This window comes from Oncorhynchus nerka, linkage group LG18, assembly GCF_034236695.1.
Source record: "Oncorhynchus nerka isolate Pitt River linkage group LG18, Oner_Uvic_2.0, whole genome shotgun sequence".
In the NCBI taxonomy this organism is placed as follows: domain Eukaryota; kingdom Metazoa; phylum Chordata; class Actinopteri; order Salmoniformes; family Salmonidae; genus Oncorhynchus; species Oncorhynchus nerka.
In genome coordinates, this window is record NC_088413.1 from 7173968 (window position 1) to 7318146 (window position 144179).

Genomic DNA, 144179 nt, shown 5'->3' on the forward strand with positions numbered 1-144179 from the left:
GGAGAAAGAAAGAAAGAAAAGAGAGAACTGTAACAGTTATCTTAATTCTCCACTAGATGGCGCACGGCTCAGTTATAACCTTTGTCCAGATCTCTGGCAGCCTGTTTGTGTGCCAGACACACAGTGCCCGTACAGGTTTTGTGTGCGGGAGGGGGTTTTCCATGGCGGGGCAGCCTCCAGTGTCCACATTGAGTTCTAGGGGGGGAGAGAGATTCATCATGATCCGTCTGTTACAGCGTCCAGGTATGTGAATCAGTCGCTCTGTCGGTCTTGGATGTGCTCTCTTCCACTCCTCATTACGCAACGCAGACAGTAGTCCTATTTGTTTCTATAACATTGTATTACTTTTTTATTTTTTATTTTGAAGTATAAAGATTATAATACATAGAATACATTTGTGGAGTCTTTAAGAACAGAATATCCAAGTGATAAAATTGTTTAGCGCGAAAAGAGACTTTACCACAAGCTTGTTGAAGAGACAACTGTCTAACTATCCAATGGAGTGCCTGTAATCCTCCTCAACTCCGTTTCAGCATTTACCGAGAATCTCTTTCTGTCAGGCTTTTTGTTCCCCTCTCTTTTTATTACCGCATTCTCGAGATGCGGGTGTTCTTATTCGCTGCGACGGTATTTTTCGCGCACAAGCTCACCGGGTCCGGAGCCGGCGCCGAGTCCAGCTCAAAAGTGTTCCTCCCAGTGCGACGTGAGCGCGTGTCCTAGTCCGACCTGCCCCAGCGGGTATGTCCCAGACCGGTGCAACTGTTGCCTGGTGTGTTCCCGGGGCGAGGATGAACTCTGTGGCCGGAGAAACGACCTGCCGTGTGGGGAAGGCTTAGAGTGTAGGTCCCCTAACGCTCCTAACAAAGGCCGGCCGGGAAGCGGAGCTCCAAACCGAGGCTGTGTCAGTGTAAGATGGTGTATAAGGTGTGTGGTAGCGACGGGAAGACGTACGGGAACGTGTGTCGGATGAAGGCTGCCAGCCGGAAAGCTCTTCAGAAGGAAAGGGAGGCCATCACCCAGGCACACAAGGGACCCTGTCCATCAGGTAAGGCCTAGCAGTTAGCCTATAGTCTAGCTCTCACCCAGGGCGTTACGTGCGGCCTGAGTTGCGTTTTATTTTATGAGTACCATGGCAGCTCTAAGCTGTATTTGAAGAAGGCCCTGTGCATATGTAAAGCCCTGGGCCAGAGCTAGCATATACAGTGCATTGGGAAGGTATTCAGACACCTTTACTTTTTACACATTTTGTTACGTTACAGCCTTATTCTAAAATGGATTAAACTCTACACACAATACCATATAATAACAAAGCAAAAACAGACATTTTAAAAATTAGACATTTTTGCAAACTAATAAACTCGGCAAAGAAAAGTAACTTCCTCTCATTGTCACCTGCGTTTATTTTCAGTAAACTTAACATGTGTAAATATTTGTATGGACATAACAAGATTCAACAACTGAGACATAAACTGAACAAGTTCCACAGACATGTGACTAACAGAAATAGAATAATGTGCCCCTGAACAAAGGGGGGGATTCAAAATCAAAAGTAACAGTCAATATCTGGTGGCCACCAGCTGCATTAAGTACTGCAGTGCTCCTCCTCATGGACTGACCCAGATGGTGTGGCCACCAGCTGCATTAAGTACTGCAGTGCTCCTCCTCATGGACTGCACCAGATGGTGTGGCCACCAGCTGCATTAAGTACTGCAGTGCTCCTCCTCGTGGACTGCACCAGATGGTGTGGCCACCAGCTGCATTAAGTACTGCAGTGCATCTCCTCCTCGTGGACTGCACCAGATGGTGTGGCCACCAGCTGCATTAAGTACTGCAGTGCATCTCCTCCTCATGGACTGCACCAGATTTGTTGTTCTTGCTGTTACTTCCCACTCTTCCACCAAGGCACCTGCAAGTTCCTGGACATTTCTGGGGGAGTGGCCCTAGCCTCACCTTCCGATCCAACAGGTCCCAGACGTGCTCAATGGGATTGAGATCCGGGCTCTTTGCTGGCCATGGCAGAACACTGACATTCAAGCACAGAACGAGCAGTATGGCCGGTGGCATTGTCATGATGGAGGGTCATGTCAGGATGACCCTGCAGGAAGGAGTACCACATGAGGGAGGAAATCAAATCAACACTCATTCCTTTGATGATCAACGAAGCCGACCATCACCCTTAGTGAGACAAAACCGACTCGTCAGGGAAGAGCACTTTTGCCAGTGCTGTTTGGTACGGTGGTGGTGGTGATGTGGCGACGTTGTTGCTGGTGATGTCTGGTGAGGACCTGCCTTTTACAACAGGCCTACAAGCCCTCAGTCCAGCCTCTCTCAGCCTATTGCGGACAATCTGAGCACTGCTGGAGGGATTGTGCATTTCTGGTGTAACTTGGGCAGTTGTTGCCATCCTGTACCTGTCCCGCAGGTGTGATGTTCGGATGTACCGATCCTGTGCAGGTGTTGTTACACGTGGTTTGCCACTGCGAAGACGATCAGCTGTCCATCCTGTCTCCGTGGACCGCTGTCTTAGGCGTCTCACAGTACAGACATGCAATTTATTTTTCCCTGGCCACATCTGCAGTCATCATGCCTCCTTTCAGCATACCTAAGGCACGTTCACGAAGATGAGCAGGGACCCTGGGCATCTTTCTTTTGGTGTTTTTTAGATTCAGTAGAAAGGCCTCTTTAGTGTCCTAAGTTTTCATAACTGTGACCTTAATTGCCTTCCGTCTGTAAGCTGTTAGTGTCTTAACGACCGTTCCACAGGTGCATGTTCATTAATTGTTTATGGTTTTTGAACAAGCAGTGTTTATAATGAAGATCTGTGAAGTTATTTGGATTTTTACTAACTTTCTTTGAAAGGGTCCTGAAAAAGGGACGTTTTTTTTTTGCTGAGTTTATTACATTTACGTAAGTATTCAGACCCTTTACTCAGTACTTTGTTGAAGAACCTTTGGCAGCGATTACAGCCTCGAGTCTTCTTGGGTATGACACTACAAGCTTGGCACACCTGTATTTGGGGAGTTTCTCCCATTCTTCTCTGCAGATCATTCAAGATCTGTCAGGTTGGATGGGGAGCGTCACTGCACAGCTATTTTCAGTTCTCTCCAGAGATGTTCCATCGGGCTCTGGCTGATGTCAAGGACATTAGGAAACTTGTGTCGAAGCCACTCCTGCATTGTCTTGGATGTGTGCTTAGAGTCGTTGTCCTGTTGGAAGGTGAACCTTTGCCCCAGTCTGAGGTCCTGAGTGCTCTGGAGCCGGTTTTCATCAAAGATCTCTCTGTACTTTGCTCTGTTCATCTTTCCCTCGATCCTGATTAGTCTCTCAGTCCTTTTTGCTGAAAAAAGATCCCTAAATCATGATGCTGCCACCACCATGCTTCACTGTAGTTATGGTGCCAGGTGTCCTCAGACCTGACGCTTGGTTTCATCAGACCAGAGAATCTTGTTTCTCATGGTCTGAGAGTCCCTTAGGTGCCTTTTGACAAACTCCAGGTGGGCTGTCATGTGCCTTTTACTGAGGAGTGGCTTCTGTCTGGCCACTTTACCATAAAGAACTGGTTGGTGGAGTGCTGCAGAGATGGTTGTCCTTCTGGAAGGTTCTCCCATCTCCACAGAGGAACTCTGGAGCTCTGTCAGAGTGACCATCGGGTTCTTGGTCATCTCCCTGGCCAAGGCCCTTCTCCCCCGATTGCTCAGTTTGGTGTCTTGGTGTTTGAGTCTTAGTGGGTCAAAACTTCTTCCAATAAGTTATAACAATAAATTGGCCTAAAGTTAAAGAACTAATACAATGAATTAGCATAAAGTTAAAGAACTAATACAATAAACTAGTTATCCCAGTTATAGGACTATAACAATAAACTAGTCTACAGTTATACTATAACAATAAACTAGTCTACAGTTAAAGGACTATAACAATAAACTAGTCTACAGTTATACTATAACAATAAACTAGTCTACAGTTATACTATAACAATAAACTAGTCTACAGTTATACTATAACAATAAACTAGTCTACAGTTATAGGACTATAACAATAAACTAGTCTACAGTTATACTATAACAATAAACTAGTCTACAGTTATACTATAACAATAAACTAGTCTACAGTTATAGGACTATAACAATAAACTAGTCTACAGTTATAGTTACTATAACAATAAACTAGTCTACAGTTATAGGACTATAACAATAAACTAGTCTACAGTTATACTATAACAATAAACTAGTCTACAGTTATAGGACTATAACAATAAACTAGTCTACAGTTATAGGACTATAACAATAGTCTACAGACTATAACAATAAACTAGTCTACAGTTATAGGACTATAACAATAAACTAGTCTACAGTTATAGGACTATAACAATAAACTAGTCTACAGTTATAGGACTATAACAATAAACTAGTCTACAGTTATACTATAACAATAAACTAGTCTACAGTTATAGGACTATAACAATAAACTAGTCTACAGTTATAGGACTATAACAATAAACTAGTCTACAGTTATACTATAACAATAAACTAGTCTACAGTTATAGACTATAACAATAAACTAGTCTACAGACTATAACAATAAACTAGTCTACAGTTATAGGACTATAACAATAAACTAGTCTACAGTTATAGGACTATAACAATAAACTAGTCTACAGTTATACTATAACAATAAACTAGTCTACAGTTATAGGACTATAACAATAAACTAGTCTACAGTTATACTATAACAATAAAAACTAGTCTACAGTTACTGTTAGGACTATAACAATAAACTAGTCTACAGTTATAGGACTATAACAATAAACTAGTCTACAGTTATACTATAACAATAAACTAGTCTACAGTTATAGGACTATAACAATAAACTAGTCTACAGTTATACTATAACAATTATCTACAGTTATAGGACTATAACAATAAACTAGTCTACAGTTATATAGGACTATAACAATAAACTAGTCTACAGTTATAGGACTATAACAATAAACTAGTCTACAGTTATACTATAACAATAAAGTCTAGTCTACAGTTATAGGACTATAACAATAAACTAGTCTACAGTTATAGGACTATAACAATAAACTAGTCTACAGTTATAGGACTATAACAATAAACTAGTCTACAGTTATAGGACTATAACAATAAACTAGTCTACAGTTATAGGACTATAACAATAAACTAGTTATACTATCTACAGTTAGTTAGGACTATAACAATAAACTAGTCTACAGTTATACTATAACAATAAACTAGTCTACAGTTATACTATAACAATAAACTAGTCTACAGTTATACTATAACAATAAACTAGTCTACAGTTATACTATAACAATAAACTAGTCTACAGTTATAGGACTATAACAATAAACTAGTCTACAGACTATAACAATAAACTAGTCTACAGTTAAAGGACTATAACAATAAACTAGTCTACAGTTATAGGACTATAACAATAAACTAGTCTACAGTTATACTATAACAATAAACTAGTCTACAGTTATAGGACTATAACAATAAACTAGTCTACAGTTAAAGGACTATAACAGAGTTATAGGACTATAACAATAAACTAGTCTACAGTTAAGGACTATAACAATAAACTAGTCTACAGTTAAAGGACTATAACAATAAAAGTCTAGACTATAACAATAAACTAGTCTAGTTACTATAACAATAAACTAGTCTACAGTTATAGGACTATAACAATAAACTAGTCTACAGTTATAGGACTATAACAATAAACTAGTCTACAGTTAAAGGACTATAACAATAAACTAGTCTACAGTTATACTATAACAATAAACTAGTCTACAGTTATAGGACTATAACAATAAACTAGTCTACAGTTATAGGACTATAACAATAAACTAGTCTACAGTTATACTATAACTACAGTTATAGGACTATAACAATAAACTAGTCTACAGTTATAGGACTATAACAATAAACTAGTCTACAGTTATAGGACTATAACAATAAACTAGTCTACAGTTATAGGACTATAACAATAAACTAGTCTACAGACTATTACTACTATAACAATAAACTAGTCTACAGTTAAGGACTATAACAATAAACTAGTCTACAGTTATAGGACTATAACAATAAACTAGTCTACAGACTATAACAATAAATAGTCTACAGACTATAACAATAAACTAGTCTACAGTTATAGGACTATAACAATAAACAGTTAGTCAATAAACAGTTATAGGACTATTAAACTACAGTTATAGGACTATAACAATAGTCTACAGTTATAGGACTATAACAATAAACTAGTCTACAGTTATACTATAACAATAAACAGTTAGTTAGGACTATAACAATAAACTAGTCTAAACAGTTAAAGGACTATAACAATAAACTAGTCTACAGTTATAGGACTATAACAATAAACTAGTCTACAGTTATAGGACTATAACAATAAACTAGTCTACAGTTATAGGACTATAACAATAAACTAGTCTACAGTTATACTATAACAATAAACTAGTCTACAGTTATACTATAACAATAAACTAGTCTACAGTTAAAGGACTATAAACAATAAACTAGTCTACAGTTATACTATAACAATAAACTAGTCTACAGTTATAGGACTATAACAATAAACTACTATAACAATAAACTAGTCTACAGTTAAAGGACTATAACAATAAACTAGTCTACAGTTATACTATAACAATAAACTAGTCTACAGTTATAGGACTATAACAATAAACTAGTCTACAGTTATAGGACTATAACAATAAACTACAGTTATAGGACTATAACAATAAACTAGTCACAGTTAAAGGACTATAACAATAAACTAGTCTACAGTTATAGGACTATAACAATAAACTAGTCTACAGTTATACTATAACAATAAACTAGTCTACAGTTATAGGACTATAACAATAAACTAGTCTACAGTTATAGGACTATAACAATAAACTAGTCTACAGTTATAGGACTATAACAATAAAAGTCTAGTCTAGTCTACAGTTATAGGACTATAACAATAAACTAGTCTACAGTTATAGGACTATAACAATAAACTAGTCTACAGTTATAGGACTATAACAATAAACTAGTCTACAGTTATAGGTCTACTATAACAATAAACTAGTCTACAGTTATAGGACTATAACAATAAACTAGTCTACAGTTATACTATAACAATAAACTAGTCTACAGTTATAGGACTATAACAATAAACTAGTCTACAGTTATAGGACTATAACAATAAACTAGTCTACAGTTATAGGACTATAACAATAAACTAGTCTACAGTTATAGGACTATAACAATAAACTAGTCTACAGTTATAGGACTATAACAATAAACTAGTCTACAGTTATAGGACTATAACAATAAACTAGTCTACAGTTATAGGACTATAACAATAAACTAGTCTACAGTTATACTATAACAATAAACTAGTCTACAGTTATAGGACTATAACAATAAACTAGTCTACAGTTATAGGACTATAACAATAAAACTAGTCTATAACAGTTACAGTTATAGGACTATAACAATAAACTAGTCTATAGTCTACAGTTATACTATAACAATAAACTAGTCTACAGTTATAGGACTATAACAATAAACTAGTCTACAGTTATAGGACTATAACAATAAACTAGTCTACAGTTATACTATAACAATAAACTAGTCTACAGTTATAGGACTATAACAATAAACTAGTCTACAGTTATACTATAACAATAAACTAGTCTACAGTTATAGTCTACAGATACTATAACAATAAACTAGTCTACAGTTATACTATAACAATAAACTAGGACTATAACAATAAACTAGTCTACAGTTATAGGACTATAACAATAAACTAGTCTACTGTTATAGGACTATAACAATAAACTAGTCTACTGTTAGGACTATAACAATAAACTAGTCTACAGTTATAGGACTATAACAATAAACTAGTCTACAGTTATAGGACTATAACAATAAACTAGTCTACAGTTATAGGACTATAACAATAAACTAGTCTACAGTTATAGGACTATAACAATAAACTAGTCTACAGTTATAGGACTATAACAATAAACTAGTCTACAGTTATAGGACTATAACAATAAACTAGTCTACAGTTATAGGACTATAACAATAAAAGTCTACAGTCAATAAACTAGTTAGTTAGGACTATAACAATAAACTAGTCTACAGTTATAGGACTATAACAATAAACTAGTCTACAGTTATAGGACTATAACAATAAACTAGTCTACAGTTATAGGACTATAACAATAAACTAGTCTACAGTTATACTATAACAATAAACTAGTCTACAGTTATACTATAACAATAAACTAGTCTACAGTTATAGGACTATAACAATAAACTAGTCTACAGTTATAGGACTATAACAATAAACTAGTCTACAGTTATAGGACTATAACAATAAACTAGTCTACAGTTATAGGACTATAACAATAAACTAGTCTACAGTTATACTATAACAATAAACTAGTCTACAGTTAGGACTATAACAATAAACTAGTCTACAGTTATAGGACTATAACAATAAACTAGTCTACAGTTATACTATAACAATAAACTAGTCTACAGTTATAGGACTATAACAATAAACTAGTCTACAGTTTAGGACTATAACAATAAACTAGTCTACAGTTATAGGACTATAACAATAAACTAGTCTACAGTTATAGGACTATTATACTATAACAATAAACTAGTCTACAGTTATAGGACTATAACAATAAACTAGTCTACAGTTATAGGACTATAACAATAAACTAGTCTACAGTTATAGGACTATAACAATAAACTAGTCTACAGTTATAGGACTATAACAATAAACTAGTCTACAGTTACAGGACTATAACAATAAACTAGTCTACAGTTATACTATAACAATAAACTAGTCTACAGTTATACTATAACAATAAACTAGTCTACAGTTATAGGACTATAACAATAAACTAGTCTCTACAGTTATAGGACTATAACAATAAACTAGTCTACAGTTATAGGACTATAACAATAAACTAGTCTACAGTAACAATAAACTAGTCTACAGACTATAACAATAAACTAGTCTACAGTTATAGGACTATAACAATAAACTAGTCTACAGTTATAGGACTATAACAATAAACTAGTCTACAGTTATAGGACTATAACAATAAACTAGTCTACAGTTATAGGACTATAACAATAAACTAGTCTACAGTTAGGACTATAACAATAAACTAGTCTACAGTTATAGGACTATAACAATAAATTAACCTTCAGTTAGGACTATAACAATAAATTAACCTTCAGTTAAAGGACTATAACAATAAATTAGTCTACAGTTATAGGACTATAACAATATTAACCTTCAGTTAAAGGACTATAACAATAAATTAACCTTCAGTTAAAGGACTATAACAATAAATTAACCTTCAGTTAAAGGACTATAACAATAAATTAACCTTCAGTTATAGGACTATAACAATAAATTAACCTTCAGTTAAAGGACTATAACAATAAATTAACCTTCAGTTAAAGGACTATAACAATAAATTAACCTTCAGTTAAAGGACTATAACAATAAATTAACCTTCAGTTAAAGGACTATAACAATAAATTAACCTTCAGTTATAGGACTATAACAATAAATTAACCTTCAGTTAAAGGACTATAACAATAAATTAATAGTTAAAGGACTATAACAATAAATTAACCTTCAGTTAAAGGACTATAACAATAAATTAACCTTCAGTTAAAAGACTATAACAATATAACAATAAATTAACAATAAATTAACCTTCAGTTAAAGGACTATAACAATAAATTAACCCTCAGTTAAAGGACTATAACAATAAATTCAGTTAAAGGCGTATTGTTTTGCCCTATTAAAACCCAATCTTCCCATGTCATTTATTTCTCCTATAGTTCTGGCCCAATCAGAACTGTTGTTTGTTAGCCTAATCAAGTATAGCCTATCACAGCCCTACAGTCATTACCAGAGCTGAGTTTTGAATGTTCAACATTGGTTTTTCTGAAGTTGTAGGCTATTTGCTTATGAGATTGCCTTTTATAGAGACCTATTTTGAGATGACTTATCAGAGCATGTGGTAATATTGTGTTCCGTATTCCACCATGGAATGTAGAAGTAAGGTTCTAATGAGGAGGGCTGTGAATAATGGGTTCCAACGGTTCTGCTGAGCCACTTCTTCTGTGGTTTCTGTTAGGAGAGAAATGCCATGGCAGTGAATCACCTTTCACTCATTTCCTTTGTATGCAGAGTGACTACAACAACAACAATATTCACTCTCTACTCCTCCTCTTCTCTCCTACTGTTCCTCTTCCTCCTCCTCCTCTTCTCTCCTACTGTTCCTCTTCCTCTTCCTCCTCTTCTTCCTCATCTCTTTTCCTTTGTATGCAGAGTGACTACAACAACAACAATATTCACTCTCTATTCTTCCTCTTCTCTCCTACTGTTCCTCTTCCTCCTCCTCCTCCTCCTCCTCCTCCTCCTCCTCTTCTTCCTCCTCCTCCTCCTCTTCTCTCCTACTGTTCCTCTTCCTCCTCCTCCTCTTCTCTCCTACTGTTCCTCTTCCTCCTCCTCCTCTTCTCTCCTACTGTTCCTCTTCCTCCTCTTCCTCTTCTCTCCTACTGTTCCTCTTCCTCTTCCTCCTCCTCCTCTTCTCTCCTACTGTTCCTCTTCCTCTTCCTCCTCTTCTTCCTCATCTCTTTTCCTTTGTATGCAGAGTGACTACAACAACAACAATATTCACTCTCTATTCTTCCTCTTCTCTCCTACTGTTCGTCTTCCTCCTCCTCCTCCTCCTCCTCCTCCTCTTCTTCCTCCTCCTCCTCCTCTTCTCTCCTACTCCTCTTCCTCCCTCCTCTTCTCTCCTACTGTTCCTCTTCCTCCTCCTCCTCTTCTCTCCTACTGTTCCTCTTCCTCCTCCTCCTCTTCTCTCCTACTGTTCCTCTTTCCTCCTCCTCCTCCTCTTCTCTCCTACTGTGCCTCTTAACTCCTCCTCCTCTTCTCTCCTACTGTTCCTCTTCCTCCTCCTCCTCCTCTCTCTTCTCTCCTACTGTTCCTCTTCCTCCTCCTCCTCTTCTCTCCTACTGTTCCTCTTCCTCTTCCTCCTCTTCTTCCTCATCTCTTTTCCTTTGTATGCAGAGTGACTACAACAACAACAATATTCACTCTCTACTCCTCCTCTTCTCTCCTACTGTTCCTCTTCCTCTTCCTCCTCTTCTCTCCTACTGTTCCTCTCTTCCTCCTCCTCCTCTTCTCTCCTACTGTTCCTCTTCCTCCTCTTCTTCCTCCTTTGTATGCAGAGTGACTACAACAACAACAATATTCACTCTACTCCTCCTCTTCTCTCCTACTGTTCCCCTTCCTCTTCCTCCTCCTCCTCTTCTCTCCTACTGTTCCTCTTCCTCCTCTTCTTCCTCCTCCTTTGTATGCAGAGTGACTACAACAACAACAATATTCACTCTTCCCTCCTCCTCCTCTTCTCTCCTACTGTTCCTCTTCCTCTTCCTCCTCCTCCCTCTTCTCTCCTACTGTTCCTCTTCCTCCCTCTTCTCTCCTACTGTTCCTCTTTCTCCTCCTCCTCCTCTTCTTCCTCATCTCATTTCCTTTGTATGCAGAGTGACTACAACAACAACAACAATATTCACTCTCTACTCCTCCTCTTCTCTCCTACTGTTCCTCTTCCTCCTCCTCCTCTTCTCTCCTACTGTTCCTCTTCCTCCTCCTCCTCCTCCTCTTCTCTCCTACTGTTCCTCTTTCTCCTCCTCCTCCTCTCTTCTTCCTCGTCTCTTTTCCTTTGTATGCAGTGACTACAACAACAACAATATTCACTCTCTACTCCTCCTCTTCTCTCCTACTGTTCCTCTTCCTCCTCCTCCTCTTCTCTCCTACTGTTCCTCTTCCTCCTCCTCCTCTTCTCTCCTACTGTTCCTCTTCCTCCTCCTCCTCTTCTCTCCTACTGTTCCTCTTCCTCCTCCTCCTCTTCTCTCCTACTGTTCCTCTTCCTCCTCCTCCTCTTCTCTCCTACTGTTCCTCTTCCTCCTCCTCCTCTCTTCTCTCCTACTGTTCCTCTTTCTCCTCCTCCTCCTCTTCTTCCTCGTCTATTTTCCTTTGTATGCAGAGTGACTACAACAACAACAATATTCACTCTCTATTCTTCCTCTTCTCTCCTACTGTTCGTCTTCCTCTTCCTCCTCCTCCTCCTCTTCTCTTTTCCTTTGTATGCAGAGTTACTACAACAACAACAACAATATTCACTCTCTACTCCTCCTCTTCTCTCCTACTGTTCCTCTTCCTCCTCCTCCTCTTCTCTTCTTCCTCCTCTTCTCTCCTACTGTTCCTCTTCCTCCTCCTCCTCTTCTCTTCTTCCTCCTCTTCTCTCCTACTGTTCCTCCTACTCCCCTCCTTTCTCCTCTTCTCTCCCTCCTACTCCCCTCCGCTTTTCTCCTCTTCTCTCCTCCTTCTCTCTCCTTCTCCTCTTCCCTCCTCCTCCTCCTCCTCTTCTCTCCTACTGTTCCTCCTCCTCCCCCTCCTCTTCTCTCCTACTGTTCCTCCTCCTCCCCCACCTCTTCTCTCCTCCTCCTCCTCCTCCTCCCCCACCTCTTCTCCTCCTCCTCCTCCTCCTCCCCCACCTCTTCTCTCCTCCTCCTCCTCCTCCTCCCCCACCTCTTCCCTCCTCCTCCTCCTCCTCTTCTCTCCTACTGTTCCCTCCTCCTCCCCTCCTCTTCTCTCCTACTGTTCCTCCTCCTCCCCCTCCTCTTCTCTCCTACTGTTCCTCCTCCTCCCCACCTCTTCTCTCCTACTGTTCCTCCTCCTCCCCCACCTCTTCTCTCCTACTGTTCCTCCTCCTCCCCCACCTCTTCTCTCCTCCTCCTCCTCCTCCCCCCACCTCTTCTCTCCTCCTCCTCCTCCTCCCCCACCTCTTCTCTCCTCCTCCTCCCCCACCTCTTCTCTCCCTCCTCCTCCTCCCCCACCTCTTCTCTCCTCCTCCTCCTCCCCCACCTCTTCTCTCCTCCTCCTCCTCCCCCACCTCTTCTCTCCTCCTCAGCCCTTCCCTTCCTCCTCCATTCCGATCCCACCAGTCTAAATCTAACTCTAGCATTCCATTTTGAAACATTCTAATTCAAACATTCTACACCTTACTCAAACATTCCATTTCAACATCTAACAATATTCCATTCTAAACCCTGTTACTACAAGGTTGTGCTAGTTGTGAGTGTGACCGAGTGTTGTAGAGTGTAGAGGTGTTGTTTCTGTGTTAACAGGATGGGTTCTTGTTGCCAGTATAGGTTCTGCTCCTGGCCATCCCAACAGCCCCAGATACAAGTTCAACTTCATAGCTGACGTGGTGGAAAAGATGGCTCCTGCTGTGGTTCACATAGAGCTCTTCCTCAGGTCACTGCCTGTGTGTGTGCCTGTGTGTGTGTGCCTGTGTGTGTGTGCCTGTGTGTGTGTGCCTGTGTGTGTGTGCCTGTGTGTGTGTGTGTGTGTGTGTATTGAGGTGTGTGTGTGTGTGTGTGTGCACTCTTAGAAGAAAGGGTTCCAAAAGGGTTCTTTGGCTGTCCCTTTAGGAGAACCCTTTGTTGGTTCCAGGTAGAACTATTTTGGGTTCCAGGAAGAACCCTCTGTGGAAAGGGTTTTACATGGAACCCAAAAGGGTTCTGCCTGTAACACACACACACACACACACACACACACACACACACACACACACACTGTTCTCCTCCTCCTATGGGAACACACACACACTGTTCTCCTCCTCCTATGGGAACACACACTGTTCTCCTCCTCCTATGGGAACACACACACACTGTTCCTTCACCTCCTCCTATGGGAACACACACACACTCCTCTTCTCTCCTATGGGAACACACACACACTGTTCTCCTCCTCCTATGGGAACACACACACACTGTTCTCCTCCTCCTATGGGAACACACACACTGTTCCTCCTCCTCCTATGGGAACACACACACTGTTCTCCTCCTCCTATGGGAACACACACACTGTTCTCCTCCTCCTATGGGGACACACACACTGTTCACACTGTTCACCTCCTCCTATGGGAACACACACACTGTTCTCCTCCTCCTATGGGACACACACACACACTGTCCCTCTCCTCCTATGGGAACACACACACACTGTTCACCTCCTCCTATGGGAACACACACACACTGTTCTCCTCCTCCTATGGGACACACACACTGTTCTCCTCCTCCTATGGGAACACACACACACTGTTCTCCTCCTCCTATGGGAACACACACACACTGTTCTCCTCCTCCTATGGGAACACACTGTTCTCCTCCTCCACACACACTGTTCTCCTCCTCCTATGGGAACACACACACTGTTCTCCTCCTCCTATGGGAACACACACTGTTCTCCCTCCTGTTCCTCCTGGGAACACACACTGTTCTCCTCCTCCTATGGGAACACACACACTGTTCTCCTCCTCCTATGGGAACACACACACACTGTTCACCTCCTCCTATCCTGTTCTATGGGAACACACACTGTTCTCCTCCTCCTATGGGAACAACACACACACTGTTCTCCTCCTCCTATGGGAAACACACACACTGTTCTCCTCCTCCTATGGGAACACACACACACTGTTCTCCTCCTATGGGAACACACACACTGTTCACCTCCTCCTATGGGAACACACACACACTGTTCTCCTCCTCCTATGGGAACACACACACACTGTTCTCTCCTCTGGGAACACACACACTGTTCTCCTCCTCCTGGGAACACACACACACTGTTCTCCTCCTCCTATGGGAACACACACACTGTTTCTCCTCCTCCTATGGGAACACACACACACTGTTCTCCTCCTCCTATGGGAACACACACACTCTTTCTCCTCCTCCTATCCTCCCCTCCCTAGGGACACACTGTTCTCCTCCTCCTAGCGGGAACACACACTGTTCTCCTCCTCCTATGGGAACACACACACACACTGTTCTCCTCCTCCTATGGGAACACACACACACTCTTCTCCTCCTCCTATGGGAACACACACACTGTTCTCCTCCTCCTATGGGAACACACACACACTGTTCTTCTCCTCCTATGGGAAACACACACACTGTTCTCCTCCTCCTATGGGAACACACACACTGTTTCTCCTCCTATGGGACACACACACACTGTTCTCCTCTCTATGGGAACACACACACACTGTTCTCCTCCTATGGGAACACACACACACTGTTCTCCTCCTCCTATGGGAACACACACACACTGTTCACCTCCTCCTATGGGAACACACACACACACTGTTCACCTCCTCCTATGGGAACACACACACTGTTCTCTCCTCCTATGGGAACACACACTGTTCTCCTCCTATGGGAACACACACACACTGTTCCTCCTCCTATGGGACACACACTGTTCTCCTCCTCCAGGGAACACACACACACTGTTTCCAGGAACACACACTGTCTCACCTCCTATGGGAACACAACTGTTCTCCCCTCCTCCTATGGGAACACACACACACACTGTTTCCTCCTCCTATGGGAACACACACACTGTTCTCCTCCTCCTATGGGAACACACACTGTTCAACCTCCTCCTATGGGAACACACACACACTGTTCTCCTCCTCCTATGGGAACACACACACACTGTTCTCCTCCTCCTATGGGAACAACACACACTGTTCTCCTCCTCCTATGGGAACACACACACACTGTTCTCCTCCTCCTATGGGAACACACACACTGTTCTCCTCCTCCTATGGGAACACACACACACTGTTCTCCTCCTCCTATGGGACACACACACTGTTCTCCTCCTCCTGGGAACACACACACACTGTTCTCCTCCTCCTAGGGAAACACACACACACTGTTCTCCTCCTCCTATGGGAACACACACACTGTTCTCCTCCTCCTATGGGAACACACACACACTGTTCTCCTCCTCCTATGGGAACACACACACTGTTCTCCTCCTCCTATGGGAACACACACACTGTTCCTCCTCCTATGGGAACACACACACACTGTCTCCTCCTCCTATGGGAACACACACACACTGTTCACCTCCTCCTATGGGAACACACACACACTGTTCTCCTCCTCCTATGGAACACACACACTGTTCTCCTCCTCCTATGGGAACACACACACACTGTTCTCCTCCTCCTATGGGAACACACACACTGTTCTCCTCCTCCTATGGGACACACACACACTGTTCTCCTCCTCCTATGGGAACACACTGTTCTCCTCCTCCTATGGGAACAACACACACTGTTCTCCTCCTATGGGAACACACTCCACACTGTTCACCTCCTCCTATGGGAACACACACACACTGTTCTCCTCCTCCTATGGGAACACACACACACTGTTCTCCTCCTCCTATGGGAACACACACACACTGTTCTCCTCCTCCTATGGGAACACACACACACTGTTCTCCTCCTCCTATGGGAACACACACACTGTTCTCCTCCTCCTATGGGAACACACACACTGTTCTCCTCCTCCTATGGGAACACACACACACTGTTCTCCTCCTCCTGGGAACACACACACACTGTTCTCCTCCTCCTATGGGGACACACACACTGTTCTCCTCCTCCTATGGGAACACACACACTGTTCTCCTCCTCCTATGGGAACACACACACTGTTCTCCTCCTCCTATGGGAACACACACACTGTTCTCTCCTCCTATGGGAACACACACACACTGTTCTCCTCCTCCTATGGGAACACACACACACTGTTCTCCTCCTCCTATGGGAACACACACACACTGTTCACCTCCTCCTATGGGAACACACACACACTGTTCTCCTCCTCCTATGGGAACACACACACTGTTCACCTCCTCCTATGGGAACACACACACACTGTTCTCCTCCTATGGGAACACACACACACTGTTCTCCTCCTCCTATGGGAACACACACACACACTGTTCTCCTCCTCCTGGGAACACACACACACTGTTCTCCTCCTCCTATGGGAACACACACACACTGTTCACCTCCTCCTAGGGAACACACACACTGTTCTCCTCCTCCTATGGAACAACACACACTGTTCTCCTCCTCCTATGGGAACACACACACACTGTTCTCCTCCTCCTATGGGAACACACACACACTGTTCTCCTCCTCCTATGGGAACACACACACACTGTTCTCCTCCTCCTATGGGAACACACACACTGTTCTCCTCCTCCTGGGAAACACACACACTGTTCTCCTCCTCCTATGGGAACACACACACTGTTCTCCTCCTCCTATGGGACACACACACACTGTTCTCCTCCTCCTATGGGAACACACACACACTGTTCTCCTCCTCCTATGGGACACACACACACTGTTCTCCTCCTCCTATGGGAACACACACACACTGTTCTCCTCCTCCTATGGGAACACACACACACTGTTCTCCTCCTCCTATGGGAACACACACACTGTTCCTCCTCCTATGGGAACACACACACACTGTTCACCTCCTCCTATGGGAACACACACACACTGTTCACCTCCTCCTATGGGAACACACACACACTGTTCTCCTCCTCCTATGGGAACACACACACTGTTCTCCTCCTCCTATGGAACACACACACACTGTTCTCCTCCTCCTATGGGAACACACACACACTGTTCACCTCCTAGGGAACACACACACACTGTTCTCCTCCTCCTATGGGAACACACACACTGTTCTCCTCCTCCTATGGGACACACACACACTGTTCACCTCCTCCTATGGGAAACACACACACTGTTCTCCTCCTCCTATGGGAACACACACACACTGTTCTCCTCCTCCTATGGGAACACACACACTGTTCACCTCCTCCCTATGGGAACACACACACACTGTTCTCCTCCTCCTATGGGAACACACACACACTGTTCTCCTCCTCCTATGGGACACACACACTGTTCTCCTCCTCCTATGGGAACACACACACTGTTCTCCTCCTCCTATGGGAACACACACACTGTTCTCCTCCTCCTATGGGAACACACACACACTGTTCTCCTCCTCCTATGGGAACACACACACACTGTTCTCACCTCCTCCTATGGGAACACACACACACTGTTCTCCTCCTCCTATGGGAACACACACACACTGTTCTCCTCCTCCTATGGGAACACACACACACTGTTCTCCTCCTCCTATGGGAACACACACACACTGTTCTCCTCCTCCTAGGGGAACACACACACACTGTTCTCCTCCTCCTATGGGAACACACACACACTGTTCTCCTCCTCCTATGGGAACACACACACTGTTCTCCTCCTCCTATGGGAACACACACACTGTTCTCCTCCTCCTATGGGAACACACACACACTGTTCTCCTCCTCCTATGGGAACACACACACACTGTTCTCCTCCTCCTATGGGACACACACACACTGTTCTCCTCCTCCTATGGGACACACACACACTGTTCTCCTCCTCCTATGGGAACACACACACACTGTTCTCCTCCTCCTATGGGAACACACACACACTGTTCACCTCCTCCTATGGGAACACACACACACTGTTCACCTCCTCCTATGGGAACACACACACACACTGTTCTCCTCCTCCTATGGGAACACACACACACTGTTCTCCTCCTCCTATGGGAACACACACACTGTTCTCCTCCTCCTATGGGAACACACACTGTTCACTCCTCTGGGAACACACACCTCCTCCTATGGGAACACACACACACTGTTCTCCTCCTCCTATGGGAACACACACACTGTTCTCCTCCTCCTATGGGACACACACACACTGTTCACCTCCTCCTATGGGAACACACACTCCTCCACACACTGTTCTCCTCCTCCTATGGGAACACACACACTGTTCTCCTCCTCCTATGGGAACACACACACTGTTCTCCTCCTCCTATGGGAACACACACACACTGTTCTCCTCCTCCTATGGGAACACACACACACTGTTCACCTCCTCCTGGGAACACACACACACTGTTCTCCTCCTCCTATGGGAACACACACACTGTTCTCCTCCTCCTATGGGAACACACACACACTGTTCTCCTCCTCCTATGGGAACACACACACACACTGTTCTCCTCCTCCTATGGGAACACACACACTGTTCTCCTCCTCCTATGGGAACACACACACACTGTTCTCCTCCTCCTATGGGAACACACACACTGTTCTCCTCCTCCTCCTGTTCTCCTCCTATGGGAACACACACACACTGTTCTCCTCCTCCTATGGGAACACACACACACTGTTCTCCTCCTCCTATGGGAACACACACACACTGTTCTCCTCCTCCTATGGGAACACACACTGTTCTCCTCCTCCTATGGGAACACACACACACTGTTCTCCTCCTCCTATGGGAACACACACTGTTCTCCTCCTCCTATGGGAACACACACTGTTCTCCTCCTCCTATGGGAACACACACACACTGTTCTCCTCCTCCTATGGGAACACACACACACTGTTCTCCTCCTCCTATGGGAACACACACACACTGTTCTCCTCCTCCTATGGGAACACACACACACTGTTCTCCTCTATGGGACACACACACTGTTCCTCCTCCTATGGGACACACACTGTTCTCCTCCTCCTATGGGAACACACACACACTGTTCACCTCCTCCTATGGGAACACACACACTGTTCTCCTCCTCCTATGGGAACACACACACTGTTCTCCCTCCTCCTATGGGACACACACACACTGTTCTCCTCCTCCTATGGGAACACACACACACTGTTCTCCTCCTCCTATGGGAACACACACACACTGTTCTCCTCCTCCTATGGGAACACACACACACTGTTCACCTCCTCCTATGGGAACACACACACTGTTCTCCTCCTCCTATGGGAACACACACACACTGTTCTCCTCCTCCTATGGGAACACACACACTGTTCTCCTCCTCCTATGGGAACACACACACACTGTTCTCCTCCTCCTATGGGAACACACACACACTGTTCACCTCCTCCTATGGGAACACACACACTGTTCTCCTCCTCCTATGGGAACACACACACACTGTTTCTCCTCCTATGGGAACACACACACACTGTTCTCCTCCTCCTATGGGAACACACACACTGTTCTCCTCCTCCTATGGGAACACACACACACACTGTTCTCCTCCTCCTATGGGAACACACACACACTGTTCTCCTCCTCCTATGGGAACACACACACACTGTTCTCCTCCTCCTAGGGAACACACACACTGTTCTCCTCCTGGGAACACACACACTGTTCTCCTCCTATGGGAACACACACACTGTTCACCTCCTCCTATGGGAACACACACACACTGTTCACCTCCTCCTATGGGAACACACACACACTGTTCACCTCCTCCTATGGGAACACACACACACTGTTCTCCTCCTCCTATGGGAACACACACACTGTTCTCCTCCTCCTATGGGAACACACACTGTTCTCCTCCTCCTATGGGAACACACACACACACACTGTTCTCCTCCTATGGGAACACACACACACTGTTCTCCTCCTCCTATGGGAACACACACACTGTTCTCCTCCTCCTATGGGAACACACCACACTGTTCCTCCTATGGGAACACACACACACTGTTCTCTCCTCCTATGGGACACACACACACTGTTCACCTCCTCCTATGGGAACACACACACTGTTCTCCTCCTCCTATGGGAACACACTTCTCCTCCTCCACACACACTGTTCTCCTCCTCCTAGGGGAACACACACACTGTTCTCCTCCTCCTATGGGAACACACACACTGTTCTCCTCCTCCTATGGGAACACACACACTGTTCTCCTCCTCCTATGGGAACACACACACACTGTTCTCCTCCTCCTAGGGGAACACACACTGTTCTCCTCCTCCTATGGGAACACACACACTGTTCTCCTCCTCCTATGGGAACACACACACACTGTTCTCCTCCTCCTATGGGAACACACACTGTTCTCCTCCTCCTATGGGAACACACACACTGTTCTCCTCCTCCTATGGGAACACACACACACTGTTCTCCTCCTCCTATGGGAACACACACACACTGTTCACCTCCTCCTATGGGAACACACACACACTGTTCTCCTCCTCCTATGGGAACACACACACACTGTTCCTCCTCCTATGGGAACACACACACACTGTTCTCCTCCTCCTATGGGAACACACACACTGTTCTCCTCCTCCCTGGGAACACACACACACTGTTCTCCTCCTCCTATGGGAACACACACACACTGTTCTCCTCCTCCTATGGGAACACACACACACTGTTCTCCTCCTCCTATGGGAACACACACACACTGTTCTCCTCCTCCTATGGGAACACACACACACTGTTCTCCTCCTCCTATGGGAACACACACACTGTTCACCTCCTCCTATGGGAACACACACACTGTTCTCCTCCTCCTATGGGAACACACACACACTGTTCACCTCCTCCTATGGGAACACACACACACACTGTTCTCCTCCTCCTATGGGAACACACACACACTGTTCACCTCCTCCTATGGGAACACACACACTGTTCTCCTCCTCCTATGGGAACACACACACACTGTTCTCCTCCTCCTATGGGAACACACACACACTGTTCACTCCTCCTAGGGGAACACACACACTGTTCTCCTCCTCCTCCTGGGAAACACACACACTGTTCTCCTCCCTCCTCCTCCTATGGGAACACACACTGTTCTTCTCCTCCTATGGGAACACTGAACACACTGTTCTCCTCCTCCTATGGGAACACACACACACTGTTCTCCTCCTCCTATGGGAACACACACACACTGTTCTCCTCCTCCTAGGGGACACACACACACTGTTCTCCTCCTCCTATGGGAACACACACACACTGTTCTCCTCCTCCTCTGGGGACACACACTCCTTTCCTCCTCCTGGGACACACACACACACTGTTCTCCTCCTCCTATGGGAAACACACACACACTGTTCTCCTCCTCCTATGGGAACACACACACACTGTTCTCTCCTCCTCCTGGGAACACACACACTGTTCTCCTCCTATGGGAACACACACACTGTTCTCCTCCTCCTATGGGAACACACACACACTGTTCTCCTCCTCCTATGGGAACACACACACACTGTTCTCCTCCTCCTATGGGAAACACACACACTGTTCTCCTCCTCCTATGGGAACACACACACACTGTTCTCCTCCTCCTATGGGAAACACACACACTGTTCTCCTCCTCCTATGGGAACAACACACACACTGTTCTCCTCCTCCTATGGGAACACACACACACTGTTCTCCTCCTCCTATGGGAACACACACTGTTCTCCTCCTCCTATGGGAACACACACACACTGTTCTCCTCCTCCTATGGGAACACACACACACTGTTCTCCTCCTCCTATGGGAACACACACACTGTTCTCCTCCTCCTATGGGAACACACACACTGTTCTCCTCCTCCTATGGGAACACACACACACTGTTCTCCTCCTCCTATGGGAACACACACACACTGTTCTCCTCCTCCTATGGGAAACACACACACACTGTTCACCTCCTCCTATGGGAACACACACACACTGTTCTCCTCCTCCTATGGGAACACACACACACTGTTCTCCTCCTCCTATGGGAACACACACACACTGTTCTCCTCCTCCTAGGGAACACACACACTGTTCTCCTCCTCCTATGGGAACACACACACACTGTTCTCCTCCTCCTATGGGAAACACACACACTGTTCTCCTCCTCCTATGGGAACACACACACTGTTCTCCTCCACTGACACACACACACTGTTCTCCTCCTCCTATGGGAACACACACACACACTGTTCTCCTCCTCCTATGGGAACACACACACACACTGTTCTCCTCCTCCTATGGGAACACACACACACTGTTCTCCTCCTCCTATGGGAACACACACACACTGTTCTCCTCCTCCTATGGGAACACACACACTGTTCTCCTCCTCCTATGGGAACACACACACACTGTTTCACCTCCTCCTATGGGACACACACACTGTTCTCCTCCTCCTATGGGAACACACACACACTGTTCTCCTCCTCCTAACCCTATGGGAACACACACACACTGTTCTCCTCCTCCTATGGGACACACACACTGTTCTCTCCTCCTATGGGAACACACACACTGTTCTCCTCCTCCTATGGGAACACACACACACTCCTCTATGGGAACACACACTGTTCTCCTCCTGGGTGGGAACACACACACACTGTTCTCCTCCTCCTCAGAACACACACTGTTCTCCCTCCTATGGGAAACACACACACTGTTCTCCTCTCCTCCTATGGGAACACACACACACTGTTCTCCTCCTCCTATGGGAACACACACACTGTTCTCCTCCTCCTAGGGGAAACACACACACTGTTCTCCTCCTCCTAGGGGAACACACACACACTGTTCTCCTCCTAGGGGACACACACACACACACTGTTCTCCTCCTCCTAGGGGAACACACACACACTGTTCTCCTCCTCCTATGGGAACACACACACACTGTTCTCCTCCTCCTATGGGAACACACACTGTTCTCCTCCTCCTAGGGGAACAGCTGACTGTTCTCCTCCTCCTATGGGAAACACACACACTGTTCTCCTCCTCCTATGGGAACACACACACACTGTTCTCCTCCTCCTGGGGAACACACACACACTCTTCTCCTCCTCCTCTCAACACACACACTGTTCTCCTCCTCCTATGGGAACAACACACACACACTGTTCTCCTCCTCCTATGGGAACACACACACACTGTTCTCCTCCTCCTATGGGAACACACACACTGTTCTCCTCCTCCTAGGGAACACACACTGTTCTCCTCCTCCTAGGTATTACACACACACACTGAATTCTCCTCCTCCTAGGGGGAACACACACACACTGTTCTCCTCCTCCTAGGGGAACACACACACACTGTTCTCCTCCTCCTATGGGAACACACACACACTGTTCTCCTCCTCCTAGGGGAACACACACACACTGTTCTCCTCCTCCTAGGGGAACACACACACACTGTTCTCCTCCTCCTAGGGGAACACACACACACTGTTCTCCTCCTCCTAGGGGAACACACACTGTTCTCCTCCTCCTATGGGAACACACACACACTGTTCTCCTCCTCCTATAGGGGAACAACACACTGAATCTCTCCTCCTTAGAACACACAGGTTCTAGATCCTCCTAGGGGAACACTGAACAACTGTTCTCAGGTCCTCTAGATACACACTGTTCTCCTCCTCCTAGGGAACACAACACACTGTTCTCAGGTCCTCTAGGGAACACACACACACTGTTCTCCTCCTCCTAGGGAACACACACACACTGTTCTCCTCCTCTAGATGACTCCTCCTATGGGAACACACACACTGTTTCTCCTCCTCTATGGGAACACAGGTCACACACACACTGTTCTCCTCTCTCAATGAGTGGGAACACAGGTCAACACACTGTTCTCCTCCTCCAGGGTTCTACATGACACCTCCTAGGGGAACACAACACACTGTTCTCCTCCTCCTATGGTTTATGTCTCTTCCAACACACATGTTCTCCTCCTCCTATGGGAACACACACTGTTCTCCTCCTCTAGTTCCACCTCCTATGGAACACACACCACTGTTCTCTGTGGACACCTCCTGGGGAACACTGAATACACTGTTCTCATGGTTCTGTGGGACACACACTGAACACCTGTTCTCTGTGTCAGCATGTTTCTCCTCCTAGGGAACACTGAACACTGTTCTCCTCCTCCTCTGGGAACACACACTGTTCTCCTCCTCCTAGGGGAACAGCTGAATCTCCGTTTCCTGGGTTCTAGATGACACCTCCTAGGGGAACAGCTGAATAACCGTTTCAGGTTCTAGATGACACCTCCTAGGGGAACAGCTGAATAACCGTTTCAGGTTCTAGATAACACCTCCTAGGGGAACAGCTGAATAACCGTTTCAGGTTCTAGATGACACCTCCTAGGGGAACAGCTGAATAACCGTTTCAGGTTCTAGATGACACCTCCTAGGGGAACAGCTGAATAACCGTTTCAGGTTCTAGATAACACCTCCTAGGGGAACAGCTGAATAACCGTTTCAGGTTCTAGATGACACCTCCTAGGGGAACAGCTGAATAACCGTTTCAGGTTCTAGATGACACCTCCTAGGGGAACAGCTGAATAACCGTTTCAGGTTCTAGATGACACCTCCTAGGGGAACAGCTGAATAACCGTTTCAGGTTCTAGATGACACCTCCTAGGGGAACAGCTGAATAACCGTTTCCAGGTTCTAGATAACACCTCCTAGGGGAACAGCTGAATAACCGTTTCAGGTTCTAGATAACACCTCCTAGGGGAACAGCTGAATAACCGTTTCAGGTTCTAGATGACACCTCCTAGGGGAACAGCTGAATAACCGTTTCAGGTTCTAGATAACACCTCCTAGGGGAACAGCTGAATAACCGTTTCAGGTTCTAGATGACACCTCCTAGGGGAACAGCTGAATAACCGTTTCAGGTTCTAGATGACACCTCCTAGGGGAACAGCTGAATAACCGTTTCAGGTTCTAGATGACACCTCTTCTAGGGGAACAGCTGAATAACCGTTTCAGGTTCTAGATGACACCTCCTAGGGGAACAGCTGAATAACCGTTTCAGGTTCTAGATGACACCTCCTAGGGGAACAGCTGAATAACCGTTTCAGGTTCTAGATGACACCTTTTTTTCTAAGAATGTAGGTGTGTGAATTGAGCTTCTCTCTCTCATCTCTCCTTTCCTCTCTCCTTTCCTCTCTCCTCTCTCTATCTCTCCTTTTCTCTCTCTCTCTCTCCTCCTCTCTCTCTCTCTTTCCTCTCTCCTTTCCTCTCTCCTCTCTCCTCCTCTCTCCTCTCTTTCCTCTCTCCTAGTCTTTCCTCTCTCCTCTTTCCTCTCTCCTCTTTCCTCCTCTCTCCTCTTTCCTCTCTCTCTCTCCTCCTCTCTCCTCTCTCTCCTCTTCCTTTCCTCTCTCTTCTCTCTCGCTCGTCTTTCCTCTCTCCTTTCCTTTCTCTCTCCTCTTTCCTCTCTCTCTTTCCTCTCTCCTTTCCTCTCTCCTCTCTCCTTTCCTCTCCTCTTTCCTCTCTCTCCTTTCCTCTCTCCTCTCTCCTTTCCTCTCTCCTCCTTTCCTCTCTCTTCTTCTCCTCAGTCTTTCCCTCTCTCCATACCTCTGTCTCAGACATCCTCTATTTGGTCGTCATGTCCCTCTGTCTAGTGGTTCTGGGTTCATCATCAGCCACTCCCGGACTCATCGTAACCAACGCTCACGTGGTAACCGCTGCTGCCACGGTATGGGCCGACCGCAGCTCCGCGTGCAGCTCCATGACGGGGAGCGTCACGAGGCCACGGTCCGGGACGTCGACAGGAAGTCGGATATCGCCACCATCAAAGTCAACCCTCAGGTAGGGTAGCTTTACCCTTAATTTAACAGGTTAGGTGGCCAGATAGAGAGGGAGAGAGATAGAGACAGAGAGAGTGTAAGTGAAGAGAGAGAGGAGAGAGAGGAGGAAGAGAGGAAGTCGGATAGCCAATCAAAGTCAGAGGTAGGGAGCTTTACCCTTAATTTAACAGAGAGTAGAGGGTGAGAGGAGTGTAAGTGAGACAGGAAGTCTTGATATCGCCAACATCAAAATCAAAATCAACTGACATACATCTCAGGTCCCAATGACCTCAAAGTCTTTCACACAGTTTAGTAGCTTTAACCGTTTTAATTTAACAGGTTACAAGGTGGCCAGATATTTTTGGGTGAGAGAGATTGAGACAGTTCTGGTGAAGTGAGATAGTAAGAGGGAGTTTAGAGGCTGAGATAAAGGGAGAGGAGTAATCTAATTAATTTAGACTGTAGTGAGAAAGTCAAAGAACTGAAAGAGACAGAGAGTGGGTCAGATAGCTAACTGGGAGAGATAAGGAGGAAGTAGACAGGAAGTCTGGATATCGCCACCATCAAAGTCAACCCTCAGGTAGGGTAGCTTTACCCTTAATTTAACAGGTTAGGTGGCCAGATAATTAAGGGTGAGAGAGATAGAGACAGAGAGAGGTAAGCTGAGAGAGAGAGAGAGATAAGGAGTCAAGTAGACAGGAAGTCTTGATACTGCAAAGCCAACATCAAAACCAACAATCAACTGTACATACATCTCAGTGTCCCAATGACTCAAAGCTTTCACACAGTTTGTATATTTTTTAAATCCGTTTTGGAATACTGACTGTCAGAACAGCAAGTTACAAAATGACCAAATCAGATTTGTGTGCTCAGACAGCGGTCATTTGCTGACATGGCTACGCTGGTTGTCATAGTAACGACATAGTAGCAGTCAACTAGCTAACTGTTTAACTTTCAGCACATCACACTAAGTTGTTTTGCTAAAGCAGTTCAACTAGTTAGCTACAGCAGTCAACTAGTTAGCTACCAGTCATGTTCTTGTCAAACTGCAAAGTCAACAAGATGTGCCAAATAACTGTTTAAAAAAACACATTGACAAGTAAATAGCTATCAGATTCAGATCCGTTCAGCACAAGTCACATCGCCAGGGATCAGATTTGTCTGTTCAGACATGAGTCACATCGCAGGGATCAGATTTGACTGTTCAATAACAGTCTAAAGTCACATCGCCAGGGATCAGATTTGACTGTTCAGACACGAGTCACATCGCCAGGGATCAGATTTGACTGTTCAGACACGAGTCACATCGCCAGGGATCAGATTTAACCGTTCAGACACAAGTCACATGGCCAGGGATCAGATTTGACTGTTCAGACACAAGTCACATCTCCAGGGATCGGATTTGACTGTTCAGACACGAGTCACATCGTCAGGGATCGGATTTGACCGTTCAGACACGAGTCACATCGCCAGGGATCGGATTTTAATGTGGCTTGAAATATCTGATTCCATGTGCTTCTTTGGCTGTTCAGAATCCAGGAACAAGAAAAGATACTAACCGGATGAGCTAAAAAATGGCTTTGAGTCACTTCACAATGCCAATGTCAACAAGGCTTGATGGTCAACATGGGAATGATGTCTCTGCTTGGTATTACTATAATGAGGGGTATATTTTACTGTGCTTGGTATCCTGACTTCTTTGAGGTTAAGAACATCAACCCAGAGATAGAACTCTAGGAACTACAAATCAACCCAGAGAGATAGACCTGATGTCCTGATGATGTCTCTAGGAACTACAGTACCCATCAACCCAAAGATAGACTTTGAGTCAACTTCAGAGATAGAGACCTGATGTCTCTAGGAACTACAGTACCCATCAACCCAGAGATAGAGACCTGATGTCTCTAGGAACTACAGTACCCATCAACCCAGAGATAGAGACCTGATGTCTCTAGGAACTACAGTACCCATCAACCCAGAGATAGAGACCTGATGTCTCTAGGAACTACAGTACCCATCAACCAGAGATAGAGAGATACCCATCAACCCAGAGATAGAGACCTGATGTCTCTAGGAACGACCCTCAGTCTCTTTGCACAAGCTCTGACAGAATCTTCTCCAAAACAAGCAATACTTGTTGTGTACATAACCCTCTCTGGGTTGAAGAGAGTGAAAGAGGGAGAGAGAGGGAGGAGGAGAGAGAGAGAGGTGGAGGTATGATGTGTGTTCTCGCACCTCTCTGAAATACTTTCCCTTTCATGAGCAATGCCTTTCATTCTCTCTCTCTCTCGCGCTCGCTCTCTCTCTCGCGCTCGCTCTCTCTCTCGTCTCTCTCTCTCTCTCTCTCTCTCTCTCTCTCTCTCTCTCTCTCTCTCTCTCGCTCTCTCTCTCGCTCTCTCTCTCTCTCGCTCTCTCTGAGTGTAGAAGAAGCTTCCTGTTCTGTCTCTGGGTCGGTCATCTGATCTGAGACCAGGGGAGTTTGTGGTTGCCATCGGCAGCCCCTTCGCCCTCCAGAACACCGTTACCACGGGGATTGGTGAGTTGCTACGGCTTCAGTCAATTCAAGAAGTTATATGAAATGTCAAATGAACACGTGGTATTGTTGATAGAGAGCTGTGTATATGTGTGTATGTGTGTGTGTGTGTGTGTGTGTGTGTGTAGTGAGCACGGCCCAGAGAGATGGGAAGGAGCTGGGCATCAGAGACTCAGACATAGACTACATTCAGACTGACGCTATCATCAATGTAAGAACACACACATTTATGAACATATCCAGTGTGCTAATAAATCATTTCTTTATAAAGCTAGATTCCAATCATAACCATGTTCCCTCCCTCCCTCCCTCCTCTCCCTCCCTCCCTCCCTCCCTCCCTCCCTCCCTCCCTCCCTCCCTCCTCCTCCCTCCCTCCCTCCCTCTCCTCCCTCCCTCCCTCCCTCCCTCCCTCCCTCCCTCTCCTCCCTCCCTCCCTCCCTCCCTCCCTCCCTCCCTCCCTCCCTCCCTCCCTCCTCCCTCCCTCCCTCCCTCCTCTTCCTCCCTCTCCTCCCTCCCTCCCTCCTCCTCCCTCCTCTCTCCCTCCCTCCCTCCCTCCCTCCCTCCCTCCCTCTCCTCCCCCTCCCTCCCTCCCTCTCTCCCCTCCTCCCTCTCCCTCCCTCCCTCCCTCTCTCCCCTCCCTCCCTCCTCTCTCTCTCTCTCTCCTCTCTCCTCTCTCTCCCTCCCTCTCCCTCCCTCCTCTCCCTCTCTCTCCCTCCCTCTCTCCCTCCCTCCTCTTCTCTCTCTTCTCTCTCTCTGAGCTCTATCCCCTCCCTCTCTCCCCTCTCCTCTCTCTCCTTCTCTCTCTCCCTCTCTCTCTCTCTCTCTCTCTCTCTGTGTTTCATCTCTTCCTGATGAGCAGTAGCAATTCAACCTCTGACTTGGGGTATTATTACCTGAATCTATAGGTCAATGAGGGGCTGAATCTATAGGTCAATGAGGGGCTGAATCTATAGGTCAATGAGGGCTGAATCTATAGGTCTGGCTGAATCTATAGGTCAATGAGGGCTGAATCTATAGGTCAATGAGGGCTGAACCTGGTCAATGAGTCTATCTATAGGTCAATGAGGGCTGAATCTATAGATCAATGAAGGGCTGAATCTATAGGTCAATGAGGTGCTGAATCTATAGGTCAATGAGGGCTGAATCTAGGCCAATGAATGAGGGGCTGAATAGGTCAATAGGAATCTATAGGTCAATGATCAATGGGGCTGAATCTATAGATCAATGAAGGGCTGAACCTATAGATCAATGAAGGGCTGAACCTATAGATCAATGAAGGGCTGAACCTATAGATCAATGAAGGGCTGAATCTATAGATCAATGAAGGGCTGAATCTATAGATCAATGAAGGGCTGAATCTATAGATCAATGAAGGGCTGAATCTAATGAAGGGCTGAACCTATAGGTCAATGAAGGGTTGAATCTATAGGTCAATGAAGGGCTGAATCTATAGGTCAATGAAGGGCTGAATCTATAGATCAATGAGTGGCTGAATCTATAGATCAATGAGGGGCTGAATCTAATGAAGGGCTGAATCTATAGATCAATGAAGGGCTGAATCTATAGATCAATGAAGGGCTGAATCTATAGATCAATGAAGGGCTGAATCTATAGATCAATGAAGGGCTGAATCTATAGATCAATGAAGGGCTGAATCTCAATGAAGGGCTGAATCTATAGGTCAATGAAGGGCTGAATCTATAGGTCAATGAAGGGCTGAATCTATAGGTCAATGAAGTGGCTGAATCTATGAAGGTCAATCTAAGAAGGGCTGAATCTATAGGTCAATAAGTGGCTGAATCTATGAAGGGCTGAATTTATGTCAATGAAGGGCTGAATGTATATGTCAATCTGTGGGCTGACCATGTATAGGTCAATGAAGGGCTGAATCTTAGATCAATGAGTGGCTGAATGTTTATAGATCAATGAGTGGCTGAATGTATATGTCTCTGAGTGGACACCTGAATTTATAGGTCAATGAACCATGGCTGAATCTATAGATCCATGAGTGGCTGAATGTAGATCAATGTTTATGCTGAATCTATGGATCAATGTTTATGTGGCTGAATCTATAGGTCAATGAAGGGCTGAATCTATAGTCAATGAGTGGCTGAATCTATAGGTCAATGAGGGGCTGAATCTATAGATCAATGAGGGGCTGAATCTATAGGTCAATGAAGGGTTGAATCTAATGAAGGGTTGAATTTAATGAAGGGTTGAAGGAATACTTCAGGATGTGGCAACAATGGTCCTTCATCTATGTTTATGTCTCTGTGGACACCATGTTTATGTCTCTGTGGACACCATGTTTATGTCTCTGTGGACACCATGTTTATGTCTCTGTGGACACCATGTTTATGTCTCTGTGGACACCATGTTTATGTCTCTGTGGACACCATGTTTATGTCTCTGTGGACACCATGTTTATGTCTCTGTGGACACCATGTTTATGTCTCTGTGGACACCATGTTTATGTCTCTGTGGACACCATGTTTATGTCTCTGTGTCCAGCATGTTTATGTCTCTGTGGACACCATGTTTATGTCTCTGTGGACACCATGTTTATGTCTCTGTGGACACCATGTTTATGTCTCTGTGGACACCATGTTTATGTCTCTGTGTCCAGCATGTTTATGTCTCTGTGGACACCATGTTTATGTCTCTGTGGACACCATGTTTATGTCTCTGTGTCCAGCATGAAGGACGTTAGAGGTGGTTGTACTAACCAATGCTGTCTGTATAATGACTAGTCTGTGGTATCTTCACGCTCTTTCTCAACCCTTCTGTAGTTTACGTGTGTGTGTGTGTGTGTGTGTGTGTGTGTGTGTGTGTGTGTACAGGACGGGGAGGTGATAGGTATCAATACCCTCAAGGTGACAGCAGGAATCTCCTTCGCCATTCCTTCAGACCGGATCAGACGCTTTCTCACTGAGTCACAGCACAACAAACACAGTGCAGGTCTGTCTGTGTGTGTGTGTGGTTTTGTCTGTCTGTCTGTCTGTGTGTCTGTCTGTGTGTGCGCCTAATGTGTGTGTGTGTTGTTGTCTAGGTAACCACAGAATGCTGAGTGGTCATTACCGTATTCCAGAGCCCCAGTCAGATGCAGGTGACACACACACACACACACACACACACCTGTGCAGGAATGTGAAAATAAATAGAATAGTGATTTCATAATGTTTTTCTTTCATCAGTAACGACAGGAGTGAAGAAGAAGCGTCTGATTGGCATTAAGATGCTAACTGTCACAGATGGGTAAAACACACACACACACACACACACACACGATGGGTAAAACACACAGACACACACAGACAGGTGACAGACAGACAGGTGACAGACAGACAGGTAACAGACAGACAGGTGACAGACAGACAGGTGACAGACAGACAGGTAACAGACAGACAGGTAACAGACAGACAGGTGACAGACAGACAGACAGGTGACAGACAGACAGGTGACAGACAGACAGGTGACGAATCCCTTTTGGCCCGACAGTCTAGGGGGATGGTAATGAGACCCGTAACATAACTCAGGTGCAAATTATTATTGTGACAAAGTAAAAGTGTGACAGAAATAACAGACAACAGAAATCTAACGTCAAACTCTAGGTTTATTTATAAACACACGGTAATGGGGGAGCAGGAAAAGGGGCTGAGCTGGACCCAAGGAAAGAAACAATAAGTATTCAAAAACACCCCTAAGCTAGACTAGCCTACTTTAACAACAGCTAACTAACTAACCAAAAATACAGTGGGTGGTCCTGCCCAGTTCTAATAGTGTATTTAACAAAGTTACCTACGGGTAGTGTATGCCCATAGGCGACTTGTCTTGGTTTCCCCTTTTCCCACCAGCAACAAACAAACACCATAACCAAAAACAATACTACAGGTGATGACAAAGTGCTTGGAGGTGCTTTTTTAAACAAAGAGAGGTTAAGACACAACTGAGAGTGAAACACAGAGACCTACAGACATGGCATTTACAGAGAGATTGAGCTCTAGAACAAACAAATGATGGGGTTTTAAACCATGGGGAAGGAACTGTGATAGGATAGGAAGTAGGAGGAGGTGTGTCTTACATTTAACATTTACATTTAAGTCATTTAGCAGACGTTCTTATCCATAGCGACTGTACAAATGGTGCATTCACCTTATGACATCCAGTGGAACAGTAGTGCATCTAAATCTTTAAAGGGGGCTCTGTCTATGGTGTGAGGCAGTATCTTTATCCTATCCTGTCTTCTGATTGATGATTGATTGTTGACTGATTGGGGAGTGATGGTTTTCACCTGTGAGGGGAGAAGGAGAGAAAAGAAACACACACACAGGATACACACACACACACAGGATAACTGTATCCGTAACAGACAGACAGACAGACAGACAGACAGACAGGTGACAGACAACAGACAGACAGGTAACAGACAGACAGGTAACAGACAGACAGGTAACAGACAGACAGACAGGTGACAGACAGACACACACACACACTATTTTTCCTGCCCTGTTGTGATATTGATGTAACTTACTAATAATATAGTTCTATAGGCCCTAAAAATGACCTGTAAAACCTCATTAAAATCTGACAGAATTAATTTGAAACTTTTTAATTTAGAAATTTGGAGGCAGTTCTTTTTTTAACTACAGTTTTAGTCAACTGAGAAAAGCATACGTTAAACATATGAGATTATAAGGAGGTTCACTCTATATTTATATATCTATATACCTCTGTCTATGGATGAGGCAGTATCTTTAGACGGTCAGTGCCTCTCATCCATACCTCTGTCTATGGATGAGGCAGTATCTTTAGACGGTCAGTGCCTCTCATCCATACCTCTGTCTATGGATGAGGCAGTATCTTTAGACGGTCAGTGCCTCTCATCCATACCTCTGTCTATGGATGAGGCAGTATCTTTAGACGGTCAGTGCCTCTCATCCATACCTCTGTCTATGGATGAGGCAGTATCTTTAGACGGTCAGTTATCTGTCTATGGATCAGTATCTTTCCATATCCATACCTCTGTCTATGGATGAGGCAGTATCTTTAGACGGTCAGTGTATCATCCATACTCTGTCTATGGATGAGGCAGTATCTTTAATGTCATCCATGCCTTCATATACTCTGTCTCCATGGATGGAGGACAGTATCTTTAGTCGGTCAGTGCCTCTCATCCATACCTCTGTCTATGGATGAGGCAGTATCTTTAGATGTCAGTGCCTTCATCCATACTCTGTCTATGGATGAGACAGTATCTTTAATTAATGCCTCTCATTATACTCTGTCTATGGATGAGGAGTATCTTTAACTGTAGTCGGTCAGTGCCTCTCATATACCTCTGTCTATGGATGAGACAGTATCTATTTAATCAGTGCCTCTCATCCATACCTCTGTCTGGATGAGGCAGAGGAGTGTCTATGGATTAATACTGTGCAAGTTCTTAATGTATATCTATGGATGAGACATGGTTATACTGTAGTCTGTAATCTATTGGATGTATATTATACTTAGTCTGGAATGTATATTATATATATAGTCTGGTAGAGGAGTAATCTAATTAATGTATATTTATACTGTAGTCTTTAGAGGAGTAATCTAATTAATGTATATTTATACTGTAGTCTGGTAGATGAGGTCAGTATATTTTACTGTAGTCTGGTAGAGGAGTAATCTAATTAATGTATATGTATACTGTAGTCTGGTAGAGGAGGTCTAGTCTTCAGTAATCTCATTTATACCTCTGTCTAATATGAGGAGTAATCTAATTAATGTGTATTTATACTGTAGTCTGGTAGAGGGACTGGTATATCTAATGTATATCTGTAGTCTAGAGGAGTAATCTAATTAATGTATATTAATGTATATTATACTGTAGTCTGGTAGAGGCTAATTAAGTATCTTTAGAGGAGTAATCTAATTAATGTATATATTATACTGGTGTCTCTAATTAATTTATATAATGGTAATCTAATGTATATGAGGAGTAATCTAATTAGGAGGTCAGTAATCTAATTATATTATACTGTAGTCTATAGAGGAGTAATCTAATTAATGTATATTTTGTAGTCTGGTAGTAATCTAATTAATGTAATTACTGTAGATATTTATTTAATGTATATTTATACTGTAGTCTGGATAGAGTCAGTGGTAATCATTTTAATGTATATTTATACTGTAGTCTGGTAGATAGTATATTTATAAGTCTAGAGGAGGTCTTTAATGTATATTTATACAGTGTAATCTAAAATGTATATTATACTGTAGTCTGGTAGAGGTAATCTTTAATGTATATTTATACTGTAGTCTGATAGAGGAGTCTTTAATCTAATTAATATTTATATTCATACTGTAGTCTGGTAGAGGAGTAATCTAATTAATGTATATTTATACTGTAGTCTTGTAGGATACTGTAGTCTTTAATGTATATTTATACTGTAGTCTGGTAGAAAATAATATAATTATATGTATATTTATACTGTAGTCTGGTAGAGGAGTAATCTAATTAATGTATATTTATACTGTAGTCTGGTAGAGGAGTAATCTAATTAATGTATATTTATACTGTAGTCTGGTAGAGGAGGTCTTTAATGTATATTTATACTGTAGTCTGGTAGAGGAGTAATCTAATTAATGTATATTATACTGTAGTCTGGTAGAGGAGTAATCTAATTAATGTATATTTATACTGTAGTCTGGTAGAGGAGTAATCTAATTAATGTATATTATACTGTAGTCTGGTAGAGGAGTAATTAATGTATATTTATACTGTAGTCTGGTAGAGGAGTAATCTAATTAATGTATATTTATACTGTAGTCTGGTAGAGGAGTAATCTAATTAATGTATATTTATACTGTAGTCTGGTAGAGGAGTAATCTAATTAATGTATATTTATACTGTAGTCTGGTAGAGGAGTAATCTAATTAATGTATATTTATTTATACTGTAGTCTGGTAGAGGAGTAATCTAATTAATGTATATTTATACTGTAGTCTGGTAGAGGAGTAATCTAATTAATGTATATTTATACTGTAGTCTGGTAGAGGAGTAATCTAATTAATGTATATTTATACTGTAGTCTGGTAGAGGAGTCTGGTAGAGGAGTAATCTAATTAATGTATATTTATACTGTAGTCTGGTAGAGGAGGTCTAATTAATGTATATTTATACTGTAGTCTGGTAGAGGAGTAATCTAATTAATGTATATTATACTGTAGTCTGGTAGAGGAGTAATCTAATTAATGTATATTTATACTGTAGTCTGGTAGAGGAGGTCTTTAATGTATATTTATACTGTAGTCTGGTAGAGGAGTAATCTAATTAATGTATATTTATACTGTAGTCTGGTAGAGGAGTAATCTTTAATGTATATTTATACTGTAGTCTGGTAGAGGAGTAATCTAATTAATGTATATTATACTGTAGTCTGGTAGAGGAGGTCTTTAATGTATATTTTATAGTCTGTAGTCTGGTAGAGGAGTAATCTTTAATGTATATTTATACTGTAGTCTGGTAGAGGAGGTCTTTAATGTATATTTATACTGTAGTCTGGTAGAATAATCTAATTAATGTATATTTATACTGTAGTCTGGTAGAGGATGTAAGTCTAATTAATGTATATTTATACTGTAGTCTGGTAGAGGAGTAATCTAATTAATGTATATTTATACTGTAGTCTGGTAGAGGAGTAATCTAATTAATGTATATTTATACTGTAGTCTGGTAGAGGAGGTCTTTAATGTAATGTATTTATACTGTAGTCTGGTAGAGGAGGTCTTTAATGTATATTTATACTGTAGTCTGGTAGAGGAGTAATCTAATTAATGTATATTATACTGTAGTCTGGTAGAGGAGGTAATCTAATTAATGTATATTTATACTGTAGTCTGGTAGAGGAGTAATCTAATTAATGTATATTTATACTGTAGTCTGGTAGAGGAGTAATCTAATTAATGTATATTTATACTGTAGTCTGGTAGAGGAGTAATCTAATTAATGTATATTTATACTGTAGTCTGGTAGAGGAGTAATCTAATTAATGTATATTTATACTGTAGTCTGGTAGAGGAGGTCTTTAATGTATATTTATACTGTAGTCTGGTAGAGGAGGTCTTTAATGTATATTTATACTGTAGTCTGGTAGAGGAGTAATCTAATTAATGTATATTTATACTGTAGTCTGGTAGAGGAGTAATCTAATTAATGTATATTTATACTGTAGTCTGGTAGAGGAGTAATCTAATGTATATTTATACTGTAGTCTGGTAGAGGAGTAATCTAATTAATGTATATTTATACTGTAGTCTGGTAGAGGAGTAATCTAATTAATGTATATTTATACTGTAGTCTGGTAGAGGAGTAATCTAATTAATGTATATTTATACTGTAGTCTGGTAGAGGAGTAATCTAATTAATGTATATTATACTGTAGTCTGGTAGAGGAGTAATCTAATTAATGTATATTATACTGTAGTCTGGTAGAGGAGGTCTTTAATGTATATTTATACTGTAGTCTGGTAGAGGAGGTCTTTAATGTATATTTATACTGTAGTCTGGTAGAGGAGTAATCTAATTAATGTATATTTATACTGTAGTCTGGTAGAGGAGTAATCTAATTAATGTATATTATACTGTAGTCTGGTAGAGGTAATCTAATGTATATTTATACTGTAGTCTAATTAATGTATATTTATACTGTAGTCTGGTAGAGGAGGTCTTTAATGTATATTTATACTGTAGTCTGGTAGAGGAGTAATCTAATTAATGTATATTTATACTGTAGTCTGGTAGAGGAGTAATCTAATTAATGTATATTATACTGTAGTCTGGTAGAGGAGTAATCTAATTAATGTATATTTATACTGTAGTCTGGTAGAGGAGGTCTTTAATGTATATTTATACTGTAGTCTGGTAGAGGAGTAATCTAATTAATGTATATTTATACTGTAGTCTGGTAGAGGAGTAATCTAATTAATGTATATTTATACTGTAGTCTGGTAGAGGAGTAATCTAATTAATGTATATTTATACTGTAGTCTGGTAGAGGAGTAATCTAATTAATGTATATTATACTGTAGTCTGGTAGAGGAGGTCTTTAATGTATATTTATACTGTAGTCTGGTAGAGGAGTAATCTAATTAATGTATATTTATACTGTAGTCTGGTAGAGGAGGTCTTTAATGTATATTATACTGTAGTCTGGTAGAGGAGTAATCTAATTAATGTATATTTATACTGTAGTCTGGTGGAGGAGATGAAGAGGCAGAATCCTGACTTCCCTGATGATGTCACCAGTGGAGTGTTGGTCCATCAGGTTATACCTGATTCCCCCGCGCACAGGTAGGTGTTCACACACACACACACACGGACACACACACACAGTGACACACCTCAAGGCCCTGATTGGAGAGAAAGGAGTAATGGATTAATGCAATAGGTTTATCCGTTAAATCAAAACTTAGTTTAGCTATCTAGCCTATCAAAGGGCAAGGTTGAGCCATCACTGTACCAATATGGAAGAAGCCTTCTTTAGGAACCAAGGACCAATGAGAACCTCTCGTTTTTCTACAAAAGGGGCGGGATAGAGGCCGGTGACGTGATCCTCAAGCTGAACGGTCGCCCACTCAGAACCACCGACGAGCTGCAGGGGGCGTTGCTAGGCAACGGGCCCCTCCTCCTGGAGGTTCGTCGCGGCGACGACGAGCTGCTTTTCCACATAGAGCCCCACGTCGTCATGCAGTGAGGAGGTATATTTATACGTAGTCATGGATGTATATTTATCAGTCTGGAGAGGGAAATGGAGTTCGAGTATATTTATACTGTAGTTTTTTTTTTTTTTTCAGAGTTGGGGGGGGTCAATTCCACATAGTGAACTAGAGCCTTATTCCATATGTAGTGCACTACTTTGGACCAGGACCCTACATAGTGAACTAGTCCCCTATTCCTTATGTAGTGTACTACTTTGGACCAGGACCCTACATAGTGAACTAGTCCCCTATTCCTTATGTAGTGCACCTCTTTGGACCAGGACCCTACATAGTGAATTAGAGCCTTATTCCTTATGTAGTGCAGGACTTTGGACCAGGACCCATAGGACTCTCCCATAGGGCTCTGGTCTATAGTAGTGCATTACGTAGGGAATAGGGCCCTGGTCTAAAGTAGTGTACTACATAGGGAATAGGGCCCTGGTCTAAAGTAGTGCACTATATAGGGAATAGGGCCCTGGTCTAAAGTAGTGTATTTATACTGTAATATAGGGTAATCTTTAGTATATTTTGCCATTTGGGATTAATTCAGTAGCTAGACATGGATATTTATACTCAGAGAGAGATGGAGATAGAGGAGGAGGATGTGTTTTAAAGGATCTAATTAATGTATATTATACTGTAGTCCCTTCTGCCCTAATTAATGTAGACCTCATAGTTGTAGCCTGGTTGCTTTATGGGTTGCTAGGCCGTTTTATATTGAATGTTCATATAAACATGAGTAAATAAAGTTCATGTTTCAAAATCGAGGAGGTCTTCTAATTTATTCCTACAGTTGTGATATTTACATAAATAATGTGCAGTATGTCATGACACAGCCGTTTATTAATGATTTAACCTAGCTACTGGTGGACTGAATGAAACCTGTACTGGTTGAATGGACCCAGCTACTGGTGGACTGAATGGAAACCCAGTTACTGGTGGACTGAATGAAACCCAGCTACTGGTGGACTGAATGGAAACCCAGCTACTGGTGGACTGAATGGAAACCCAGCTACTGGTGGACTGAATGAAACCCAGCTACTGGTGGACTGAATGGAAACCCAGCTACTGGTGGACTGAATGGAAACCCAGCTACTGGTGGACTGAATGGAAACCCAGCTACTGGTGGACTGAATGGACTACTGGTGGACTGAATGGAAACCCAGCTACTGGTGGACTGAATGGAAATAGCTACTTGGACATGAATAACCCAGCTACTGGTGGACTGAATGGAAACCCAGTTACTGGTGGACTGAATGGAAACCCAGCTACTGGTGGACTGAATGGAAACCCAGCTACTGGTGGACTGAATGGAAACCTAGCTACTGGTGGACTGAATGGAAACCCAGCTACTGGTGGACTGAATGGAAACCCAGCTACTGGTGGACTGAATGGAAACCCAGCTACTGGTGGACTGAATGGAAACCTAGCTACTGGTGGACTGAATGGAAACCCAGCTACTGGTGGACTGAATGGACTACTGGTGGACTGAATGGAAACCCAGCTACTGGTGGACTGAATGGAAACCTAGTTACTGGTGGACTGAATGGAAACCCAGCTACTGGTGGACTGAATGGAAACCTAGCTACTGGTGGACTGAATGGAAACCTAGCTACTGGTGGACTGAATGGAAACCTAGCTACTGGTGGACTGAATGGAAACCCAGCTACTGGTGGACTGAATTGACTACTGGTGGACTGAATGGAAACCTAGCTACTGGTGGACTGAATGGAAACCCAGCTACTGGTGGACTGAATGGAAACCCAGCTACTGGTGGACTGAATGGAAACCTAGCTACTGGTGGACTGAATGGACTACTGGTGGACTGAATGGAAACCAGCTACTGGTGGACTGAATGGACTACTGGTGGACTGAATGGAAACCTAGCTACTGGTGGACTGAATGGAAACCCAGCTACTGGTGGACTGAATGGAAACCTAGCTACTGGTGGACTGAATGGACTACTGGTGGACTGAATAGAAACCTAGCTACTGGTGTAAGTCGCTCTGGATAAGAGCGTCTGCTAAATGACTTAAATGTAAATGTAAATGTGGACTGAATGGACTACTGGTGGACTGAATGGAAACCTAGCTACTGCTGGACTGAATGGAAACCTAGCTACTGGTGGACTGAATGGACTACTGGTGGACTGAATGGAAACCTAGCTACTGGTGGACTGAATGGAAACCTAGCTACTGGTGGACTGAATGGAAACCTAGCTACTGGTGGACTGAATGGAAACCTAGCTACTGGTGGACTGAATGGACTACTGGTGGACTGAATGGACTACTGGTGGACTGAATGGAAACCTAGTTACTGGTGGACTGAATGGAAACCTAGCTACTGGTGGACTGAATGGAAACCTAGCTACTGGTGGACTGAATGGACTACTGGTGGACTGAATGGACTACTGGTGGACTGAATGGAAACCTAGTTACTGGTGGACTGAATGGAAACCCAGCTACTGGTGGACTGAATGGAAACCTAGCTACTGGTGGACTGAATGGAAACCTAGCTACTGGTGGACTGAATGGAAACCCAGCTACTGGTGGACTGAATGGAAACCTAGCTACTGGTGGACTGAATGGAAACCTAGCTACTGGTGGACTGAATGGAAACCTAGCTACTGGTGGACTGAATGGACTACTGGTGGACTGAATGGACTACTGGCGGACTGAATGGACTACTGGTGGACTGAATGGAAACCTAGCTACTGTTGGACTGAATGGAAACCTAGTTACTGGTGGACTGAATGGAAACCTAGCTACTGGTGGACTGAATGGAAACCTAGCTACTGGTGGACTGAATGGAAACCTAGCTACTGGTGGACTGAATGGACTACTGGTGGACTGAATGGACTACTGGTGGACTGAATGGACTACTGGTGGACTGAATGGACTACTGGCGGACTGAATGGACTACTGGTGGACTGAATGGAAACCTAGCTACTGGTGGACTGAATGGACTACTGGTGGACTGAATGGAAACCTAGCTACTGGTGGACTGAATGGACTACTGGTGGACTGAATGGACTACTGGTGGACTGAATGGAAACCCAGCTACTGGTGGACTGAATGGAAACCTAGCTACTGGTGGACTGAATGGAAACCTAGTTACTGGTGGACTGGAAACGTCTAGGAGCAACAACGGCTCAGCCGAGAAGTGGCAGGCCACACAAGCTCACAGAACGGGACTGCCGGGTGCTGTAGAAATCATCTATCTTCGGTTGCAACACTCACTACCTCATTTCCAAACTGCCTCTGGAAGCACAAGTTTCCGCTCTCAAAAGTCACACTTTTTTTTAAACAGTAAAACAACAAAATTGGAGGTTTAAAGTCTACAGCTTTTGTTGTTTAAACCACAACAGGTTTTGAGGTCTGGGAGAAAAAAAAGAAATAAAAATGTAGACCCAGTTGTAGATGCCCTTTAGTTCAACTGTGCAAGAGACTTGTTTGGTTACACACACACACTCCTGATCTTAAGACTGCCCCTGTTGAACTGTCGAGGTGTGTGTGTGTGTTAAGACTTCAGTGCAAAGTCTTTGGTTTGTTTAGCTTGAGAGAGAGAGAGAGAGAGAGAGAGTGTCTTACTTACGGAGGACTGGAACAGCTGGAGAGGAATGAGTGGAGTCAACACATGGTTTCAAGGTATTTGATAACATTCGCTCCGTTCCAGCCATTATTATGAGCCTCAGCAGCCTCCACTGACCTCTGTGAATGTGTGTCTTTGTGTGTGTCCCGCTGACCATATCGTTTTAGTGTCTGTGATTTTCTTGCCAAGACATATTCTCATAGCACTACACCAGGTGACTCTAGTGTGTGTGTACTCTAGTCTACTCTCGGGTGGTGTGTGTGTACTCTAGTCTACTCTCGGGTGGTGGGTGGGTGTGTGTGTACTCTAGTCTACTCTCGGGTGGTGGGTCTAACCGCCTCATAAAGAGACCCTGTCTCTCTATGTCTTGGAATGTGTTTCAAAAATATCTCTTGTAGATACATTTTTATTTGATTTGAAATCCTGATCTCATTGTGGTGAGTCTCTCACCAACTGAAAATCTACCTGAAAATGTATTCAAAAGTAGTTAAAAAAAAATATATATATATAAAAGTTTATCTTAATCTCAATTGCAGTTCCTTGTTCCTTTGCAACCTCTCTCTTCGCTTCCATTTTCAAAACCCATTGAATAAGATCACAGTATTTAAAAAATAATGTAACCTTTATTTAACTAGGCAAGTCAGTTGTTATAGAGCCACAAATATTAGATAAGTGGTTTATCCATACATCTCTGTTTTGGATAGATAACTCTTTGTCTTGCTGTTTGTTAGTGAGTTCCTATTTCCCCAGATGTGGTTAGAATATATTTTTTGTTGTTTTTATGTGTCCTTTATTAAACCAGGCAAGTCAGTTAAGAACAAATTCTTGTTTACAATGACAGCCTACCCCGGACAACGCTGGGCCAATTGTGCACCACCCTGTGGGACTCCCAATCATACAGCCTAGAATCGAACCAGGGACTGTAGTGACGCCTCTTGCGCTGAGATGCAGTGCCTTAGACCCCTGTGCCACTTGGGAGCCCTCTGTTCATCACCTCTGACCTTCTACTCCAATGGGTTTTGAGATGGAGGCTAGGAGAGAGAATGCGAGGAAACGCAATTGAGATTTTCCATTTTACAAAACGACGAGTGTTGCGCCATCTAGCGGTCAAACCGGAGAAGTGTTGCTGTCAAATTAAATGCAGCTTGTCGTTCCAGCGCTGGCCACTATGGGGGAGTGTTTACCATATCTGTGGACTGGCCACCTGACGTGGCAGCTGGGATTCAGTCCTCAAATGTCTGTTTATTACAACAGCTGTAATCTGACTCATTACTTTAATAAGTGTTCATAAGATGTAGGGGGTTAGAGTGTAGGGGGTTAGAGTGTAGGGGGTTAGAGTGTAGGGGGTTAGAGTGTAGGGGGTTAGAGTGTAGAGGGTTAGAATATAGCGGGTTACAATATAGCGGGTTTGGGTTAGAGGGTTATTGGATGCAGCAGTTGTTAGCCAGAATGCTAACGCTCGTTGAGATAGACTGATTGCAAAGCAGTCGTATGTCAGCAGCAGACCACCCTGCATCCCACTGATGGCTGGCCTCTGAAGCTAAGCAGGGTTGGTCCTGGTCAGTCCCTGGATGGGAGACCACCCTGCATCCCACTGATGGCCTCTGAAGCTAAGCAGGGTTGGTCCTGGTCAGTCCCTGGATGGGAGACCACCCTGCATCCCACTGATGGCTGGCCTCTGAAGCTAAGTAGGGTTGGTCCTGGTCAGTCCCTGGATGGGAGACCAGATGCTTCTGGGAGTGTTGTTGAAGGACCAGTAGGAGTCACTCTTTCCTCTGGTAAAGGAGTAAAAATTACATTATTTTCTTTATGAATATATTGAAGTAAAACTAAAAGTTGTCAACAATATAAATAATAAAATAAAGTACAGAAACCCCAAAACAACTACTTAAGTAGTACTTTAAAGTATTTTTTTTTTAAAAACTTTTAAGTACTTTATACCACTGTGGCCACCTACTCATCCCCAGCTTCCAATTGATCTCCTCTCCCCTGCAACTATTCCCCAGGTCATTGCTGGAAATGAGAACGTGTTCTCAGTCAATTTACCTGATCAAATAAAAAGCATTTTACTGGTTGAAGTGTTTTTTTAAAAGTATAATGCAGTCGATAATGACAAAATAATGATATGAATCATGTTACGTTCCCCAGTTTCTGTGTTGTGGTTTAGTGTGTGTGTGTGTTTCAGGGTGGCTTCCTGAAATTCCCCGAAGCAGCTGAATGGTCAGTCCCATTGCTAATTGAAGCTGACCCCGCCCTCTCGTCAGAGGATACAGCTGTATCCCATGACAGACTCCTTCTCCAGCTGTATATAAGCCAGTGCTCCTTTTTCAGAGAAGGCAGATGGTTATGTCCTGTGTTTGTTTGTTTCTCAGAGTCTGTTTGTAAAGTATTTTTTTTAAACCGGTACTGAGGAGGTATGTTTATGTCCAAAGGACTGTTTTGATTATTGGCACCTCCACCTACAGTCACATACCTCTTTACCTCCACCTACAGTCACATACCTCTATACCTCCACCTACAGTCACATACCTCTATACCTCCACCTACAGTAACATACCTCTATACCTCCACCTACAGTCACATACCTATTTACCTCCACCTACAGTCACATACCTCTATACCTCCACCTACAGTAACATACCTCTTTACCTCCACCTACAGTAACATACCTCTTTACCTCCACCTACAGTCACATACCTCCACCTACAGCCACATACCTCTTTACCTCCACCTACAGCCACATACCTCCACCTACAGTCACATACCTCTATACCTCCACCTACAGTCACATACCTCTTTACCTCCACCTACAGTCACATACCTCTTTACCTCCACCTACAGTCACATACCTCTTTACCTCCACCTACAGTCACATACCTCTATACCTCCACCTACAGTCACATACCTCTTTACCTCCACCTACAGTCACATACCTCTATACCTCCACCTACAGCCACATACCTCTTTACCTCCACCTACAGCCACAGACCTCTTTACCTCCACCTACAGTCACATACCTCCACCTACAGGCACATACCTCTTTACCTCCACCTACAGTCACATACCTCTATACCTCCACCTACAGTCACATACCTCTTTACCTCCACCTACAGTCACATACCTCTATACCTCCACCTACAGTCACATACCTCTTTACCTCCACCTACAGTCACATACCTCTTTACCTCCACCTACAGTCACATACCTCTTTACCTCCACCTACAGTCACATACCTCTTTACCTCCACCTACAGTCACATACCTCTATACCTCCACCTACAGTCACATACCTCTTTACCTCCACCTACAGTCACATACCTCTTTACCTCCACCTACAGTCACATACCTCTATACCTCCACCTACAGCCACATACCTCTTTACCTCCACCTACAGCCACAGACCTCTTTACCTCCACCTACAGTCACATACCTCCACCTACAGGCACATACCTCTTTACCTCCACCTACAGTCACATACCTCTATACCTCCACCTACAGTCCCATACCTCTTTACCTCCACCTACAGTCACATACCTCTATACCTCCACCTACAGTCCCATACCTCTTTACCTCCACCTACAGTCCCATACCTCTTTACCTCCACCTACAGTCCCATACCTCTTTACCTCCACCTACAGTCACATACCTCCACCTACAGCCACAGACCTCTTTACCTCCACCTACAGTCACATACCTCCACCTACAGTCCCATACCTCTTTACCTCCACCTACAGTCACATACCTCTATACCTCCAACTACAGTCACATACCTCTTTACCTCCACCTACAGTCCCATACCTCTTTACCTCCACCTACAGTCCCATACCTCTTTACCTCCACCTACAGTCCCATACCTCTTTACCTCCACCTACAGTCACATACCTCTTTACCTCCACCTACAGTCACATACCTCTATACCTCCACCTACAGTCCCATACCTCTTTACCTCCACCTACAGTCCCATACCTCTTTACCTCCACCTACAGTCCCATACCTCTTTACCTCCACCTACAGTCCCATACCTCTTTACCTCCACCTACAGTCCCATACCTCTTTACCTCCACCTACAGTCACATACCTCTTTACCTCCACCTACAGTCCCAGACCTCTATACCTACAGTCACATACCTCTATACCTACAGTCACATACCTCCACCTACAGTCACATACCTCCTTACCTCCACCTACAGTCACATACCTCTTTACCTCCACCTACAGTCACATACCTCCACATACAGTCACATACCTCCTTACCTCCACCTACAGTCACATACCTCTTTACCTCCACCTACAGTCACATACCTCTTTACCTCCACCTACAGTCACATACCTCTATACGTCCACCTACAGTCACATACCTCCTTACCTCCACCTACAGTCACATACCTCTTTACCTCCACCTACAGTCACATACCTCCTTACCTCCACCTACAGTCACATACCTCTATACCTCCACCTACAGTCACATACCTCTTTACCTCCACCTACAGTCACATACCTCTATACCTCCACCTACAGTCACATACCGCTTTACCTCCACATACCTCTTTACCTCCACGGGGAGTTGAGTTTTAGCAGGGTGTTGCGTTCCCTCTTCCTAGAGGCGTACCTAACAAGCAGGACATTCATACCAGCCTTACACTACATTAAGCAGGACATTCATACCAGCCGTACACTACATTAAGCAGGACATTCATACCAGCCTTACACTACATTAAGCAGGACATTCATACCAGCCTTGCAGGACATTCTACCAGCCACACTACATTAAGCAGGACATTCATACCAGCCTTTACACTACATTAAGCAGGACATTCATACCAGCCTTGCAGGACCACCTTGCAGGACATTCATACCAGCCGTACACTACATTGCAGGACATTCATACCAGCCGTACACTACATTAAGCAGGACATTCATACCGGCCTTAACCTACATTAAGCAGGACATTAAGCAGGACATTCATACCAGCCTTACATTACATTAAGCAGGACATTCATACCAGCCTTACACTACATTAAGCAGGACATTCATACCAGCCTTACACTACATTAAGCAGGACATTCATACCAGCCTTACACTACATTAAGCAGGACATTCATACCAGCCTTACACTACATTAAGCAGGACATTCATACCAGCCTTACACTACATTAAGGACATTCATAGGACATTCATTCATACCAGCCTTACTACAGCAGGACATTCATACCAGCCTTACACTACATTAAGCAGGACATTCATACCAGCCTTACACTACATTAAGCATTACATTAAGCAGGACATTCATACCAGTACACTACATTAAGCAGGACATTCATACCAGCCTTACACTACATTAAGCAGGACATTACCAGCCTTACACTACCAGGACATTCATACCAGCCTTACACTACATTAAGCAGGACGTTCATACCAGCCTTACACTACATTAAGCAGGACATTCATACCAGCCTACACTACATTAAGCAGGACGTTCATACCAGCCTTACACTACATTAAGCAGGACATTCATGCCTTACACTACATTAACAGGACATTCTACATTAAGCAGGCCTTACACTACATTAAGCAGGACATTCATACCAGCCTTACACTACATTAAGCAGGACGTTCATACCAGCCTACACTACATTAAGCAGGACATTCATACCAGCCTTACACTACATTAAGCAGGACATTCATACCAGCCTTACAGTCCAATTGTAACCCAGTAGTAGTGTAAGGCTCTCATAAAGCGACATGGAGGCTGTTTCTACAGTCTGACCCTGTTTCTACAGTCTGACCCTGTTTCTACAGTCTGAGGCTGTTTCTACAGTCTGAGGCTGTTTCTACAGTCTGAGGCTGTTTCTACAGTCTGAGCCTGTTTCTACAGTCTGACCCTGTTTCTACAGTCTGACCCTGTTTCTACAGTCTGACCCTGTTTCTACAGTCTGACCCTGTTTCTACAGTCTGAGGCCGTTTCTACAGTCTGAGGCCGTTTCTACAGTCTGAGGCCGTTAGGCCGTTTCTACAGTCTGAGCCTGTTTCTACAGTCTGACCCTGTTTCTACAGTCTGAAGTCCCTTGTGTTTTCCCCCGCGGTGGAGGAATTGTGCGTACCAACTCGGAGTGTGTGTGTGTGTGTGCACGCACGTGAGTGTGTTGTGTTTTTTGTGTGTGTTCTGATTGTGTGTATGTGTGAGTGTTGTGTGTGAATGTGTGAGTGTTGTGTGTGTCTTTGTGCGTATATGTGTGTGTGTGTTCTCGGTGTGTGTGTGTGTTCGGTGAGTGTGTTCGGTGAGTGTGCTCGGTGAGTGTGCTCGGTGTGTGTGTGTGTGTCCTTAAGGTATCCCTCCATACCTCAGAAGGCTGAGTAACATACCTCACATTCCTGGCAACAATGGCTCTGTTTTTACTAGCCTGTTTTATAGAGGGTCTTCAGAGCTGTTTTCACTAGCCTGTTTTATAGAGGGTCTTCAGAGATGTTTTCACTAGCCTGTTTTATAGATGGTTTCAGAGATGTTTTCAGTAGCCTGTTATATAGAGGGTGTTCAGAGATGTTTTCACTAGCCTGTTATATAGAGGGTCTTCAGAGATGTTTTCACTAGCCTGTTATATAGAGGGTCTTCAGAGATGTTTTCACTAGCCTGTTATATAGAGGGTCTTCAGAGATGTTTTCACTAGCCTGTTATATAGAGGGTCTTCAGAGATGTTTTCACTAGCCTGTTATATAGAGGGTCTTCAGAGATGTTTTCACTAGCCTGTTATATAGAGGGTCTTCAGAGATGTTTTCACTAGCCTGTTATATAGAGGGTGTTCAGAGATGTTTTCACTAGCCTGTTATATAGAGGGTGTTCAGAGATGTTTTCACTAGCCTGTTATATAGAGGGTCTTCAGAGATGTTTTCACTAGCCTGTTTTACAGAGGGTCTTCAGAGATGTTTTCACTAGCCTGTTATATAGAGGGTCTTCAGAGATGTTTTCACTAGCCTGTTATATAGAGGGTCTTCAGAGATGTTTTCACTAGCCTGTTATATAGAGGGTCTTCAGAGATGTTTTCACTAGCCTGTTATATAGAGGGTCTTCAGAGATGTTTTCACTAGCCTGTTATATAGAGGGTCTTCAGAGATGTTTTCACTAGCCTGTTATATAGAGGGTCTTCAGAGATGTTTTCACTAGCCTGTTTTACAGAGGGTCTTCAGAGATGTTTTCACTAGCCTGTTATATAGAGGGTCTTCAGAGATGTTTTCACTAGCCTGTTATATAGAGGGTCTTCAGAGATGTTTTCACTAGCCTGTTATATAGAGGGTCTTCAGAGATGTTTTCACTAGCCTGTTATATAGAGGGTGTTCAGAGATGTTTTCACTAGCCTGTTATATAGAGGGTCTTCAGAGATGTTTTCACTAGCCTGTTTTAGAGGGTCTTCAGAGATGTTTTCACTAGCCTGTTTTATATAGAGGGTCTTCAGAGATGTTTTCACTAGCCTGTTATATAGAGGGTCTTCGGAGATGTTTTCACTAGCCTGTTATATAGAGGGTCTTCGGAGATGTTTTCACTAGCCTGTTATATAGAGGGTCTTCAGAGATGTTTTCACTAGCCTGTTATATAGAGGGTCTTCGGAGATGTTTTCACTAGCCTGTTATATAGAGGGTCTTCGGAGATGTTTTCACTAGCCTGTTATATAGAGGGTCTTCAGAGATGTTTTCACTAGCCTGTTTTACAGAGGGTCTTCAGAGCTGTTTTCAATGGACACTAGTTTTACATTGAGTTGTATTGACAGTGAGTTTGTGTGTTTGAAGTCAAAGTGAACTTTAAAGACATGATTCTAAAATTGTTTCAGTAAGTTATTTTTTAACTGTAAAAATGTCAGATAATTAAATGTTATTTTGTGACGACTAATGCTGCTGCATCCCAAATGGAACACTAAACCCTATTCTCTATGGGCCCTGTGGTCTAAAGTAGTGCACCCTATTCCCTATGGGCCTTGTGGTCTAAAGTAGTGCACCCTATTCCCTATGGGCCTTGTGGTCTAAAGAAGTGCACCCTTTTCCCTATGGGCCTTGTGGTCTAAAGTAGTGCACCCTTTTCCCTATGGGCCCTGTGGTCTAAAGTAGTGCATCATATTATCTATGGGGCCTGTGGTCTAAAGTAGTGCACCCTATTCCCTATGGGCCCTGTGGTCTAAAGTAGTGCATCATATTCTCTATGGGGCCTGTGGTCTAAAGTAGTGCACCCTATTCCCTATGGGCCCTGTGGTCTAAAGTAGTGCATCATATTCTCTATGGGGTCTGTGGTCTAAGTAGTGCACCCTATTCCCTATGGGCCCTGTGGTCTAAAGTAGTGCACCCTATTCCCTATGGGCCCTGTGGTCTAAAGTAGTGCACCCTATTCCCTATGGGCCCTGTGGTCTAAAGTAGTGCACCCTATTCCCTATGGGCCCTGTGGTCTAAAGTAGTGCACCCTATTCCCTATGGGCCATGGTCAAAGTAGTGCACCCTATTCCCTATGGGCCCTGTGGTCTAAAGTAGTGCACTTTATTAGACCAACAAGGTATCACAGTTCCACTTCAGAGTCAAACGTTTCAGATGGGGGAGGGAGGATAAACATTTATGTGTGAAGTGAAAGTAAACATAGATTTAAGGTTTAGTCATTAAATACAGAGTGTTTAAAACTTCTTCGGGACGTTTGAGCTAACGTAGGCTAATGCGATTAGCATGAGGTTGAGCTAACGTAGGCTAATGCGATTAGCATGAGGTTGAGCTAACGTAGGCTAATGCGATTAGCATGAGGTTGAGCTAACGTAGGCTAATGCGATTAGCATGAGGTTGAGCTAACGTAGGCTAATGAGATTAGCATGAGGTTGAGCTAACGTAGGCTAATGCGATTAACATGAGGTTGAGCTAACGTAGGCTAATGCGATTAGCATGAGGTTGAGCTAACGTAGGCTAATGCGATTAGCATGAGGTTGAGCTAACGTAGGCTAATGCGATTAGCATGAGGTTGAGCTAACGTAGGCTAATGCGATTAGCATGAGGTTGAGCTAACGTAGGCTAATGCGATTAGCGTGAGGTTGAGCTAACTTAGGCTAATGCGATTAGCGTGAGGTTGAGCTAACGTAGGCTAATGCGATTAGCATGAGGTTGTAAGTAACATGAAAATGAAGAGGCTAAAAGTTTGTTTTTATTTAATATTTTATTTAACCTGGCTGGTACTGTCATTGGGGGATGCAGGGACAGACTGTCATTGTGGCTTTCCATTTTATGTTCCGCTGTCTCCTGGACAACCTCTCTGGGACTAAATACACTGCCAAGACTCTTGAGACACACGCACACACCATGCACGCACACACCATGCACACACACACACACACACACAGACCTGAAATTCCTCAGACAGCTTCCAGTAATAAGAGACTCTTCTCTCTGACGTCACAAACTATAAACCAAGAGGTCTTTACATTTAATCCACCCGTTCAACACACACGGTAGGACATGTTCCTCTTTTGTCTTCCCGCCAACACACACACACCACACACACACACACACACACCCTGGATGTCTTCTGTAATATGATCTACTGGAAGAGTATTCTCCTGATTTTCCTGGCTGTGGGGGTTCAGGGAGAGGAGAAAACGTTTTTCAACTGTGGGGTAGGAGAGAGAGAGAGACAGAGAGGTGGAGTGAGAGACAGAGAGAGGGGGAAGAGAGAGAAAGAAGAATAAGTGTTCAACTGTGAGGTAGGAGAGAGAGACAGAGAGAGAGGGGGGGGAGAGAGAGAGACAGAGAGAGAAAAAAAACCATTTTCATCTGTGGAAGGTAGACTAGAGAGAACTTTTTCATCTGTGGATAGGAGAGAGAGACTGAGGAATTGAATCTGTGGGAGGTAGGAGAGAGAGACAGAGGAATTGAATCTGTGGGAGGTAGGAGAGAGAGACCGAGGAATTGAATCTGTGGGAGGTAGTGTAGTGTAATTACAGAGTGCAGACCTGCTCCACTCCGTACCAAGCCTGCCACATCACTATGGACGCAACGGAATATAAGACGTACTTAACCGTTGTCACCCTCTTCAGTGTCCTGTCGATATGCTGCTGTGCCCCTCAACGGTTCTGCCAGCCTGGAGACCACAATTGGGGTAAAGTACCACTTGTATTCATTCATCATCCTCATGGCTGGTTACGCATCATGGAGCTATGGAAGTAAGTTACGAGGTCTTTTTCTGAGACGATTGTCTTTTCTTTTTCTTTTTTTTCCCCCCCATGTGATTTTATAAAAGCGTACCGCTTTAGCGTGTCCATCCAGATTAGCTACTCAGTGCTTCTACGTCTGCATGGCTGCTTGGGGTTTCAGGCTTTAGGATTCTGTATAGAAACGTTAAGGTGCACTGTCCCTTTAAAAATATAACATTTACTCAAAACTCAACTCGGTATGAGTATTTAAGGTCAGGTTACTGGTATTTCAAGTCAGGTTACTGGTATTTCAAGTCAGGTTACTGGTATTTCAAGTCAGGTTACTGGTATTTCAAGTCAGGTTAATAGAGATTTCAAGTCAGGTTAATAGTATTTCAAGTCAGGTTACTAGTATTTCAATTCAGGTTGCTGGTATTTCAAGTCAGGTTAATAGTATTTCAAGTCAGGTTACTAGTATTTCAAGTCAGGTAACTAGTATTGCAAGTCAGGTTACTGGTATTTCAAGTCAGGTTACTGGTATTTCAAGTCAGGTTACTGGTATTGCAAGTCAGGTTACTGCTATTGCAAGTCAGGTTACTGGTATTTCAAGTCAGGTTACTGGTATTGCAAGTCAGGTTACTGGTATTTCAAGTCAGGTTACTGGTATTTCAAGTCAGGTAACTAGTATTTCAAGTCAGGTTACTGGTATTTCAAGTCAGGTTACTGGTATTTCAAGTCAGGTTACTGGTATTTCAAGTCAGGTTACTGGTATTTCAAGTCAGGTTACTGGTATTTCAAGTCAGGTTACTGGTATTTCAAGTCAGGTTACTGGTATTTCAAGTCAGGTTACTGGTATTTCAAGTCAGGTTACTGGTATTTCAAGTCAGGTTACTGGTATTTCAAGTCAGGTTACTGGTATTTCAAGTCAGGTTAATGGTATTTCATGTCAGGTTACTAGTATTTCAAGTCAGGTTAATAGTATTTTAAGTCCAAACCACAGTATCCGTTTACAAGTGCAATATAATTTTAGAAAAAAATGTCAAAGTAAATGTCATCACAGATGTTGGTTCTTCGTCTGTGTTGGTGTCTGACGTTCTACAGTGGCTTGCGAAAGTAGTCACACCCTTGGCATTTTTCCTATTTTGTTGCCTTTACAACCTGGAATTAAAATGTGTTTTTTTAGGGGGATTTGTATCATTTGATTTACACAACATGCCTACCGCTTTGAAGATGCAACATCCTTTTTCTTATTGGGAAACAAACAAGAAATAAGACAAAAAAAAAGAAATTTAGCGTGCATAACTATTCACCCTCCCAAAGTCAGTACTTTGTAGAGCCACGTTTTGCAGCAATTACTGCTGCAAGTCTCTTGGGGTCTGTCTCTATAAGCTTGGCACATCTAGCCACTGGGATCTTTGCCCATTCTTCAAGGCAAAACTGCTCCAGCTCCTTCAAGTTGGATGGGTTTCGCTGGTGCACAGCAATCTTTAACACATATCACAGTTTCTCAATTGGATTGAGGTCTGGGCTTTGACTAGGCCATTCCAAGACATTTAAATGTTTCCCCTTAAACCACTAGAGAGTTGATTTAGTAGTATGCTTAGGGTCATTGTCCTGCTGGAAGGTGAACCTCCTTCCCGGTCTCAAATCTCTGGAAGACTGAAACAGGTTTCCGTCAAGAATTTCCTTGGATTTAGCGCCATCCATCATTCATTCAATTCTGACCAGTTTCCCAGTCCCTGCAGATGAAAAACATCCCCACAGCATGATGCTGCTGCCACCACCATGCTTCACTGTGGGGATGGTATTCTCAGGGTGATGAGAGGTGTTGGGTTTGCGCCAGACGTAGTGTTTTCTTAGATGGCCAAATAGGTCAATTTTAGTCTCATCTGACCAGAGTACCTTCTTCCATATGTTTGGGGAATCTCCCACATGCCTTTTGGTGAACACCAAACGTCTTTGCTAATTTTTTTCTTTAAGCAATGGCTTTTTTCTGACCACTCTTCTGTAAAGCCCAGCTTTGTGTAGTGTACAGCTTAAAGTGGTCCCATGGACAGATACAGTGCCTTGCGAAAGTATTCGGCCCCCTTGAACTTTGCGACCTTTTGCCACATTTCAGGCAAACATAAAGATATAAAACTGTATTTTTTTGTGAAGAATCAACAAGTAGGACACAATCATGAAGTGGAACGACATTTATTGGATATTTGAAACTTTTTTAACAAATCAAAAACTGAAAATTGGGCGTGCAAAATTATTCAGCCCCCTTAAGCTAATACTTTGTAGCGCCACCTTTTGCTGCGATTACAGCTGTAAGTCACTTGGGGTATGTCTCTATCAGTTTTGCACATCGAGAGACTGAAATTGTTTCCCAGTCCTCCTTGCAAAACAGCTCGAGCTCAGTGAGGTTGGATGGAGAGCATTTGTGAACAGCAGTTTTCAGTTCTTTCCACAGATTCTCGATTGGATTCAGGTCTGGACTTTGACTTGGCCATTCTAACACCTGGATATGTTTATTTTTGAACCATTCCATTGTAGATTTTGCTTTATGTTTTGGATCATTGTCTTGTTGGAAGACAAATCTCCGTCCCAGTCTCAGGTCTTTTGCAGACTCCATCAGGTTTTCTTCCAGAATGGTCCTGTATTTGGCTCCATCCATCTTCCCATCAATTTTAACCATCTTCCCTGTCCCTGCTGAAGAAAAGCAGGCCCAAACCATGATGCTGCCACCACCATGTTTGACAGTGGGGATGGTGTGTCCAGGGTGATGGGCTGTGTTGCTTTTACGCCAAACATAACGTTTTGCATTGTTGCCAAAAAGTTCAATTTTGGTTTCATCTGACCAGAGCACCTTCTTCCACATGTTTGGTGTGTCTCCCAGGTGGCTTGTGGCAAACTTTAAACGACACTTTTTATGGATGTCTTTAAGAAATGGCTTTCTTCTTGCCCATCTTCCTTAAAGGCCAGATTTGTGCAATATACGACTGATTGTTGTCCTATGGACAGTCTCCCACCTCAGCTGTAGATCTCTGCAGTTCATCCAGAGTGATCATGGGCCTCTTGGCTGCATCTCTGATCAGTCTTCTCCTTGTATGAGCTGAAAGTTTAGAGGGACGGCCAAGTCTTGGTAGATTTCCAGTGGTCTGATACTCCTTCCATTTCAATATTATCGCTTGCACAGTGCTCCTTGGGATGTTTAAAGCTTGGGAAATATTTTTGTATCCAAATCCGGCTTTAAACTTATTCACAACAGTATCTCGGACCTGCCTGGTGTGTTCCTTGTTCTTCATGATGCTCTCTGCGCTTTTAACGGACCTCTGAGACTATCGCAGTGCAGGTGCATTTATACGGAGACTTGATTACACACAGGTGGATTGTATTTATCATCATTAGTCATTTAGGTCAACATTGGATCATTCAGAGATCCTCACTGAACTTCTGGAGAGAGTTTGCTGCACTGAAAGTAAAGGGGCTGAATAATTTTGCACGCCCAATTTTTCAGTTTTTGATTTGTTAAAAAAGTTTGAAATATCCAATAACTGTCGTTCCACTTCATGATTGTGTCCCACTTGTTGTTGATTCTTCACAAAAAAATACAGTTTTATATCTTTATGTTTGAAGCCTGAAATGTGGCAAAAGGTCGCAAAGTTCAAGGGGGCTGAAAACTTTCGCAAGGCACTGTACTACAATCTCTGATGTGGAGCTTTGCAGATCCTTCAGGATTATCTTTGGTCTCTTTGTTGCTTCCCTGATTTAATGCCCTAATTTCTTGGTCCATGAGTTTTGGGCAGGTTCTCTTGGCAGGCTTGTTATGGTGCCATTTAAATAATAATAATAATAATAATAGATTTAATGGTGCTCGTGGGATGTTCAGAGTTTCTGATATTTTTTTATAACCCAACCCTGATCTGTACTTCTCCAAAACTTTGTCCCTGGCCTGTTTGGAGAGCTCCTTGGTCTTCATGGTGCCCCTTGCTTTAGTGGTGCCCCTTGCTTTAGTGGTGTTGCAGACTCTGGGGCTTTTCAGAACAGGTGTACATATACTGAGAAGATCAAGAAGACCCACAAACGATTGAATATACCACTGAGCACTGTCAGGGCAATTATAAAAACAATCTAAAGATATAGAACAGTTGAAAACCTCAGGGGTAGACGACGCAAATGCATTTTGCCCCCCAGGAGAGGGAGGAGGATGGCGAGAGAAGCAACAAAATCCCCAAGAATCACTGTGAAAGAATTGCAGGCCTTGGTGGCGTCTTGAGGTCACCAGGTTTGAAAAAGCACCATCAGACGCCACCTCCACAACCACAGGCTCTTTGGAAGGGTTGCCAGAAGAAAGCACCATCAGACTCCACCTCCACAACCACAGGCTCTTTGGAAGGGTTGCCAGAAGAGAGCACCATCAGACACCACCTCCACAACCACAGGCTCTTTGGAAGGGTTGCCAGAAGAAAGCACCATCAGACACCACCTCCACAACCACAGGCTCTTTGGAAGGGTTGCCAGAAGAAAGCCCTTTCTGACCCCAAGACACAGACGCAAACGCTTGGAGTTTGCCGAACGTCATTTAAATTATGACTGGAAGAAGGTGCTATGGTCAGATGAGACCAAAATTGAACGTTTTGGTTAGATAGAACATCGGCATGTTTGGTGTCGAAACAGAGATGCATACCAGGAGAGGCACCTCATACCCACGGTGAAATATGGAGGGGGGTCAGTGATGTTTTGGGGCTGTTTTAATTCCAGAGGTCCAGGGGCACTGGTTAAGATTGATAGCATAATTAATTCCACCAAGTATCAGGCAATTTGGCTGACAATCTGGTTGCCTCTGCCTGAAGGCTGGGACTTGGCCGTATGTGGACTTTCCAACAAGACAATGACCCAAAACATACCTCAAGATCCACACAGAAATGGTTCTGTGAAAAAAAAATCTATGTTCTGCCATGGCCATCTCAGTCACCAGACCTCAATCCAATCAACAATCTGTGGGCTGAGTGGAAGAGGGCAGTTGATAAGCGCAAACCCAAGAATGTGAAGGATCTTGAAAGGATCTGCATAGAGGAGTGGTCCAAAATCCCTCCAAAATGTGTTCCTTAACCTTGTCAAACATTACAGGAAAAGACCATGCTGTTATCCTTGCCAGAGGTGGTTGCACTAAGTAGTAAATGAGTGCCAAGAACCTTGATTTTGGTTAAATTGATTTTGTATTAAATCATTATGATTTCGGTTGGTTCCATTGAAACATTAATAAAGTACAGCATTTCTCACACGCTGGTATTTTGAGTTTATCTCCATAATTATATTGTTTTTATATTTTTTAAGTATTGTTTGTGCATTGCCAGTCAGGTGCTCTCTAGTAATTTTGGAGCCCACTGTACATGGTAAGTCTACGGGTTCTCAAGGAGATGTTGGAGAAGCACTGCAGTAGGTTACATAGAGTCTGGTGGTTCTCAAGGAGATGTTGGAGAAGCACTGCAGTGGGTTAAATAGAGTCTGGGGGTTCTCCAGGAGAGGTTATAGAACCACTGCAGTAGGTTACATAGAGTCTGGTGGTTCTCAAGGAGATGTTGGAGAAGCACTGCAGTAGGCTACATAGAGTCTGGGGGTTCTCCAGGAGAGGTTATAGAACCACTGCAGTAGGTTACATAGAGTCTGGGGGTTCTCCAGGAGAGGTTAGAGAACAACTGCAGTAGATAACATAGAGTCTGGGGGTTCTCCAGGAGAGGTTAGAGAACCACTGCAGTAGGTTATATAAAGTCTGGGGGTTCTCCAGGAGAGGTTAGAGAACCACTGCAGTGGGTTAAATAGAGTCTGGGGGTTCTCCAGGAGAGGTTATGGAACCACTGCAGTAGGTTACATAGAGTCTGGGGGTTCTCCAGGAGAGGTTATAAAACCACTGCAGTGGGTTAAATAGAGTCTGGGGGTTCTCCAGGAGAGGTTATAGAACCACTGCAGTAGGTTACATAAAGTCTGGGGGTTCTCCAGGAGAGGTTATAGAACCACTGCAGTAGGTTACATAGAGTCTGGGGGTTCTCCAGGAGAGGTTAGAGAACCACTGCAGTAGATAACATAGAGTCTGGGGGTTCTCCAGGAGAGGTTAGAGAACCACTGCAGTAGGTTATATAAAGTCTGGGGGTTCTCCAGGAGAGGTTAGAGAACCACTGCAGTAGGTTACATAGAGTCTGGGGGTTCTCCAGGAGAGGTTAGAGAACCACTGCAGTAGATAACATAGAGTCTGGGGGTTCTCCAGGAGAGGTTAGAGAACCACTGCAGTAGGTTACATAGTCTGGGGGTTCTCCAGGAGAGGTTAGAGAACCACTGCAGTAGGTTACATAGAGTCTGGTGGTTCTCCAGGAGAGGTTAGAGAACCACTGCAGTAGGTTACATAGAGTCTGGGGGTTCTCCAGGAGAGGTTAGAGAACCACTGCAGTAGGTTACATAGAGTCTGGGGGTTCTCCAGGAGAGGTTAGAGAACCACTGCAGTAGGTTACATAGAATCTGGGGGTTCTCCAGGAGAGGTTATAGAACCACTGCAGTAGTCTACATACAGTCTGGGGGTTCTCCAGGAGAGGTTATAGAACCACTGCAGTAGGTTACATAGAGTCTGGGGGTTCTCCAGGAGAGGTTATAGAACCACTGCAGTAGGTTACATAGAGTCTGGGGGTTCTCCAGGAGAGGTTAGAGAACCACTGCAGTAGATAACATAGAGTCTGGGGGTTCTCCAGGAGAGGTTAGAGAACCACTGCAGTAGGTTACATAGTCTGGGGGTTCTCCAGGAGAGGTTAGAGAACCACTGCAGTAGGTTACATAGAGTCTGGTGGTTCTCCAGGAGAGGTTAGAGAACCACTGCAGTAGGTTACATAGAGTCTGGGGGTTCTCCAGGAGAGGTTAGAGAACCACTGCAGTAGGTTACATAGAGTCTGGGGGTTCTCCAGGAGAGGTTAGAGAACCACTGCAGTAGGTTACATAGAATCTGGGGGTTCTCCAGGAGAGGTTATAGAACCACTGCAGTAGTCTACATACAGTCTGGGGGTTCTCCAGGAGAGGTTATAGAACCACTGCAGTAGGTTACATAAAGTCTGGGGGTTCTCCAGGAGAGGTTATAGAACCACTGCAGTAGGTTACATAAAGTCTGGGGGTTCTCCAGGAGAGGTTATAGAACCACTGCAGTAGGTTACATAGAGTCTGGGGGTTCTCCAGGAGAGGTTAGAGAACCACTGCAGTAGGTTACATAAAGTCTGGGGGTTCTCCAGGAGAGGTTAGAGAACCACTGCAGTAGGTTACATAGAATCTGGGGTTCTCCTACACGTACCTCTATTGTGATGTGTTTTGTGTTTTGCAGGAAGATGCAACAACGGTCCAGATGAAGTCAAACGTGAGTTGTTTCACTCAACTTATTTTATTCTTATCAGAAAATAAATTAAATGTAAACATGGATTGTAAAATATATCTTATGTATGATCGTCCATGTCAACCGTATAGCCGTGCACTGTATCTTAGTGTTTATAGTGTACATACCACACTGGATCTGACAGTGTTTATAGTGTACATACCACACTGGATCTGACAGTGTTTATAGTGTACATACCACACTGGATCTGACAGTGTTTATAGTGTACATACCACACTGGATCTGACAGTGTTTATAGTGTACATACCACACTGGATCTGACAGTGTTTATAGTGTACATACCACACTGTATCTTAGTGTGTATAGTGTACATACCACACTGGATCTGACAGTGTTTATAGTGTACATACCACACTGGATCTGACAGTGTTTATAGTGTACATACCACACTGTATCTGACAGTGTTTATAGGGTACATACCACACTGGATCTGACAGTGTTTATAGTGTACATACCACACTGGATCTGACAGTGTTTATAGTGTACATACCACACTGTATCTTAGTGTTTATAGTGTACATACCACACTGGATCTGACAGTGTTTATAGTGTACATACCACACTGGATCTGACAGTGTTTATAGTGTACATACCACACTGTATCTAATAGTGTTTATAGTGTACATACCACACTGGATCTAATAGTGTTTATAGTGTACATACCACACTGGATCTAATAGTGTTTATAGTGTACATACCACACTGTATCTTAGTGTTTATAGTGTACATACCACACTGGCTCTGACAGTGTTTATAGTGTACATACCACACTGTATCTGACAGTGTTTATAGTGTACATACCACACTGTATCTTAGTGTTTATAGTGTACATACCACACTGGATCTGACAGTGTTTATAGTGTACATACCACACTGGATCTGACAGTGTTTATAGTGTACATACCACACTGTATATGACAGTGTTTATAGTGTACATACCACACTGGATCTGACAGTGTTTATAGTGTACATACCACACTGGATCTGACAGTGTTTATAGTGTACATACCACACTGGATCTGACAGTGTTTATAGTGTACATACCACACTGGATCTGACAGTGTTTATAGTGTACATACCACACTGGATCTGACAGTGTTTATAGTGTACATACCACACTGGATCTGACAGTGTTTATAGTGTACATACCACACTGTATCTTAGTGTTTATAGTGTACATACCACACTGGATCTGACAGTGTTTATAGTGTACATACCACACTGGATCTGACAGTGTTTATAGTGTACATACCACACTGGATCTGACAGTGTTTATAGTGTACATACCACACTGGATCTGACAGTGTTTATAGTGTACATACCACAGTGGATCTGACAGTGTTTATAGTGTACATACCACACTGGATCTGACAGTGTTTATAGTGTACATACCACACTGGATCTGACAGTGTTTATAGTGTACATACCACACTGTATCTGACAGTGTTTATAGTGTACATACCACACTGTATCTGACAGTGTTTATAGTGTACATACCACACTGGATCTGACAGTGTTTATAGTGTACATACCACACTGGATATGATAGTGTTTATAGTGTACATACCACACTGGATCTGACAGTGTTTATAGTGTACATACCACCCTGGATCTGACAGTGTTTATAGTGTACATACCACACTGGATCTGACAGTGTTTATAGTGTACATACCACACTGTATCTTAGTGTTTATAGTGTACATACCACACTGGATCTGACAGTGTTTATAGTGTACATACCACACTGGATCTGACAGTGTTTATAGTGTACATACCACACTGGATCTGACAGTGTTTATAGTGTACATACCACACTGGATCTGACAGTGTTTATAGTGTACATACCACACTGGATCTGACAGTGTTTATAGTGTACATACCACACTGGATCTGACAGTGTTTATAGTGTACATACCACACTGGATCTGACAATGTTTATAGTGTACATACCACACTGTATCTGACAGTGTTTATAGTGTACATACCACACTGTATCTGACAGTGTTTATAGTGTACATACCACACTGGATCTGACAGTGTTTATAGTGTACATACCACACTGGATCTGATAGTGTTTATAGTGTACATACCACACTGGATCTGACAGTGTTTATAGTGTACATACCACCCTGTATCTGACAGTGTTTATAGTGTACATACCACACTGTATCTTAGTGTTTATAGTGTACATACCACATGTGGATTTGTGTCAATATACCTGCAGTTGAAGTCGGTAGTTCACATGCACTGTTGTGCTCAAAATATATCTTTATTTTTAAAAAGCCACAGGGTCAACCCAATGTGCAAAATATAAAGTACTCAGGAAATTGTAGGAGATATTCCTCTCAGGAAAACAATGTACGACATAGACAAAAGGCAGAGGGGATCCCATCATATATACAGTTGGAGTCGGAAGATTACATACACTGAGGTTGGAGTCATTAAAACTCGTTTTTCAACCACTCCACATATTTCTTGTTAACAAACTATAGTCTTGGCAAGCCGGTTAGGATACCTACTTTGTGCATGACACAAGTCATTTTTCCAACAATTGTTTACAGACAGTCTATTTCACTTATAATTCAATGTATCACAATTTCAGTGGGTCAGACATTTACATACACTAAGTTGACTGAGCCTTTAAACAGAAAATTTCACAAAATGATGTCATGGCTTTAGAAGCTTCTGATAGGCCAATTCCCATACTTTGAGTCAATTGGAGGTGTACCCGTGGATGTATCCCAAGGCCTACCTTCAAACTCAGTGCCTCTTTGCTTGAAATCATGGGAAAATCAAAATAATTCAGCCAAGACCTCAGAAATACAATTGCAGACCTCTGCAAGTCTGGTTCATCCTTGGGAGCAATTTCCAAATGCCTGAAGGTACCACATTCATCTGTACAAAAAATAGAACGCAAATATAAACACCATGGGACCACGCAGCCGTCATACCGCTCAGGAAGGAGACGTGTTCTGTCTACTAGAGATGAACGTACTTCAGTGCGAAAAGTGCAAATCAATCCCAGAACAACAGCAAAGGACCTTGTGAAGATGCTGGAGGAAACAGTTACAAAAGTATCTGTTTCCACAGTAAAAACATGTCCTATATCGACATAACCTGAAGGGCCGCTCACCAAGGAAGAAGCCGCTGCTCCAAAACCGCCAGGAAAAAAGCCAGACTTCGGTTTGCAACGGCACATGGGGACAAAAGTCCTACTTTTTGGAGAAATGTCCTCTGGTCTGATGAAACAAAAATATAACTGTTTGGCCATAATGTCCATCGTTATGTTTGGAGGAAAAATGGGCAGGCTTGCAAGCCGAAGAACACCATCCCAACCGTGAAGCATGGAGGTGACAGCATCATGTTGTGGGGGTGCTATGCGTCAGGAGAGACTGGTGCACTTCACCAAACAGATGGCATCATGAGAAGTAAAATTATGTGGATATATTGATCTAACATCTCGAGACATCAGTCAGGAAGTTGAAGCTTGGTCGCAAATGGATCTTCCAAATGGACAATGACCCCAAGCATACTTCCAAAGTTGTGGCAAAATGGCTTAAGGACAACAAAGTCAAGGTATTGGAGTGGCCATCACAAAGCCCTGACCTTAATCCTATAGAAAGTGTGTTGGCAGAACTGAAAAAGCGTGTGCGAGCAAGGAGACTTACAAACCTGACTCAGTTACACCAGCTCTGTCAGGAGGAATTGGCCAAAATTCACCCAACTGTGGGAAGCTTGTGGAAGGCTACCCGAAACGTTTGACCCAAGTTAAACAATTTAATGGCAATGCTACCAAATACTAATTGAGTGTATGTAAACTTCTGACCCACTGGGAATGTATTGAAAGAAATAAAGCTAAAATAAATCATTCTCTCTACTATTATTCTGACATTCTACATTCTTAAATTAATGTGGTGATCCTAACTGACCTAAGAAGGGGAATTGTGACTCTGATTAAATGTCAGGAATTGAAAACTGAGTGTAAAAGTATTTGGCTAAGGTGTATGTAAACTTCCTGACTTCAACTGTATATATCTGTATATTCTGATTATTGTCTGTCTGTATATTCTGTTTGTCTGTGTGTTCTGTTTATTGTCTGTGTGTTATGTTTATTGTCTGTGTGTTCTGTTTGTCTGTGTGTTCTGTTTATTGTCTGTGTATTATGTTTATTGTCTGTGTGTTCTGTTTGTCTGTGTGTTCTGTTTATTGTCTGTGTATTATGTTTATTGTCTGTGTGTTCTGTTTATTGTCTGTGTGTTCTGTTTGTCTGTGTGTTCTGTTTATTGTCTGTGTATTATGTTTATTGTCTGTGTGTTCTGTTTATTGTCTGTGTGTTCTGTTTATTGTCTGTGTGTTCTGTTTATTGTCTGTGTGTTCTGTTTATTGTCTGTGTGTTCTGTTTATTGTCTGTGTGTTCTGTTTATTGTCTGTGTGTTCTGTTTATTGTCTGTGTGTTCTGTTTATTGTCTGTGTGTTCTGTTTATTGTCTGTGTGTTCTGTTTATTGTCTGTGTGTTCTGTTTATTGTCTGTGTGTTCTGTTTATTGTCTGTGTGTTCTGTTTATTGCCTGTGTGTTCTGTTTATTGTCTGTGTGTTCTGTTTGTCTGTGTGTTCTGTTTGTCTGTGTGTTCTGTTTATTGTCTGTGTGTTCTGTTTATTGTCTGTGTGTTCTGTTTATTGTCTGTGTGTTCTGTTTATTGTCTGTGTGTTCTGTTTATTGTCTGTGTGTTCTGTTTATTGTCTGTGTGTTCTGTCTGTCTGTAGATTCTGTTTGTCTGTAGATTCCGTTTGTCTGTAGATTCCGTTTGTCTGTAGATTCCGTTTGTCTGTAGATTCCGTTTGTCTGTAGATTCTGTTTGTCTGTAGATTCTGTTTGTCTGTAGATTCTGTGTGTCTGTAGATTCTGTTTGTCTGTAGATTCTGTTTGTCTGTAGATTCTGTTTGTCTGTAGATTCCGTTTGTCTGTAGATTCCGTTTGTCTGTAGATTCCGTTTGTCTGTAGATTCTGTGTGTCTGTAGATTCTGTTTGTCTGTAGATTCTGTTTGTCTGTAGATTCTGTTTGTCTGTAGATTCTGTTTATCTGTAGATTCTGTTTATTGCCTGTGTACTCTGCTTGTTGTCTGTATATTATTTTAATTGGCTGTCTGTACATTCTGTTTATTGTCTGTAGATTATGTTTATTGCCGGTGTATTCTGTTTGTTGTTTTTTGGCAGTACCATTTAACATTTACATTTAAGTCATTTAGCAGACGCTCTTATCCAGAGCGACTTACAAATTGGTGCATTCACCTTATGACATCCAGTGGAACAGTAGTGCATCTAAATCTTTTAAGGGGGGGGGAGAGGGATTACTTTATCCTATCCTAGGTATTCCTTAAAGAGGTGGGGTTTCAGGTGTCTCCGGAAGGTGGTGATTGACTCCGCTGTCCTGGCGTCGTGAGGGAGTTTGTTCCACCATTGGGGGGCCAGAGCAGCGAACAGTTTTGACTGGGCTGAGCGGGAACTGTACTTCCTCAGTGGTAGGGAGGCGAGCAGGCCAGAGGTGGATGAACGCAGTGCCCTTGTTTGGGTGTAGGGCCTGATCAGAGCCTGGAGGTACTGAGGTGCCGTTCCCCTCACAGCTCCGTAGGCAAGCACCATGGTCTTGTAGCGGATGCGAGCTTCAACTGGAAGCCAGTGGAGAGAGCGGAGGAGCGGGGTGACGTGAGAGAACTTGGGAAGGTTGAACACCAGACGGGCTGCGGCGTTCTGGATGAGTTGTAGGGGTTTAATGGCACAGGCAGGGAGCCCAGCCAACAGCGAGTTGCAGTAATCCAGACGGGAGATGACAAGTGCCTGGATTAGGACCTGCACCGCTTCCTGTGTGAGGCAGGGTCGTACTCTGCGGATGTTGTAGAGCATGAACCTACAGGAACGGGCCACCGCCTTGATGTTAGTTGAGAACGACAGGGTGTTGTCCAGGATCACGCCAAGGTTCTTAGCGCTCTGGGAGGAGGACACAATGGAGTTGTCAACCGTGATGGCGAGATCATGGAACGGGCAGTCCTTCCCGGGAGGAAGAGCAGCTCCGTCTTGCCGAGGTTCAGCTTGAGGTGGTGATCCGTCATCCACACTGATATGTCTGCCAGACATGCAGAGATGCGATTCGCCACCTGGTCATCAGAAGGGGGAAAGGAGAAGATTAATTGTGTGTCGTCTGCATAGCAATGATAGGAGAGACCATGTGAGGTTATGACAGAGCCAAGTGACTTGGTGTATAGCGAGAATAGGAGAGGGCCTAGAACAGAGCCCTGGGGGACACCAGTGGTGAGAGCACGTGGTGTGGAGACGGATTCTCGCCACGCCACCTGGTAGGAGCGACCTGTCAGGTAGGACGCAATCCAAGCGTGGGCCGCGCCGGAGATGCCCAACTCGGAGAGGGTGGAGAGGAGGATCTGATGGTTCACAGTATCGAAGGCAGCCGATAGGTCTAGAAGGATGAGAGCAGAGGAGAGAGAGTTAGCTTTAGCAGTGCGGAGCGCCTCCGTGATACAGAGAAGAGCAGTCTCAGTTGAATGACTAGTCTTGAAACCTGACTGATATGGATCAAGAAGGTAATTCTGAGAGAGATAGCGGGAGAGCTGGCCAAGGACGGCACGTTCAAGAGTTTTGGAGAGAAAAGAAAGAAGGGATACTGGTCTGTAGTTGTTGACATCGGAGGGATCGAGTGTAGGTTTTTTCAGAAGGGGTGCAACTCTCGCTCTCTTGAAGACGGAAGGGACGTAGCCAGCGGTCAGGGATGAGTTGATGAGCGAGGTGAGGTAAGGGAGAAGGTCTCCGGAAATGGTCTGGAGAAGAGAGGAGGGGATAGGGTCAAGCGGGCAGGTTGTTGGGCGGCCGGCCGTCACAAGATGCGAGATTTCATCTGGAGAGAGAGGGGAGAAAGAGGTCAGAGCACAGGGTAGGGCAGTGTGAGCAGAACCAGCGGTGTCGTTTGACTTAGCAAACGAGGATCGTATGTCGTCGACCTTCTTTTCAAAATGAGAGGGAGGAGGGGGGATTCAAATTCCTTTACATGCAAATGTAGCAGGATGGAACAAGCCTGTACATAGATGCCTGCATATAGATGTCTGTGTGCATCCCAAATGGCAGACTGTTCACTATATAGTGCACTACTTCTGCCCAGGGGCCATAGGGACTAGGATGCGGTTTGTAACACCTCCGTAGTCTCAGAGAACATTATTTAAAAAACATACATTCTAGGCAGAGTTGCAAATAAAAAGCCATATCTCAGACTGGCCAATAAAAAGCCATATCTCAGACTGGCCAATAAAAAGCCATATCTCAGACTGGCCAATAAAAAGCCATATCTCAGACTGGCCAAAAAAAAGAAAAGATTACGATGGGCAAAAGAACACAGACACTGGACAGAGGAACTCTAACCTAGAAGGACAGCATCCCCGAGTCACCTCTTCACCGTTGACGTTGAGACTGGACAGAGGAACTCTAACCTAGAAGGACAGCATCCCAGAGTCTCCTCTTCACTGTTGACGTTGAGACTGGACAGAGGAACTCTGCCTAGAAGGCCAGCATCCCGGAGTCACCTCTTCACTGTTGACGTTGAGACTGGACAGAGGAACTCTGCCTAGAAGGCCAGCATCCCGGAGTCTCCTCTTCACTGTTGACGTTGAGACTGGACAGAGGAACTCTGCCTAGAAGGCCAGCATCCCGGAGTCACCTCTTCACTGTTGACGTTGAGACTGGACAGAGGAACTCTGCCTAGAAGGACAGCATCCCCGAGTCGCCTCTTCACTGTTGACGTTGAGACTGGACAGAGGAACTCTAACCTAGAAGGACAGCATCCCAGAGTCTCCTCTTCACTGTTGACGTTGAGACTGGACAGAGGAACTCTGCCTAGAAGGCCAGCATCTCGGAGTCGCCTCTTCACTGTTGACGTTGAGACTGGACAGAGGAACTCTAACCTAGAAGGCCAGCATCCCGGAGTCACCTCTTCACTGTTGACGTTGAGACTGGACAGAGGAACTCTAACCTAGAAGGACAGCATCCCGGAGTCACCTCTTCACTGTTGACGTTGAGACTGGACAGAGGAACTCTAACCTAGAAGGCCAGCATCCCGGAGTCACCTCTTCACTGTTGACGTTGAGACTGGACAGAGGAACTCTAACCTAGAAGGACAGCATCCCGGAGTCTCCTCTTCACTGTTGACGTTGAGACTGGACAGAGGAACTCTAACCTAGAAGGCCAGCATCCCGGAGTCACCTCTTCACTGTTGACGTTGAGACTGGACAGAGGAACTCTAACCTAGAAGGCCAGCATCCCGGAGTCTCCTCTTCACTGTTGACGTTGAGACTGGACAGAGGAACTCTAACCTAGAAGGCCAGCATCCCGGAGTCACCTCTTCACTGTTGACGTTGAGACTGGACAGAGGAACTCTAACCTAGAAGGCCAGCATCCCGGAGTCACCTCTTCACTGTTGACGTTGAGACTGGACAGAGGAACTCTGCCTAGAAGGCCAGCATCCCGGAGTCACCTCTTCACTGTTGACGTTGAGACTGGACAGAGGAACTCTAACCTAGAAGGCCAGCATCCCGGAGTCACCTCTTCACTGTTGACGTTGAGACTGGACAGAGGAACTCTGCCTAGAAGGCCAGCATCCCGGAGTCACCTCTTCACTGTTGACGTTGAGAATGGACAGAGGAACTCTAACCTAGAAGGCCAGCATCTCGGAGTCGCCTCTTCACTGTTGACGTTGAGACTGGACAGAGGAACTCTGCCTAGAAGGCCAGCATCCCGGAGTCGCCTCTTCACTGTTGACGTTGAGACTGGACAGAGGAACTCTAACCTAGAAGGACAGCATCCCCGAGTCGCCTCTTCACTGTTGTCGTTGAGACTGGACAGAGGAACTCTAACCTAGAAGGCCAGCATCCCGGAGTCGCCTCTTCACTGTTGACGTTGAGACTGGACAGAGGAACTCTAACCTAGAAGGCCAATCCCGGAGTCACCTCTTCACTGTTGTCGTTGAGACTGGACAGAGGAACTCTAGCCTAGAAGGCCAGCATCCCGGAGTCACCTCTTCACTGTTGACGTTGAGACTGGACAGAGGAACTCTGCCTAGAAGGCCAGCATCCCGGAGTCACCTCTTCACTGTTGACGTTGAGACTGGACAGAGGAACTCTGCCTAGAAGGACAGCATCCCCGAGTCGCCTCTTCACTGTTGACGTTGAGACTGGACAGAGGAACTCTGCCTAGAAGGCCAGCATCCCGGAGTCTCCTCTTCACTGTTGACGTTGAGACTGGACAGAGGAACTCTGCCTAGAAGGCCAGCATCCCGGAGTCGCCTCTTCACTGTTGACGTTGAGACTGGACAGAGGAACTCTGCCTAGAAGGCCAGCATCTCGGAGTCGCCTCTTCACTGTTGACATTGAGACTGGACAGAGGAACTCTAACCTAGAAGGCCAGCATCCCAGAGTCACCTCTTCACTGTTGACGTTGAGACTGGACAGAGGAACTCTAACCTAGAAGGCCAGCATCCCGGAGTCACCTCTTCACTGTTGACGTTGAGACTGGACAGAGGAACTCTGCCTAGAAGGCCAGCGTCCAGGAGTCTCCTCTTCACTGTTGACGTTGAGACTGGACAGAGGAACTCTGCCTAGAAGGCCAGCATCCTGGAGTCTCCTCTTCACTGTTGACGTTGAGACTGGACAGAGGAACTCTGCCTAGAAGGCCAGCATCCTGGAGTCTCCTCTTCACTGTTGATGTTGACGTTGAGACTGGACAGAGGAACTCTGCCTAGAAGGCCAGCATCTCGGAGTTGCCTCTTCACTGTTGACGTTGAGACTGGACAGAGGAACTCTGCCTAGAAGGACAGCATCCCCGAGTCGCCTCATTGACGTTGAGACTGGACAGAGGAACTCTGCCTAGAAGGACAGCATCCCCGAGTCGCCTCTTCACTGTTGACGTTGAGACTGGACAGAGGAACTCTAACCTAGAAGGCCAGCATCCCGGAGTCGCCTCTTCACTGTTGACATTGAGACTGGACAGAGGAACTCTAACCTAGAAGGCCAGCATCCCGGAGTCTCCTCTTCACTGTTGACGTTGAAACGGGTGTTTTGCGTGTACCATTTAATGAAGCTGACAGTTGAGGACCTGTGAGGTGTCTGTTTCCTAAACTAGACACTCTAATGTACTTGTCCTCTTGCTCAGTTGTGCACCGGGGCCTCCCACACTCCTCTTTCTATTCTGGTTAGAGACAGTTTGCTCTGTTCTGTGAAGGGAGTAGTACACAGCGTTGTACGAGATCTTCAGTTTCTTGGTAATTTCACGCATTGAATAGCCTTCATTTCTCAGAACAAGAATAGACCGACAAGTTTCAGAGGAAAGTTCTTGGTTTCTGGCCGTTTTGAGCCTGTAATCGAACCCACTAATGCTCCAGATTTTTATTTAACCTTTATTTTACTAGGCAAGTCAGTTAAGAACAAATTCTTATTTTCAATGATGGCCTAGGAACAATGGGTTAACTGCCTGTTCAGGGGCAGAACGACAAATTTGTACCTTGTCAGCTCGGGGGTTTGAACTTGCAACCTTCCGGTTACTAGTCCAACGCTCTAACCACTAGGCTACTCAACCGGTCTAAAGAAGGCCAGTTTTATAATAACATCATTTATTTACTATAACATCATTTTATCAACAAAGTAGACAGTAAAGTGTGACCAGGTTCAGTTGCCAAACATTGTCCAACAATGCAGATAGAAATGCCATGACTACAGCCGACATGACTCCTAGTTCGACATGTCAGAGAGGCATGTTTGTTCTACATAACTTATTTCATAACTTATCTGAATGTTCCCGAAATGTTGTCTCCTCCTCTTACCCCTAATCCTCCTCCCTCCTCTCTTCACAGCAGCCGTGTGTTCAGAGATTAACCTGGGTTACTCCTCTTACCCCTAATCCTCCTCCCTCCTCTCTTCACAGCAGCCGTGTGTTCAGAGATTAACCTGGGTTACTCCTCTTACCCCTAATCCTCCTCCCTCCTCTCTTCACAGCAGCCGTGTGTTCAGAGATTAACCTGGGTTACTCCTCTTACCCCTAATCCTCCTCCCCCTCCTCTCTTCACAGCAGCCGTGTGTTCAGAGATTAACCTGGGTTACTCCTCTTACCCTAATCCCCTAATCCTCCTCCCTCCTCTCTTCACAGCAGCCGTGTGTTCAGAGATTAACCTGGGTTACTCCTCTTACCCCTAATCCTCCTCCCTCCTCTCTTCACAGCAGCCGTGTGTTCAGAGATTAACCTGGGTTACTCCTCTTACCCCTAATCCTCCTCCCTCCTCTCTTCACAGCAGCCGTGTGTTCAGAGATTAACCTGGGTTACTCCTCTTACCCCTAATCCTCCTCCCTCTCTCTCTTCACAGCAGCCGTGTGTTCAGAGATTAACCTGGGTTACTCCTCTTACCCCTAATCCTCCTCCCTCCTCTCTTCACAGCAGCCGTGTGTTCAGAGATTAACCTGGGTTACTCCTCTTACCCCTAATCCTCCTCCCTCCTCTCTTCACAGCAGCCGTGTGTTCAGAGATTAACCTGGGTTACTCCTCTTACCCCTAATCCTCCTCCCTCCTCTCTTCACAGCAGCCGTGTGTTCAGAGATTAACCTGGGTTACTCCTCTTACCCCTAATCCTCCTCCCTCCTCTCTTCACAGCAGCCGTGTGTTCAGAGATTAACCTGGGTTACTCCTCTTACCCCTAATCCTCCTCCCTCCTCTCTTCACAGCAGCCGTGTGTTCAGAGATTAACCTGGGTTACTCCTCTTACCCCTAATCCTCCTCCCTCCTCTCTTCACAGCAGCCGTGTGTTCAGAGATTAACCTGGGTTACTCCTCTTACCCCTAATCCTCCTCCCTCCTCTCTTCACAGCAGCCGTGTGTTCAGAGATTAACCTGGGTTACTCCTCTTACCCCTAATCCTCCTCCCTCCTCTCTTCACAGCAGCCGTGTGTTCAGAGATTAACCTGGGTTACTCCTCTTACCCCTAATCCTCCCCTCTCCTCTCTTCACAGCAGCCGTGTGTTCAGAGATTAACCTGGGTTACTCCTCTTCCCTAATCCTCCTCCCTCCTCTCTTCACAGCAGCCGTGTGTTCAGAGATTAACCTGGGTTACTCCTCTTACCCCTAATCCTCCTCCCTCCTCTCTTCACAGCAGCCGTGTGTTCAGAGATTAACCTGGGTTACTCCTCTTACCCCTAATCCTCCTCCCTCCTCTCTTCACAGCAGCCGTGTGTTCAGAGATTAACCTGGGTTACTCCTCTTACCCCTAATCCTCCTCCCTCCTCTCTTCACAGCAGCCGTGTGTTCAGAGATTAACCTGTTACTCCTCTTACCCCTAATCCTCTTACCCCTAATCCTCCTCCCTCCTCTCTTCTTCACAGCAGCCGTGTGTTCAGAGATTAACCTGGGTTACTCCTCTTACCCCTAATCCTCCTCCCTCCTCTCTTCACAGCAGCCGTGTGTTCAGAGATTAACCTGGGTTACTCCTCTTACCCTAATCCTCCTCCCTCCTCTCTTCACAGCAGCCGTGTGTTCAGAGATTAACCTGGGTTACTCCTCTTACCCCTAATCCTCCTCCCCCTCCTCTCTCACAGCAGCCGTGTGTTCTCTTCTTACCCCTAATCCTCCTCCCTCCTCTCTTCACAGCAGCCGTGTGTTCAGAGATTAACCTGGGTTACTCCTCTTACCCCTAATCCTCCTCCCTCCTCTCTTCACAGCAGCCGTGTGTTCAGAGATTAACCTGGGTTACTCCTCTTACCCCTAATCCTCCTCCCTCCTCTCTTCACAGCAGCCGTGTGTTCAGAGATTAACCTGGGTTACTCCTCTTACCCCTAATCCTCCTCCCTCCTCTCTTCACAGCAGCCGTGTGTTCAGAGATTAACCTGGGTTACTCCTCTTACCCCTAATCCTCCTCCCTCCTCTCTTCACAGCAGCCGTGTGTTCAGAGATTAACCTGGGTTACTGCAACGACCTGGACTACTCCAGGTGAGTCTTCAGGTTACCCTCCCTTACTATAGACCAAGTGTGCATCCCAAATGCCACACTATTCCCTATATAGTGCAGTACTTTTGACCAGGGCCTATAGGGGGTTTCCTCCCTTACCCTAGGGTGAAAATATTTCCCACATGGAAATGGAAGAGAATCACTTTGTTTGAGAAAAAAACATTACAATATGTTCTCATCTACTTGACTGATTCACTGACTGATCGACAGACCGATTTACTGACTGACTGACTAATTGATTGATTGATTGACCTACTGACTGACTGTTCAAGAGACTGATCGTCAGATCGACCAATCAACCAATTGATCAATTGCTCATCTCCTCTCTCCCCAGGACCATCTTCCCTAACATCCTAGGTCAGCAGTCTCGTCACGAGGTGGAGTCTGGAGCTGAGTACCTCCTCCTCTCTGTGATCCACGGTCTCCTCAACGGGGAGTGTTCCCCCGACATCCGTCTGCTGGGGTGCTCCGTACTCGCCCCGCGCTGCCAAGACCTACCCAGCCCCGCACCTGTCAAGGTGTGTCCCAGCTAGCACATTTAGTTCCAGCCCCGCACCCGTCAAGGCGTGTCCCAGCTAGCAAATTTAGTTCCAGCCCCACCCTCGTCAAGGCGTGTCCCAGCTAGCACATTTAGTTCCAGCCCCACAACAGTCAAGGTGTGTCCCAGCTAGCACATTTAGTTCCAGCCCCGCCCGTCAAGGCGTGTCCCAGCTAGCACATTTAGTTCCAGCCCCACCCCCGTCAAGGCGTGTCCCAGCTAGCACATTTAGTTCCAGCCCCACAACCGTCAAGGTGTGTCCCAGCTAGCACATTTAGTTCCAGCTCCACAACAGTCAAGGTGTGTTCCAGTCAGCACATTTAGTTCCAGCCCGCCCCGTCAAGGCGTGTCCCAGTTAGCACATTTAGTTCCAGCCCCACAACAGTCAAGGCGTGTCCCAGCCAACACATTTAGTTCCAGCTCCACAACAGTCAAGGCGTGTCCCAGTTAGCACATTTAGTTCCAGCCCCACAACAGTCAAGGTTTGTCCCAGCTAGCACATTTAGTTCCAGCCCCACAATAGTCAACGTGTGTTCCAGCTAGCACATTTAGTTCCAGCCCCACAACAGTCAAGGTGTGTGTGCTGGAGGGGTTGGATACAGGATGGGTGTCCATCTCATATGGATTAATACAGTATTCTTCTTCTCCTCATATTCCCCCTTCTTCTTCCCCCTTCTTCTTCTTCTTCTTCTTCTCCCCCCTTCTTCTTATTCTTCTTCTTCTCCCCCCTTCTTCTTATTCTTCTTCTTCTCCCCCTTCTTCTTATTCTTCTTATTCTTTTTCTCCCCCTTCTCCCCCTTCTTCTTCTTCCCCCTTCTTCTTCTTCCCCCTTCTTCTTCTAAAGTCATGCCGCAGTGCATGTGAGGCGGTGAGGAAGGGGTGTGGCCACGTGTTCGAGGGCATCGACATGGCGTGGCCTTACTTCCTAGACTGTGACCGATTCTTCGCCGGCGAACAGGAAGGCTGTCACGACCCGTTGGCCCCGTTAAGAGGTAGCCCTCCCGGAATTGTACATGTTAAAAATAACTTGTTGAATATACAAAAATTACACAGAGTTTTTACTGTACTGTAACACGAATAGAATTTTTAAAAGCTCTGAGCTGGGTGGGACGTTAGTGTCCCACCTGTCCAACATCCGGTGAAATTGCAGAGAACGAAATTCAAAATACAAATTTGTAATATTAAACATTCATGAAAATACAATTGTCTTACATCGTTTAAAAGCTTAACATCTTGTTTATCCAGCTGCTTTGTCAGATTTCAAAAAGGCGTTACGGCGAAAGCATACTATGCAATTATTATCTGAGGACAGCCGACCCGCGTACAAAAGCATTGGAAACATTTTCCAAACAATCAAAGGCATCACGGAAGTCAGAACTAGTGATAAAATAAATCACTTACCTTTGAAGATCTTCTTCTGTTTGCAATCACACGGGTCCCAGCTACATAACAAATTGAAAACCAATTACGATCAATTCAGCTAACCCCCCTCCTCCTTTCGCCCTCTCCCTCTCAGCCAGACAGGAAGTGGCTTTCTCCAACCTGTCTCCAGACGAACCCTCCACCATCATTCAGTTCACGTACCACTCCAACGCCCAGATGTACAGCGTTCTGAAGAGGACTGCTGCCAAGTGCTCTCACATCTCCCGCACCTACAGGTACTGGCTGTTGTCTGCTGCTGTTTACTTGGACAGGAAATACAACCTCAAGGGGATGAATAAACTACTGATCTCTGTATCTATATATCTACAGTATCGGACGCAGCACGGAGGGGAAAGACCTCCTGGCCATAGAGTTCACAGACAACCCCGGAGGGCATGAACTGTGTGAGTGTGTAACGATTTAAGGTGGAGTGATTTCTGGGGTTTGAACTGCACAGCAATGGGGCAAGTGAGCTAGGGAGCCCATTGGTACAGGGCTAGTTTAGGACCTCCTGTGTCTTAAAGCCTATTGGTACAGGGCTAGTTCAGTATCTCCTGTTTATTAAAGCCTATTGGTACAGGGCTAGTTGAGGACATCCTGTGTTTTAAAGCCTATTGGTACAGGGCTAGTTGAGGACCTACTGTGTCTTAACATCTTCTAAAGTGAACTTTGACACAGGTTTTGTCTTGAGCAATTCCTTTCCTGTGTCTCTCACCCCCTCCCTTCCTCCCCCGTCTCTCCCTCTCCCTCCCCCACCTCCCCCATCTCCCCCACCTCCCCCTCCTCAGTGGAACCGGAGATCAAGCTAGTTGGCAACATGCATGGCAACGAGGTCCTGGGTCGTCAGTTGCTGCTCTACCTGGCCCAGTACCTGTGTTCCGAGTATCTCCTTGGCAACCAGCGTATCCAGACGCTCGTAAACACCACGCGCATCCACATCCTGGCATCCATGAACCCCGACGGTTACGAGCTGGCGGCCGCCGAGGTAGAGGATAGCAACGACCCGGAACAACAACCACACCACGACCAGGAAGTAAATCATAAATAAAAAAACGTCGAAGCCGGGACCAACCAACCGCCGCGTAGAGATAGAAAGAGGCCACGCCTCCTATCTTCTCCATTATATAGAGTCTGTGACAGCATGTGTTGGGGCACTCTCTTTCTAAGCCTTGCCCCTTTTCCAACTGCCTATCATCTACCTGAGCTCTCCTATTGGTTCAGCCCCTCCCACTACCAGAGAGACAGAGTGATAGTGTCATTAACCAATCAACAAGAGCAGTCGGTTAGACTGTTGTCATGGAAACGCAGTGCCATTTTTTTTGTAACTGTTTAAGGTCTAAGAAGTAACACTGCTAGAAATCTCAAAACGTTTTTTTCTTAAAATAACAAATTTAACAAATATATTTTTAATAGATAGAACGTCTAGTCGTTGTTTTTCCCAACAGCTGGCAGTGGGAAGCTCTATTGTCTTTATAATCATCTTTTCAAACAACCGAGTGATTTCTGGGCTATCTTCTTCACACAAACAGCATGTCCTGTCACTACAGACACCCTGGTTCGATATCCAGGCTGTATCACTACCCGGCTGTGATGGGGAATCCCATAGGGCGGCGCACAATTGGCCCAGCGTCGTCCGGGTTCGGACGGTGTAGGCCGTCATTTTAAATAAGAATTTGTTCTTCACTGACTTGCCTAGTAAAATAAAGGTTTTAATTAAATAAAATGTTTACTGGACAGCTTGTTCTCTCCAGACGGATTACATAGTCTGTCCCTAAGTTACTTCCTGTATAGGGAACGATCATGTGACTTGACTGGGAAAATCTCTGGGCCCTCTTCTGGGTCACATGGTCAACAAAACACTCCTGACCTCTTATATTCATCCTATCCAATCACATTCTTCTAACCGACATGACTTCCCATGTCTTCCCATTACCCACAATGCTTCACTCTTCACTCCTCCCCGTAATGCTCCTGCAGGGTCATGGGGTGTTGAACCATGTCTAGGGTCACGACCTTTACCCTCTGTGTGTGTTTCTACATCTGTGTGTTTGTGTAGGGTCACGACCTTTACCCTCTGTGTGTGTTTGTGTAGGGTCACGAGCTCAACGGTTGGACGGTGGGTCGCACCAACGCTCAGAACCTAGACTTGAACCGGAACTTTCCTGACCTCACGTCTATCCTCTACCGGAATCGCAGGATCAAACGGTTCCGCACAGACCACATCCCCATCCCAGACTCTTACTGGTTTGGTAAGGTATGTAATATCAACATCTCGCTACACTGGTGTCTGTAGTGGGATGGCGCCAGTGAGGCCATCGGAGAGGTGTGTACACATGAGTGATGTAACTAGCTTCTCTATAGCAAGTCCCTCAGGTGTAGGTACCTCTTCGATGGTATGGGAACTTAGCCTTCTGTTGATGTGGGAAAGTATAGGACATTCCTACTGTACAGGACATTCCTACTGTTTTGGTAAGATACAGGACATTCCTACTGTACAGGACATTCCTACTGTTTTGGTAAGATACAGGACATTCCTACTGTTTTGGTAAGATACAGGACATTCCTACTGTACAGGACATTCCTACTGTTTTGGTAAGATACAGGACATTCCTACTGTACAGGACATTCCTAGTGTTGTGGTAAGGTACAGGACATCCCTACTGTACAGTACATTCCTAATGTTTTGGTAAGGTACATGACATTCCTACTGTACAGGACATTCCTAGTGTTGTGGTAAGGTACAGGACATTCCTACTCTACAGGACATTCCTACTGTTTTGGTAAGGTACAGGACATTCCTACTGTTTTGGTAAGGTACAGGACATTCCTACTGTTTTTGGTAAGGTACAGGACATTCCTACTGTTTGGTAAGGTACAGGACATTCCTTCTGTTTGGTAAGGTACAGGACATTCCTACTGTTTTGGTAAGATATAGGACATTCCTACTGTTTTGGTAAGGTACAGGACATTCCTACTGTTTTGGTAAGGTACAGGACATTCCTACTGTTTTGGTAAGGTACAGGACATTACTACTGTACAGGACATTCCTACTGTTTTGGTAAGGTACAGGACATTCCTACTGTTTGGTAAGGTACAGGACATTCCTACTGTTTTGGTAAGATATAGGACATTCCTACTGTTTTGGTAAGGTACTTGACATTCCTACTGTTTTGGTAAGGTACAGGACATTCCTACTGTTTTGGTAAGGTACAGGACATTCCTACTGTTTTGGTAAGGTACAGGACATTCCTACTGTTTTGGTAAGGTATAGGACATTCCTACTGTTTTGGTAAGATACAGGACATTCCTACTGTTTTGGTAAGGTACAGGACATTCCTACTGTTTTGGTAAGGTACAGGACATTCCCACTGTTTTGGTAAGGTACGGGACATTCCTACTGTTTTGGTAAGGTACGGGACATTCCTACTGTTTTGGTAAGGTACGGGACATTCCTACTGTTTTGGTAAGGTACAGGACATTCCTACTGTTTTGGTAAGGTACAGGACATTCCCACTGTTTTGGTAAGATACAGGACATTCCTACTGTTTTGGTAAGGTACAGGACATTCCTACTGTTTTGGTAAGGTACAGGACATTCCTACTGTTTTGGTAACACGGGACATTCCCACTGTTTTGGTAAGGTACAGGACATTCCTACTGTTTTGGTAAGGTACGGGACATTCCTACTGTTTTGGTAAGGTACAGGACATTCCTACTGTTTTGGTAAGGTACAGGACATTCCCACTGTTTTGGTAAGATACAGGACATTCCTACTGTTTTGGTAAGGTACAGGACATTCCTACTGTTTTGGTAAGGTACAGGACATTCCTACTGTTTTGGTAAGGTACGGGACATTCCCACTGTTTTGGTAAGGTACAGGACATTCCTACTGTTTTGGTAAGGTACGGGACATTCCTACTGTTTTGGTAAGGTACGGGACATTCCCACTGTTTTGGTAAGATATAGGACATTCCTACTGTTTTGGTAAGGTACGGGACATTCCCACTGTTTTGGTAAGATATAGGACATTCCTACTGTTTTGGTAAGATATAGGACATTCCTACTGTTTTGGTAAGGTACAGGACATTCCTACTGTTTTGGTAAGGTACAGGACATTCCTACTGTTTTGGTAAGATACAGGACATTCCTACTGTTTTGGTAAGGTACGGGACATTCCCACTGTTTTGGTAAGATATAGGACATTCCTACTGTTTTGGTAAGGTACAGGACATTCCTACTGTTTTGGTAAGGTACAGGACATTCCTACTGTTTTGGTAAGATACAGGACATTCCTACTGTTTTGGTAAGGTACAGGACATTCCTACTGTTTGGTAAGGTACAGGACATTCCTACTGTTTTGGTAAGATATAGGACATTCCTACTGTTTTGGTAAGGTACATGACATTCCTACTGTTTTGGTAAGGTACAGGACATTCCTACTGTTTTGGTAAGGTATAGGACATTCCTACTGTTTTGGTAAGGTATAGGACATTCCTACTGTTTTGGTAAGATACAGGACATTCCCACTGTTTTGGTAAGGTTCAGGACATTCCTACTGTTTGGTAAGGTACAGGACATTCCCACTGTTTTGGTAAGGTACAGGACATTCCTACTGTTTTGGTAAGGTACAGGACATTCCTACTGTTTTGGTAAGATATGTTATAGGGGTGTCCAGAGTTTTAGACAAAACCAGTTTTGTAAGGGAAATGTGTAATTATCCTCATCTCCTCTCCTCTCCTCTCCTCTCCTCTCCTCTCCTCTCCTCTCCTCTCCCTCCTCTCTCAGGTAGCGTCAGAGACCTATGCAGTGATGAAGTGGATCAGGTCTGTGCCGTTTGTCCAGTCTGCGAGCCTCCATGGCGGAGAGCTGGTGATCTCTTATCCCTTTGACTTCTCTAGACACCTCCATGAAGAGAGGATGTTCTCCCCTACACCTGATGAACAGGTACCCTGTCCTGTAATACACCTGATGAACAGGTACCCTGTCCTGTCCTACACCTGACCAACAGGTACCCTGTCCTGTAATACACCTGATGAACAGGTAGCCTGTCCTGTAATACACCTGATGAACAGGTAACCTGTCCTGTAATACACCTGATGAACAGGTACCCTGTCCTGTAATACACCTGATGAACAGGTAACCTGTCCTGTAATACACCTGATGAACAGGTACCCTGTCCTGTCCAATACCTGACCAACAGGTACCCTGTCCAGTAATACACCTGATGAACAGGTACCCTGTCCTGTCCAATACCTGACCAACAGGTACCCTGTCCAGTAATACACCTGATGAACAGGTACCCTGTCCTACACCTGATGAACAGGTACCCTGTCCTGTCCTACACCTGATGAACAGGTACCCTGTCCTGTAATACACCTGATGAACAGGTAACCCGTCCTGTCCTCCACCTGACCAACAGGTACCCTGTTCTGTCCTCCACCTGACCAACAGGTGCCCTGTCCTGTCCTACACCTGACCAACAGGTGCCCTGTCCTGTCCTACACCTGACCAACAGGTGCCCTGTCCACCTGTCCTGTTCTGTACACCTCCACCTGACCAACAGGTACCCTGTCCTGTCCTACACCTGACCAACAGGTACCCTGTCCTGTCCTACACCTGACCAACAGGTACCCTGTCCTGTCCTACACCTGACCAACAGGTACCCTGTCCTGTCCTACACCTGACCAACAGGTACCCTGTCCTGTCCTACACCTGACCAACAGGTACCCTGTCCTGTCCTACACCTGACCAACAGGTACCCTGTCCTGTCCTACACCTGACCAACAGGTACCCTGTCCTGTCCTACACCTGACCAACAGGTACCCTGTCCTGTCCTACACCTGACCAACAGGTACCCTGTCCTGTCCTACACCTGACCAACAGGTACCCTGTCCTGTCCTACACCTGACCAACAGGTACCCTGTCCTGTCCTACACCTGAACAAAAGGTACCCTGTCCTGTCCTACACCTGACCAACAGGTACCTGTCCTGTAATACACCTGATGAACAGGCACCTTGTCCTGTAATACACCTGACGAACAGGCACCTTGTCCTGTAATACACCTGACGGATAGGTACCCTGTCCTGTCCTACACCTGACCAACATGTACAATGTCCTGTCCTCCACCAGACCAACATGTACCCTGTCCCGTCCTCCACCTGACCAGCATGTACCCTGTCATGTCCTACACCTGACCAACAGGTTCCCTGTCCTGTCCTCCACCCGATGAACAGGTTCCCTGTCCTGTCCTCCACCCGATGAACAGGTTCCCTGTCCTGTCCTCCACCTGATGAACATGTACCCTGTCCTGTCTTACACCTGATGAACAGGTGCCCTGTCCTGTAATACACCTGATGAACAGGTACCCTGTCCTGTAATACACCTGACCAACAGGTAGCCTGTTCTGTCCTACACCTGACCACCAGGTATCCTGTTCTGTCCTACACCTGACCAACAGGTACCCTGTCCTGTCCTTCACCTGATGAACAGGTGCCCTGTCCTACACCTGACCAACAGGTACCCTATCCTGTCCAACACCTGACCAACAGGTACCTTGTCCTGTCCTCCACCTGATGAAAAGGTACCCTATCCTACACCTGACCAACAGGTAGCCTGTTCTGTCCTACACCTGACCAACAGGTACCCTGTCCTGTCCTCCACCTGACCAACAGGTACCTTGTTCTGTCCTCCACCTGACCAACAGATACCCTGTCCTGTCCTACACCTGATGAACAGGTGTCCTGTCCTACACCTGATGAACAGGTGTCCTGTCCTACACCTGAACAACAGGTACCTTGTCCTGTCCTACACCTGACGAACAGGTACCTTGTCCTGTCCTCCACCTGATGAACAGGTACCCTGTCCTACACCTGATGAACAGGTACCCTGTCCTACACCTGACCAACAGGTAACCTGTCCTACACCTGACGAACAGGTACCTTGTCCTGTCCTCCACCTGATGAACGGGACCCTGTCCTCCACCTGACGAACGGGTACCCTGTCCTACACCTGACAAACAGGTACCCTGTCCTACACCTGACCAACAGGTACCGTGTCCTACACCAGACCAACAGGTACCCTGTGCTGTCCTACACGTGACCAACAGGTACCCTGTCCTACACCTGATGAATATGTACCCTGTCCTGTCCTCAACCTGACCAACAGGTAACCTGTCCTACACCTGACCAACAGGTACCCTGTCCTACACCCGACCAACAGGTACCCTGTCCTGTCCTCCACCTGACCAACAGGTACCCTGTCCTGTCCTCCACCTGACCAACAGGTACCCTGTCCTGTCCTCCACCTGACCAACAGGTACCCTGTCCTGTCCTCCACCTGACCAACAGGTACCCTGTCCTGTCCTCCACCTGACCAACAGGTACCCTGTCCTGTCCTACATCTGACCAACAGGTACCCTGTCCTGTCCTACACCTGATGAACAGGTACCCTGTCCTGTCCTACACCTGATGAACAGGTACCCTGTCCTACACCTGACCAGCAGGTACCTGTCCTACACATGACCAACCTCTACCTGTCCTAAACCTGACCAACAGGTACCCTGTTATACACCGGACCAACATGCACCTGTCCTAAACCTGGCCAACAGGTATCCTGTTCTACACCTGACCAACAGGTACATGTCCTAAACCTGACCAACGGGTACCTGTCCTAAACCTGACCAACATGTACCTGTCCTAAACCTGGCCAACAGGTATCCTGTCCTAAACCTGGCCAACAGGTACCCTGTTCTAAACCTGGCCAACAGGTACCCTGTCCTAAACCTGGCCAACAGGTACCTGTCCTAAACCTGACCAACGGGTACCTGTCCTAAACCTGACCAACAGGTACCCTGTCCTAAACCTGACCAACAGGTACCCTGTCCTAAACCTGACCAACAGGTACCCTGTCCTAAACCTGACCAACAGGTACCCTGTTCTAAACCTGACCAACAGGTACCCTGTCCTAAACCTGGCCAACAGGTACCCTGTTCTACACCTAGTTTATGTCAGTGGTGAAAACCTCTTCTGTTCCCAGGCCAGAAAATGCCATGTTGTAGAGTGTGACTGTGTTCCTCTCTGCAGGCATTTAAGCAGCTGGCCCGGACATACGCAGACTCTCACGCCAGCATGGCCGACAACAACACAGAGAGGTGATTATATTCCTGGCTATTATTATGAATGATTATATTACCCCCTGTTACATGACCTATATATTGTATATTCTAGGTGTGGAGCGTCCTTCATCCGGAGCGGAGGCATCATCAACGGAGCTCTGTGGTACAGCTTCCCAGGGGGTACGGAACCTTCTAGATCTTCTCCTCGTGTCATTCTGTCTCTCCTCCTCGTGTCATTCTGTCTCTCCTCCTCGTGTCATTCTGTCTCTCCTCTCGTCCTCGTGTCATTCTTACTCTCTCTTCCTCTCTTCCTCTCCTTCTCTCTCCTCCTCTCCTTCTCTTTCCTCCTCTTATTTTCCTCTCCTCCTCTTCTTTTCCTCTCCTCCTCTTCTTTTCCTCTCCTCCTCCTCTTCCTCCCTCCTCCTCTTCCTCTTCCTCTTCCTCCTCTCCTTCTCTCTCCTCTCCTTCTCTCCTCCTCTTCTTTTCCTCTCCTCCTCTCCTCTTCTTTTCCTCTCCTCCTCTCCTCCTCTTCTTTTCCTCTCCTCCTCTCCTCCTCTCTTCCTTTCCTCCTCTCCTCCTCTCTTCCTCTCCTCCTCCTCTTCTCTCTCCTCCTCCTCTTCCTCCCTCCTCCTCTTCCTCTTCCTCTTCCTCCTCTCCTTCTCTCTCCTCCTCTCCTTCTCTCCTCCTCTTCTTTTCCTCTCCTCCTCTTCTTTTCCTCTCCTCCTCTCCTCCTCTTCTTTTCCTCTCCTCCTCTCCTCCTCTTCTTTTCCTCTCCTCCTCTCCTTTTCCTCTCCTCCTCTCCTCCTCTCTTCCTCTCCTCCTCTCTTCCTCTCCTCCTCCTCTTCTCTCTCCTCCTCTTCCTCTTCCTCTTCCTCTTCCTCTTCCTCTCCTCCTCTTCCTCTTCCTCCTCCTCTTCTTCTTCCTCCTCCTCTTCTTCCTCCTCCTCTTCTTCCTCCTCCACCTCTTCTCTCTCCTCCTCCTCTTCCTCCTCCTCTCTTTCTCTTCTCTCTCCTCCTCCTCTCTTCCTTTCCTCCTCTCCTCCTCCTCCTCTCTTCCTTTCCTCCTCTCCTCCTCCTCCTCTCTTCCTTTCCTCCTCTCCTCCTCATCTTCTCTCTCCTCCTTCTCTTCCTCCTCCTCTCTTTCTCTTCTCTCTCCTCTTCCTCCTCCTCTCTTCCTTTCCTCCTCTCCTCCTCCTCTTCCTCCTCCTCTCTTTCTCTTCTCTCTCCTTCTCTTCCTCCTCTCTTCCTTTCCTCCTCTCCTCTCTCCTCCTCCTCTCTTCCTTTCCTCCTCTCTTCCTCCTCCTCTCTCCTCCTCCTCTCTTCCTTTCCTCCTCTCCTCCTCTTCTCTCTCTTCCTCTTTTCCACTCCTCCTCTCGTCCTCCTCTCTTCCTCCTCTTTTCTCTCCTCCTCTCCTTAACCTCCCCCTCTTATTCCTGTATCTGTCTGTTAATTCTCAGTACTTGTGTGTCTAGTGTATATATTTACGGTGTGTCCTAACTCTCTATTTCTCCGGTACCGTAGGCATGTCAGACTTTAACTACCTCCACACTAACTGTCTGGAGATTACGGTGGAGCTGGGCTGTGACAAGTTCCCTTCTGAAGAGGAGCTCTACCCAGAGTGGCTCAGGAACAAGGAGGCCCTGCTCAGTTTCATGGAGTCGGTGGGTCTGCCTCTCTATAGCCCAGCGACCAGGCAGCCATTTTGTGCCGAAGTTATACCGTAGAAGGCCTATGTGCTGTCTCATCATTTTCTGACCATGTTTAATGTCCTTATCAGTGGTGGCTGGTGGGCAGAGATATAGGAGGACAGCTGGCTCTTTGTAATGGCTGGAGTGGAATACATGGAGCTGTATATTGAACACATGGAGAACATGTGTTTGATGTGTCTGATACCGTTCCATTCATTCCAATACAGCCATGTTAAAACATCTTAAGGCTCCACCCCCTTTTTTTCCACCAAATGTTCGCCTAAAATGACATACCTAAATCTAACTGCCTGTAGCTCAGGCCCTGAAGCAAGGATATTCATATTCTTGACACCATTTGAAAGGAAACACTTTGAAGATTGTGGAAATGTTAAATTAATGTAGGAGAATATAACACATTAGATCTGGTAAAATATAATACAAAGAAAAAAAACCTGTTCTTTTGTATATATTTTTTACCATCTTTGAAATGCAAGAGAAAGGCCATAATGTATTATTCCAGCCCAGCTGCAATTTAGATGTTGGCCACTAGATGGCATCAGTGTCTGTGCAAAGTTTTAGACTGATCCAATGAACCATTGCATTTCTCTTCAAAATGTTGTATCAAGACTGCCCATAAGTGCCTAACTTGTTTATTAATAACTTTTCATGTTCAAAACTGTAATAGCTATTGTAGATTGGACTTTGTAGTTAGATTAACAAGAATTTAAGCTTCCTGCCAATATCAGATATGTCTATGTCCTGGGAAATGTTCTTATTTAACCACATGCTAAACGCATTAGCCTACATTAGCTCAACCTCATGCTAATCACATTAGCCTACATTAGCTCAACCTCATGCTAATCGCATTAGCCTACATTAGCTCAACCTCATGCTAATCACATTAGCCTACATTAGCTCAACCTCATGCTAATCACATTAGCCTACATTAGCTCAACCGTCCCGTGGACGGGACACCGATCCCGAAGAAGTTTTAAGCTGCCGTCCTACTATATATTTCTCCCGCCCACCAGCCTCCACTGACCTTAGCATTCCCTGCCATTCACTGATAGGTTTGCAAATTCCGGAAACTGGGTTTCCAGGAATCCTGGTTGGGAGAATCCTGGAATCCTGGTTGGGAGAATCCTGGAATCCTGGTTGGGAGAATCCTGGAATGAGGGGGGAATAAGCAGTATATCCAGGAATCCTGGTTGGGAGAATCCTGGAATGAGTGGGGAATAAGCAGTATATCCAGGAATCCTGGTTGGGAGAATCCTGGAATGAGGGGGGAATAAGCAGTATATCCAGGAATCCTGGTTGGGAGAATCCTGGAATGAGGGGGGAATAAGCAGTATATCCAGGAATCCTGGTTGGGAGAATCCTGGAATGAGGGGGGAATAAGCCATATATCCAGGAATCCTGGTTGGGAGAATCCTGGAATCCTGGTTGGGAGAATCCTGGAATCCTGGTTGGAAAAATCCTGGAATGAGTGGGGAATAAGCCGTATATACAGGAATCCTGGTTGGGAGAATCCTGGAATCCTGGTTGGGAGAATCCTGGAATCCTGGTTGGGAGAATCCTGGAATCCTGGTTGGGAGAATCCTGGAATCCTGGTTGGGAGAATCCTGGAATCCTGGTTGGGAGAATCCTAGAATCCTGGTTGGGAGAATCCTGGAATCCTGGTTGGAAAAATCCTGGAATGAGGGGGGAATAAGCAGTATATCCAGGATTCCAGCAACTGAGATTCCTGGAAAACCAGGGAATTTTGTTAAAATAAGCCTGATATTCCCTGATATTCCCTGTCGTTCCTTCTCTTCTCCAGGTCCACAGAGGTATTAAGGGAGTGGTGAAGGATGAAGAGGGCTATGGAATAAAGGGAGCGTCCGTATCTGTCAGGGGAATTCGTAAAGATGTCACCACAGGTAACCACCGTAATAACTGATAGCCATAGTTCCGGATAATGTCTGCAGCCCAGATGGCTGCTTCTGAGCAGGGTCCTCTGTTAGAGCCTTATGGAGGAGAAAGGAGCCAAAATGGCTGCTTCTGAGCAGGGTCCTCTGTTAGAGCTCTATGGAGGGAAAGGAGCCCAAATGGCTGCATCTGAGCAGGGTCCTCTGTTAGAGCTCTATGGAGGAGAAAGGAGCCCAAATGGCTACCTCTGAGCAGGTGGCTACTTCTGAGCAGGGTCCTCTATTAGAGCTCTGTGGAGGAGAAAGGAGCCAAAATAGCTACCTCTGAGCAGGTGGCTACTTCTGAGCAGGGTCCTCTGTTAGAGCTCTATGGAGGGAGAAAGGAGCCAAAATGGCTACCTCTGAGCAGGTGGCTACTTCTGAGCAGGGTCCTCTGTTAGAGCTCTATGGAGGAGAAAGGGCCAAAATGGCTACCTCTGAGCAGGTGGCTACTTCTGAGCAGGGTCCTCTGTTAGAGCTCTATGGAGGAGAAATGAGCCATTTGAGACATAGATCATAACTAGTTTCATTCACAGAGCTTTTACAGACGCTCCCAGCGGTTTACATTGTACGGTGGAAATGTAGAGATGTTGGCAGTATACACGCAAGGAATCGCAACATTCTTTTTGACGTTGTGTCATCACTGGAGAGACGTGACATCAAGACAAATGTTTCCTCATGGTGGTTAGTAACACATGTCAGTGTCTCCCTCCTTCTCTGTCTCCCTCCTTCTCTGTCTCCCTCCTTCTCTGTCTCCCTCCTTCTCTGTCTGCCTCCTTCTCTGTCTGCCTCCTTCCCTGTCTCCCTCCTTCTCTGTCTCCCTCCTTCTCTGTCTCCCTCCTTCTCTGTCTCCCTCCTTCTCTGTCTCCCTCCTTCTCTGTCTCGCTCCCTCCCTGTCTCCCTCCTTCTCTGTCTGCCTCCTTCTCTGTCTGCCTCCTTCCCTGTCTCCCTCCTTCCCTGTCTGCCTCCTTCCCTGTCTGCCTCCTTCCCTGTCTCCCTCCTTCTCTGTCTCCCTCCTTCTCTGTCTCCCTCCTTCTCTGTCTCCCTCCTTCTCTGTCTCCCTCCTTCTCTGTCTCCCTCCTTCTCTGTCTCCCTCCTTCTCTGTCTCGCTCCCTCCCTGTCTCCCTCCTTCTCTGTCTGCCTCCTTCTCTGTCTGCCTCCTTCCCTGTCTCCCTCCTTCTCTGTCTGCCTCCTTCCCTGTCTGCCTCCTTCCCTGTCTGCCTCCTTCCCTGTCTCCCTCCTTCTCTGTCTCCCTCCTTCTCTGTCTCTCCTCCTGTCTCCCTCCTTCTCTGTCTCCCTCCTTCTCTGTCTCCCTCCTTCTCTGTCTCCCTCCTTCCCTGTCTCCCTCCTTCCCTGTCTCCCTCCTTCCCTGTCTCCCTCCTTCCCTGTCTCCCTCCTTCCCTGTCTCCCTCCTTCCCTGTCTCCCTCCTTCCCTGTCTCCCTCCTTCTCTGTCTCCCTCCTTCTCTGTCTCCCTCCTTCCCTGTCTCCCTCCTTCCCTGTCTCCCTCCTTCCCTGTCTCCCTACTTCTCTGTCTCCCTCCTTCCTGTCTCCCTCCTTCTCTGTCTCCCTCCTTCTCTGTCTCCCTCCTTCCCTGTCTCCCTCCTTCCCTGTCTCCCTCCTTCCCTGTCTCCCTCCTTCTCTGTCTCCCTCCTCTGTCTCCCTTCTCTGTCTCCCTCCCCTGTCACCCTCCTTCTCTGTCTCCCTCCTTCCCTGTCACCCTCCTTCTCTGTCTCCCTCCTTCTCTGTCTCCCTCCTTCCCTGTCTCCCTCCTTCCCTGTCTCCCTCCTTCTCTGTCTCCCTCCTTCTCTGTCTCCCTCCTTCTCTGTCTCCCTCCTTCTCTGTCTCCCTCCTTCTCTGTCTCCCTCCTTCTCTGTCTCCCTCCTTCCCTGTCTCCCTCCTTCTCGGTCTCCCTCCTTCTCGGTCTCCCTCCTTCTCGGTCTCCCTCTTCATCCCCCTCTTCATCCCATTCCCCCTCCTATCTCCCTGTCTTTCTCTCTCTCTCTCTCTCAATTCAATTCAAGGGGCTTTATTGGCATGGGAAACGTGTTAACATTGCCAAAGCAAGTGAGGTAGATAATATATAAAAGTGAAATAAACCAATAAAAATGAACAGTAAACATTACACTCACAGAAGTTCCAAAATAATTAAAACATTTCAAATGTCACATTATGTCTGTATACAATGTACGGTAATTTGACATTTGCTCAGTACATTGTTTTCACTGAGGAAATGTATGAGTCTGCTGTTAATGACAATGCAGAGGATTTCCCCAAGGTTGCTGTTGACGCATATTCCACGGTAGTTATTGGGTCAAATTTATCTCACTTTTGTGGATTGGGGTGATCAGCCCTTGTTTTTTTTTTATTTTTTTTATTTAACCTTTATTTAACTAGGCAAGTCAGTTAAGAACAAATTCTTATTTACAATGACGGCCTTAACTGCCTGTTCAGGGGCAGAACCTTGTCAGCTCGGGGATTTGAACATGAAACCTTTCGGTTACTAGTCCAATTTGTAAGTCGCTCTGGATAAGAGCGTCTGCTAAATGACTTAAATGTAAATGTAACCAATAGGCTACCCTGCCGCCCCAGGGTCAAAATACTGTGGAAGATGCCAGAGCTATGGATGATGTTAAAGAGTTTTGTATAGCCAATTGGATTTTGTTGTCTGTATATTTGATCATTTCATTGAGGATACCATCAACACCACAGGCCCTTTTGTCATTTGTACTGTAGTTCATTCAATGTAATTGGAGAATCCAGTGGGTTCTGGCAGTCTATAATAGCTGATTCTAAGATTTGTGTTTGATATCTCTCTCTCCCTCCTTCCCTGTCCCCTCCCTCCATCCCTGTCTCCTTCCCTCCTTCCCTCCCTCCCTCCCTCCCTCCCTGTCTGTCTGTCTCCCGGTCTGTCTGTCTCCCGGTCTGTCTGTCTCCCGGTCTTTCTGTCTCCCTCCCTCCCTGTCTCCCTCCCTCCCTGTCTCCCTCCCTGTCCCCTCCCTGTCTCCCTCTCCCTCTATAGCGGAGGAAGGTGATTACTGGAGGTTAATGAACTCAGGAACACACATCATAACAGCATCAGCTAAAGGTTACTCCAAGGTCAGCAAGAGAATTTACCTGCCTGCTCACATGGAAAAAGCTGGCCGGGTCGACTTCGTGCTCAAAAAGGTACTTGTAAAGTTATTTATATATATATATATACAGTGCCTTGCGAAAGTATTCGGCCCCCTTGAACTTTGCGACCTTTTGCCAAATTTCAGGCTTCAAACATAAAGATATAAAACTGTATTTTTTTGTGAAGAATCAACAACAAGTGGGACACAATCATGAAGTGGAACGACATTTATTGGATATTTCAAACGCAAAGTTCAAGGGGGCCGAATACTTTCGCAAGGCACTGTATATTATTTATTTAGTTATTATATACTTTATCTGTGATCTGTGATGTTTCTGTGCCAGGATCAATGTTTTCAGAAATATGATATTGGTGTCAGGGTCATGATATCTGAGGTGTTGATGTCAGGGTCATGATATCTGAGGTGTCAGGGTCATGATATCTGAGGTGTCAGGGTCATGATATCTGAGGTGTTGGTGTCAGGGTCATGATATCTGAGGTGTTGGTGTCAGGGTCATGATATCTGAGGTGTTGATGTCAGGGTCATGATATCTGAGGTGTTGGTGTCAGGGTCATGATATCTGAGGTGTTGGTGTCAGGGTCATGATATCTGAGGTGTTGATGTCAGGGTCATGATATCTGAGGTGTTGATGTCAGGGTCATGATATCTGAGGTGTTGGTGTCAGGGTCATGATATCTGAGGTGTTGATGTCAGGGTCATGATATCTGAGGTGTTGGTGTCAGGGTCATGATATCTGAGGTGTTGGTGTCAGGGTCATGATATCTGAGTGTTGATGTCAGGGTCATGATATTGATGTCAGGGTCATGATATCTGAGGTGTTGATGTCAGGGTCATGATATCTGAGGTGTTGATGTCAGGGTCATGATATCTGAGGTGTTGATGTCAGGGTCATGATATCTGAGGTGTCAGGGTCATGATATCTGAGGTGTCAGGGTCATGATATCTGAGGTGTTGATGTCAGGGTCATGATATCTGAGGTGTTGATGTCAGGGTCATGATATCTGAGGTGTTGATGTCAGGGTCATGATATCTGAGGTGTTGATGTCAGGGTCATGATATCTGAGGTGTTGATGTCAGGGTCATGATATCTGAGGTGTTGATGTCAGGGTCATGATATCTGAGGTGTTGATGTCAGGGTCATGATATCTGAGGTGTCAGGGTCATGATATCTGAGGTGTCAGGGTCATGATATCTGAGGTGTCAGGGTCATGATATCTGAGGTGTTGATGTCAGGGTCATGATATCTGAGGTGTTGATGTCAGGGTCATGATATCTGAGGTGTTGATGTCAGGGTCATGATATCTGAGGTGTTGATGTCAGGGTCATGATATCTGAGGTGTTGATGTCAGGGTCATGATATCTGAGGTGTTGATGTCAGGGTCATGATATCTGTGTTGATGTCAGGGTCATGATATCTGAGGTGTCAGGGTCATGATATCTGAGGTGTTGGTGTCAGGGTCATGATATCTGAGGTGTTGATGTCAGGGTCATGATATCTGAGGTGTTGATGTCAGGGTCATGATATCTGAGGTGTTGATGTCAGGGTCATGATATCTGAGGTGTTGATGTCAGGGTCATGATATCTGAGGTGTTGATGTCAGGGTCATGATATCTGGTGTTGATGTCAGGGTCATGATATCTGAGGTGTTGATGTCAGGGTCATGATATCTGAGGTGTTGATGTCAGGGTCATGATATCTGAGGTGTGATGGGTCATGATATCTGAGGTGTTGATGTCAGGGTCAGGATATCAGGGTCATGTGTTGATGTCAGGGTCATGATATCTGAGGTGTTGATGTCAGGGTCATGATATCTGAGGTGTGTCAGGGTCATGATATCTGAGGTGTTGATGTCAGGGTCATGATATCTGAGGTGTTGATGTCAGGGTCATGATATCTGAGGTGTGATGTCAGGGTCATGATATCTGGTGTTGGTGTCAGGGTCATGATATCTGAGGTGTTGATGTCAGGGTCATGATATCTGAGGTGTTGATGTCAGGGTCATGATATCTGAGGTGTTGATGTCAGGGTCATGGTATCTGAGGTGTTGATGTCAGGGTCATGATATCTGAGGTGTTGATGTCAGGGTCATGATATCTGAGGTGTTGATGTCAATATCATGATATATGAGGTGTTGATGTCAGGGTCATGATATCTGAGGTGTTGATGTCAGGGTCATGATATCTGAGGTGTTGATGTCAGGGTCATGATATCTGAGGTGTTGATGTCAGGGTCATGATATCTGAGGTGTTGATGTCAGGGTCATGATATCTGAGGTGTTGATGTCAGGGTCATGATATCTGAGGTGTTGATGTCAGGGTCATGATATCTGAGGTGTCAGGGTCATGATATCTGAGGTGTTGATGTCAGGGTCATGATATCTGAGGTGTTGATGTCAGGGTCATGATATCTGAGGTGTTGATGTCAGGGTCATGATATCTGGAGGTGTTGATGTCAGGGTCATGATATCTGAGGTGTTGATGTCAGGGTCATGATATCTGAGGTGTTGATGTCAGGGTCATGATATCTGAGGTGTCAGGGTCATGATATCTGAGGTGTTGATGTCAGGGTCATGATATCTGAGGTGTTGATGTCAGGGTCATGATATCTGAGGTGTTGATGTCAGGGTCATGATATCTGAGGTGTTGATGTCAGGGTCATGATATCTGAGGTGTTGATGTCAGGGTCATGATATCTGAGGTGTTGATGTCAGGGTCATGATATCTGAGGTGTTGATGTCAGGGTCATGATATCTGAGGTGTTGATGTCAGGGTCATGATATCTGAGGTGTTGATGTCAGGGTCATGATATCTGAGGTGTTGATGTCAGGGTCATGATATCTGAGGTGTTGATGTCAGGGTCATGATATCTGAGGTGTTGATGTCAGGGTCATGATATCTGAGGTGTCAGGGTCATGATATCTGAGGTGTTGATGTCAGGGTCATGGTATCTGAGGTGTTGATGTCAGGGTCATGATATCTGAGGTGTTGATGTCAGGGTCATGATATCTGAGGTGTTGATGTCAGGGTCATGATATCTGAGGTGTTGATGTCAGGGTCATGATATCTGAGGTGTTGATGTCAATGTCATGATATCTGAGGTGTTGATGTCAGGGTCATGATATCTGAGGTGTTGATGTCAGGGTCATGATATCTGAGGTGTTGATGTCAGGGTCATGATATCTGAGGTGTTGATGTCAGGGTCATGATATCTGAGGTGTTGATGTCAGGGTCATGATATCTGAGGTGTTGATGTCAGGGTCATGATATCTGAGGTGTTGATGTCAGGGTCATGATATCTGAGGTGTTGTGTCAGGGTCATGATATCTGAGGTGTTGATGTCAGGGTCATGATATCTGAGGTGTTGATGTCAGGGTCATGATATCTGAGGTGTTGATGTCAGGGTCATGATATCTGAGGTGTTGATGTCAGGGTCATGATATCTGAGGTGTTGATGTCAGGGTCATGATATCTGAGGTGTTGATGTCAGGGTCATGATATCTGAGGTGTTGATGTCAGGGTCATGATATCTGAGGTGTTGATGTCAGGGTCATGATATCTGGGGTGTTGATGTCAGGGTCATGATATCTGAGGTGTTGATGTCAGGGTCATGATATCTGAGGTGTTGATGTCAGGGTCATGATATCTGAGGTGTTGATGTCAGGGTCATGATATCTGAGGTGTTGATGTCAGGGTCATGATATCTGAGGTGTTGATGTCAGGGTCATGATATCTGAGGTGTTGATGTCAGGGTCATGATATCTGAGGTGTTGATGTCAGGGTCATGATATCTGAGGTGTTGATGTCAGGGTCATGATATCTGAGTGTTGATGTCAGGGTCATGATATCTGAGGTGTTGATGTCAGGGTCATGATATCTGAGGTGTTGATGTCAGGGTCATGATATCTGAGGTGTTGATGTCAGGGTCATGATATCTGAGGTGTTGATGTCAGGGTCATGATATCTGAGGTGTTGATGTCAGGGTCATGATATCTGAGGTGTTGATGTCAGGGTCATGATATCTGAGGTGTTGATGTCAGGGTCATGATATCTGAGGTGTTGGTGTCAGGGTCATGATATCTGAGGTGTTGATGTCAGGGTCATGATATCTGAGGTGTTGATATCAGGGTCATGATATCTGAGGTGTCAGGGTCATGATATCTGAGGTGTTGATGTCAGGGTCATGATATCTGAGGTGTTGATATCAGGGTCATGATATCTGAGGTGTCAGGGTCATGATATCTGAGGTGTTGGTGTCAGGGTCATGATATCTGAGGTTTTGATGTCAGGGTCATGATATCTGAGGTGTTGATGTCAGGGTCATGATATCTGAGGTGTTGATGTCAGGGTCATGGTATCTGAGGTGTTGATGTCAGGGTCATGATATCTGAGGTGTTGATGTCAGGGTCATGATATCTGAGGTGTTGATGTCAATGTCATGATATCTGAGGTGTTGATGTCAATGTCATGATATCTGAGGTGTTGATGTCAGGGTCATGATATCTGAGGTGTTGATGTCAGGGTCATGATATCTGAGGTGTTGATGTCAGGGTCATGATATCTGAGGTGTTGATGTCAGGGTCATGATATCTGAGGTGTTGATGTCAGGGTCATGATATCTGAGGTGTTTATGTCAGGGTCATGATATCTGAGGTGTCAGGGTCATGATATCTGAGGTGTTGATGTCAGGGTCATGATATCTGAGGTGTTGATGTCAGGGTCATGATATCTGAGGTGTTGATGTCAGGTCATGATATCTGAGGTGTTGATGTCAGGGTCATGATATCGAGGTGTTGATGTCAGGGTCATGATATCTGAGGTGTTGATGTCAGGGTCATGATATCTGAGGTGTCAGGTCATGATATCTGAGGTGTTGATGTCAGGGTCATGATATCTGAGGTGTTGATGTCAGGGTCATGATATCTGGAGGTGTTGTGTCAGGGTCATGATATCTGAGGTGTTGATGTCAGGGTCATGATATCTGAGGTGTTGATGTCAGGGTCATGATATCTGAGGTGTTGATGTCAGGGTCATAATATCTGAGGTGTTGATGTCAGGGTCATGATATCTGAGGTGTCGGGGGTGTCAGGGTCATGATATCTGAGGTGTCAGGGTCATGATATCTGAGGTGGTGTCAGGTCATGATATCTGAGGTGTCAGGTCATGATATCTGTTGTGTCAGGGTCATGATATCTGAGGTGTTGATGTCAGGGTCATGATATCTGAGGTGTTGATGTCAGGGTCATGATATCTGAGGTGTTGATGTCAGGGTCATGATATCTGAGGTGTTGATGTCAGGTCATGATATCTGAGGTGTTGATGTCAGGGTCATGATATCTGAGGTGTTGATGTCAGGGTCATGATATCTGAGGTGTTGATGTCAGGTCATGATATCTGAGGTGTTGATGTCAGGGTCATGATATCTGAGGTGTTGATGTCAGGGTCATGATATCTGAGGTGTTGATGTCAGGGTCATGATATCTGAGGTGTTGATGTCAGGGTCATGATATCTGAGGTGTTGGTGTCAGGGTCATGATATCTGAGGTGTCAGGGTCATGATATCTGAGGTGTCAGGGTCATGATATCTGAGGTGTTGGTGTCAGGGTCATGATATCTGAGGTGTTGATGTCAGGGTCATGATATCTGAGGTGTTGATGTCAGGGTCATGATATCTGAGGTGTTGATGTCAGGGTCATGATATCTGAGGTGTTGATGTCAGGGTCATGGTATCTGAGGTGTTGATGTCAGGGTCATGATATCTGAGGTGTTGATGTCAGGGTCATGATATCTGAGGTGTTGATGTCAGGGTCATGATCTGGAGGTGTTGATGTCAGGGTCATGATATCTGAGGTGTTGATGTCAGGGTCATGATATCTGAGGTGTTGATGTCAGGGTCATGATATCTGAGGTGTTGATGTCAGGGTCATGATATCTGAGGTGTTGATGTCAGGGTCATGATATCTGAGGTGTTGATGTCAGGGTCATGATATCTGAGGTGTTGATGTCAGGGTCATGATATCTGAGGTGTCAGGGTCATGATATCTGGAGGTGTCAGGGTCATGATATCTGAGGTGTTGATGTCAGGGTCATGATATCTGAGGTGTTGATGTCAGGGTCATGATATCTGAGGTGTTGATGTCAGGGTCATGATATCTGAGGTGTGTCAGGGTCATGATATCTGAGGTGTTGATGTCAGGGTCATGATATCTGAGGTGTTGATGTCAGGGTCATGATATCTGAGGTGTTGGTGTCAGGGTCATGATATCTGAGGTGTTGATGTCAGGGTCATGATATCTGAGGTGTTGATGTCAGGGTCATGATGTCTGAGGTGTTGATGTCAGGGTCATGATATCTGAGGTGTTGATGTCAGGGTCATGATATCTGAGGTGTTGATGTCAGGGTCATGATATCTGAGGTGTTGATGTCAGGGTCATGATATCTGAGGTGTTGATGTCAGGGTCATGATATCTGAGGTGTTGATGTCAGGGTCATGATATCTGAGGTGTTGATGTCAGGGTCATGATATCTGAGGTGTTGATGTCTGAGGTGGGTCATGATATCTGAGGTGTTGATGTCAGGGTCATGATATCTGAGGTGTTGATGTCAGGGTCATGATATCTGAGGTGTTGATGTCAGGGTCATGATATCTGAGGTGTTGATGTCAGGGTCATGATATCTGAGGTGTTGATGTCAGGGTCATGATATCTGAGGTGTTGATGTCAGGGTCATGATATCTGAGGTGTTGATGTCAGGTCATGATATCTGAGGTGTTGATGTCAGGGTCATGATATCTGAGGTGTTGATGTCAGGGTCATGATATCTGGTGTTGATGTCAGGGTCATGATATCTGGAGGTGTTGATGTCAGGGTCATGATATCTGAGGTGTTGATGTCAGGGTCATGATATCTGAGGTGTTGATGTCAGGGTCATGATATCTGAGGTGTTGATGTCAGGGTCATGATATCTGAGGTGTTGATGTCAGGGTCATGATATCTGAGGTGTTGATGTCAGGGTCATGATATCTGAGGTGTTGATGTCAGGGTCATGATATCTGAGGTGTTGATGTCAGGGTCATGATATCTGAGGTGTTGATGTCAGGGTCATGATGATGTCAGGGTCATGATATCTGAGGTGTCAGGGTCATGATATCTGAGGTGTTGATGTCAGGGTCATGATATCTGAGGTGTTGATGTCAGGGTCATGATATCTGAGGTGTTGATGTCAGGGTCATGATATCTGGTGTTGATGTCAGGGTCATGATATGGTGTTGATGTCAGGGTCATGATATCTCTGATGTCAGGTCATGATATCTGAGGTGGTGTCAGGGTCATGATATCTGAGGTGTCAGGGTCATGATATCTGAGGTGTTGATGTCAGGGTCATGATATCTGAGGTGTTGATGTCAGGGTCATGATATCTGAGGTGTTGATGTCAGGGTCATGATATCTGAGGTGTTGATGTCAGGGTCATGATATCTGAGGTGTTGATGTCAGGGTCATGATATCTGAGGGTGTTGATGTCAGGGTCATGATATCTGAGGATGTGTTGATGTCAGGGTCATGATATCTGAGGTGTTGATGTCAGGGTCATGATATCTGAGGTGTTGATGTCATGGTCATGATATCTGAGGTGTTGATGTCATGGTCATGATATCTGAGGTGTTGATGTGGGTCATGATATCTGAGGTGTTGATGTCAGGGTCATGATATCTGAGGTGTTGATGTCAGGGTCATGATATCTGAGGTGTTGATGTCAGGGTCATGATATCTGAGGTGTTGATGTCAGGGTCATGATATCTGAGGTGTTGATGTCAGGGTCATGATATCTGAGGTGTTGATGGTCATGATATCTGAGGTGTTGATGTCAGGGTCATGATATCTGAGGTGTTGATGTCAGGGTCATGATATCTGAGGTGTTGGTGTCAGGGTCATGATATCTGAGGTGTTGGTGTCAGGGTCATGATATCTGAGGTGTTGATGTCAGGGTCATGATATCTGAGGTGTTGATATCAGGGTCATGATATCTGAGGTGTCAGGGTCATGATATCTGAGGTGTCAGGGTCATGATATCTGAGGTGTTGATGTCAGGGTCATGATATCTGAGGTGTTGATGTCAGGGTCATGATATCTGAGGTGTTGATGTCAGGGTCATGATATCTGAGGTGTTGATGTCAGGGTCATGATATCTGAGGTGTCAGGGTCATGATATCTGAGGTGTTGATGTCAGGGTCATGATATCTGAGGTGTTGATGTCAGGGTCATGATATCTGAGGTGTTGATGTCAGGGTCATGATATCTGAGGTGTTGATGTCAGGGTCATGATATCTGAGGGTGATATTGATGTCAGGGTCATGATATCTGAGGTGTTGATGTCAGGGTCATGATATCTGAGGTGTTGATGTCAGGGTCATGATATCTGAGGTGTTGATGTCAGGGTCATGATATCTGAGGTGTTGATGTCAGGGTCATGATATCTGAGGTGTCAGGGTCATGATATCTGAGGTGTTGATGTCAGGGTCATGATATCTGAGGTGTCAGGGTCATGATATCTGAGGTGTTGATGTCAGGGTCATGGTATCTGAGGTGTTGATATCAGGGTCATGATATCTGAGGTGTTGATGTCAGGGTCATGATATCTGAGGTGTTGATGTCAGGGTCATGATATCTGAGGTGTTGATGTCAGGGTCATGATATCTGAGGTGTTGATGTCAATATCATGATATCTGAGGTGTTGATGTCAGGGTCATGATATCTGAGGTGTTGATGTCAGGGTCATGATATCTGAGGTGTTGATGTCAGGGTCATGATATCTTAGGTGTTGATGTCAGGGTCATGATATCTGAGGTGTTGATGTCAGGGTCATGATATCTGAGGTGTTGATGTCAGGGTCATGATATCTGAGGTGTTGATGTCAGGGTCATGATATCTGAGGTGTTGATGTCAGGGTCATGATATCTGAGGTGTTGATGTCAGGGTCATGATATCTGAGGTGTTGATGTCAGGGTCATGATATCTGAGGTGTTGATGTCAGGGTCATGATATCTGAGGTGTTGATGTCAGGGTCATGATATCTGAGGTGTTGATGTCAGGGTCATGATATCTGAGGTGTTGATGTCAGGGTCATGATATCTGAGGTGGTGTCAGGGTCATGATATCTGAGGTGTGTCAGGGTCATGATATCTGAGGTGTTGATGTCAGGGTCATGATATCTGAGGTGTCAGGGTCATGATATCTGGTGTTGATGTCAGGGTCATGATATCTGAGGTGTTGATGTCAGGGTCATGATATCTGAGGTGTTGATGTCAGGGTCATGATATCTGAGGTGTTGATGTCAGGGTCATGATATCTGAGGTGTTGATGTCAGGGTCATGATATCTGAGGTGTTGATGTCAGGGTCATGATATCTGAGGTGTTGGTGTCAGGGTCATGATATCTGAGGTGTTGATGTCAGGGTCATGATATCTGAGGTGTTGATGTCAGGGTCATGATATCTGAGGTGTCAGGGTCATGATATCTGAGGTGTTGATGTCAGGGTCATGATATCTGAGGTGTTGATGTCAGGGTCATGATATCTGAGGTGGTGTTGATGTCAGGGTCATGATATCTGAGGTGTTGATGTCAGGGTCATGATATCTGGAGGTGTTGATGTCAGGGTCATGATATCTGAGGTGTTGATGTCAGGGTCATGATATCTGAGGTGTCAGGGTCATGATATCTGAGGTGTTGATGTCAGGGTCATGATATCTGAGGTGTTGATGTCAGGGTCATGATATCTGAGGTGTTGATGTCAGGGTCATGATATCTGAGGTGTTGATGTCAGGGTCATGATATCTGAGGTGTTGATGTCAGGGTCATGATATCTGAGGTGTTGTGTCAGGGTCATGATATCTGAGGTGTTGATGTCAGGGTCATGATATCTGAGGTGTTGATGTCAGGGTCATGATATCTGAGGTGTTGATGTCAGGGTCATGATATCTGAGGTGTTGATGATATCAGGATGTCAGGGTCATGATATCTGAGGTGTTGATATCAGGGTCATGATATCTGAGGTGTTGATGTCAGGGTCATGATATCTGAGGTGTTGATGTCAGGGTCATGATATCTGAGGTGTTGGTGTCAGGGTCATGATATCTGAGGTGTTGATGTCAGGGTCATGATATCTGAGGTGTTGATGTCAGGGTCATGATATCTGAGGTGTCAGGGTCATGATATCTGAGTTGTGTCAGGGTCATGATATCTGAGGTGTTGATGTCAGGGTCATGATATCTGAGGTGTTGATGTCAGGGTCATGATATCTGAGGTGTTGATGTCAGGGTCATGATATCTGAGGTGTTGATGTCAGGGTCATGATATCTGGTGTCAGGTGTTGATGTCAGGGTCATGATATCTGAGGTGTTGATGTCAGGGTCATGATATCTGAGGTGTCAGGGTCATGATATCTGAGGTGTTGATGTCAGGGTCATGATATCTGAGGTGTTGATGTCAGGGTCATGATATCTGAGGTGTTGATGTCAGGGTCATGATATCTGAGGTGTTGATGTCAGGGTCATGATATCTGAGGTGTTGATGTCAGGGTCATGATATCTGAGGTGTTGGTGTCAGGGTCATGATATCTGAGGTGTTGATGTCAGGGTCATGATATCTGAGGTGTTGATGTCAGGGTCATGATATCTGAGGTGTTGTGTCAGGGTCATGATATCTGAGGTGTTGATGTCAGGGTCATGATATCTGAGGTGTTGATGTCAGGGTCATGATATCTGAGGTGTTGATGTCAGGGTCATGATATCTGAGGTGTTGATGTCAGGGTCATGATATCTGAGGTGTTGATGTCAGGGTCATGATATCTGAGGTGTGTTGATGTCAGGTTCATGATATCTGAGGTGTTGATGTCAGGGTCATGATATCTGAGGTGTTGATGTCAGGGTCATGATATCTGAGGTGTTGATGTCAGGGTCATGATATCTGAGGTGTTGATGTCAGGGTCATGATATCTGAGGTGTTGATGTCAGGGTCATGATATCTGAGGTGTTGATGTCAGGGTCATGATATCTGAGGTGTTGATGTCAGGGTCATGATATCTGAGGTGTTGATGTCAGGGTCATGATATCTGAGGTGTCAGGGTCATGATATCTGAGGTGTTGTGTCAGGGTCATGATATCTGAGGTGTTGATGTCAGGGTCATGATATCTGAGGTGTTGATGTCAGGGTCATGATATCTGAGGTGTTGATGTCAGGGTCATGATATCTGAGGTGTTGATGTCAGGGTCATGATATCTGAGGTGTCAGGGTCATGATATCTGAGATGTCAGGGTCATGATATCTGAGGTGTTGATGTCAGGGTCATGATATCTGAGGTGTTGATGTCAGGGTATGATATCTGTCAGGGTGTTGATGTCAGGGTCATGATATCTGAGGTGTTGATGTCAGGGTCATGATATCTGTCAGGGTGTTGATGTCAGGGTCATGATATCTGAGGTGTTGATGTCAGGGTCATGATATCTGAGGGTGTCAGGGTCATGATATCTGAGGTGTCAGGGTCATGATATCTGAGGTGTTGATGTCAGGGTCATGATATCTGAGGTGTTGATGTCAGGGTCATGATATCTGAGGTGTTGATGTCAGGGTCATGATATCTGAGGTGTTGTGTCAGGGTCATGATATCTGAGGTGTTGATGTCAGGGTCATGATATCTGAGGTGTTGATGTCAGGGTCATGATATCTGGTGTTGGTGTCAGGGTCATGATATCTGAGGTGTTGATGTCAGGGTCATGATATCTGAGGTGTTGATGTCAGGGTCATGATATCTGAGGTGTCAGGGTCATGATATCTGAGGTGTTGATGTCAGGGTCATGATATCTGAGGTGTTGATGTCAGGGTCATGATATCTGAGGTGTTGATGTCAGGGTCATGATATCTGAGGTGTTGATGTCAGGGTCATGATATCTGAGGTGTTGATGTCAGGGTCATGATATCTGAGGTGTTGATGTCAGGGTCATGATATCTGAGGTGTTGATGTCAGGGTCATGATATCTGAGGTGTCAGGGTCATGATATCTGAGGTGTTGATGTCAGGGTCATGATATCTGAGGTGTCAGGGTCATGATATCTGAGGTGTTGATGTCAGGGTCATGATATCTGAGGTGTTGATGTCAGGGTCATGATATCTGAGGTGTTGATGTCAGGGTCATGATATCTGAGGTGTTGATGTCAGGGTCATGATATCTGAGGTGTTGATGTCAGGGTCATGATATCTGAGGTGTTGATGTCAGGGTCATGATATCTGAGGTGTTGATGTCAGGGTCATGATATCTGAGGTGTTGATGTCAGGGTCATGATATCTGGAGGTGTTGATGTCAGGGTCATGATATCTGAGGTGTTGTGTCAGGGTCATGATATCTGAGGTGTCAGGGTCATGATATCTGAGGTGTTGATGTCAGGGTCATGATATCTGAGGTGTTGATGTCAGGGTCATGATATCTGAGGTGTTGATGTCAGGGTCATGATATCTGAGGTGTTGATGTCAGGGTCATGATATCTGAGGTGTTGATGTCAGGGTCATGATATCTGAGGTGTTGATGTCAGGGTCATGATATCTGAGGTGTTGGTGTCAGGGTCATGATATCTGGAGGTGTTGATGTCAGGGTCATGATATCTGAGGTGTTGATGTCAGGGTCATGATATCACGAGGTGTCAGGGTCATGATATCTGAGGTGTTGATGTCAGGGTCATGATATCTGAGGTGTTGATGTCAGGGTCATGATATCTGAGGTGTTGATATCAGGGTCATGATATCTGAGAGGTGTTGATGTCAGGGTCATGATATCTGAGGTGTTGATGTCAGGGTCATGATATCTGAGGTGTTGATGTCAGGGTCATGATATCTGAGGTGTTGATGTCAGGGTCATGATATCTGAGGTGTTGATGTCAGGGTCATGATATCTGAGGTGTTGATGATATCAGGGTCATGATATCTGAGGTGTTGATGTCAGGGTCATGATATCTGAGGTGTTGATGTCAGGGTCATGATATCTGAGGTGTTGATGTCAGGGTCATGATATCTGAGGTGTTGATGTCAGGGTCATGATATCTGAGGTGTTGATGTCAGGGTCATGATATCTGAGGTGTTGATGTCAGGGTCATGATATCTGAGGTGTTGATGTCAGGGTCATGATATCTGAGGTGTTGATGTCAGGGTCATGATATCTGAGGTGTCAGGGTCATGATGATATCTGAGGTGTCAGGGTCATGATATCTGAGGTGTTGATGTCAGGGTCATGATATCTGAGGTGTTGATGTCAGGGTCATGATATCTGAGGTGTTGATGTCAGGGTCATGATATCTGAGGTGTTGATGTCAGGGTCATGATATCTGAGGTGTTGATGTCAGGGTCATGATATCTGAGGTGTTGATGTCAGGGTCATGATATCTGAGGTGTTGGTGTCAGGGTCATGATATCTGAGGTGTTGATGTCAGGGTCATGATATCTGAGGTGTTGATGTCAGGGTCATGATATCTGAGGTGTCAGGGTCATGATATCTGAGGTGTTGATGTCAGGGTCATGATATCTGAGGTGTTGATGTCAGGGTCATGATATCTGAGGTGTTGATATCAGGGTCATGATATCTGAGGTGTTGATGTCAGGGTCATGATATCTGAGGTGTTGATGTCAGGTTCATGATATCTGAGGTGTTGATGTCAGGGTCATGATATCTGAGGTGTTGATGTCAGGGTCATGATATCTGAGGTGTTGATGTCAGGGTCATGATATCTGAGGTGTTGATGTCAGGGTCATGATATCTGAGGTGTTGATGTCAGGGTCATGATATCTGAGGTGTTGATGTCAGGGTCATGATATCTGAGGTGTCAGGGTCATGATATCTGAGGTGTCAGGGTCATGATATCTGAGGTGTCAGGGTCATGATATCTGAGGTGTTGATGTCAGGGTCATGATATCTGAGGTGTTGATGTCAGGGTCATGATATCTGAGGTGTTGATGTCAGGGTCATGATATCTGAGGTGTTGATGTCAGGGTCATGATATCTGAGGTGTTGGTGTCAGGGTCATGATATCTGAGGTGTTGATGTCAGGGTCATGATATCTGAGGTGTTGATGTCAGGGTCATGATATCTGAGGTGTCAGGGTCATGATATCTGAGGTGTTGATGTCAGGGTCATGATATCTGAGGTGTTGATGTCAGGGTCATGATATCTGAGGTGTTGATGTCAGGGTCATGATATCTGAGGTGTTGATATCAGGGTCATGATATCTGAGGTGTTGATGTCAGGGTCATGATATCTGAGGTGTTGATGTCAGGTTCATGATATCTGAGGTGTTGATGTCAGGGTCATGATATCTGAGGTGTTGATGTCAGGGTCATGATATCTGAGGTGTTGATGTCAGGGTCATGATATCTGAGGTGTTGATGTCAGGGTCATGATATCTGAGGTGTTGATGTCAGGGTCATGATATCTGAGGTGTTGATGTCAGGGTCATGATATCTGAGGTGTCAGGGTCATGATATCTGAGGTGTCAGGGTCATGATATCTGAGGTGTCAGGGTCATGATATCTGAGGTGTTGATGTCAGGGTCATGATATCTGAGGTGTTGATGTCAGGGTCATGATATCTGAGGTGTTGATGTCAGGGTCATGATATCTGGAGGTGTTGATGTCAGGGTCATGATATCTGAGGTGTCAGGGTCATGATATCTGAGATGTCAGGGTCATGATATCTGGTGTTGATGTCAGGGTCATGATATCTGAGGTGTTGATGTCAGGGTCATGATATCTGAGGTGTTGATGTCAGGGTCATGATATCTGAGGTGTTGATGTCAGGGTCATGATATCTGAGGTGTCAGGGTCATGATATCTGAGGTGTCAGGGTCATGATATCTGAGGTGTTGATGTCAGGGTCATGATATCTGAGGTGTTGATGTCAGGGTCATGATATCTGAGGTGTTGATGTCAGGGTCATGATATCTGAGGTGTTGGTGTCAGGGTCATGATATCTGAGGTGTTGATGTCAGGGTCATGATATCTGAGGTGTTGATGTCAGGGTCATGATATCTGAGGTGTTGGTGTCAGGGTCATGATATCTGAGGTGTTGATGTCAGGGTCATGATATCTGAGGTGTTGATGTCAGGGTCATGATATCTGAGGTGTCAGGGTCATGATATCTGAGGTGTTGATGTCAGGGTCATGATATCTGAGGTGTTGATGTCAGGGTCATGATATCTGAGGTGTTGATGTCAGGGTCATGATATCTGAGGTGTTGATGTCAGGGTCATGATATCTGAGGTGTTGATGTCAGGGTCATGATATCTGAGGTGTTGATGTCAGGGTCATGATATCTGAGGTGTTGATGTCAGGGTCATGATATCTGAGGTGTCAGGGTCATGATATCTGAGGTGTTGATGTCAGGGTCATGATATCTGAGGTGTCAGGGTCATGATATCTGAGGTGTCAGGGTCATGATATCTGAGGTGTTGATGTCAGGGTCATGATATCTGAGGTGTTGATGTCAGGGTCATGATATCTGAGGTGTTGATGTCAGGGTCATGATATCTGAGGTGTTGATGTCAGGGTCATGATATCTGAGGTGTTGATGTCAGGGTCATGATATCTGAGGTGTTGATGTCAGGGTCATGATATCTGAGGTGTTGATGTCAGGGTCATGATATCTGAGGTGTTGATGTCAGGGTCATGATATCTGAGGTGTTGATGTCAGGGTCATGATATCTGAGGTGTTGATGTCAGGGTCATGATATCTGAGGTGTTGATGTCAGGGTCATGATATCTGAGGTGTTGATGTCAGGGTCATGATATCTGAGGTGTTGATGAGGTGTTGATGTTGATGGGTCATGATATCTGAGGTGTTGTGTCAGGGTCATGATATCTGAGGTGTTGATGTCAGGGTCATGATATCTGGTGGTGTTGATATCAGGGTCATGATATCTGAGGTGTTGATATCAGGGTCATGATATCTGAGGTGTTGATGTCAGGGTCATGATATCTGAGGTGTTGATGTCAGGGTCATGATATCTGAGGTGTTGATGTCAGGGTCATGATATCTGAGGTGTTGATGTCAGGGTCATGATATCTGAGGTGTTGATGTCAGGGTCATGATATCTGAGGTGTTGATGTCAGGGTCATGATATCTGAGGTGTTGATGTCAGGGTCATGATATCTGAGGTGTTGATGTCAGGGTCATGATATCTGAGGTGTTGATGTCAGGGTCATGATATCTGAGGTGTTGATGTCAGGGTCATGATATCTGAGGTGTTGATGTCAGGGTCATGATATCTGAGGTGTTGATGTCAGGGTCATGATATCTGAGGTGATTCAGGGTCATGATATCAGGGTCATGATATCTGGAGGTGTTGATGTCAGGGTCATGATATCTGAGGTGTTGATGTCAGGGTCATGATATCTGAGGTGTTGATGTCAGGGTCATGATATCTGAGGTGTTGATGTCAGGGTCATGATATCTGAGGTGTTGATGTCAGGGTCATGATATCTGAGGTGTTGATGTCAGGGTCATGATATCTGAGGTGTTGATGTCAGGGTCATGATATCTGAGGTGTTGATGTCAGGGTCATGATATCTGAGGTGTTGATGTCAGGGTCATGATATCTGGTCATGATATCTGTGTTGATGTCAGGGTCATGATATCTGAGGTGTTGATGTCAGGGTCATGATATCTGAGGTGTTGATGTCAGGGTCATGATATCTGAGGTGTTGATGTCAGGGTCATGATATCTGAGGTGTCAGGGATATCTGAGGTGTTGATGTCAGGGTCATGATATCTGAGGTGTTGATGTCAGGGTCATGATATCTGAGGTGTTGATGTCAGGGTCATGATATCTGAGGTGTTGATGTCAGGGTCATGATATCTGAGGTGTTGATGTCAGGGTCATGATATCTGAGGTGTTGATGTCAGGGTCATGATATCTGAGGTGTTGATGTCAGGGTCATGATATCTGAGGTGTTGATGTCAGGGTCATGATATCTGAGGTGTTGATGTCAGGGTCATGATATCTGAGGGTGTTGATGTCAGGGTCATGATATCTGAGGTGTTGATGTCAGGGTCATGATATCTGAGGTGTTGATGTCAGGGTCATGATATCTGAGGTGTTGATGTCAGGGTCATGATATCTGAGGTGTTGATGTCAGGGTCATGATAGGTGTCAGGGTCATGATATCTGAGGTGTCAGGGTCATGATATCTGTGTTGTGTCAGGGTCATGATATCTGAGGTGTTGATGTCAGGGTCATGATATCTGAGGTGTTGATGTCAGGGTCATGATATCTGAGGTGTTGATGTCAGGGTCATGATATCTGAGGTGTTGATGTCAGGGTCATGATATCTGAGGTGTTGATGTCAGGGTCATGATATCTGAGGTGTCAGGGTCATGATATCTGAGGTGTCAGGGTCATGATATCTGAGATGTCAGGGTCATGATATCTGAGGTGTTGATGTCAGGGTCATGATATCTGAGGTGTTGATGTCAGGGTCATGATATCTGAGGTGTTGATGTCAGGGTCATGATATCTGAGGTGTTGATGTCAGGGTCATGATATATCTGGTCATGGTGTTGATGTCAGGGTCATGATATCTGAGGTGGTGTCAGGGTCATGATATCTGAGGTGTCAGGGTCATGATATCTGAGGGTGTCAGGGTCATGATATCTGAGGTGTTGATGTCAGGGTCATGATATCTGAGGTGTTGATGTCAGGGTCATGATATCTGAGGTGTTGATGTCAGGGTCATGATATCTGAGGTGTTGGTGTCAGGGTCATGATATCTGAGGTGTTGATGTCAGGGTCATGATATCTGAGGTGTTGATGTCAGGGTCATGATATCTGAGGTGTTGATGTCAGGGTCATGATATCTGAGGTGTTGATGTCAGGGTCATGATATCTGAGGTGTTGATGTCAGGGTGATATCTGATGTTGATGTCAGGGTCATGATATCTGAGGTGTTGATGATCAGTGTCATGATATCTGAGGTGTTGATGTCAGTGTCATGATATCTGAGGTGTTGATGTCAGGGTCATGATATCTGAGGTGTTGATGTCAGGGTCATGATATCTGAGGTGTTGATGTCAGGGTCATGATATCTGAGGTGTTGATGTCAGGGTCATGATATCTGAGGTGTTGATGTCAGGGTCATGATATCTGAGGTGTTGATGTCAGGGTCATGATATCTGAGGTGTTGATGTCAGGGTCATGATATCTGAGGTGTTGATGTCAGGGTCATGATATCTGAGGTGTTGATGTCAGGGTCATGATATCTGAGGTGTTGATGTCAGGGTCATGATATCTGAGGTGTTGATGTCAGGGTCATGATATCTGAGGTGTGTTGATGTCAGGGTCATGATATCTGAGGTGTTGATGTCAGGGTCAGGTGTTGATGTCAGGGTCATGATATCTGAGTGTTGGTGTTGATGTCAGGGTCATGATATCTGAGGTGTTGATGTCAGGGTCATGATATCTGAGGTGTTGATGTCAGGGTCATGATATCTGAGGTGTTGATGTCAGGGTCATGATATCTGAGATATATGGCCAGGGTCATGATATCTGACATGTTGATGTCAGGGTCATGATATTCAGGTGTTGATGTCAGGGTCATGATATCTGACATTTGATGTCAGGGTCATGATATCTGAGGTGTTGATGTCAGGGTCATGATATCTGAGGTGTTGATGTCAGGGTCATGATATCTGAGGTGTTGATGTCAGGGTCATGATATCGAGGTGTTGATGTCACAGTTCTGATATCTGAGGTGTTGATGTCAGGGGTCATGATATCTGAGGTGTTGATGTCAGGGTCATGATATCTGAGGTGTTGATGTCAGGGTCATGATATCTGAGATGTTGATGTCAGGGTCATGATATATGAGGTGTTGATGTCAGGGTCATGATACAGGAGGTGTTGATGTCAGGGTCATGATATCTGAGATATAAGGCTAGGGTCCTTCTGGAACATCCGGTGTCTGGAGGTAAGTTATTCAAATAAATAATCGTGGTTCATTTATGAACATACAAGTATCTTATATCGTGTGGCCATTCTTAGTGGCGTCTTCTGGAAAGGTGGAATAAACCAGTCAGGAGTAGGTTTTCTTGATTGAACACAGTTCTCTATTGAGGGCATTTGGTCAACTAAAACACAGGTGGAATAAAACACATCAACACAAACACTCCAACATAATCAATGAAAATCTCCCAAGGAAAATTATACATCTTCTTCTCCAGATGAAACAGGAACACAATAGGCTTATCTTTAAACTACAACAAAGTCACCGTCTTAGTGGTTCTTCCTGGATAGCTCCTCTGTCTCGGTGGCCATTCTTAGTGGTTCTTCCTGGATAGCTCCTCTGTCTCGGTGGCCATTCTTAGTGGTTCTTCCTGGATAGCTCCTCTGTCTCGGTGGCCATTCTTAGTGGTTCTTCCTGGATAGCTCCTCTGTCTCGGTGGCCATTCTTAGTGGTTCTTCCTGGATAGCTCCTCTGTCTCGGTGGCCATTCTTAGTGGTTCTTCCTGGATAGCTCCTCTGTCTCGGTGGCCATTCTTAGTGGTTCTTCCTGGATAGCTCCTCTCTCTCGGTGGCCATCTTCCAGAGAGCCCCCCCCCCCCTGCATATCCTGGCTTCTGGGCCTGAGTAACCTCCCCTCTCCCTCTCCCCTCTCCCCCCTCCTCCCTCCTCCCCTACCTCTCATTAAAGATATGTATTTCTCTCCTCTCCTCCAGGTCCCTGTTCAGCCAGTAGGACCAGACTACCACCTGTTCCTCAGCTCCTCCCTGGACACTTATGAGCGCTTCGACCCTTACAACCACTTCCAGAGCTACGGCCGCTCCGAGCCGGGAGAACCGAGGGAACCCAGGGAACCCAGGGAACCGGGGATGGGAGCAGAGGAGCAGGAGAAGCCGTGGTGGTGGAACTACTTTACTCAGGCAGGGGTCTCTGCTCCCACCTGGCTGCTACGGAACCACTAGAAGACTGGACAGGAGAAAGACTGGAACGGCACACTATTCCCTTATTCCCTATTCCCTTATTCCCTCGCACTATTCCCTTATTCCCTATTCCCTTATTCCCTCACACCATTCCCTTATTCCCTATTCCCTTATTCCCTCACACTATTCCCTTATTCCCTATTCCCTTATTCCCTCACACTATTCCCTTATTTGGTGCACTACATTTGACCAAAGCCCAAGTGCATTGTGGGGCGGCAGGATAGCCTAGTGGTTAGAGTGTTGGACTAGTAGCCGAAAGGTTGCAAGTTCAAACCCCCGAGCTGACAAGGTACAAATCTGTCATTCTGCCCCTGAACAAGGCAGTTAACCCACTGTTCCTAGACCAGTTAACTCCACTGTTCATAGACCAGTTAACTCCACTGTTCATAGACCAGTTAACCCACTGTTCCTAGGCCGTCATTGAAAATAAGAATTTGTTCTTAAACTGACTTGCCTAGTTAGGTAAAATACAAATTATTTGTAGTTTGCATCCCAAATGGCACCCTATTCCCTATATAGTACACCCTGTTCCCTATATAGTACACCCTATTCCCTATATAGTGCACCCTGTTCCCTATATAGTCAAAAGTAGTGCCCTGTAAAGGGAATGGGTGCTATGTGGAATGTCTCCTACAAGTAGAGGCATGAATTGGTTCTCAGTCTTTTTTTGGTTTCTGTCCCCCATCACATGTAGCTCTGGCCGGAGTACCACCCAACGTTCCCCTCATGTTCCCAGAAGGCCTTATGTTCTGTTTAGTCTTCCTGTGTAGATAGGCCAGGTACCCTGTCCACCAGGGGAACACCTACCTCCACTATGGACAGGAATCTGATCATGTGTTGTGTCCTGACCAGGAATGATTCTGGGCCCTATTAACATATTGGGTGTTCTATTGTGTTTCATTAAGACATTCTAGTTCTGTGTTCCTCAGTGTTCTATTGTGTTTCATTAAGACATTCTAGTTCTGTCTTCCTCAGTGTTCTATTATGTTTCATTAAGACATTCTGTCTTCCTCAGTGTTCTATTGTGTTTCATTAATACATTCTGTCTTCCTCAGTGTTCTATTATGTTTCATTAAGACATTCTGTCTTCCTCAGTGTTCTATTATGTTTCATAAAGACATGCTGTCTTCCTCAGTGTTCTATTATGTTTCATTAAGACATTCTGTCTTCCTCATTCTGTCTTCCTCTGTGTTCTATTATGTTTCATTAAGACATTCTGTCTTCCTCAGTGTTCTATTATGTTTCCTTAAGACATTCTGTTTTCCTCTGTGTTCTATTATGTTTCATTAAGACATTCTGTCTTCCTCAGTGTTCTATTATGTTTCATTAAGACATTCTGTCTTCCTCAGTGTTCTATTATGTTTCATTAAGACATTCTGTCTTCCTCAGTGTTCTATTATGTTTCATTAAGACATTCTAGTTCTGTCTTCCTCAGTGTTCTATTATGTTTCATTACAGACATGTTTCATTAGTTCTGTCTTCCTCAGTGTTCTATTATGTTTCATTAAGACACATTCTAGTTAAGACATTCTGTCTTCCTCAGTGTTCTATTATGTTTCATTGTCTTCTTCCTCAGTGTTCTATTATGTTTCATTAAGACATTCTAGTTCTGTCTTCCTCAGTGTTCTATTGTGTTTCATTAAGACATTCTAATTACAACATTCCTCCTCTGAGTTCTGTCTTCCTCAGGGTTCTAACAATGCTTCTGTTTTAATGTCTTTCTGTTACAACAAGTGGACGTGAGGATCTGACAGGTTGGGACACACACAAACCCTAGCACACACATACACACACACACACACACACACACACACACACACACACACACACACACACACACACACAGACCCTAGCACACACACACACATACCCTAACACACACGCACACAAACCCTAGCACACACACACACATTTGTCATTTTAAAGGATTGGGGCAAATTCTAAACACACAGGCAGCTTGTCATGACTTACTGCCTTCAAGACTCAGCATGTCTAAAGATACTCTCCTCTCCCCCCCTACTCTCCTCTCCCCCCTCCTCCCCCTCCTCTCCTCTCCCCCTCCTCCTCTCCTCTCCCCCTCCTCTCCTCTCCCCTCTCTCCTCCCCTATTCTCCTCTCCCCCTCCTCTCCTCTCCCCTCTCTCCTCCCCCTATTCTCCTCTCCTCCTCTCCTCTCCCCTCTCCCCTCTCTCCTCCCCCCTCCCCTCTCCCCTCTCTCCTCCCCCTCCCATACTCTCCTCTCCTCTCCCTCCCATACTCTCCTCTCTCTTGTTCAAACTTTCTATGGCCCCTATCTATTTCCTGCACTAATGTTGACCAGGGTCCATAGGTCCTGACAGAGATGTTGACCAGGGTCCATCGGCTCTGACAGAGATGTTGACCAGGCCCTGACAGAGATGTTGACCAGGGTCCATAGGTCCTGACAGAGATGTTGACCAGGGTCCATAGGTCCTGACAGAGATGTTGACCAGGGTCCATCGGCCCTGACAGAGATGTTTGTGTACTGTTTAAACAAGTCATCAGAAGAGTTAGTCAGCTGTGTCAGTGCATAGCCTACCAGAATCACAACCCTCTTCATAAATCACTATTACATGTTTTGTCCGTCAGATGTTTTTCATTTCAGATTGGATTAAAAAATGGATAAAGGGATGAAGAATCCATTGGTCTTGCTATTTGCATGATTTAGGGTGTCATTAACACTCCTGGCCACTTGATGGCGCCACAGTACACAAAATGAACCCCCAGGCATTCACACTGCTTTGATGGGAGATGTCATGACTTATTTTAACCACAAGAGGGCGCAATCGTATATTAAATGAAGACCAGGCCACCTTCCACCCACAGGGGTAGAAATCAAACTTTTGACGGAGAATGAAAAACAAGAGAGTAGATAGATGAGAAATTGTCCAGGCGTTGGGATTTAGAGAGAGAGATGTTATTCAAGTCTGTGTTATGTCCCAGTTATCTCTCCTTCCTCCTGAAGTGTACACTCCTTCACTAGGCCTACTGCCCACAAATGATCTCTCCTTCCTCCTGAAGTGTACACTCCTTCACTAGGCCTACTGCCCACAAATGATCTCTCCTTCCTCCTGAAGTGTACACTCCTTCACTAGGCCTACTGCCCACAAAATGATCTCTCCTTCCTCCTGAAGTGTACACTCCTTCACTAGGCCTACTGCCCACAAATGATCTCTCCTTCCTCCTGAAGTGTACACTCCTTCACTAGGCCTACTGCCCACAAATGATCTCTCCTTCCTCCTGAAGTGACACTCCTTCCACTAGGCCTACTGCCCACAAATGATCTCTCCTTCCTCCTGAAGTGTACACTCCTTCACTAGGCCTACTGCCCACAAATGATCTCTCCTTCCTCCTGAAGTGTACACTCCTTCACTAGGCCTACTGCCCACAAATGATCTCTCCTTCCTCCTGAAGTGTACACTCCTTCACTAGGCCTACTGCCCACAAATGATCTCTCCTTCCTCCTGAAGTGTACACTCCTTCACTAGGCCTACTGCCCACAAATGATCTCTCCTTCCTCCTGAAGTGTACACTCCTTCACTAGGCCTACTGCCCACAAATGATCTCTCCTTCCTCCTGAAGTGTACACTCCTTCACTAGGCCTACTGCCCACAAATGATCTCTCCTTCCTCCTGAAGTGTACACTCCTTCACTAGACCTACTGCCCACAAATGATCTCTCCTTCCTCCTGAAGTGTACACTCATTCACTAGGCCTACTGCCCTCAAGTCATAAAGCATTGGATTGGTGTTGTGGTGACATGGGCTAGAGAGAGTTTCCATATACCCAGTCATTCCCTTTCAAATCTATGAAGGGAAGTGAACAAGTGCTCACTTGGAGAGATAATTGGGACGCACACATTGTGCCAAAGTCCTGTAGACAGGCTACAGTCAGTTATTCTCCTAGCGACACAAAGGGAGGCAAGATCATTCAAATGCTATAAAGTAGAGAGTAGCCTTATAGGGACACCTTATTCTTCTTCTTCTTTTCCTGACTGTTAAATAACACTGACCACAAATATATAAACGGGGGCCTCCCGGGTGGGGCAGTGGTCCAAGGCTGTGTCGCTAGAGATTCTGGGATTGAGTCCAGGCCCTGTCTCAGTGGTCTAAGGCTGTGCCGCTAGAGATTCTGGGATTGAGTCCAGGCCCTGTCTCAGTGGTCCCAAGGCTGTGCCGCTAGAGATTCTGGGATTGAGTCCAGGCCCTGTCTCAGTGGTCTAAGGCTGTGCCGCTAGAGATTCTGGGATTGAGTCCAGGCCCTGTCTCTGTGGTCTAAGGCTGTGCCGCTAGAGATTCTGGGATTGAGTCCAGGCCCTGTCTCAGTGGTCTAAGGCTCTGCCGCTAGAGATTCTGGGATTGAGTCCAGGCCCTGTCTCAGTGGTCTAAGGCTCTGCCGCTAGAGATTCTGGGATTGAGTCCAGGCCCTGTCTCAGTGGTCTAAGGCTGTGCCGCTAGAGATTCTGGGATTGAGTCCAGGCCCTGTCTCAGTGGTCCAAGGCTGTGCCGCTAGAGATTCTGGGATTGAGTCCAGGCCCTGTCTCTGTGGTCTAAGGCTGTGCCGCTAGAGATTCTGGGATTGAGTCCAGGCCCTGTCTCAGTGGTCTAAGGCTGTGCCGCTAGAGATTCTGGGATTGAGTCCAGGCCCTGTCTCAGTGGTCCAAGGCTGTGCCGCTAGAGATTCTGGGATTGAGTCCAGGCCCTGTCTCTGTGGTCAAGGCTGTGCCGCTAGAGATTCTGGGATTGAGTCCAGGCCCTGTCTCAGTGGTCTAAGGCTGTGCCGCTAGAGATTCTGGGATTGAGTCCAGGCCCTGTCTCAGTGGTCTAAGGCTGTGCCGCTAGAGATTCTGGGATTGAGTCCAGGCCCTGTCTCAGTGGTCCAAGGCTGTGCCGCTAGAGATTCTGGGATTGAGTCCAGGCCCTGTCTCTGTGGTCTAAGGCTGTGCCGCTAGAGATTCTGGGATTGAGTCCAGGCCCTGTCTCAGTGGTCCAAGGCTGTGCCGCTAGAGATTCTGGGATTGAGTCCAGGCCCCATCTCAGCTGACCGGGAGACTCATGAGGCGGCGCACAATTTCCCCAGCGACGTCCGGGTTAGGGTAGGGTCTGGCTGGCAGGGCTTTCCTTGTCCCATCATGCACTAGCGGCTCCTGTGGGCGCAGTGCAGCTGACGGTTGCCAGGTGTACGGTGTTTCCTCCGACACATTGGTGCTGCTGGCTTCAAGGGTTAAGTGGGCATTGTGTCAAGAAGCAATGCTGCTGGGTTGTATTTCGGAGGATGCACGGCTCTCGACCTTCGCCTCTCCCGAGGGGAGCCAGGCCAATCAGAAGGAGTTTTAACCCCACAAAAGGGCTTTAATACAGACAGAAATACTCCTCAGTTTCATCAGCTGTCTGTTTGACTGGTCTCAGACCATCCCGCAGGTAAAGAAGCCAACTCTGGAGGTCCTGGGTTGGCATGGTTACACATTTGTCTGCGGTTGTGAGGCCGGTTGGACGTACCACCAAAGTCTCTAAATCGACATTAGAGGTGGCTTATGGTAGACAAATGAACATTGGGGGGGGGACACCCATTTGAATGAATCCTCAAATAACCTTTTGATATTATCAATAATACTCAGCGTAACAATGATATTATCAATAACAACAACAACATTTTAGGTGACAGTGTTTATTATCATTTTAGTGGCCAAGCAGAGCCCCAAGTCCAAGCAGAGCCCCAAGTCCAAGCAGAGCCCCAAGTCCAAGCAGAGCCCCAAGTCCAAGCAGAGCCCCAAGTCCAAGCAGAGCCCCCAAGTCCAAGCAGAGCCCCAAGTCCAAGCAGAGCCCCAAGTCCAAGCAGAGCCCCAAGTCCAAGCAGAGCCCCAAGTCCAAGCAGAGCCCCAAGTCCAAGCAGAGCCCCAAGTCCAAGCAGAGCCCCAAGTCCAAGCAGAGCCCCAAGTCCAAGCAGAGCCCCAAGTCCAAGCAGAGCCCCAAGTCCAAGCAGAGCCCCAAGTCCAAGCAGAGCCCCAAGTCCAAGCAGAGCCCCAAGTCCAAGCAGAGCCCCAAGTCCAAGCAGAGCCCCAAGTCCAAGCAGAGCCCCAAGTCCAAGCAGAGCCCCAAGTCCAAGCAGAGCCCCAAGTCCAAGCAGGAGCCCCAAGTCCAAGCAGAGCCAAAAAGTCCAAGCAGAGCCCCAAGTCCAAGCAGAGCCCCAAGTCCAACAGAGCCCCAAGTCCAAGCAGAGCCCCTCTGGGATCTTCATTAAATGGGAGCCCCAACTCCAAGCAGAGCCCTGGAAATCTAATGGGTTTATCTCTGGCGTGTTGATGTTCTCTGTATCCACAGACAGAATGATTTTACGAACGAGGACGGAATAGGGTTTCTGTTTTATATTGATCAAGTGTAGGGAGCGGGAAGTCTGTACAAAAAAAAATGATAAACAGATAATTAACAAATATGTCACATGAAAGTTTTCATTCCTTGTATGAAAACCTTTATACCTTGGGTAGGTATACCTGGTCCGTACTGAAGAGACCTCTGGGATCTTCATTAAACAGGGAGGAGGAGATGGCAGGGGTGACTGAGTCCTGGAAGGTTCTAGAGAAACCGTTCGAGGTAATTCATTACAATCCACTATAGAGGACACTGTCCACGTGATCTGAAATCAAATCAAAGTTTATTTGTCAGATAATGCGGAACACAACAGTGAAACGGTTACAAGCCCTTATTTATTAAATGCCTTAATAAAAAAATAAGTGTTAGGTAAGTACAAAAAAATAGATAAGTAAAAATGTAAAATAAAAGTAACAAATAACTAAAGAGCAGCTGTAAAATAACAATAGTGAGGCTATATACAGGGGGTACAGGTTAGTCGAGGTAATGTGGGACTATATACAGGGGGGGTACAGTTAGTCGAGGTAATGTGGAGACTATATACAGGGGGTACAGGTTAGTCGAGGTAATGTGGAGACTATATACAGGGGGCACAGGTTAGGTAATGTGGAGGCTATACAGGGGGTACAGGTTAGTCGAGGTAATGTGGAGGCTATATACAGGGGGCACTCGAGGTAATGTGGAGACTATATACAGGGGGTACAGGTTAGTCGAGGTAATGTGGAGGCTATATACAGGGGGCACAGGGTCGAGATAATGTGGAGACTATGTACAGGGGTACAGACTAGGTAATGTGGAGACTATATACAGGGGTACAGGTTACAGAGTTGGAGGCTATATCAGGTTAGGTAATGTGGAGACTATATACAGGGGGTACAGGTTAGTCGAGGTAATGTGGAGACTATATACAGGGGGCAGGTTACAGGTTAGTCGAGGTAATGTGGAGGCTATATACAGGGGGGCACAGGTTAGTCGAGGTAATGTGGAGACTATATACAGGGGGTACAGGTTAGTCGAGGTAATGTGGAGACTATAGGTTACAGGGGGTACAGGGGGTACAGGTTACAGGTTAGTCGAGGTAATGTGGAGACTATATACAGGGGGCACAGGTTAGTCGAGGTAATGTGGAGGCTATATACAGGGGGCACAGGTTAGTCGAGGTAATGTGGAGACTATATACAGGGGGTACAGGTTAGTCGAGGTAATGTGGAGGCTATATACAGGGGGGCACAGGTTAGTCGAGGTAATGTGGAGACTATATACAGGGGGTACAGGTTAGTCGAGGTAATGTGGAGCTATATACAGGGGGTACAGGTTAGTCGAGTAATGTGGAGACTATATACAGGGGGGCACAGGTTAGTCGAGTAATGTGGAGACTATATACAGGGGGCACAGGTTAGAGAGGTAATGTGGAGACTATATACAGGGGGCACAGGTTAGTCGAGGTAATGTGGAGGAGGGGGTCAGGTTGTCGAGGTAATGTGGGAGCTATATACAGGTTAGTCGAGGTAATGTGGAGGCACAGGTTAGTCGAGTAATGTGGAGACTATATAGTCGAGGTAATGTGGAGGCACAGGTTAGTCGAGGTAATGTGGAGACTATATACAGGGGGTACAGGTTAGTCGAGGTAATGTGGAGGTACAGGTTAGTCGAGGTAATGTGGAGACTACAGGGGGCAGGTTAGGTAATGTGGGCTATATACAGGGGGGTACAGGTTAGTCGAGGTAATGTGGAGACTATATACAGGGGGGTACAGGTTGTCGAGGTAATGTGGACTATATACAGGGGGGTACAGGTTAGTCGAGGTAATGTGGAGGCTATATACATAGGTTAGTCGAGGTAATGTGGAGACTATATACAGGGGGGTACAGGGGAGGTATGTGGAGGCTATATACAGGGGGCACAGGTCGAGATAATGTGGAGACTATATACAGGGGGTGCAGACACGAGGTAATGTGGAGGCTATATACAGGGGCACAGGTTAGTCGAGATAATGTGGAGACTATATCACAGGTTAGTCGAGGTAATGTGGAGACTATATACAGGGGATACAGGTTAGTCGAGGTAATGTCAACAGGGGGTACAGGTTAGTCGAGGTAATGTGGAGCTATATACAGGGGGGCACAGGTTTCGAGGTAATGTGGAGGTCCAGGTTAGTCGAGATAATGTGGAACTACAGGGGGTACAGGTTAGTCGAGGTAATGTGGAGGCTATATACAGGGGGGTACAGGTTAGTCAGGTAATGTGGAGGCTATATCCAGGTTAGTCGAGGTAATGTTCTGTACAGGGGGAATCACCATTGAGACTATACAGGGGGCACAGGTTAGTCGAGATAATGTGGAGGCTATATACAGGGGGCACAGGTTAGTCGAGGTAATGTGGAGGCTATATACAGGGGGCACAGGTTAGTCGAGGTACTGGGCTCCATGTTCAGGGGGCACAGGTTAGTCGAGATAATGTGGAGGCTATATACAGGGGGGCACAGGTTAGTCGAGATAATGTGGAGGCTATACTGGCACAGGTTAGTCATGTGGAGGCTTATACAGGGGGACAGGTTAGTCGAGGTAATGTGGAGGCTATTACAGGGGGCACAGGTTAGTCGAGGTAATGTGGAGGCTATATCCAGGTAATGTGGAGGCTATTCAGGGGGCACAGGTTAGTCGAGATAATGTGGAGGCTATATACAGGGGGGCACAGGTTATCGAGGTAATGTGGAGGCTATATCCAGGTTAGTCGAGGTTGGAGGCTATATTAGTCGAGGTAATGTGAGACTATATACACAGGTTAGTCGAGGTAATGTGGAGAACAGGGGGTACAGGGCTCACATGTTCTACAGGGGGTTTTAGTCGAGGTAATGGAGGCTATATACACAGGTTAGTCGAGGTAATGGAACTATATACAGGGGGTACAGGTTAGTCGAGGGGTAATGTGTTCTACAGGTTCGAGGTAATGTGGAGGAATACAGGGGGGCACAGGTTAGTCGAGATAATTGAACAGGGGGCTCCATGTTCTGTTTTGGAGAATCACCATTGAACTGGCTCCATGTTTCTGTTTTGGAGGAATCAGGGGGCACAGGTTTGAGATAACTGGCTCCATGTTCTACAGGGGGCACAGGTTTAGAATCACAGGGGGGCCAGGTTAGTCGAGGTAATGTGGAGGCTACAGGGGGCACATGTTCTGTTTGTAGAATCACCATTGAACTGGCTCCATGTTCTGTCGAGGTTTGGAGAATCACCAGGTTTCGAGATAATGTGGCTCCATGTTCTGCACAGGTTAGTTAGAATCACCATTGAACTGGCTCCATGTTCTGTTTTTAGAGTCGAGGTAATGTGGAGGCATATACAGGGGGGTACATAGTGTAACTGCAGACACAGGGGGCACAGGTTAGTGATCCGTTCTGTCATTCTGTTTTGAGAATCACCATTGAACTGGCTCCATGTTCTGTATTGCAGACATCACCAGTGATTGAACTGGCTCCATGCAGTTCAACTGTTTTAGAATCATGTCCATTGAACTGGCTCCATGTTCTGTTTTAGAATCACCATTGAACTGGCTCCATGTTCTGTTTTAGAATCACCATTGAACTGGCTCCATGTTCTGTTTTAGAATCACCATTGAACTGGCTCCATGTTCTGTTTTAGAATCACCATTGAACTGGCTCCATGTTCTGTTTTAGAATCACCATTGAACTGGCTCCATGTTCTGTTTTAGAATCACCATTGAACTGGCTCCATGTTCTGCTTTAGAATCACCATTGAACTGGCTCCATGTTCTGCTTTAGAATCACCATTGAACTGGCTCCATGTTCTGTTTTAGAATCACCATTGAACTGGCTCCATGTTCTGCTTTAGAATCACCATTGAACTGGCTCCATGTTCTGTTTTAGAATCACCATTGAACTGGCTCCATGTTCTGTTTTAGAATCACCATTGAACTGGCTCCATGTTCTGTTTTAGAATCACCATTGAACTGGCTCCATGTTCTGTTTTAGAATCACCATTGAACTGGCTCCATGTTCTGTTTTAGAATCACCATTGAACTGGCTCCATGTTCTGTTTTAGAATCACCATTGAACTGGCTCCATGTTCTGTTTTAGAATCACCATTGAACTGGCTCCATGTTCTGTTTTAGAATCACCATTGAACTGGCTCCATGTTCTGTTTTAGAATCACCATTGAACTGGCTCCATGTTCTGTTTTAGAATCACCATTGAACTGGCTCCATGTTCTGTTTTAGAATCACCATTGAACTGGCTCCATGTTCTGTTTTAGAATCACCATTGAACTGGCTCCATGTTCTGTTTTAGAATCACCATTGAACTGGCTCCATGTTCTGTTTTAGAATCACCATTGAACTGGCTCCATGTTCTGTTTTAGAATCATTTTCAAAGGGCAGAACGTGTTAATTAAACAACAGAGACATTTGCACAAATATGAAAAGATGGTTGGCATCATTAAACAATATCAATTTAGATCATACAGGGGAGAAACATGCTGTTGTCTCAAATTCAAATCCACATTTTTCAGTTTGGCAGTTAGGTTCCTTGAAGAACCCCCACCAACTAAAGAGGTTCTTTGAAGAACCATCACCAACTAAAGAGGTTCCTTGAAGAACCCCACCAACTAAAGAGGTTCTTTGAAGAACCCCACCAACTAAAGAGGTTATTTTGAAGAACCCCCAACTAAAACTGAAGAAACCAACCAAAGAGGTTCCTTGAAGAACCCCCACCAACTAAAGTTCCTTGATGAACCCCCACACCAACTAAAAGGTTCCTTGAAGAACCCCCACCAACTAAAGAGGTTCCTTGAAGAACCCCCACCAACTAAAGAGGTTCCTTGAAGAACCCCCCCAGAGGTTCCTTGAAGAACCAACTAAAGAGGTTCCTTGAAGAACCCCCACCAACTAAAGAGGTTCCCTGAAGAACCCCCACCAACTAAAGAGGTTCCTTGAAGAACCCCACCAACTAAAGAGGTTCCTTGAGAACCCCCACCAACTAAACAGGTTCCTTGAAGAAACAAACTAACATGGGTTCCTTGAAGAACCCCACAACTAAAGAGGTTCCTTGAAGAACCCCCACCAACTACAGGTTCCTTTGAAGAACCCCCACCAGGTTCCTTGAAGAACCCCCTTACCAACTAAACAGGTTCCTTGAAGAACCCCCACCAACTAAAGAGGTTCCTTGAAGAACCCCCACCAACTAAACAGGTTCCTTGAAGAACCCCACCAACTAAAGAGGTTCCTTGAAGAACCCCCACCAACTAAAGAGGTTCCTTGAAGAACCCCACCAACTAAAGAGGTTCCTTGAAGAACCCCCACCAACTAAAGAGGTTCCTTGAAGAACCCCACCAACTAAAGAGGTTCCTTGAAGAACCCCAACAACTAAAGAGGTTCCCTGAAGAACCCCCACCAACTAAAGAGGTTCCTTGATGAATGACACTTTCCATGGGTTAATTTGTCCCCTGAAGTTGTGTAGCTCTAATTAAACCAAGGACTTGACAAACTCTGTTTTCTGTCCATCCGGTCCAGAAAGGGACATGGTGGATCAATTCTGTTCTGTCCTCCCTGAGTCAGGTCTCAGAAAGGGACATGGGTGGATCAATCCTGTTCTGTCCTCCCTGAGTCAGGTCTCAGAAAGGGACATGGATGGATCAATCCTGTTCTGTCCCTCCCTGAGTCAGGTCTCAGAAAGGGACATGGATGGATCAATCCTGTTCTGTCCTCCCTGAGTCAGGTCTCAGAAAGGGACATGGGTGGATCAATCCTGTTCTGTCCTCCCTGAGTCAGGTCTCAGAAAGGGACATGGGTGGATCAATTCTGTTCTGTCCCTGAGTCAGGTCTCAGAAAGGGACATGGGTGGATCAATCCTGTTCTGTCCTCCCTGAGTCAGGTCTCAGAAAGGGACATGGGTGGGATCAGTCAGGTCTCAGAAAGGGACATGGGTGGATCAATCCCTGTTCTGTCCTCCCTGAGTCAGGTCTCAGAAAGGGACATGGATGGATCAATCCTGTTCTGTCCTCCCTGAGTCAGGTCTCAGAAAGGGACATGGGTGGATCAATCCTGTTCTGCCCTCCTGAGTCCCCCAAAATACTACAGTTTTCTTATACTACATAATTTTTTTCCAGGTCTGTGCCTGCCTGCCTGCCTGCCTGCCTGCCTGCCTGCCTGCCTGCCTGCCGTGGCAGAGATCATTTGTTTGCTTTGCAATTATTTTCCGTCACACAAATTGATTCATTCGGTGCAGACAAAAACACGGTGTGTTTCACAGACAGGTAGAGAGTCCTAGAGAGAGAGAGAGATACACAGAGAGATAAGGACAAAGAGGGAGACAAAGACAGAGAGAGAGATACACAGAGAGATAAGGACAAAGAGGGAGACAAAGACAGAGAGAGAGAGATACATAGAGAGATAAGGACAAAGAGGGAGACAAAGACAGAGAGAGAGAGATACATAGAGAGATAAGGACAAAGAGGGAGACAAAGACAGAGAGAGAGATACATAGAGAGATAAGGACAAAGAGGGAGACAAAGACAGAGAGAGAGAGAGATACACAGAGAGATAAGGACAAAGAGGGAGACAAAGACAGAGAGAGAGATACATAGACAGAAAGAGAGATGTACAGAAGGAGAGAAAGAGGCAGAGAGAGACACACAGAGGGAGAAAGTGGGAGACAGAGGGAGATGGGTGTGTTAGACCAGGACCAGTCTCATTCTGTCTGGTTAACACCTCCTCAGTGTGTTAGACCAGGACAAGTCTCATTCTGTCTGGTTAACACCTCCTCAGTGTGTTGGACCAGGACCAGTCTCATTCTGTCTGGTTAACACCTCCTCGGTGTGTTGGACCAGGACCAGTCTCATTCTGTCTGGTTAACACCTCCTCGGTGTGTTGGACCAGGACCAGTCTCAGTCTCATTCTGTCTGGTTAACACCTCCTCGGTGTGTTGGACCAGGACCAGTCTCATTCTGTCTGGTTAACACCTCCTCGGTGTGTTGGACCAGGACCAGTCTCATTCTGTCTGGTTAACACCTCCTCAGTGTGTTGTGTCTCATTCTAGTTAACACCTCCTCAGTGTGTTGGACCAGTCTCATTCTGTCTGGTTAACACCTCCTCAGTGTGTTAGACCAGGACCAGTCTCATTCTGTCTGGTTAACACCTCCTCAGTGTGTTAGACCAGGACCAGTCTCATTCTGTCTGGTTAACACCTCCTCAGTGTGTTGGACCAGGACCAGTCTCATTCTGTCTGGTTAACACCTCCTCAGTGTGTTAGACCAGGACCAGTCTCATTCTGTCTGTTAACACCTCCTCAGTGTGTTAGACCAGGACCAGTCTCATTCTGTCTGGTTAACACCTCCTCAGTGTGTTGGACCAGGACCAGTCTCATTCTGTCTGGTTAACACCTCCTCAGTGTGTTAGACCAGGACACCAGTCTCATTCTGTCTGGTTCACACCTCCAGTGTGTTGGACCAGGACCAGTCTCATTCTGTCTGGTTAACACCTCCTCGGTGTGTTGGACCAGGACCAGTCTCATTCTGTCTGGTTAACACCTCCTCAGTGTGTTGGACCAGGACCAGTCTCATTCTGTCTGGTTAACACCTCCTCAGTGTGTTAGACCAGGACCAGTCTCATTCTGTCTGGTTAACACCTCCTCAGTGTGTTTAGGACCAGTCTCATTCTGTCTGGTTAACACCTACTCAGTGTGTTGGACCAGGACAGTCTCATTCTGTCTGGTTAACACCTCCTCAGTGTGTTAGACCAGGACCAGTCTCATTCTGTCTGGTTAACACCTCCTCAGTGTGTTAGACCAGGACCAGTCTCATTCTGTCTGGTTATCACCTCCTCAGTGTGTTAGACCAGGACCAGTCTCATTCTGTCTGGTTAACACCTCCTCAGTGTGTTGGACCAGGACCAGTCTCATTCTGTCTGGTTAACACCTCCTCGGTGTGTTAGACCAGGACCAGTCTCATTCTGTCTGGTTAACACCTCCTCAGTGTGTTAGACCAGGACCAGTCTCATTCTGTCTGGTTACACCTCAGTGTGTTAGACCAGGACCAGTCTCATTCTGTCTGGTTAACACTCTCCTCAGTGTGTTAGACCAGGACCAGTCTCATTCTGTCTGGTTAACACCTCCTCAGTGTGTTAGACCAGGACCAGTCTCATTCTGTCTGGTTAACACCTCCTCAGTGTGTTAGACCAGGACCAGTCTCATTCTCCTCAGTGTGTTAGACCAGGACCAGTCTCATTCTGTCTGGTTAACACCTCCCTGTTAGACCAGGACCAGTCTCATTCTGTCTGGTTAACACCTCCTCAGTGTGTTAGACCAGGACCAGTCTCATTCTGTCTGGTTAACACCTCCTCAGTGTGATAGACCAGGACCAGTCTCATTCTGTCTGGTTAACACCTCCTCAGTGTGTTAGACCAGGACCAGTCTCATTCTGTCTGGTTAACACCTCCTCAGTGTGTTAGACCAGGACCAGTCTCATTCTGTCTGGTTAACACCTCCTCAGTGTGTTGGACCAGGACCAGTCTCATTCTGTCTGGTTAACACCTCCTCAGTGTGTTAGACCAGGACCAGTCTCATTCTGTCTGGTTAACACCTCCTCAGTGTGTTAGACCAGGACCAGTCTCATTCTGTCTGGTTAACACCTCCTCGGTGTGTTAGGACCAGTCTCATTCTGTCTGTTTAACACCTCCTCAGTGTGTTGGACCAGTCTCATTCTGTCTGGTTAACACCTCCTCAGTGTGTTTGACCAGTCTCATTCTGTCTGGTTAACACCTCCTCAGTGTGTTAGACCAGGACCAGTCTCATTCTGTCTGGTTAACACCTCCTCAGTGTGTTCGACCAGGACCAGTCTCATTCTGTCTGGTTAACACCTCCTCAGTGTGTTAGACCAGGACCAGTCTCATTCTGTCTGGTTAACACCTCCTCAGTGTGTTGGACCAGGACCAGTCTCATTCTGTCTGGTTAACAGCTCCTCAGTGTGTTGGACCAGGACCAGTCTCATTCTGTCTGGTTAACACCTCCTCAGTGTGTTAGACCAGGACCAGTCTCATTCTGTCTGGTTAACACCTCCTCAGTGTGTTAGACCAGGACCAGTCTCATTCTGTCTGGTTAACACCTCCTCAGTGTGTTAGACCAGGACCAGTCTCATTCTGTCTGGTTAACACCTCCTCAGTGTGTTGACCAGGACCAGTCTCATTCTGTCTGGTTAACACCTCCTCAGTGTGTTGGACCAGGACCAGTCTCATTCTGTCTGGTTAACACCTCCTCAGTGTGTTAGACCAGGACCAGTCTCATTCTGTCTGGTTAACACCTCCTCAGTGTGTTAGGCCAGGACCAGTCTCATTCTGTCTGGTTAACACCTCCTCAGTGTGTTAGACCAGGACCAGTCTCATTCTGTCTGGTTAACACCTCAGTGTGTTAGACCAGGACCAGTCTCATTCTGTCTGGTTAACACCTCAGTGTGTTAGACCAGGACCAGTCTCATTCTGTCTCTGACCAGTTAACACCTCCTCAGTGTGTTAGACCAGGACCAGTCTCATTCTGTCTGGTTAACACCTCCTCAGTGTGTTGGACCAGGACCAGTCTCATTCTGTCTGGTTAACACCTCCTCAGTGTGTTGGACCAGGACCAGTCTCATTCTGTCTGGTTAACACCTCCTCAGTGTGTTGACCAGGACCAGTCTCATTCTGTCTGGTTAACACCTCCTCAGTGTGTTGACCAGTCTCATTCTGTCTGGTTAACACCTCCTCAGTGTGTTGGACCAGGACCAGTCTCATTCTGTCTGGTTAACACCTCCTCAGTGTGTTAGACCAGGACCAGTCTCATTCTGTCTGGTTAACACCTCCTCAGTGTGTTGGACCAGGACCAGTCTCATTCTGTCTGGTTAACACCTCCTCAGTGTGTTAGACCAGGACCAGTCTCATTCTGTCTGGTTAACACCTCCTGTTAGACCAGGACCAGTCTCATTCTGTCTGGTTAACACCTCCTCAGTGTGTTGGACCAGTCTCATTCTGTCTGGTTAACACCTCCTCAGTGTGTTAGACCAGGACCAGTCTCATTCTGTCTGGTTAACACCTCCTCCGTGTGTTAGACCAGGACCAGTCTCATTCTGTCTGGTTAACACCTCCTCAGTGTGTTAGACCAGGACCAGTCTCATTCTGTCTGGTTAACACCTCCTCAGTGTGTTAGACCAGGACCAGTCTCATTCTGTCTGGTTAACACCTCCTGTTAGACCAGGACCAGTCTCATTCTGTCTGGTTAACACCTCCTCAGTGTGTTGGACCAGGACCAGTCTCATTCTGTCTGGTTAACACCTCCTCAGTGTGTTGGACCAGGACCAGTCTCATTCTGTCTGGTTAACACCTCCTCAGTGTGTTGGACCAGGACCAGTCTCATTCTGTCTGGTTAACACCTCCTCAGTGTGTTAGACCAGGACCAGTCTCATTCTGTCTGGTTAACACCTCCTCAGTGTGTTGGACCAGGACCAGTCTCATTCTGTCTGGTTAACACCTCCTCAGTGTGTTAGGCCAGGACCAGTCTCATTCTGTCTGGTTCACACCTCCTCAGTGTGTTAGACCAGGACCAGTCTCATTCTGTCTGGTTAACACCTCCTCAGTGTGTTAGACCAGTCTCATTCTGTCTGGTTAACACCTCCTCGGTGTGTTAGACCAGGACCAGTCTCATTCTGTCTGGTTAACACCTCCTCAGTGTGTTGGACCAGGACCAGTCTCATTCTGTCTGGTTCACACCTCCTCAGTGTGTTAGACCAGGACCAGTCTCATTCTGTCTGGTTCACACCTCTCACCTCCTGTGTTAGACCAGGACCAGTCTCATTCTGTCTGGTTAACACTCCTCAGTGTGTTGACCAGGACCAGTCTCATTCTGTCTGGTTAACACCTCCTGTTGTGCCAGGACCAGTCTCATTCTGTCTGGTTAACACCTCCTCAGTGTGTTGACCAGTCTCATTCTGTCTGGTTAACACCTCCTCAGTGTGTTAGACCAGGACCAGTCTCATTCTGTCTGGTTAACACCTCCTCGGTGTGTTGACCAGGACCAGTCTCATTCTGTCTGGTTAACACCTCCTCAGTGTGTTAGACCAGGACCAGTCTCATTCTGTCTGGTTAACACCTCCTCAGTGTGTTAGACCAGGACCAGTCTCATTCTGTCTGGTTAACACCTCCTCAGTGTGTTAGACCAGGACCAGTCTCATTCTGTCTGGTTAACAGCTCCTGTTAGACCAGGACCAGTCTCATTCACACCTCCTCAGTGTGTTAGACCAGGACCAGTCTCATTCTGTCTGGTTAACACCTCCTCAGTGTGTTGGACCAGGACCAGTCTCATTCTGTCTGGTTATCACACTCCTCAGTGTGTTGGACCAGTCTCATTCTGTCTGGTTAACACCTCCTCAGTGTGTTAGACCAGGACCAGTCTCATTCTGTCTGGTTAACACCTCCTCAGTGTGTTAGACCAGGACCAGTCTCATTCTGTCTGGTTAACACCTCCTCAGTGTGTTAGACCAGGACCAGTCTCATTCTGTCTGGTTAACACCTCCTCAGTGTGTTAGACCAGGACCAGGACCAGTCTCATTCTGTCTGGTTAACACCTCCTCAGTGTGTTAGGACCAGGTTCACACACCTCCTCAGTCTCATTCTGTCTGGTTAACACCTCCTCAGTGTGTTGGACCAGGACCAGTCTCATTCTGTCTGGTTAACACCTCCTCAGTGTGTTAGACCAGGACCAGTCTCATTCTGTCTGGTTAACACCTCCTGTTAGACCAGGACCAGTCTCATTCTGTCTGGTTAACACCTCAGTGTGTTAGACCAGGACCAGTCTCATTCTGTCTGGTTAACACCTCCTCAGTGTGTTAGACCAGGACCAGTCTCATTCTGTCTGGTTAACACCTCCTCAGTGTGTTGGACCAGGACCAGTCTCATTCTGTCTGGTTAACACCTCCTCAGTGTGTTGGACCAGTCTCATTCTGTCTGGTTAACACCTCCTCAGTGTGTTGGACCAGTCTCATTCTGTCTGGTTAACACCTCCTCAGTGTGTTGGTCCAGTCTCATTCTGTCTGGTTAACACCTCCTCAGTGTGTTGGACCAGGACCAGTCTCATTCTGTCTGGTTAACACCTCCTCAGTGTGTTAGACCAGGACCAGCCTCAGTGTGTTAGACCAGGACCAGTCTCATTCTGTCTGGTTAACACCTCCTCCGTGTGTTAGGCCAGGACCAGTCTCATTCTGTCTGGTTAACACCTCCTCAGTGTGTTAGACCAGGACCAGTCTCATTCTGTCTGGTTAACACCTCCTCAGTGTGTTAGACCAGGACCAGTCTCATTCTGTCTGGTTAACACCTCCTCAGTGTGTTAGACCAGACCAGTCTCATTCTGTCTGGTTAACACCTCTCAGTGTGTTAGACCAGGACCAGTCTCATTCTGTCTGGTTAACACCTCCTCAGTGTGTTAGACCAGGACCAGTCTCATTCTGTCTGGTTAACACCTCCTCAGTGTGTTGGACCAGGACCAGTCTCATTCTGTCTGGTTAACACCTCCTCAGTGTGTTGGACCAGTCTCATTCTGTCTGGTTAACACCTCCTCAGTGTGTTAGACCAGGACCAGTCTCATTCTGTCTGGTTAACACCTCCTCAGTGTGTTAGACCAGGACCAGTCTCATTCTGTCTGGTTAACACCTCCTCGGTGTGTTAGACCAGGACCAGTCTCATTCTGTCTGGTTAACACCTCCCTCAGTGTGTTAGACCAGGACCAGTCTCATTCTGTCTGGTTTAACACCTAAAATAAAATAAAATATGGTCCAGTCTCATTCTGTCTGGTTAACACCTCCTCAGTGTGTTGGACCAGGACCAGTCTCATTCTGTCTGGTTAACACCTCCTCAGTGTGTTAGACCAGCCTCTGTGCTGTAGACCAGTTAACATTATTCCAGGACCAGGTCTGGTTCACACCTCCTCAGTGTGTTGGGACCAGGACCAGTCTCATTCTGTCTGGTTAACACCTCCTCAGTGTGTTAGGCCAGGACCAGTCTCATTCTGTCTGGTTCACACCTTAGGGACCAGGACCAGTCTCATTCTGTCTGGTTAACACCTCCTCAGTGTGTTAGACCAGGACCAGGTCACTAGTAGTTCACCTATATGGACCAGGGCCTGGTCATTCTGTCTGGTTCACTGTTTTAAAGTTCTGGGAATACCCTGGTCACTAGTCTCATTCTGTCTGGGAATAGGGCTCTGGTCACTGTAGGGCACTATATAGGAATAGGGATCTGGTCACTAGTAGTTCACTATTAGGGAATAGGGTCTGGTCACTAGTAGTTCACTATTAAGGGAATAGGGGTCTGGTCACTAGTAGTTCACTATATAGGGAATAGGGCTCAGGTCACTAGTAGTTAACACTCTCATAGTAGGAATAGGGAGGGATCTGGCCACTAGTAGTTCACTATTATATAGGGAATAGGGCTCTGGTCTGGTCACTAGTAGTTCACTATATAGGAATAGGGCTCTGATCACTAGTAGTTCACTATATAGGGAATAGGGATCTGGACCACTAGTAGTTCACTATATAGTGAATAGGGATCTGGTCACTAGTAGTTCATTATAGTAGTTCACAAACCTCAGTGTGTTAGACCAGTTGAATTCTGAAACACGGACAGTGCAAACACACACAGACCAGACACACACACACACAGAGAGACAGACACACACACAGAGACACACACACACAGAGACAGACACACACACACACAGAGACACACACACACACAGAGTTAGACACACACACACACAGAGACAGACACACACACACACAGAGACAGACACACACACAGAGACAGACACACACACTGTCTGGTTCACACACACACAGACACACAGACAGAGACACACACACACACAGAGACAGACACACACAGAGACAGACACACACACACACAGAGACAGACACACACACACACAGAGACAGACACACACACACACAGAGACAGACACACACACAGAGACAGACACACACACAGAGACAGACACACACACAGAGACAGAGACACACACACAGAGACAGACACACACACAGAGACAGACACACACAGAGACAGACACACACACAGAGACAGACACACACACACACAGAGACAGACACACACAGAGACAGACACACACACAGAGACAGACACACACACACAGAGACAGACACAGTCACACACACAGAGACACACACACACAGACAGACAGACACACACAGAGACAGAGACACACACTCCTCAGAGACAGACCACACACAGAGACAGTCACACACACACACAGAGACAGAGACAGACACACACACAGAACACACACTCAGTGTGTGAGACAGACACACACACACACAGACACACACACAGAGTGTGTTGGACACACACACACACAGAGACAGAGACACACACAGAGGCCAGACCACACACACAGAGACAACACACACAGAGACAGACACACAGAGACTGACACACACTGTAGTCTGGTGTGTTAGAGACAGACTCATTCTGTCAGGTTTACACACCTAAAATAAAATAAAATATGGCCCCAGAGACACACATTGTCCTGTGATGACACTCTGTCCTGGTACAAAGACACACACACACAGAAACACATTCCATTCACACAGTGCACACATTATTCCCAGGGCACACATTGGGATCACAAGTTTCAGACACACACAGAGGGTATATAGGGACACAGGCTCTGGTCACACAGAGACACATCAATACTCTGGTCACTAGAGACACTATTAAGGGAATACACAGAGTCACTAGTAGTTCACATACAGGAATAGGCTCTGACAGACTAGATAGTTCACTGTTAGGGGAATAGAGACAGACAGAGACAGTATAGGAATAGACAGACTAGTAGTTCACACATATAGTGAATAGGACAGGTCACAGTAGACAGATAGTGAATAGGGACAGACAGTAGTTCACAGATAGGGAATAGGGCACACACACTAGTACACTACTATAGATACAACTGTTTAGGACTGGACAGAGTAGTTCACTACACAGAGACAGACACACACACATAGTAGACAAACCACACACACACAGAAGAAACACCACACACAACAGACAGACACACACACACAGAGAGACACACACACAGAGAGACAACACATGGCACACACAGAGACAGACACACACACACAGAGACACACACACACAGAGACAGACACACACACACACAGAGACAGACACACACACACACAGAGACAGACACACACACACAGAGACAGACACACACACACACAGAGACAGACACACACACACACAGAGACAGACACACACACACACAGAGACAGACACACACAGAGACACACACACACACAGAGACACACACACACAGAGACAGACACACACACAGAGTCACACAGAGACAGACACACACACACACAGAGACAGACACACACACAGAGACAGACACACACACAGAGACAGACACACACACAGAGACAGACACACACACAGAGACAGACACACACACACACAGAGACAGAGGTCACACACAGAGACAGACACACACACAGAGACCACACACACAGACAGACAGAGACAGACAGACAGACAGACAGACACACACAGAGACAGACAGAGACAGACACACACAGAGACAGAGACAACAGACACACACACACAGAGACAGACAGACACAGACACACACAGACACAGACACACATGGGTCACACACAGAGACACACACACAGAGACAGACCAGAGACAGACACACAGACAGAGACAGACACACATGGACAGACCACACACACACAGAGACAGACAGACAGACAGGTTTTGTCAGAGTCACACAGTAGAGCACACACATGGGTCCTGACAACAGCATGGCACAGAGAGCTGCCCACACACAGAGTTCAGGTCCTGCACAGAGACAACACACAGCACACTGGGTCCACACTCAACAGAGACAGTCTATGTGTCCTGTCACACACACACACAGTGTGTGTCTGTGTGAGTGTGTCTGTCTCTGTGTGTGTCACACTGTGTGTGTGTGTGTGTGTGTGTGTGTGTGTGTTATTACAGACACACACACAGAGACAACACATCTACTATAGAGACAACTGTTGAGGTCAACAGTAGGCTATGGACCACACATAGATACACACTATAGATACACACAGAGGTAATAACACCTATAGTCCCACACATCAGATACATCTAATATAGAGACAGCTGGTCAACACTAGGCATGGTCCTGTTACACATAGATACACTACTATAGACAACTGTTTACACACACAGAGCTATGGTCCTGTTACACACAGTACATCAGACAACAGAGACTTGAGGTAACAACAGACAGCAAAATATTTAGCTCAATGGGTCCTGGTCAACAGTAGAGCTCAATGGTCCTGGTCAACAGTAGACACAGAGACAGTCCACTCAACAGAGAGACATGGGTCCTGACAGTCAACAGTAGAGCTCTATGTGTCCTGGTCAACACACAGAGACAGACAGTCAACTGTCAACAGTAGAGTGGGTCCTGGTCAACAGTAGAGGGTCCTGGTCAACAGTAGAGCTCACATGGGTCCTGGTCAACAGTAGAGACCACAGTCAACACAGACACAGTGTCCTGGTCAACAGTAGAGTTCATATGTCCACACAACAGCATGGCTCAATGGGTCCTGGTCAACAGTAGCCCTATGGGTCCTGGTCAACAGTAGAGCTCAATGGGTCCTGGTCAACAGTAGAGTTCTATGTGTCAGTCAACAGAGAGCCTATGGGTCCTGGTCAACAGTAGAGAGTCCTGGTCATCAGTAGATCAGACTGGTCCTGGTCAACAGAGAGCACATGGGTCCTGGTCAGACAGTAGAGTCCTAGGACAGTCAACAGTAGAGCTCATGGGTCCTGGTCAACAGCATGGCTCACATGGGTCCTGGTCAACAGTAGAGCTCAATGGTCCTGGTCAACAGCATGGCTCAATGGGTCCGCTCAACAGTAGAGTTCTATGTGTCCTGGTCAACAGTAGAGCTCTGTGGGTCCTGGTCAACAGTAGAGCTCTATGTGTCCTGGTCAACAGTAGAGCTCTGTGTCCTGGTCAACAGTAGAGCTCAATGGTCCTGGTCAACAGTAGAGTTCTATGTGACCTGGTCAACAGTAGAGTTCTATGTGTCCTGGTCAACAGTAGAGTTCTATATGTCCTGGTCAACAGCATGGCTCAATGGGTCCTGGTCAACAGTAGAGCCCTATGGGTCCTGGTCAACAGTAGAGCTCAATGGGTCCTGGTCAATAGTAGAGTTCTATGTGTCTTGGTCAACAGTAGCGCTCTATGGGTCCTGGTCAACAGTAGAGTTCTATGGGTCCTGGTCATCAGTAGATCTCTGGGTCCTGGTCAACAGAGAGCTCTATGGGTCCTGGTCAACAGTAGAGCTCTAATAGGTCGTGGTCAACAGTAGAGCTCTATGGGTCCTGGTCAACAGCATGGCTCAATGGGTCCTGGTCAACAGTAGAGCTCAATGGTCCTGGTCAACAGTAGAGCATCTATGTGTCCTGGTCAACAATGGCTCAATGGGATCAACAGTAGAGCCCTATGGGTCCTGGTCACAGAATGGGTCATCTGGTCAACAGTAGAGTTCTATGGGTCTTAGTCAACAGTAGAGACCTATGGTCCTGGTCAACAGTAGAGCTCATTGGTCTGTCCTTTCAACATAGAGCTCAATGGGTCCTGGTCAATAGTAGAGCTCAATGGGTCCTGGTCAACATCAGATAGCAATCTAGGGGTCCTGGTCAACAGTAGATGTCTAATAGGTCGTGGTCAACAGTAGAGCTCTAATAGGTTCTGGTCAACAGTAGAGCTCTATGGGTCCTGGTCATCAGTAGAGCTCTATGGATCCTGGTCAACAGTAGAGCTCTATGTGTCCTGGTCAACAGTAGAGCTCAATGGGTCCCATGTAACAGTAGAGTTCTATGGGTCTTGGTCCCAGTAGAACTAATGTGTCCTGGTCAACAGTAGAGCTCAATTGGTCCTGGTCAACAGTAGAGCTCAATGGGTCCTGGTCAATAGTAGAGCTCTGTGTCCTGGTCAACAGTAGAGCTCTGTGTCCTGGTCAACAGTAGAGTTCTATGGGTCCTGGTCAACAGTAGAGTTCTATGGGTCCTGGTCAACAGTAGAGCTCTAATAGGTCCTGGTCAACAGTAGAGCTCTAATAGGTCCTGGTCAACAGTAGAACCCATGGAACGGGTTAAAAGGGACTTTCCATGTACCAATCGTTTCCTTTCCACGAACCAATCATTTCCTTTCCTTTCCATGAACTAATCGTTTCCTTTCCATTCCATGTACCAATCGTTTCCTTTCCATTCCATGTACCAATCGTTTCCTTCCTTTCCATGAACCAATGTTTCCATGAACTAATCGCTTCCTTTCCATTCCATGAACCAATCGTTTCCTTTCCATTCCATGTACCAATCGTTTCCTTTCCTTTCCATTAACTAATCGTTTCCTTTCCTTTCCATGTACCAATCGTTTCCTTTCCTTCCCATGAACTAATCGTTTCCTTTCCTTTCCATGTACCAATCATTTCCCTTCCTTTCCATGTACCAATCGTTTCCTTTCCTTCCCATGAACCAATCGTTTCCTTTCCATTCCATGTACCAATCGTTTCCTTTCCTTTCCATGAACCAATTGTTTCCTTTCCATGAACTAATCGCTTTCCATTCCATGAACCAATCGTTTCCTTTCCATTCCATGTACCAATCGTTTCCTTTCCTTTCCATGAACCATTTGTTTTCCTTTCCATGTACCAATAATGTTTCCTTAAATTAACCATTCCATGTACCAATCGTTTCCTTTCCTTTCCATGTACCAATCGTTTCCTTTCCATGAACTAATCCTTCCTTTCCTTTCCATGTACCAAGTTTCCTTTCCTTTCCATGTACCAATCGTTTCCTTTCCTTTTCCAACCAATCGTTTCCTTTCCATGAACCAATCGCTTCCTTTCTTTCCATGTACCAATCGCTTTCCTTTCCTTTCCATGAACTAATCGTTTCCTTTCCTTTCCATGTACCAATCGTTTCCCTTCCTTTCCATGTACCAATCTTTTTCCTTTCCATGTACCAATCGTTTCTTTCCTTTCCATGTACCAATCGTTTCCTTTCCATGAACCAATCGTTTCCTTTCCTGAAGCAATTCCATGAACCAACCGTTTCCTTTCCTTTCCATGTACCAATCGTTTCCTTTCCTTTCCATGAACCAATCGTTTCCTTTCCTTTCCATGTAAACCAATCGTTTCCTTTCCTTTCCATGTACTAACCGTTTCCTTTCCATGAACCAATCGTTTCCTTTCCATGAACCAATTCTTTCCTTTCCATGAACCAATCGTTTCCTTTCATGAACTTAATCGTTTTTCTTTCCATGTACCAATCGCTTCCTTTCCTTTCCTTTCCATGTACCAATCGTTTCCTTTCCATGAACCAATCTTTTCCTTTCCTTTTCCATGAACCAATCGTTTCCTTTCCTTTCCATGTACCAATCGTTTCCTTTCCTTTCCATGAACCAATCGTTTCCTTTCCATGTACCAATCGTTTCCTTTCCTTTCCATCCATACCAATCGTTTCCTTTCCATGAACCAATCGCTTCCTTTCTAACCTTTCCATGAACCAATCGTTTCCTTTCCATTTCCAATCGTTTTTTATTTCCATGAACCAATTGTTTCCTTTCCTTTCCATGTACCAATCGTTTCCTTTCCTTTCCATGAACCAATTTTCCTTTCCATGAACCAATTCTTTATTTCCTTTCCATGTACCAATCGTTTCCTTTCCTTTCCATGTACCAATCGTTTAAATGTATATTAAATGTTTCCTTTCCATGTACCAATCATTTCCTTTCCTTTCCATGAACCAATCGTTTCCTTTCCATGAACCAATAGTTTCCTTTCCTTTCCATGTACCAATCGTTTCTTTCCTTTCCATGAACCAATATGTTCCTTTCCATGTACCAATCGATTATTCCTTTCCATGAACCAATAGTTTCCTTTCCGTTTTCCATGTACCAATCGTTTCCTTTCCTTTCCATGAACCAATCGTTTCCTTTCCTTTCCATGTACCAATCGTTTCCTTTCCATGAACAAATAGTTTCCTTTCCTTTCCATGTACCAATATTTCCTTTCCTTTCCATGAACCAATTATTTCCTTTCCATGTACCAATCGCTTTCCTTTCCATGAACAAATCATTTCCTTTCCTTTCCATGTACCAATCGTTTCCTTTCCTTTCCATGTACCAATCGCTTTTCCTTTCCTTTCCATGTACCAATCGTTTCCTTTCCATGAACCAATAGTTAATTTCCTTTCCATGTACCAATCGTTTCCTTTCCTTTCCATGAACCAATCGTTTCCTTTCCATGTACCAATTGTTTCCTTTCCATGAACCAATATTATATTTCTTTCCTTTCCATGAACCAATCGTTTCCTTTCCTTTCCTTTCCATGAACCAATCGTTTATTTCCTTTCCATGAACCAATCGTTTTTCCTTTCCATGTACCAATAATTTCCTTTCCATTACCAATTGTTTCCTTTCCATTCATGTACCAATCGTTTCCTATCCTTTCCATTGAACCAATTATTTCCTTTCCTTTCCATGTACCAATCCTTTCCGTTTTCCTTTCCATTCACCAATAGTTTCTATCCTTTCCATTCACCAATCATTTCCTTTCCTTTCCATGAACCAATAGTTTCCATTAACAAATAGTTTTTCTTTCCATGTACCATCGCTTTCCTTTCCTTTCCACCGGAAACAATAGTTATTCCTTTCATGAACTTTCCTTTCCCATGAACCAATCGAGGAACATTTCCTTTCCATGTACCAATCGTTTCCTTTCCATGAACCAATAGTTTCCTTTCCTTTCCATGAACCAATCGTTTCCTTTCCATGTACCAATCGTTTCCTTTCCATGAACCAATAGTTTCCTTTCCTTTCCATGAACCAATTGTTTCCTTTCCATGTACCAATTGTTTCCTCTCCTTTCCATGTACCAATCGTTTCCTTTCCTTAAACATGAACCAATTATGTCCTTTCCATGAACCAATCGTTTCCTTTCCTTTCCATGTACCAATCGTTTCCTTTCCTTTCCATTCACCAATCGTTTCCTATCCTTTCCATTCACCAATAATTTCCTTTCCTTTCCATGTACCAATCGTTTCCTTTCCATTAACAAATAGTTTCCGTTCCTTTCCATGTACCAATCGTTTCCTTTCCTTTCCATGTACCAATCGTTTCCTTTCCATGACCAAATAATTTCCTTTCCATGAACCAATCATTTCCTTTCCTTTCTATGAACCAATCGTTTCCTTTCCTTTCCATGAACCAATCGTTTCCTTTCCTTTCCATGAACCAATCGTTTCCTTTCCATGTACCAATCGTTTCCTTTCCTTTCCATGAACCAATCGTTTCCGTTCCTCTCCATGTACCAATCGTTTCCTTTCCTTTCCATGAACCAATCGTTTCCGTTCCTTTCCATGAACCAATCGTTTCCTTTCCTTTCCATGAACCAATCTTTTCCGTTCCTTTCCATGAACCAATCATTTCCTTTCCTTTCCATGAACCAATCATTTCCTTTCCTTTCCATGAACCAATCGTTTCCTTTCCATGTACCAATCGTTTCCTTTCCTTTCCATGAAGGGAAGTGAACAAGTGAGAAAGGAGATATTGTTTGAGATGCAGCCTGTGTTCAGTGGTGCATCTACATCCTCTGAGCTGACAACTAAAGTGTGTGTGTGCGTGTGTGCATGTGTGTGTGTGTGTGTGTGTGTGTGTGTTAACATCCTCTGGCCTGACAGCTAAAGTAGCACAGCGATGTCCCCGACTATATGCCTCCGGACATTTACCTCTCTCTCTCTCCTTCCTTTTTAAGTGTTTTCTATCTATCTCTCTCCTTCCTTTTTAAGTGTTTTCTATCTCTCTCTAGCTCTCTCTCTCTCTCTCCTCTCATTTTCTCCTCTCCGTCTCTTTTCTTTTTCCGTCTGTAGAGATACGGGGTGCTTTGAAAAGCAACTTATTTCCGTGTGTGTGTTTGAGTGTGCGTGTGTGTGTGTTTGAGTGTGCGTGTGTGGGTGTTTGAGTGTGCGTGTGTGTGTTGTGGTGCCTGATCTCATGAACATAGATATATTATTAAATACTGTTGTACAGGTTCTCTTCAATGCTTTTCAATGAAGAGCATTTGGAATTGGAATTAATTTTCTGAGCTGAGAAGGAACTGACCACCAACCCTGATTGGATTATACCTTGTTGAATTGTACTGTTACAAGCTGCAGTGTTATTATTATATTATACTATTATTATATATTATATTATTGTTATATTACTATTATATATTATATTATTGTTATATTACTATTATATATTATATTATTGTTATATATTATATTATTATTATATATTACATTATTATATTATATTATTATTATATATTATATTATTATTATATATTATATTATTATTATATATTATATTATTATATTATATTATTATTATATATTATATTATTATTATATATTATATTATATATTATATTATTATTATATATTACTATTATATATTATTATTATATTATATTATATTATTATTATATATTATATTATTATATATTATATTATATATTATATATTATATTATTATTATATATTATATTATTATTATATATTACATTATTATATATTATATTATTATTATATATTATATTATTATTATATATTATATTATTATATTATATTATTATTATATATTATATTATTATTATATATTATATTATATATTATATTATTATTATATATTACTATTATATATTATTATTATATTATATTATATTATTATTATATATTATATTATTATATATTATATATTATATTATTATTATATATTATATTATTATTATATATTATATTACTATTATATATTATTATATATTATATTATTATTATATATTATATTATTATTGTATATTTTATTATTATTATATAATATATATTATATATTATATTATATATTATATATTATATTATACTATTATTATATATTATATTATTATTATATATTATATTATTATTATATATTATATTACTATTATATATTATTATATATTATATTATTATTATATATTATATTATTATTGTATATTTTATTATTATTATATAATATATAATATATATTATATATTATATTATATATTATATATTATATTATACTATTATTATATATTATATTATTATTATATATTATACTATTATTATATATTATATTATTATTATATATTATACTATTATTATATATTATATTATTATTATATATTATATATTATATTTTCAACAAAAACAAAATATATCCATCCAGAGCAAACTGCAACTTCCTGGTACCGTCCCAATATTCCTGTCCACACCGGAAACGTTATATACAAGCATAAACAATCTGACATGATTATACCACTTGTAAACGGAGGAACATGGACACGAATCTAGTGGCTTCTTGTTGTATTTGTCACAATTGAATCAACTCAAAGTTCTGTCAAAGTCACGACACTAGTAGTGGATGGAGCCTAGTTTAAATGTAGGCCTCATGTATTCTGAGGTTGTTGGCCTGTAGCTTAGTGAACATTCCTTTTAGCTTCATTGACTGAAAGACGTCACCCAGCTTGTCCTTTATCTGGCTATCAGGGGGATGAGGGAGGCTGTTCCACCTGGCTATCAGGGGGATGACGGAGGCTCTTCCACCTGGCTATCAGGGGGGATGAGGGAGGCTGTTCCACCTGGCTATCAGGAGGATGAGGGAGGCTGTTCTATCTGGCTATCAGGAGGATGACGGAGGCTGTTCTATCTGGCTATCAGGGGGATGAGGGAGGCTGTTCCACCTGGCTATCAGGGGGATGAGGGAGGCTGTTCCACCTGGCTATCAGGGGGATGAGGGAGGCTGTTCTATCTGGCTATCAGGAGGATGATGGAGGCTGTTCTATCTGGCTATCAGGGGGATGACGGAGGCTGTTCCACCTGGCTATCAGGGGGATGAGGGAGGCTGTTCCACCTGGCTATCAGGGGGATGACGGAGGCTGTTCCACCTGGCTATCAGGGGGATGAGGGAGGCTGTTCTATCTGGCTATCAGGGGGATGAGGGAGGCTGTTCCACCTGGCTATCAGGGGTCTCTCTCCCTCTCTGTCTCCCTCCATCTCTCTCTCTTCTTGTGTTGTAATTTGATCATCTTATGCATGTTGTATCTCAAAAAGGCAGAGTGTGTGTGTGTGTCTACATGCCTGCGCATTGTGTGTGTGTGTGTTCTCTGGGGGACGTGCTGGTTGTCAGAGTGTGTGTGTGTGTGTGTTCTCTGGGGGACGTGCTGGTTGTCAGAGTGTTAGATCCGTCTCTACCCGATGTGGCACTGCACAGCGCTACATCAGCAAGTGGTGCCTTCACATCAATTGATACCAAAAGCCTAAATCGCTCAGAGCACCAACAGTTATCTGAGTAGAGAGAGAGAGGGGACACACAGACATACTTGGATGTTGTTTGCTTGGTCCATTAGATTTCTGTGGCGCTATGAATTTAACTCCTCAAGGTACCCCCTCCAGCCGTTCCAGGGACCGGTATTTGATCTACATCACACCTAGTACACCTGATTCAACTTGTTAACTAATCATCGAGCCATTGACTACTTGAATCATTAAACTAGTTCTAGAAATGGTGAAACGTAATGTGGTTCCCCAAGGTGAGGTTTAACTTCTTGCGTCGAGCCATCCCAGATCCGGGATCGTGACTACAGCCTCAAGCCCATTACCATAACACAACGTTAACTATTCATGAAAATCGCAAATGAAATGAAATCAATATGCTAGCTCTCAAGCTTAGCCTTTTGTTAACAACACTGTCATCTCAGATTTTCAAAATATGCTTCTCAACCATAGCAAAACAAGCATTTGTGTAACAGTATTGATAGCTAGCGTAGCATTTAGCATAGCATTTAGCGTTAGCATTCAGCAGGCAACATTTTCACAAAAAACAGAAAAGCATTTTTTCTTTCCAAAGAAACTTCGAAGAAGTTAAGAACGAGTGAAACGTAATGGGGTTCCCCAAGGTGAGGTTTAAGAACGAGTGAAACGGCCCTGTCTATAGTAGTTCACTATATAGGGATTAGGGCTCTGGTCACTAGTAGTTCAGTATATAGGGAATAGGGCTCTGGTCACTAGTAGTTCACTATATAGGGAATAGGGCTCTGGTCACTAGTAGTTCACTATTTAGGGAATAGTGCTCTGGTCACTAGTAGTTCACTATATAGGGAATAGGGCCCTGGTCACTAGTAGTTCACTATATAGGGAATAGGGCTCTGGTCACTAGTAGTTCACTATATAGGGAATAGGTCTCTGGTCACTCGTAGTTCACTATATAGGGAATAGGGCCTTGGTCACTAGTAGTTCACTATATAGGGAATAGGGCTCTGGTCACTAGTAGTTCATTATATAGGGAATAGTGCTCTGGTCACTAGTAGTTCACTATTTAGGGAATAGGGCCCTGGTCACTAGTAGTTCACTATATAGGGAATAGGGCTCTGGTCACTAGTAGTTCACTATATAGGGAATAGGGCTCTGGTCACTAGTAGTTCACTATTTAGGGAATAGGGCCCTGGTCACTAGTAGTTCACTATATAGGGAATAGGGCTCTGGTCACTAGTAGTTCACTATATAGGGAATAGGGCTCTGGTCACTAGTAGTTCACTATATAGGGAATAGGGCTCTGGTCACTAGTTGTTTATTATATAGGGAATAGGGCTCTGGTCACTAGTAGTTCACTATATAGGGAATAGAGCTCTGGTCACTAGTAGTTCACTATATAGGGAATAGAGCTCTGGTCACTAGTAGTTCACTATATAGGGAATAGGGCCCTGGTCACTAGTAGTTCACTATATAGGGAATAGGGTCCCATTTGGGATGTATGCCTTCTCTCCCTTATTGGTTTAAATCTAACTGGTTAAACCCAAATCCCCTGCATGTGATCCTTAAGCTTGTATTAGGCTAAAGCGATCCGCCCATCGAGCTAATTACCTGGATACATGCCAAATGGGCCCTGGTCTAAAGTAGTGTACTATGTAGGGAATAGGGCCCTGGTCTAAAGTAGTGTGCTATATAGGGAATAACGGTTCAATTTGGGGCAAAATCCCTGAGTTTAACGAAGTCAGTTGGACTGATGGAGATAAAGCCACAGTGGTAACAGAGTTAGCGGAATTAACCTATCGTTAGCCCATCCAAGCTGTTAATAGAGGCGATGCACTGTTTGGCTAACATCGTTAGCCTAGCGTTAGCGTTAGCCTAGCATTAGCAAACCCGAGGGTCTAAGCCAATGCTAGAGGCCTGTCACTACTCATGCTTCCTAGCATCCCTTTGGTGTCCCCTGTGTAATGACCTTCTAGTGACCAGGCCCATAGAGCTTCCTGTTCTCTACGTAATGACCTGACATGATCCTTTCCATGTACCAATCGTTTCCTTTCCATGAACCAATAGTTTCCTTTCCTTTCCATGAACCAATTGTTTCCTTTCCATGTACCAATTGTTTCCTCTCCTTTCCATGTACCAATCGTTTCCTTTCCTTAAACATGAACCAATTATGTCCTTTCCATGAACCAATCGTTTCCTTCCTTTCCATGTACCAATCGCTTCCTTTCCTTTCCATTCACCAATCGTTTCTATCCTTTCCATTCACCAATAATTTCCTTTCCTTTCCATGTACCAATCGTTTCCTTTCCATTAACAAATAGTTTCCGTTCCTTTCCATGTACCAATCGTTTCCTTTCCTTTCCATGTACCAATCGTTTCCTTTCCATGACCAAATAATTTCCTTTCCATGAACCAATCATTTCCTTTCCTTTCTATGAACCAATCGTTTCCTTTCCTTTCCATGAACCAATCACTAGTAGTTCTTTCCTTTCCATGAACCAATCGTTTCCTTTCCATGTACCAATCGCTTCCTTTCCTTTCCATGAACCAATCGTTTCCGCCTCTCCATGTACCAATCGTTCCTTTCCTTTCCATGAACCAATCGTTCCGTTCCTTTCCATGAACCAATCGTTCTTTCCTTTCCATGAACCAATCTTTTCCGTTCCTTTCCATGAACCAATCATTTCCTTTCCTTTCCATGAACCAATCATTTCCTTTCCTTTCCATGAACCAATCGTTTCCTTTCCATGTACCAATCGTTTCCTTTCCTTTCCATGAAGGGAAGTGAACAAGTGAGAAAGGAGATATTGTTTGAGATGCAGCCTGTGTTCAGTGGTGCATCTACATCCTCTGAGCTGACAACTAAAGTGTGTGTGTGCGTGTGTGCATGTGTGTGTGTGTGTGTGTGTGTGTGTGTTAACATCCTCTGGCCTGACAGCTAAAGTAGCACAGCGATGTTAGGACTATATGCCTCCGGACATTTACCTCTCTCTCTCCTTCCTTTTTAAGTGTTTTCTATCTATCTCTCTCCTTCCTTTTTAAGTGTTTTCTATCTCTCTCTAGCTCTCTCTCTCTCTCTCCTCTCATTTTCTCCTCTCCGTCTCTTTTCTTTTTCCGTCTGTAGAGATACGGGGTGCTTTGAAAAGCAACTTATTTCCGTGTGTGTGTTTGAGTGTGCGTGTGTGTGTGTTTGAGTGTGCGTGTGTGGGTGTTTGAGTGTGCGTGTGTGTGTGTTTGAGTGTGCGTGTGTGTGTGTTTGAGTGTGCGTGTGTGGGTGTTTGAGTGTGCGTGTGTGGGTGTTTGAGTGTGCGTGTGTGTGTTGTGGTGCCTGATCTCATGAACATAGATATATTATTAAATACTGTTGTACAGGTTCTCTTCAATGCTTTTCAATGAAGAGCATTTGGAATTGGAATTAATTTTCTGAGCTGAGAAGGAACTGACCACTAGTAGTTCACTATATAGGGAATAGGGCTCTGGTCACTAGTAGTTCACTATATAGGGAATAGGGCTCTGGTCACTAGTAGTTCACTATATAGGGAATAGGGCTCTGGTCACTAGTTGTTTATTATATAGGGAATAGGGCTCTGG

General features: G+C 45.1%; 1 protein-coding gene and 1 pseudogene across 1 annotated transcript; both read left to right on the forward strand.

The window, feature by feature from the left end:
* The first annotated feature begins 218 nt into the window (after positions 1 to 218).
* Positions 219 to 38745, forward strand: LOC115121117 (serine protease HTRA3-like; annotated as a pseudogene).
* A 13078-nt stretch (positions 38746 to 51823) lies between these two features.
* Positions 51824 to 110938, forward strand: LOC135561734 (carboxypeptidase Z-like). Its single transcript, XM_065003479.1, has 16 exons — positions 51824 to 52442; positions 59819 to 59851; positions 72853 to 72907; positions 73260 to 73443; positions 74308 to 74455; positions 74980 to 75121; positions 75216 to 75289; positions 75674 to 75918; positions 76978 to 77139; positions 79670 to 79828; positions 82967 to 83034; positions 83111 to 83178; positions 84519 to 84658; positions 86505 to 86604; positions 89652 to 89797; positions 109507 to 110938. Exons 1-16 carry the CDS (start codon positions 52331 to 52333, stop codon positions 109750 to 109752), a joined length of 2082 nt encoding a protein of 693 aa, XP_064859551.1. The 5' UTR covers positions 51824 to 52330; the 3' UTR covers positions 109753 to 110938.
* The last annotated feature ends 33241 nt before the right edge of the window (positions 110939 to 144179 follow it).

Coding starts and splice junctions, on each gene's coding strand:
- LOC135561734 (XM_065003479.1), top strand. CDS start 52,331: ATGGACGCAACGGAATATAAGACGTACTTAACCGTTGTCACCCTCTTC. Junction 59,852..72,852: donor CGGTCCAGATGAAGTCAAAC/GTGAGTTGTTTC, acceptor CTCTCTTCACAG/CAGCCGTGTGTTCAGAGATT. Junction 72,908..73,259: donor AACGACCTGGACTACTCCAG/GTGAGTCTTCAG, acceptor CTCTCTCCCCAG/GACCATCTTCCCTAACATCC.